Raw genomic sequence first — 121,896 nt, forward strand, 5'->3', positions numbered from 1 at the left:
AATTCGAGACAAAATTTTAAATTCAATGGCGTTCTCGTGTAAGAGATCGCATTGCTAGGTAAGCTAAAATTAAACTTTATATCAAAAGATTTACCATGTATTTTTTAAATTCTTTATAGAATCAGCAAAGGAAGCTGGTGTAGAACGCTAGTCCCAAACCAATGAGCTTTGTGCTTGAGGGTGGAAGCAACTTTTTGAAGAGCAAATACTACGGTGAGCACATTCCGATGTTGCATAACCTATTGTAAATTGCGCTTAGAATCCCGGTACTGCTGGTCAGGTTTATCAGGCTGTTGGGTAGGTTTTGAGCAAAATTGAATTTACATACTTTCTAATAGCTAACACACCCACCTTGCAGGCCAAAGCGTTACCATTTTGAGCCGAATTAAGTGACTGGTTTCATCGTGTTATGCGCAAAGATGAAAAATGGGGGGGATACCGTCATTGAGACATGTGTTGTGATCCTACCATCTTATTGAAAGCCAAGTTCACGAATGTATTACCGATGTCGTTCCCTCCAACATACCGTGGTTGAAGAAATTTTGGTGTACAATCAATGGAAGAGCAAGTACCATGAGAATTATGACCATATCGTGCTGCGCAATATTATGATGCCGAATTGGGGAGTGGGGGGAACCAGCTCCACCAAAACCGATAGAACATCGGGATGAAACTACGCAAATAATAAACAACACTCATCAAATGAAAGTTGGCAGCGTTGGTGACTTAGCAGCAATTTGAAAAAGAAACATTTGCATCTACGCGAATTACAATTCGTCTTTACATCTAGTGATTATGGTCGATTATGAATGGTTGTGGAAGTTGATATTTAAACATTAAAAAACAAATAAATGTAATTTGGCTAATAATGAGCCGCTATTAAAAGTTAAGGAATTTGAGTTGTATTTTTAATTGGGCCAAACAAGTTATTATCGATTTGAAGAACTTCAAACGGAATATATTTCGAACAATCATTATTTTTTTAAATACTATGGCGGTATCGCTACTGAGCATGGCAAAATAGTGTTGCGTGAGCTAATTTCAACTACTTTTTACTACTATATAGATATTGCAAATTCAAAAAATAATTTCTTTAAGAATCCTTTTTATTTCAAAACTTAGCTTAGAACTAAAAAAATAGTGTGGGTAAATCTGTTGGGATTAATCAAACACTCCCATTTGGGAATGGAGTAGGATTCCTGATCGCCGGCGTATAGCTAAATTCTGACATTTAAAACGTGTACGTAGTTTGTGATTACAAAAATTTTATAATTAAAATATAGAAAACATGGCTATTATAATTTATCTCTTGATTTATCTTACAATAAAAAATGTGTTTTAACTGTTCAGAACAAATTGTTATGGTACGTAATATAAAATTTTTCACAATAGTTATCTCTTATGGTCCACTTATTATCAAATATAATTTTCCATTTTGTCCATGAATAAGTTAACTAAAAACGCTTCAAAATATATAGCATATTTATCTATGTATATCATGAAGGTATAATTAATTTTTTTGATAACAGCTATAAACTTTATTCTATAACAAAAATTGAAAATAGTGAAATGAACAAATGAAGTACTATAAATTTATAATTTAATATTATAGCATTTTCGCTTTCTGCAACCCGTTTTTAACCTCTCGCCACCCTTATTCACCAGAGGTGGCCACGATGTTGTTGTTGTAAAAGTACACTTGAGGGGTAGCTTAAGTACTGTGAATGGCTCTTTTTCTATGGTGAATGGGACTTTCCCTACTCCTCTATATCATGACCAGGAGGGGCAACCAACAATAGACAACAACATAATAAGTCTAATTAAAAGTAGTTAAAATGACTATTTTTACGCGTATTATCGTCTCAAATTTGCCTAAACGCATTGGTGCACTTAAGACGTTACAGCAGGCAAGTAAAACTGTGTAAATTACTACAAAATAAAGATGCCAAAAATCCAACACTAGGTTATGTAATTTTCGTGTTTTAAATTTTTTATTTTATTTTCTTTTCAATGAAAACCTACAGTGTGGCTATTGTACACATCTAAAATATGCTGAACACAAACCGATTGAGAGAATACGTAATATTGGTATTTCGGCACACATAGACAGCGGTAAAACTACGCTTACCGAACGTATACTCTTTTATACCGGTCGCATTGCACAGATGCATGAGGTACGCGGTAAGGACAATGTCGGTGCTACTATGGATTCGATGGAGTTGGAACGTCAGCGTGGTATAACTATACAGTCGGCAGCCACTTATACGATTTGGAAGGATTACAACATTAACATTATTGACACACCTGGTCACGTGGATTTCACAGTGGAAGTGGAACGTGCGCTGCGTGTTTTGGATGGTGCTGTGCTGGTGCTATGCGCTGTAGGTGGTGTGCAGAGTCAAACACTAACTGTGAATAGGCAAATGAAACGTTACAATGTACCATGCTTGGCCTTCATCAACAAATTGGATCGCACGGGTGCTAATCCTTATCGTGTGCTTTCGCATATGCGTTCAAAAATGAATCATAATGCAGCTTTCATACAATTGCCAATCGGCGTGGAGAGCAATTGCAAGGGTATCGTCGATTTAGTAACTGAGAAAGCGATTTATTTCGAAGGCAACCACGGTATGGAGTTGCGTTATGATGAGATACCGAAAGATATGCGGGCAGAGTCAGTCGATCGTCGTCAAGAGCTTATCGAACATCTCTCGAATGTAGACGATAAATTAGGTGAACTATTTCTGGAGGAAAAAACACCAACTGAGGCCGATATAAAGGTGGGTAGTGTGGAATTATTTAATGTTTGGAAGTGTTTGAACACAATTTTTTCTTTTGTAGAGCGCTATACGACGTACGTGCATTAAACGTACTTTCACGCCTGTTATGGTGGGCACTGCATTGAAAAATAAAGGTGTACAACCTCTATTAGATGGTGTGCTCGATTATCTGCCGAACCCTGGCGAAGTAGAAAATGTTGCTTTCATTGAAAAAGAGGGCGAAGAACCCGAAAAGGTCGTACTCAATCCTGCACGTGACGGCAAAGATCCTTTCATTAGTTTGGCTTTTAAATTGGAAGCTGGCCGTTTCGGTCAGCTCACGTATTTGCGTTGCTACCAAGGCAAACTACAAAAGGGCGATAACATCTTTAATGCACGTACCAATAAGAAAGTGCGTGTAGCACGTTTGGTGCGCTTACACTCGAATAATATGGAAGATGTGAACGAAGTTTATGCTGGCGACATTTTTGCGCTGTTTGGTGTCGACTGCGCCTCTGGTGACACATTTACCACCGATCCTAAAGGTAACATTTCAATGGAGTCTATCTTTGTGCCAGAACCTGTTGTGTCTATGGCTATCAAACCGAATAATGCTAAGGACCGTGACAATTTCGCTAAAGCTGTGGCGCGTTTCACTAAAGAGGATCCTACATTCCACTTCTTCTATGACCCAGATGTAAAAGAAACACTCGTATCAGGCATGGGTATGTTAATGCAGTTTTTCTGACAAAAGCTACAATATTAATATGCATTTCGTTTGTCAGGTGAATTACATTTAGAAATTTACGCGCAGCGTATGGAACGTGAATATGGTTGTCCCGTAACGCTAGGTAAGCCAAAGGTAGCTTTCCGTGAAACACTTGTTAGCGCCTGCGAATTCGACTATTTACACAAAAAACAATCTGGCGGTTCAGGTCAGTATGCGCGTATTATCGGTATTATGGAACCATTGCCGGCTGATCAAAATACCGTACTTGAATTTGTTGATGAAACAATGGGTACAAATGTACCCAAACAATTTGTGCCTGGTGTTGAGAAGGGTTTCCGTGAAATGGCTGAACGTGGTATGCTCTCGGGACACAAGTTGTCCGGCATACGTTTCCGCCTACAGGATGGTGGCCATCATATTGTGGATTCTAGTGAATTGGCCTTCATGTTGGCAGCACATGGTGCTGTAAAAGATGTTTTCCAAAGTGGCTCATGGCAAATTTTAGAACCCATAATGATGGTGGAAGTAACGGCACCAGAGGAATTCCAAGGTGCGGTCATGGGACAATTGAGCAAACGTCACGGTATTATTACGGGCACTGACGGAGCTGAGGGTTGGTTTACCGTGTACGCCGAAGTACCACTGAACGACATGTTTGGTTATGCGGGCGAATTGCGGTAAGGCATTAATGAATTTAATTCAAGTCGTCTTTTTTTATAAATATTGTACTTTTTTATTTACTTTACAGTTCCAGCACACAAGGCAAAGGCGAGTTCACCATGGAATACTCTCGTTATTCTCCTTGTCTACCAGATGTTCAAGAACAAATTGTACGCCAATATCAAGAATCACAAGGTTTAGGTCAAGAAAAGAAGAAAAAGAAAAACTAATAGGTGCACTGATGTAGAATTAATAATATTAAGAACTATTTTTGGATAACTGAAAATGTGTCAAGAACACAGTTTGAACGTTCAATGTCCAATTAATATATTTGTTTAAATCATTATTTTAAAGTATGTAGACGAAATGTTAATTTTTATACAACTGTGATACAGATAATAAAAGGTGACACAATTAGCCACATACAAGGGGCTAAAAACCACTAAAACTCTTTTGTTATTATTATGATGTGAAGTAAACTTGGAGAAGAGATGTTGCGACACTATCGTAAGATTTTAGTCGTTCTCTTTAAAAGAATGTTACTAAATTTTTTAATTGGCATAATTATAGTTTTAAATCAGTGAAAGAAAAACCGAATACTTGAAAAACATAACAATGTCAGGTGTTTTTTATGACAGCTGCATATAGAGTTGCCAATAATAAATTATAATTTTTGTAGAATATACATTATTATACAAATAACCCCAAAAAACTTCAGACATTGACAAAATTATTGACAGCGACTCTTTTGTTATTTTAAAAGAAAAAGCAAAAACAATATTACATTAAAATAGTATAATAGTGAGTTATACCGAAACACATTTCAAAAGATTTCTTCGTGAATAGGCTCATTGTACAATTATTGCAATTTTAAACAGTATGGCAACGCCACCACTTATTTTCTGGAATTTCCTTTGCTTATCACAAATTTTATTTTTTTACGCGGTGTGAACGTTTTCGACATTTTATCGCTTGTACGCCAAGAAGTTGTTTGTCAAAACGCGTCTGCTACAGAATATAATTAAATCGTTGACCACTTCAACGATTTCACAACGCATCTCAACTTCAGCTCGTCAACTAGCAAACAGTGTAGACAAAAGCAATAAAACAATGGTTATCCAACACAACGTTAAGGGTTATGAGGCGTTTACCAAATTGGTAGAGGAATTGGAATCGAATGCCGATGGACAACCTATTCATGTGCTCTTTAGCGGTGGCAAGGACGAGACTGGGGCGAGCTGGTGTCCTTATTGTGTGAAAGGTAAATTGAGTTTTTTCGTGCTTTGAGGCATAATTTTAGAAAGAATAAACTTTAATTCTGGATTTATAGCTGAGCCGGTTGTGCATGACGCTCTCCCTAAAGCTCCGGAAAAATCGCATTTCATTCACGTTGATGTTGGTGAGCGCGCATAGTAAGTATATGATATATATGTATATGTGTATATGTAATAGCAGTTATTTAAAAAAAATGTTAAGTCATGCTTGTTTATCATGATTCATTGTTGCGATTATCTTTTCGGCTCTTAAGCATACATATATTATCGGAAATAATTAAAATAGGGTCAACTGGAGGAGGTTTGAATATATCGAATAACTAAATTGTTGTCTAAAAACCCAAGATCATTCTCAAGTGTGCTCTTTGCATTTGTGTTATTTTATGTGTTTAAAAATATCATATCTTAACTGATTAAAATTTTATGACATGATAACTGTCGACATTTTTTGACACTCATAAAATAAATAATCGCAGTGTCGTCCTATGTAAGAAACTAATGGCTTGAATTAACAAAATTGCTTCGTTGTATTGTTATTACAACAATAACAATTTTCCACATATGCATGTTGTTTAGCTTGCTATGTTTTATGCAAATTAATGCTTTCCTTTTAGCTGGAAGGATCCGAATTGTCCTTTCCGGACCGATCCCAGGCTAAAAATGGTTTGGGTGCCTACTTTGATGCGCTGGAAAACGCCATTACGCATTGATAGTGAGAATGTTACTAAGAAGAATCTTGTTGATATGATCTTCGATGAGCCAATCGAACAAAAGTAGTTAACATAAAATAATTAAATGAAAAAGAAAAGGGTTTTGACTTCGAAAAATGTTTAAAATATTGTGATTAACCGCTATATTGTATGTGGGTATATGCACATTTGTAGATAGTGTATTGTAAAGTGTAGATATTGTAAAGTGTATGCAAAATATATCAATAATAAACAGTTTTAATTGAATCTCCAGCGTTCAATGTTTTCTTTATAAACGCTAAAATAAATAAGCCGTGAAGCTTACATATTTATCGAAATATTTTGAAACAACAAAATTATTCTTCCCCCTTATTTTTATGTTCCGAAGAGGTGGTAGGTATAAATGATTATAGATTGATAAATATCAACAAATGGCAGCAGAAGTTAACCTTCTGTTTACAGTTGACGCCTTTTTTTTTTTTTTTTAACATGGCAAAAGATATGAAATTGTACGCAACTTACCTTATCAAGTAGAGGTGCTTATAATAAAATGTAATTTGCTTGAAATTATTTTTCTTATTTTTACTGCTTAGCATTGTTGCATTATCTGTTGCTTGCTGGTTAATATAACTTGCTTTTAAACACTGTTTTTTTTTTACTTTTTTCTGCGCTACTTTTTGAGATTTTCTTATATGAATTTATTGTTAAACCACCATTAAATTTTTTCCACTTCCAGTTGGAAAGACTTGAATTGCCCATTCCGCAAGGATCCCAACACACATCTGATATTTTTGCCTACGCTATTGCGTTGGAAATCACCACAACGTTTGGATGGTGAGCGTGTCAGCAATAAGGATCTAGTGGAAATGATATTCGAGGATGAGGATTAATTATTTAGCAATGCTTACGCGAATTTTCAAATAAAGCTATCTAAATTGTATACTTACGTGCTAATTTACAAACACACAGCTGTATTTCAAATTAGCTTTGCATTAATATGTATGTATACTTGTGTAAACCGCGATATTATAAATTATATTATTTTCATTAAAATTTAAATATAACTATTGGAATGTTTTATTTTGCATTTCACTAATTTCACGTGTGTAACTCGTGTGCGTTGTTTAAATTAATAATTACTTTTATATTTTTTAATTTCCACCATTACTACATGTATATTTGTCAATTGTGTACGCGCGTTCGGTGTTAGCAACTTGTGGAAACGATGGTAGTACTGCACAAGACTTGCCAATGCAAGTTGTAGCAGTTGGGAGCCGGTAAGTAGTGATGGGAATGAGAGTAATACTTCGCGATTTAACTCCTCCAGTGACTTTTTCCAATTGGCTGAGAAACTAGCCACTAACGCCAGACTACGTCGCTCCTGTTTGCGCAATTCATCTATTTGTTCCTTTTCGAAGTAGTGTTCACACTCTTTCACAAATTGTATGATGCCACCAAAGTGTGGCGCTAATATTTCTTCCACATACTCGGCGCTACGTGCATTCAATTGTTCGCGGAAAGATTCGGCTTCTTTGGAGTTGTCGCGTGTATGTTCCATCAGCACACCGAGCACCAAATCGTAATTGTTTATAAGATAGATCAATTGTTCTTTGCGTGTGAGAAAAATGGCGGCCATACGCAGTATGAAACATTCCACTTCATTTTGCAATTCGAGCAGTAAACGGCTGACAAGCTCGTTGGGGAAATGCTCCGAGATGCCTACAATAGCGGCGGAAAACTCGGCATAACGGCGCGTTATCTGTGGTTGTAAATAAAATTTTATTTTCGTTAGTTACAATGTAGGTAAAATATATTGTGTTTACACTAACATAATGTGGTCCCATTTCCTTGCTGAATTTCGTAGGATCACAATCACGTATGCTTTGTATATTTAAACGGAATACATGATCAAAACGTGGCCAAATCGCAGCTTGCAATGAGTCCCAGTATCTGTTTAATAGTTGTTTTATATTTTAGACAAGAAAAACAAATTATTTTTAAATATTTCACTTACTTATCCAAAGCGGGCACGCAGCGTTTGTGACACATTAGTTGATAACGGAATATTAATTGTATGCAAAGAAACATGGCAATCGTGTCGAAGCAGTCCTGTATATTGGTCTCCAAATTTTTCTAAATTTATAGAAATTAATTTATTTAAATACAAATATTTCTCAATTTTGTATACATACAATCATTAGCGTTAGCGTCTTGCCCATAATTTGGTTGAAGAGATCTTGTGCTTGCGTGCCGCGCACCATAAAGAATTCCGTAACAAATAAATACTCACGACAAGCATTGTCCACGAGCGCATATTGCTCGGAACGGAATAAAGCTTCGAAGGTATACTACAAGTAACGAACATTAAAAAAAAATTATAATAAAAAAGTAAGATAAATGCTTAATGCATTTTTAACGCACTCTATTTTTCAGCTGCGCATGTGGCACGATTATAGGTGCTTCCAATTGCTGGTTAAGTATTTCGCCGCGTTTACCAATTGTAAAGATTGTGCTTTTATGTTTCAAACTTGTCGTTTTAGAGAATAATCCTTTTGAGACATTATCCTCTATACCCATAAGATCATCTTTTGTGCAGGACTCCTCAAATTTCAAACTAGTCAAACGTGAGGAATAACTCTGCAATAAGGTTTCATAAAAAATTAAAAAAGAAATTAACGATAACTAAAATAAACATTGATTCCACTTACCTTGAAATAGCTGTAATAAATTTTACTCATCGTATCGATGTATTCACTGCAAATTTCTTGCGCCACTTGCCTCTCATTCGACAGTATAAATTCGAAAAAGAATTTATGCTTCAACATGGCATTTTGTGGAATTTGATAATTTGTCATTGGTTTGCGGAATTTGTATATTTGTTCTAACAAGTAGGTTCTTATCTTTGACATTGCCTTCAAACGCAATTTATGCAAAACTTCACTAACGTCTCCCGTGGCTTTGGACTCTTTGAAGCTCAACTCTTTTACTAGTGAAAGTTTATGATTCAACACATTCAGTTGTGTGCCAAAGTCCTTTTCCGTCACAGGTGTTTCCATTATAATTGCAATCATCTCCTCTGATACGGCCATATCCTCTATAAATTGTGATAGTTGCGCCTTCACCGATTGTCGATTTGTTAGCTGCACCGACATTGCCACCGACTTTTTTTGCAGCTGTGTTATTTCACTGCTTATATTGCTGAGTACGCTTTGGAAATTCATTAACATCGTTTCCATGCGCTCCAACACATCATCACATTCACCAATCTGATTATGTAGACTAGCTATGTTTTGAGATTCTGCAATGTAGTCTTCAATGGACTTGTTTTCTACATCTTTAAATTCCTTTTCAATTTGACGCGAATACTGCCGCAGGTCTGTTGTATTTTTGAGTATTTCACGTACCTCTTCATTGTCCAACTGTTCCGTTATATTGGACTCCACCGCAGACATAGTTTTTAACAAATTTTCGCTGAATATATGTACGCGATATTGCTTTTATTTGTAAAAATTTGTTTATTATTGCAATTTGTAAATTTTTTACTGCTTCTGCTGCATTCCAATTGGAATTTGTCAAATGTTAACAGCTGTTTGTCAGTGCAAGCGAACAGTTAGAAAATATTGCGCAGTAGACATGTGTTTTGTTTTTTGTTTGATTTAATTTTTTCCTAAAGAAACAAGTATGTACCGTTAACTACAAAAAGTGAAAAGAAAGCGATTACTAATTTTAATTATTATACACTAACTTTATGTGTTATTAGAGCATTAGTTATTTGCTCAAAATGTACATATGAGAATGGTGTGGCAACCATGTTCTTAGATGACAATTTATATTCCGGTAAATTGGAACTATAATATAAAACGTTATTCAAATATTTGCAGGTACTGTAAGGAACAGGTATGTATATGCATGATTTGTGAAAATTGTGTATATAATTACATATGAAAATATGCGAAAATTAACTATTGATGAGCAACCAGTGCAATAATAACAATAAAGCCAAATGTTTGTTGCCGGCAAAGCTCTTCAAATGTGGCACTCATACGCGCTGGTTGGCTATGAGCGGAAATGTTTGAAGAGTAAACCTTGCAAAATCATTTTAAAACAATTTTATAATTAAATTATATACATACATATGTACATACATGCGAGCATGTGATACGAACAAAAATATATGACAATGGTGTCAGTTAGATGTTAGCGAGAAGAAAAACGTTTATAAGCTTTACAGAAAATGTGGTAAACAAGAGTCATTAAATGCAGTAAGCTATAAAACCGATTAAATTAATTACCACTGGCAATAATAATTTAAATATTGAAATAAAAGTAAAATGGCTGAAATGTGTAACTAAAAATAGAAATTTAGAGTGAACTAAACAAATATCACGTGTGACAATCAAGCGTAACGACTTTATATACGAGGGCTGTCCGATAAATAACCGACCTCAACGTGAAGCTAGCGACACATCTGAAAAAAAAGTTTTTACTTCAAATTGTGCATATTATAATAGCTACTCGCCAAAAATTTCAGAAATTTACCTTGCGCAATTATCTGTTGACAGTCGTTTTTGTGAGTCTATTTCGGTGATTTCCCCAAAATGGAAAAAATTGAATATCGAGCTGTAATTAAATTTTTATTTTTGAAAGGAAATACGCTTTCACAAATCAAAGATGAGTTGGACTCTGTGTATGGTGACTCTGCACTATCGTTTACCACCGTAAAATTTTGGGCAGCTGAATTTTGAACGTGGTCGCAGGAGCTTGGAAGATGATGAACGTCCTGGGCGTCCAAAAACTGTAACCACTAACGATAACATCGCTAAAGTTCATCAATTGGTACTAGACGACTGCCGGATTAAAGTTAGGGAAATAGCTGAGATTATGAAGATGTCAAAAGAAAACTGTTTGTCACATATTAAACCAAGATTTGGGCTTGAGAAAGCTGTCCGCGCGTTGGGTGTCGCGTGTGCTTACGCTAGACCACAAACGTGCGCGCATGAACATTTCCAGCGCTCTGTTGGCTCAGTTTAGAGGCAATAAGACCGAGTTTTGGCGCCGATTGATAACTGTAGACGAAACTTGGATTCATCATTATACGCCCGAAACAAAAATCCAATCTAAACAGTGGATTGAAAAGGGGGAACCAGCCCCAAAAAAACCTAAAGCTGTGTATTCGGCTGGGAAAGTGATGGCGAGTGTTTTTGGGACAGCCATGGAATTATTTTTATCGACTATCTTGAAAAAGGAAAAACTATAACAGGAGCATACTACGCATCATTATTGGACAAGCTAAAGGAAGAAATTTCGAAAAATCGGCCACATTTGCAAAAAAAGAAAGTCTTGTTCCACCAAGACAACGCACCATCTCACACCTCAACCAAGTACTATTTGGAAGGGTTGCAGAGATGGGAGCATCGCTGGGAGAAGTGTGTAGAGTTACAAGGAGACTATGTAGAAAAATAAAAAAAAAAAATTTGAAAAAATTGCGTGCATCATGGTTAGGTCGGTTATTTATCGGACAGCCCTCGTATGTAAATATGTACATATGTATGTATGTATGTATGCACATGCTTAATAATTAACTACAGCACGTGGTCGAATTATAAAATTTTGTATTTGCTAAGCAAAATTATGTATGTATATTATGTATGTATGTATTAGTTGAGCACAATTCATTGAACTCAGTCAAAGCAACAGATGTCGAAATAGTGTCGTCTAGCCACTAAACTGCAGAAGTTACATCTGCATACTACATAATGCGCATGTGTGTAGCATTCTACTGTATATATACATGTACATATTTGCATCTATAACGTAACTTTGTCTTCTTTTCACGTTATCGTATGGTTTACCAATCAAAAAGTGAAATTTCTTTTTATTTACATTCGCCTTTTGTTATATTAAAAATCAACAACAACAAAATGTAAAAACTTATTGCTGACGCTGATGTGTATTTGTTTAAACAATTTGTAAGTTCATTGTATGTTAGCATGTATGGTACACACAGTGCCTTGATGTCCGTTCGGTTTGTGGAATATGGCGGGATTGCAATGAGCGGCAAATAGTGACTTGTTTAACACATTATTAAGACAATTTACTACATTAAACCAATATGCTAACAATAACAACAACACTACCGAAGTTTGGCCCAGCAAACGCCAACGATAGTGCACTAAACGAGCAGACAGGCGCGTGCTTTTGCGCAGGTGTGTGCCGGTGAAAAATGCTTACGCATACAAACCCATCTATATATATTTGTATATGTATGTGAACCACCGCTTCCGACCTACGAGCCTCCATCAACGAACTATGCGCACAGTGTTCAGAATTGTTACTTCTCGACTTCCGTCTTTACACTTTTTTCGTATTTTAGCACTTTGCTCGCATTTAAATGCGACAACAAAAACGTTTACTAAGAAAGAGTAACATGCATATGTATGTACATATGTGTAGTTGTGTTTGTAGGCAAAAGTGCGCATTCCGTAGAAATGGTAGCATTTCCAGTCTGCAGTTTACGGACAGACATTAACTTCGTGCATATTTCTCTTTTTGTATATATTTCTCATTTTTCATAATTTCACAAGTGTTAGTTTGCAGCCGTTTAAATGGGGCTTAAGAAAGTATGAATATTATATTAACAAATTTAGTCATAAACTCGAGCGCGACTTCTTGTAAAATCATTCATGCCTTGGGCGGCATACGCAACGGCCTGGCGCGCAATTTAACGGTGAAGAGGATATTTTGGTTATTAAAAGAGAATAAAACGAACGCTTACGGATTAAAAAAAAAATTAGTCGTTGTCGTGCGCGAACGTATTTTCGAAATAGATAACGACAACCGCAGTCGGTTCGTGGTTTGATAGTAAAAAATAATTTTTCTTTATTATTGGGACGTAAGTCCATTGGTGTATATACGTGTAGTGGTGTGCAAGCTAATCTAGAAAAATGCGTTTTGAAATATATGCGATGATAATATTTGGATTATTCTACTTTTCGGAAGGTACGAATTATTATCGAGCGTACGCAAAATGATAAGTGAACAGTTAAATTAAGTAAATTAAGAAAAATATGACACAGTGCACAAGTAAAATATATTCATATGAATATAAAATATTAAGGATATTACAAATGGAAATAATATATTATTTTTGAAGTTATAAAAAGTGCATAAATAAATAAAATATATAAAACCAAAGGTTTAACTTTGGCTACACCAAGTTGTAAAACCCTTCACAATTGCATAAAGGGTATAAAACGATCTTTATCTTGATTTTGATCGGCCAGTATGTATGTCAGCTAGATGCTATGGTTGTTCGATCTGAACCATTTATTTGAAAATAGTCAGTGTCAAAATTCGTGAAGCCCATACAACGACTTGAGTTTAATCCGTAAATTTTTCCAGTTCCGGCAAGTGAACAGCTTCTTGTAGAGAAAAGGACGTGTGTAAAATTAAAGATATCTCAAAAACTGAGGGATTAGTTCGTATATATACAGACGGACATGACTAAATCGACTTAGCTCGTCACGCTGTTCGTTTATGTATTTACTTTGTAGGGTCTCCGACGTTTCCTTCTTGGTTTTGTGGGAGTATTTTTTTCGAAAGTTTTGATTATATCGTATATCAGCAACATCACTCTGCGCTAATGAGAAATTCGAAAGGATTTCAAGATTTTCTGAAAGCTTTACAACAGAAATACGTTCTAAGGTTTCTTCGCTGCTTACCTAAGCGAACGCTCTTAGAAAAACTTCTTAATGTTAGTACGAGGTTTTTTATGGAACTCAGGTCCTAGTAACAGTCAAACCACAGAAGCTGTATGTGATAGCCTGCCATTCAAAGCGCCTAAATTTTACAGACTGACAATAAACTTCGCTTCTAACTTTAAATTTCACTGATCTTTTTAATGTCTAGGTTCGCCGTTAACTATTATTAGCATCTTTGTTTATATTGCTCAAATAAGCACACAGCTCGACTATTTTTCAATTTTCATTCCATAAATAACTAAATCACTATCACTTTCTCTCTCTCTTTTCGGTAGGCAAGCCATGCCCGGAGAAGACGCGTCCACACAAAACACGCTGCGAGGCGTATTACAAATGCTTTGAGCTACCTTCTAAGCGTCATGTTTGGGTACCTGAAAAATGTGAATCGGGCCTAATATATGAACATAATCTTGGACTATGTGTACTGCCAGACGATGAGTGGGAATGTACTCTAGGAGTTGGCACACGCGGTAGCAAGGTAGAAGCTAATGCGGATGTTAAGCCGACAACGAAAACTGAAACGCAAAACCACAAACAAATAACACCAACAAACAAACTGAAAAATGCAGATCTACATATAATAAACAATAAGCACGAAGAAGATGAGGAAGCGGATGTAGCAATACCTTCCATGAACAAAGGACACAGCGGTAATGATGTGGAAGTTGTGATACAAAATAATATAAACAATGAAGAAGAAAGGGAAGCGTTACGTGATGACATTGAAATTGAGTCTAGTGGAGATGGTGTTGGAGAGCTCATGGAAATGGATGACCTTCTGCAAGTGGAAAATCGTGAAAGCGAAGATCACGAAGGTGAGGAGCACATCATCGAAGATGATGAAAACGAAGTAAACCCCGAGACATCGACGAAAAAGTCAAAAATAGATCCGAAGTTAACAGCACACTTACAGCGTTTGTCACAATTAATCGATGGACTGAAAACCCAATATCAGAAGGACGGGGAGCAGCAAACGGAATTGCGGCCCGATCAGTTAAATGCCTTCCTGGCACATTTTAATATACAAAACAAATTTAATTTGATTAAACCTACCTTTGAGGGGAATTCAAAAGAAAAAACCGACACAACCACTACTGAGGCGCCAGAGTCTACCACAACATTTGCCACATATCCAACGGCTTCCAAAAATAAAACACTTTTGCAAGAACATTTAGATAGCAAACTTAAACCAGAAACAAAGGTTGTACTCACCAATGCGCTGCCGAAACGTTACGATACTACAGGATATTCGAACTCGCAAATTGTCGTAAATCGTCCCGAAGGCTCGGTACTCTTCACTTTGCCGCACTACGGTACCGATCAGTCCGATTATGGTCATAATTCACCAAAAATATCTGAGGAAACATTAAAAACTGTTTTAGAATTGTCTAAACAAATGATTGCAACACAAAACGTACCGAAAATAATACCGAACCCCGGCTATTACGCACAGCCACTAATACAACCGCTCTTCTTGCCCGCTTCAGCATTTCAAGCGCAGACACAACAGAATCCTTTCGCTGCATACTTTAATAGCAACAATAATAACAACAACAATAAGCAAGTAGATTATCAGGAAAACGATAACAAATTTAGCCAATTCACCGGCACTTATAACAATCAGCATAAACCGCTACTGCGTCCGGCTAGCAGTTATAGCCAACCCAGTAATACCATTATACACAACAATGTCATACCGGTGCATCTGTTGTCCACGAACTCGGGTGAAAAGGAGATTGTAGATAGCTACGGACAGAGTTTAGGACTTTATCCGCCACTCAACACTGAAAATCCCAGCGGTTATCAACAACACTATGGTCCAACACACACTTTCGTAGATCAGAAATTTTTAGCGAGCTTCACCACTGAGCGTCCGCAAGTCTCCACTACACCAACGCCCAACTACGCGGCACAATATGCACCATCATATGCCACAGACTTCAGCGCGACCACCGCACGCCCCAACGACTATCAACCAACATCGCCAACACTTAACGAATATTTTTCACCGAGTCCACATTTAAGCGATAACAATGTTAACAAACTGTTTCAATCGACCGATCGCTATCCGACTGTACAATACGATGATTTGCCACGCCCATTAAATTTAGGACGACCCTCACTCTTCGCGCCACACATCGACACACATAAAGTCAAGTTACGTCCAAATGGTCATAAAATCGAGAGCATGGAGATCGAATCGGACGATTATAATGACAATCAAGCGCGTCCACTGCCACAATTGTTCACCTACAATTATGACAACGATAAAACGGATATAAACAATCAATATGAAGAGCCGAACTACAGTGCTGGCAGCGGTGGCAACAAACACTCCTATATGCCGCGACCGTCTGCAAGCGCTACAGCTACACGCCCGACTTACTCAAACGCTGCCAATAAGGTGAAACCTTACAACACACACACTTCAACATCTCTCGCCGATGGCTCACAACTGGTCAATATGGGTGGCAATTTTGTTAGTTACGATGTTTTTCGAAACACAATACTACCGCTACTGGGACACACACAAACGCTCAATGAATTAAACAACGTTGAAGTCATCACTTGCGCCACCGGCGTACGCCAACCGAACACCACCGACTGCACGCGCTATTATGTCTGCAGCAAGAAGGATGGCAAAGTACTATCCTACTCGTGTCCACCATACACCGCTTTTAATGCACAATCGCGCATTTGCGATGCACAAACGTACGCTGCGTGCACGCCCGACGCGATCATCAGCAGTTATACGGTATCGGAGAATAAACGCATACAACTGGAAGCGTACAAAGCGCTACAAGATGCCAAACGCCGGCAAGAGCAAGCGCTTAAAGCACAAAATATTGCAAGTCTCTTGCAGAAATATGGTGGACAAATGCAAGCATCGATGATGGACGCTAACGACGATGCACAGGGCGATGATAGCAATGAGAAGAATATATTGGATGCTTATGTGCAGCAAGCGGCCGCGATGAATGTCTACAGCACAACGCCTAAACCAACTGCAGCGCCTGTAAAGAAGCGTAAATACTATTGCAAAGAAGGTGATAAAATTGCAGATCAAACTTCAGCCAATAATTACTTTGTCTGCTACAAGAATGCGCAAGGTATGATGAAAGGCCACAAGATGAGTTGCACGAATAATTTGATTTTCTGCTCGAAGAATTCCATGTGCACGCTGGCGATAAAATGCGCGTAAATGAAACTAAAAACCGCCAATTAATTGTGCAAATGTCATGAAAAAGGAAGTAGTGAATGGTAATAACGTAGATTTAGCTATGCGAATGCAACGGAAGCGGAATATTGCAAAAGGAACTGTGGGTGCAAGCAAATGTCAAATGTCAGTGTTGCCACTTTTATTTTTGTTTGTTTTGATTCGGATATTTATATAAGCCGTATTTCCGCACATTTGTATGTCTACAACTATGCGACTGCGAATACTTTTTTTGCGAGTTTAAATAAAGGTGTTACAAAATACTTTAAACGATAGGAGAATTGTAAAAAATTTAAATAATTAAGCAAATTTGTAAAAAAATAAATATATAATATGTTAGACCACATTTTGTATAAGTTTTGTATGCCCTTAAAGGAAAATGACGAACTTACTATTTTGCCAAATTTATTTATTATACATTAGCTTATAGACTATTTATTAAATTATTAGAAAAAATATAAGTATTTAGAAATTCTTTATTATAATAAGTGAGACAAATTTTTGTACTTCTTTATTAAACTATATTTACTTAAGTAAAATATGTATGTATACACAAAAATAAAATAATATAAAAAAATGAAAAACGAATAACTAAAAAGAAATTTGTTTTATATTTTAATGGTTTTAGTAGATTTCTTTTCGCTTTTCAAGCGTGTAGTACAAACTGACCCAATGAACCCTTAAACTAGTTTGTAACACTGGCCAAGTAAGTACTTACTTCTCATTACTATGATTTACCAAAACATATTTATATACATACTCGCCATTTTGCATGTAACATATGCATGTACATATATAAATATTATATGGTCAAAAAATAAATAAAGAATTTCGTTTCTTTACTCCGCTATTTAGCTGGTTCGCTATATGTATTGACAACTCGTTACATTTTTGACGCATCACATACCGGTTTATAGCCATGTCGACGAGGCCATAAAATAAATACGGAACAAAACAAAATAAACACACAACTTTGAAATCATTATGCTGAAAAAAAGAAATTAGAAAAAGAGTTAAAATGTCGGAAAGACAATAAGAAATGCAACAAAAACAAAAAATAGTCAACAGTAGTAATGTGCTAAAGATTTATGTTGGTATGTACATATGTATGGTATGTACAGGCGGTAAATTTCACTTTTTATTATCAAGTACACATATCTCATTTCGGGACATTATTGCGCGTACATGAATGCACGTTTTAAGTTTTAATGAAATTATACAATGAATGAAATGTTTGAACTTACAAAATTCTCACATCTAAAAAGAAAATGAAAGGTTTTTGCCCTCACGTATGTATTAAAAAAAAAATACGTACATACATATATACCTAACTGCATTTTTCGAAGGCAATAAAAATCGTAATAATTAATAGTTATATACAAATGTACATAGCAAAGTGAAATAATATGAATTTTCTATTTTTTGTTTATTGTAAAATATTATTTTACTCAAGAACGTTAATTATTGATGTTGAAAATATTTTTCTTTGATTAAATTAAGCTGTTTATGATTAAGCTGTTGACATTTTGTATAAACAACCCTTTACTCGTTTCTGTCAATTAAACCGAATACACTCGTATATTATTATATATACATACTATATACTTACATATAAAATGTTAGTTGATTTTTTTTACACAAAAAATTAAAAAAAAAAAATACTCTATAGTGGTCTAACTGCATAGTTAAATAACAATAAATATATTTTATTTTATTTTTTTACTAGTTAAATTACTTTATTTTGCACGCTGAAATGTAATTTAATTAATTAAAAACGTGTACAACTATTACACCACATAGCTTTCGCATTTATTTTTACATATGTATTTATTTGTGGTACTAACAAAGCGTATAATATATGTACATACATACATATGTAAATGCTTGAAAACTTACCTTGCAAGTACATTAACTAAAATTATTATGTAATAGATTTCAACAATTAATGAAATCCTTTCAAATTAATAACGTATGGCAGCACCCTTGCGAACACACAGAAAAGGAAATAATTCGACAGTTCCTTGTTTCCGTTATACACGCAAAATTTTCAGTTCAGCCGACATTTTGAATAACCATCGCGTCATTTGCTAACACTTCGTGGTTTTTACATTTTTATAAAAAATTAAACATAGCTAATGCTGTAAAAGTATATGAAAAGTGTTGTTGGAAGCGTAGTGCATGTTTTAAAGTTGAAATTTTAATAAAAGGTTAAAGTATAACGCGGAAAATATGTGTGTAAATCTAGCTGTCTTCGCAGAGGTAGTGGTGTGTAGTAGAGAAAAGCAAATATCGTGTAATTTGTGCAATCATTATATCGTAAATTGTTTTGTTTATAATTGAATAAGTGTTGTAAGTGTTCAATTAAGAGTTTTGGCATATTCAAAATGCTAGTTGAGCTTCTAAATCTCATCAAATAGTGCAAATCAAAAGCAAAGTGCAATCGGCAAGTTGTGCCAAAGGAGCCCCGAAATGTCGGCAGCAGCATTCGGGTCGTATATGTATATGTGAAAGTGAATGCAATGTGTTATGCATGTTTGCGTAGCAGGGTGAATCAAATTATAAAAAATGTGTAATAAAAGAAAAAAAATGTATATGTGTGGTAAAATATGTTAAATTTATTAAAGATAAAAGTAAAGTAAATGTTAAAAAATGTGTTAAAGCAAATTCAATTGAAATAATAAATATTATAAAGCAAAGGCGTAAAATAATAAAAGTGAAAAATGCGGTCATTTTATTATAAATTAAAAAAGAAAAATATATATCAAAAAGCGAAGTAAATAATAAAAAATGTGTTTATGTAAATATAGTTTGTTAATTTGTCATATATTTTTATCTATTGAAGCAAATGGTGAAATAAAAAGTAAAAAAAACCTTTTGGCTAGTTCGTTTAATTGAGAAATGTGTTATTTTATTTTTCAAAAAAGTTATAAAAAGTGAAGTAAATGGTAGGAAAGGTGTTTAAGAAAAACCAGTTTGTTCAATAATGAAATATGTTTTATTTATTAAGTGAAGAAAAAGCAAATAAAGTTTAAATTTAGTTTGGTTAATATTGAAAGTTTTCATATTTATTAAAGCAAAAAGATGAAGTAAGAAGTGGAAAAAATAAATAAATCTAAGTGAACTAAATTGTGAAATATATTATTTAATTATAATTATTCATAAAAAGTTATTATATCAAAAATGAAGTAGCTATACAGCAAAAAATGCTTATAATCTTAAATAAGCATAAATAAAAAGCAGAGCATTTATATAAAAATAAAATACGTATGCATATATGTATATTAAAGCAAAAGAAGAAGAAAAAATAAAAAAATGTAAATTCAAGTTCTTTAATAATGGAGCATGATATTTTACATGATATGAGAGTTAAAGTCACAACATCTGCTTCGTTTTCCTGACAACTAAAGGCTTGATCGTGAATTGGTGGAAGGTAAGGTGAGTACATTTCAATATTAAATCGAAAATATTTTATAAAATTTTTTAGAAATTTTACTACTGAAACTGTTTCGACTTATATTATTATATTTTTTCCCATATTTTTAAATTATTTCTCGATTTAACTTTTATTTAGATTTTTTTGTTAACAAAATCCACTTTCACAGCTTAAATAAATAAAAAAAAATTAAAAAAACATACATTCCATCTTCTCAAAAATGGCAATAAAGTATCCAATCAACGTGCTGTTTTCAGAGAAAATTAAGTTAACTACTTGCTAAATAAAAAATGTGTTTTTTGTGAACACCAACGAAGTATAATTTATAAATACATGTTTTTCGAAAGTGAAGTGTTTAAATATGTATGTATTTATAGGACACGAGTTGGTAATTAGGAAGCAAACACTTGTACACCATTGTTAGTACTGTTTTATATGTATTATATAAAATTGAATGACGTTTTATGAACATGTGAATACGTATTAACAAATATATATATACATACATACTTTCGTATCTTATACTAAATACTTTTCAATTGTAATATTTTCGTGGTCTCAACAACGTTAAGAAAACCAAACGTGATCGTTCAGTTAGCTATTCAAGTGTGACTTCAATCACTTATGCGCACGTTGACACACGACTAAACTGTTAGCCACACGACCATTTTATACACAAACATTTTTGGTAGTTTTTGCAGTTAGTAAAAAGTCCTAATTTGTTGTTTAACAATTTTACTAATTTTAACATTTTCATCAAATAAACAATGTATACATGCCGAAATGTTTATATATAGAAGTATATTTGTATTTACACATTACTATTGCTTTATGTTGGTCTAAAGTGAAGTGAAATTTCCTTTTACTGCAAGCCACAGTTTTTCTCTTTGACACAGGTCGGGTTTATTTTCTTTTTTTTATATTTTTGGTTTATTTATTTTATGGGTATTTAGTATAATTACATGTGCATAAAGTCGCTCACCTTAGATGTAATAAAAAAATGTGTTGTCGTCGAGCGTTTTCTGTTTGCACACATGTATACATATATACCATACGCATATATATGTATGTATGTAAGTATATGTATGTGTAGTTTTGTGCGTAATATGAACTAGGCGTTCCATTGATGAGAGTGAAAAGGTGTTTCAGGCTTTCAAGATTTGACGTGCGAAATATTTCCGAAATTAATATGTGTTTATAACCGGTATTAACATGGTAAGCCATGTAATTTATTTATTATAGCCTGAACAGGATATTTTAAGTTGACCACAAACTTTTTAACATCCATTAGGAAACGCTGGAGACCCTATGAAGTAAATATAAATAAATGATAAGCGGGGCGGGCTGAGTTTATTTAGCCAAATCCGTCTGTATATACGCGAACTTGTCCTGCAGTTTTTTTCTCCACTCTTCTCAAAAAACAGTTCATATGTCGGAATCGCCTACCATACAAACTGAATTATTAAAATCGAGGCTTTGTATGTAAATTTTTTTTATTTCACAAGGTATCCTAACCAAATTTGTAAACGATATAATCCTAAAAAGTGTTCAGATCGGTCTACAACATATTGCTGCCAAAATGGCTAATCAAAATAAATTTATTGTATAGTCCCTAATAAAACACCTTGTATAAACTGCAACACCAAAAACGCGTACTTTTCGGTTATTAGTGTCTACTTACAAGTGTATGTGCAATGTTTTTTTTTGGAGTTTACCCACCGTTGCTGCCACACTTGGGTCGCCTAATTTATGTGCTGGTTTTACTTTCAAGTGTTATGACCTAACACATATTAAGTTGGCTGGAAAATGGTGTGTTTGGTCTTTTTTGCTTAGATCCCCAAATCAAAATAAACATTCATACATACATACATCACACCACACATATTTGTTGTTTTATTATAAGTTTGACAATCTCATGTATTATAAGGTAGTGCGCACTTCCCTAGCCGTTTTTTACATGCTAGCTTTGTTGGAATGCGTTGGTTTTGCTTTTCTTGATAAAAATAAAAGTGACAGTGTTGATCACATGAACTTGTGATCTCTTGAGTGACTTGAATGAGCAGCATCAGCAGCCTCAGCAACATCTTAAAAATCTTTGCAAACACTTTCTTTCTCACTTCCGTTTAATAATTAACTATTTCATAATCGCTGCGAAAATAATATATTAATGTTAATTATCATAATATGACAGCACGAATAAACTTTGTCAAAGAGGGTTAATAAAGATGCCAGCTGCTCCTCAATGGCTGATCAGTCAAGCAAAAAACCAAAAGATATGCACGTTTTAGCAAATAATTGTTTTATTTGTAGATTTATAAGCTTGCGCGTGCATATTTATTTGACTTAAAATGTTTTTCTTTTAATTTGGCACTCATCCTGAATGATAATGCACATAGGTACATGCGTGGATGGGCAAGTATTTGTGTATCATGTCATAGACAACAGCATATCTATTGATTGTGCTAACTGTATTTGGCCCACTTTTTGCGTACCCTAATTTGTGATTCACGCGTAAAACTCTCACTTGCCATACATAAGTTTATGTACAAGTGCACGTTGTACGCGCGCTAGTGACGTATGCATGTACGTTTGTACATATACATATATACTTCAGATATATTAAGATCATGAAGTTCTACTAGTTTCTAACTATATGATGCTAGGTCGACAGTTTCTAAATATGCATTTGCATACATATGTAGCTATGCAAAATAATTTTAGGTACAGCGGTGTTGGAAAAAATTACAATGATTTCTTTTCTACCTTGAACAGGTTAATTAAGTTTGCCTATTCTTCTACAAACTAATACCTTCCTCGAACAAATTGCTCAGACACACTGATTTATACTGAGGAGACTGGGGACTGAAGAGAGTCACTGAGTGCCGCTTTGAACCTCTGCGTTCCGCTGCGAAAAAGCGGTAGTTTAAGCACTTCCTTTGGTTTACTTTTTTTAATTATTGTATGAACATTCAATGTAATAAATAATTTACTCGTCCAAATCCGTTCCACATTTTTTTTGAGATCACTGCTATTATTTCAACCATCACTGTAGTGATATATTTCTTCAAATATTCGTGTTTTGGATTATTGGCAGTTTGAATTATTTTCATAAGCACTGTAGTAAATAGAAAGCGAGACTGTTTAAAGCGTGCAAGTAATATATTTTTTATTTTTTCAAATGCCAAAACTGTTTATAAAAAAGACGTTCAAATTATTTTCATAAAAATGGTTGTATAAATAATTGATCACGGCAACTCGGGTCGTCACTTTTTGGAATGTATTTTTTAGAAAAAAATTATAGACCTACTAGAGGACCCGCTTACGTTTTACTGTGGCTGATACATAGATAGTACTACTAATACCATCTAATAGATTTCTATTAGTTAGATTATAATATTAGTTAAGGAATAATCGCATTTTTGATGAAGCAACAAAAATGAATAAACAAGCAATTCGTGCGTTAAGAAAGAATTGGTTTTTGGGGTAAAAATACTATTGAATTTGGGCTGTGCATCAGTGAAATCAATCGAGTCCAATCGATTGTCAGCCTGGTGGACTGCATATTAAGAAACGGTTCTCAAGCGTGGAAAGACAAAAAAATCGGCTGGCAAGGTTATGGCATCAGTCTTTTGGGATGCCCGTGGTATATTATTCATCGAATGATAAATGAGCCAGTTTTAATTCATTGTATTGTGTATCTGATTGCAGTTCTATTCTACCATTCCCAATATTTAGCAATTTTATTATTTTTCAGGAAGGATCAGTTTGAAATTGTACGCATATACATATGTATTCATCGTTCCCGTTTAAATTTTGCATTGCTCTGTGCAATACTTCGAAAAGATTTCTGTATATCTCAAATTTTTTATCAACACTTCTGTTATGCCGCTATTTTTTTATGCCAGACCTTTTGCAATTTTAAATTGCCTGTCAAGATACCCCCTCCAATAGTTAGCCGGTATGAAAAAAATGTTATAGCTACCCATAGATGTATGAATCACCGAATTTATTACTTAAGAACGAACAACTCTGTCCCAATATAAAAACTTGATCCACAGATGTCGCCTTTTACTTTGGCATCGTTTTCTTTAATGCACGTTTACGTCAATTCAAGGTTTGAATATTGGATACTGCGATGGTAGCGCCGTCTATCGGTCAAACATTCCAAAATTAACAATTGATTAAAAATGAAAAAATAATTTAAAAAACATTTTCCAGTGGACCAAATTGTAAATCTAAACCATTCTCGAATCTCCTTGAACATACACACAAAATTTCATCAAAATCGGTCCATCCGTTTAGGAGCAGTTCAAATGCAAACACACGGTCAGAAGATTTATATATAAAGATGTATAGACCGAAGTATAAAAGCGTTTCGCTTACCATTGCTATGAAAACTTAAACGTGTTACTATGAGTTTTGTCCAAATAGTATTGCAAATTTTGTATTGCTTAAGCAATTTTTTATTTATTTATGAATAACTATTTTGTCCCCTTCAAAATAATCACCCCAAGCTATACATATTGTTTGCCAGCATTTTTTCCAATCCTCTAAGTTTAAAAAGTGGTTTTTTGTCATGTTGTTGTAGCGGCATAATTCTTTGTGATCTTGTTTAACTCCTCCTCCTTCTTCTCTATCGTAGCGTCGTACTTTCATGGCCTGAAGATGGGGAATAAAAAAAGTCACAGCTGGCCAGGTATCGGAAATACGGTAGTTCTGGAGCCTTTATCGTGTTGTTTTTGGCCAAATATTTTTGCACACAGCAACGATGCATGAGCAGGGAAGTTTTCATGGTGCAAACGCCAATTTTTGTTCTTCCACAAATACGGACGTTTCAGGCAAATTGCTTTGCGCAAATTGCGCAATACACTAATGGGCAATATTCTTTATTGACCATGCGACCCTTTGGCAACAACTCATTGTGCACGACGTTCTTGCAATCGAAGTAAACTGTTAGCAAAACTCACCTAACTTGGCGCGCTTTTTTTAGTCTTGGCTCCAGCAGCAGCTTCCATTGGAATGATAGAGTAAACCTACGACTCATTTGGGTCTGGTACAAACCTGTGTCGCCGTGGACTGAGTTCAACATCTCCTGAGCAATCTCAACGCGACGCTGTGTTTGGTCGAAAGTGAAAATTTTTGGTACAAACTTCGTGACGAACCGATCATACCCAAAGCATTGGTTGAAATCGAATGGCATGAGCCAGTTGCTCTTAATTTTGTTTTTCACACAAAATTTATACAGATTCTTTGATGCATTTTTTGGAACCCGTTCCCGGTGGGTACTGCGTCGAATACTCTGAGCACTGGAGCATTTTCATCAATTCGAACGACAAGACCTAGCCAGCGTACCCGCTACCCGTTGTCTCTTAATTCGCTGAACTATGTCGTTATCGTCGTATATCTCGTACAGCTCATCGTTTAATTGACTGCGGTATTCGCCGTGGCCAATGCGCAAATGAGCATAAATCTTCCGCAGAACCTTTCTCTCGAAAACTCGTAATGTCAACTCATCATATGTTGTCATCGTCCATGCCTCTGCACCATATTGCATGTCAGGGATGATAACTTTATTGTAGAATTCAGTCTTTGTTTGTCGAGAGAGGACTTTACTTCTTGATACTCAGTCCGAAGTAGAACCTGTTGGCAAAATAAAGCAACAACACAATTGAAAATCGAATACACGTTGCCCGCAAAATATCAAAATTTGCGATGTTTTTTGTACAAACCTCCTATATTACCTTTCCGAACTCTTTCCTGGTATATAAGCTTTCCGGGCAATGAATTCTGGAATCTTTAACCTGATTTTGGAATTATTGTTAACACTTTATAATTATTTCCGCCATTAAATAAATAAGTATAAAATAGTGAAAATGCTAATTTTTCATTAGATTTCATTTATTTAAGTTCAAATTTGAGTTTTCATTTACTTTTTTCGCACTATATCATAATTTTGCAACAACTACTTATGTATGTATGTATAATAATAAATACAATCGCTCTTTATGCAAATGCATTCAATGTGGTAACCAACTACTTAAATAACTAAAAATATGAAATTATACATAAATAACGTCTTTGTTAAATTATGCAGCATTTCTAATTATTTCTCTACAACTACTGCTTGTATTAATCGCCTATCAAATGCTTTTAATATAAGTCGATAATATAACAAATAAATAAACTGCAATTTTGACAAATAAATCTAGGTTGTTTCGGCGCACATCAACATATGCTAAAGCTAAACGCATAGTGGAGCGATGTGTGGTGTTTAAAAAAAAAAAGTTACGTAGAGAAACTATATCAAAGCAATTATATATCATTGTATGAATAATATTGCTTAGAACATAATGCTAGTTTGAAATGTAATGTTTTTTTTCTGCCTTTTCTTACTACTAATTTGGTCTTCCCCCATTATGCGCTTAGCCTTTATCGCATCAGCCTTTGCTGATTGGTTTTTTAGTTTGATTGCTATTAAATTTTCTTCTCTCAGTATTTGCTTTTGCTGATAAATACGTGAAGTTTGTTTGACTTTCTTAGTTTTTGTACTTAAAAACGTACGCTTTGATAAATAAATATATATATATATTTTTTTTTTCAAAACTCTCACCCGCAATGCTCAATAGTTTCAATGTCATCAGAGATGTTAGCATGCAGTTGAAATTTTGTTAGGATTTTCTTTTCACTTGATTTTTTAAATTACAAATATCACAATACTTGATGATGATATCGGTCTTTTCTTATTACTTATTGCTTTTCTAGTGTTTTTTTTCTAACTTATTTACGCTAAATATATTGCATTTCAATATGAATTTCGAAAGGTAAATAAACTTTTGCGCTTTGATTATATCAACACACACTTGCTTTTTTAAATTCACCACACTTATTGTTATATTTATAACAATTCATTAAAGGAACACAATTACTGATTTAGACAAGTGTTTAACAACTACTTTCATACACATAAACCTGTTGGTGTGTATGTATCTGACTAGTTTTACATAGCTCTAACGGATACTGAATGACGACAGTATGGCAGAGACGCTTAGACCATGCCAAAACCTTCACTGCCCTCACTTATAGCCAGTAGAAGTGCCTTCTCAAATTGTTCGTAACTCTCGTAGTCGGGCAGGCAGAGCTGATTAAAGCTGCAGAATAGAAAAATTTGAAGAAATTGCGAAAAATATGTTAAAGTGTTAAAAATCAAAAATATGTACACAAGCAAAACATTTGCTCTTATTTTCTTAAACTCACCACGTGTGCGCTGTCGGTAGATTACCGAATGTCGGCGCTGCAGTTATTTGAAATTGTGGATTCAATTCCTGAAAACCGCCTGGTGGCAATTGTGAACAACCTGTAGTGAATTGCAGCAAACGTGCCATTTCAGTTTGACTAAAATTACTAACAGCCGCCCAGAACCAAGCCAGCACACGTCGAAACTCAGTAGAATTCCCATTTATGATATGATGAGCCTTGAAGTCGGCTATCGAATATTCGCCGGTGCCGCACATCAAAAGCTGTAGTCAACAAAACAAAAAAAGAAAAACAGTGTGAAATTCGTCCAAGTGAGATCTCTATACATATTTATCACCCTCTTAACATAACTTAACCTGGACTTCCATAAAAACTCACCTCTAATTCGTTCTCATCGAAAATGCTTAGCAAATTATCCGGTATAATACCATTTAGTCCCTTTAGAAATGCATCAACTTCTTCTTTAACGCTACTGCAGAGCCGTTGTTGCGCCAAAGCGTCCAGATATTGATTTTTAGTCGCATTCGAGACGCGCACCTTCGACCCATTCGGCGTTAGCTCAACAGTTTTGCTCAATTGCCCGCTGGTATCGTAAACTTCTTCGACGAAATACAATTCTAATGAATCGGTTGCATCTAAATCTGTATCTAAAATATATTTGATTTTGGATAGATACAAATCGGGATCGTCTTGTTCGAAGTACTAAAGTGTGAGAAAGATGTGTTTATACAATGTAAATTTAACATTAAAATTGTCTCTACGTACCTTATAGTGCACGCGCAAACCGATGAGTTGCGCCAGAAATGATCTGGTAAAACGTGCTCGCACCAGTTGCCGATAAGTGCCGCCCAATGCGCTTTCATACAAACATTTACCCACAATCTTGCCGGCAAATTCGAAATGTTTCAGCTTGAGATGTGATGGTCGATTTGGATTTGGATGCACCAGCGCTTGATGTTTGTCATGAAATGTGCAGAAGAGACCGCCGCGTGGATCGAACAATGCGCTGCAAACCAATTCGAACCATTCACGCCGTAAGCCACCCCAATCGATGCCTGTATGAAAGTAGAAAGAAATTGTTTTGAAACTCTGAGTATGGATTTTCTGAAAACATTTTGGTTTCACTTTTTTTATAACTTCTGATTCTCTTAAAAAACTAGTTCCACATTCACCGAGTGAAATACTTCACAAAAATGCGTTTGACAAGCGAAAAGTCATCTCTTACCTTGTTCTCCCTGAAATGTAACCTCAAAGTTACCACACCAGTCGGATACGGAAAAACCTTTAGTGGCTTTCATGCTGCTCTCTAATATCTTTTCACGATTCACCCTCAATGCGAGCTTCTCATGATAATAGCTCGCATGAAATTTGCGCACTTCGTGGTAGAAAAAGTCCTGTTTATCCTTAAACGTTTCCGAACCACCAATATTCTTCAACAAAAAATGTGTAAAAGTTGCTGCAATAATATTGCGATCACGTGATGCTAATTCGATTTTCGGCTGGGCGCCATCATCAATTATAAATACCGGTCCATGTGGTTGTGTGGCCATTGTGGGCAAAAAATGGAATTTAGTTGATGGACACAGACGGAATGTCGCAATGCGTTTGGGTATAAATTTGAGTATCATCTCTTTGATGGTCACCTGAAAAATAAGCGAATTCTACATTTGAAAATTGACGCTGCCATATAAAGCACATTTAACTGTAAACACTCACTTGTTTGGGCCCCACATAGCAGAGAACTTTACGTGGTTTACTCTTCGGTGTGCCGTAGATGCTTAATAATTTGGCTTCATAGCAAATATTATGTTTACGTGATGCGATATTTTTATGCACTAACGTGGTGTCACTGCCTGTAAAGCAGGGTGAGGAGAATAGGAAGTGAAAATAAATAGAAAATTTTTGTTTAATACGACTCATGTCGACCATTTGACCTTTAGCAAGTTCAACCATATATGTATATATGTAGGTCTGAGTTTATATATCAGTAAATTATATTTTTATTTCCGTGTCTGCAAGCAATTCGCACGTGTGCGAAATGTAAAAGTGAAATACGAAATATGTGAAGACTGTTAGAATGTTCAGGAACTCACCACTAAGCACAATGATGTCAAAATCACCGTTTGGCAGCTTCTGTTGAAGGTAGCTTATAACGGCACGCAGACATATTGGCTCCGGGAACAGCGCCGTCACAGCAACACGCGTATTCACGCGGTCATAGTTGAAGGCGATGGCGTGATGTAGTTTTTCAATGGGTTCGCCATTCAAATCGAAAATCTCGACACGATAGCCCTGCACGAAATAAAGTGATTTATTATAAAATGTTTTTCTGGCAACCACCGTCAGCGCTCACATGTGCAACAATATCAATATGTACATATGTATTTCTTTGTCCGAAACTTACCTTTACTGGATCATCGTTTTCATCGAAATTACAAGCATTACCGAATTCATCACGCGGTTCAATATGTAACATTGTCGGCGTACCGGCACAACATATTACCGTGCTAGCCGGACGTATGAATCGCGAGCGACGCGCATCTATTGGTCCGGGTACAAAGGTTTTGGTGAAAGGTGAACCGGAAATATGACTGGAACCGATGAGTACAGAGATTTTATATTGTCCCGCTGTGCGTACAGTGAACTTCACTTTGGCGATATTCGCATTATTGGGATCTGTTGACGAGCCCAGCTCGCTAATTGTTACAACCTTACGTGTACCTTCGGTGACTTCGACAAAAAATTGATCTGTATCACAGATGGGATAAGGCTGTCCGTTACGTTGGAAAAAACGTACTACAAAGCACATAGTGCCACCTACTGCCGCTGGATCCTTCCAGTCCCATTGCACTTTGCAATTGGCAGGTAATAAATATTTCCCAGTCACATATTGTAGCAGTGAATGACGTGCTTCCGGCGCCAGTGATGGCTGTGTCATGGCGGCCAATGTGACAAGTCCGGCCACCGATACGGACACGACTAACATGCCACCCCATGTCCAGGCATCTTGATGTTGACTGGATTTCACAACGGTCGACCAAAGTTGCGCCTTAAGTGCATCCAATTGTGCCTTGGATGTGGGCAGATTTTGTCGTGCTTGCGACCATAGCTGCCAATCTTTACCGAGTATTTTTGTAGCACGTGAATCCTCCAACCAGTAGACATCTTCGAGTGACGCTACTTCGACGGCTAGTAGACGCTGATAGTGGTGTTGTAAGCGATGGTCACGTAACCATTCGCGTAAAATGAGTTTTTGTTGTAAATGTAATGCGGCGCGTTGTAAGCGTTGTTCATCGCCAGGTGGCAATTCGGGGAGACGTTCCGGATCGCCACAACTGGACAAAGAGGAGATGCCTGCAAAACAAAGAGGAGACAGTGGTGAATTATGGTTTACTCAAAGAATAGTCTAAGAAATATGTATTTCTAACATAATAAGAGTTCTTCAAGAAAAAAGGAAAAGAACTGCAAGGTGTAGTCTTAAAAAAATTTCTTCTGGTCTAACGTATACAAGTTAACTAGTCCTAAAAACTCCCTTAATGCTCAGAAGAGTCTTATGTGAAACTCGAAATAATGTCGCGTTGAGAGTTCAAATGACCCTGTTGCTCTTCAGGATTGTAGTTTTGGCATGAAAAAAACTTCTCATAAAAATTCATCTCCTGCTTAAAGGGCTTTAATTCTTTTCAACCCTCCTTTTGCCGATTATCAACAAGAGCATATAGCTCGATAACGCAAATAAAATGGCTTAAGGGGAGTTCGGTGTACCCGAGTAGATGCAAATTTTCATAAAGGACCCAACTACCGAGTTCTTTTATAAATTCACAGTTTATTCAAAATTTTGTATAACTCCATTCGTGTTCTTTCTCCATAACTGAATTATAATCAACTTTTATTACACATATCACCTACATAATAAAACTTTCTCGCCTTTTTATTGCCGATTAATTTCAAAATTATGCACAACTTTGCTTAAATTTATCAGCAGCGCCATCCATCAATCAAAAACAATTTTCAGAGTCATGAAAATAAATTTCGTTATATACTATACTATGCTTGTAAAAGTACTCATATATCCTGCCATTCAGCCACGAATAAAATATCACTTGATACAATAACAAAAAAGTACTTGCCAAATTAGCATGACTAAATTGTGCTGAAATTGTCGTTGAATATTGGCAGTGACATTTCCAAAACCCAACAATTGCCAATCAATTACCTTTTGCTACTTACTTACCTACGTGTATGTGCGTATGTACTTATGTAAGTGTAGCTTTATATAACTACGAAATATACCGCTATTTTTGTACCAACAATGCAAATTTACCGTCAATGTTTTCGACATTTTATATACACATACATACAAAGTGGCAGTCAGAGTATCAAGTAGCCGAGAGAAAGGTAATAAAAAATAAGTGAGGTAATTGTATACTTATTTGCTTATAAGTAAGAAGCGCGGCGCGTTTATCGCAGACGCCGATCTCTTGTATTTGGTAAAAGCCGAAAGGTGAAACTTTGCAATGGTCACCGAGGACAAGGTCGAGGTGCACGTTATGCAGTGAATATATGTATATGTGTATGTATGTATGCATATGTATTTATGTGAGGCGTGCTAATGGCGAAATCGTCGAAAGTACCAAGCAAGAGAAAATATAAATAGTTAAATGCGAGTTTTGATGACCTCATAGGTCCCTTTGCGTAGATTAAGGAAAATATGTATATATGTATGTATATTTCTAGGTTTATATGTTAATGCTTCTACTTGTTTAAAAAATATATAATGACTAAAAATGTCTGAAATCTGATATTAGACCACGCTTTCTATCCTTTTTTCAGCCTTAGTAAACAAATATATCTGATAGTTGGCGGGTCCAAGTTTAAAGTTATCGTCGAACCCCCCTAGTAGGTTTTAAGGGAGACCAACGCTATTTAAGGCAGAAAGAAGTCCTTGAAAATGGTAAAATTGAAAAAAAAAACACAAACTCTGCTATTTGAATTTTTTACAAAAATTGTGAGGTTATGTGACAGAAGTATGAAAATTGAAGTTGTAGATCTTTTTATTAATTACAACCTTTCGTCTAACATAGGACTCACAGTTTTGCCATTTTTAATCCTTTTCAACAACTATCCTCTTCTTCTTCCCGCGTTAAGATTGCACGAAAAGTATATTTCCTGTTTTGTTTTTTGTTTTTCTGTTATTTTGCAATGGGTTTCATACTATTGTAGTTTGTTATATCCTTCGCAAGGTACTATATTAAAGACTTTGTAAAACAATCCGAACTATTCCCTAAGTTTTAGATATGGACCTGAAAGTTTCTCCTTTAGCTGCTCATTCGTCGGAATCGCCTATATTGGACCTTATAGTATATAGCTGCCATACAATAGATCAAACTCAAGTTATTGTATAGGAAAGTTTTTTATTTGACAGGAATAATTATATTATTTAACATCAGTCGATTTTTAGGTGAGTCATGTTCATGTTTTCCTCAAAGTTAATTTTAGTATTTTTTTTACTCGAGTAGTATTTTAAACAAAATTTCTGCCTTGTCACCGAAACATGCTTCTAACAGACATATACCCTTATATAATTATATACCGAAATGAAGATATACCTGTTTACATACATAAGAGCGTAAGTGGCAAGAATAAACGTGCTAATGACTAGTTACATTTGTACACATTCCACGTACATACAAACATAAGTTTATGTAAATGTATATGCGTTTGTGTTTGTAATTGCCTGAAGTAGCAACTACCGGTCCACCATGTTGTTGCTGTTAGTGCAATTATAATAGGCAGCTTGCGTGTCGTGAATTTTCAATGAGCAATAGCATACTTTTAGGCAAATGAGCAGCTAAAAAGAAAGAGGAAAAAACTTTTCAGAAAAACGAAGCGTTTCCGCTAATTTTTCGTTTCGTTTGTTGGAGAAGGTAGACAGAGGCAATAAGTTTCTATAAGTAGATCTGGAACTGGACTTATGTATGTAGGGGAATTACTATGAACATGCGCAAAATTAGTTTAATTAATTAATTATAACCAAATGGTACCTTATTGAATGAGTTTTTGTAGACATATATGCTCATTAAATACTTCTAGTTTATAGTCAAATTACGTTTTATAAATCTTTTATTATTATATTCATAATTTTTAGTTTTGAGCACTCATAAGCCAGATATGGCCTATTCAAAAAAAAGCGAGGTATTAAATCCTATAGGGGTCCTATCTGTCAAATTTCGTGAAGATAATTTGTCAAATACCTATTAAAGGAGAAAGGCAGTTACTACATTTTGATAGATCAGTTTTTAGATAGATGGATAGATAGATAGGAAAATTGAGACTTTGCACTGCCTTCTATGATCTATTGTGCTCTTCCCTATATCACAAATGGTCACAAAGGTTCAGCATTCTGACCAATTCTAGGAGCCTGCTAGGTGCGACCGATATGATGTGATCCCTGTGCATTTAGATGGAACTTAGGGCCTTGAGCCTGCTTCTGCCAATTGGTGTGCAATCCAGAATCAAATGTTCTGGAGTTTGCTGTTCCGTGTCGCAGAACCGGCGGTTTGGGCAAGCGACTATGCCACGTTGGACAAGTGCCTCCTGAGCCTGCAGCGCCCTGTGTATAGCGCGACAAAGAGACGGAATTTGTCTCATGGAAGATTGATCATTTCCTTAAACGTTGCAAGGTTGTACCCTCCCAGCAGTAGCTTGGCAAGGCGCATTCATGCTGCCTGCTGCCTATGCTGTGGCCAATGCTCTCTCCTTCGTTGGGAGCAGTTTTATAGTGTGGAACCCCACTAAGTTTGTATGACAGCTATATTCTATTGTGATCTGGAAAATACATTTCCAAATTTCAGATCAGCTCGTATTGCTGATCATTTCTATTCTTCTTCTGAGTGGCTACTTAATATATCCTTTTCCTTAATATTCCTTTTGCATGTATACCTATTCACTACCTCCGATTTTAAATGATAATTGGTATAATAAAATCATAAAAAGGGCAATAGAATGCAAAGAAAACCCAGAACATCCCGTCCCCGAATGCTAGCAAATTCGCCTGATTTATCTGTTCAATACTTTCCAAGCGTATGCATGATACTCGCTCACATACATATGTGTGTATGTATTTACGTTTGAACTTTGTGAGTTATATCCCTTAATACTTAAGTGATGGATTGTTTGAAAAACAAAGTGGCACACTCGCACACAAAAGTGTTTTGTGAATTCTTTCGTACATAAAAATGTATATACTCAAATATCGCTTAAACATATATATACCTTTGTATTTGTTTGTGTTTATATATAGATTATTTTTTTGCTCCAAGTCCTTTTATTGATTTCCTTTGTGTACAAACAAAGAATGTAATTTTTCATGCAATGACATACGGGCTTGAAAATTACAGTGAAACGAAAGTTAGAAGAAAGAAAGCGTGCAAACCAAATCACTTGTCTATGTTTATTTACTTATCACAACACAATGATGTGTGGGTGGCGTATAGCATGTAGCAAGATACCACACATAAGAAATGAAAAAGCAACGAACACACGCTTACGGTAAAGTTTCTATATATACATACATATATACTCAATATTTGTATTTTTTCGCTTTTATTTACCATTTTGCGTCTTTGCTTGAGTGCACAACGATAAAATTGCCACTTTGATTGCTAGGCAAATAGAAAGATTGGCGGAATGCAGATAGACACTTTCGGAAAGTATTGTACGAGTATAAGTAAAACAAGAATAAACGTTAACTACGGTTACACTGAAGCTATAATACCTTGATCAGTTTATTTGGCAGCTAAATGCTATAGTGATTCGATCAGAATAATTTCTTCGAAGATTGAACCATTGCTTAAAGCAATAACCCATGCTAAATCTCATGAAGATATCTGATCAAATTAAAAATATTTCCATGCATTTCCCAGTTTCTTGGAGGAAAAGAACGTGTCCAAAAATTCAGATCGATATCTGAAGAACTCGTTCGCGTACATACTTACATACAGACGGAGGGACAGAAAAAATATCTCAATCAACTCAACTCGTGACTTCCTTTGCTAGGTTTGTCGTTATCAAGTTGATCAACGGATGGACTTATTATACTCTTGCAACATGTCGCTACAGAATATAACAGTTTTGTTCACCTAACGGTTGTACGTTTCTACTAAAACTAAGCGAGCTAGATATGGTGTTATATATTTTTATATATATAAATCTTCTGACCGTGTGTTTGCATTTGAACTGCTCCTAAACGGATGGACCGATTTTGATGAAATTTTGTGTGTATGTTCAAGGAGATTCGAGAATGGTTTAGATTTACAATTTGGTCCACTGGAAAATGTTTTTTACATTAATTTTTCATTTGTAATTAATTGCTAATTTTAAATGTTTGACCGATGGATGGCGCTACCATCGCAGTATCCAATATTCAAACCTTAAATTGGCGTAAACGTGCATTAAACAAAACGATGCCAAAGTAAAAGGCGACATCTGTAGATCAAGTTTTCATATTGTGGACAGAGTTGTTCGTTCTTAAGTAATAAATTGGGTGATTCAATACATCTATGGGTAGCTATAACATTTTTTTCATACCTGCTAACTATTGGAGGGGGTATCTTGACAGGCAATTTACAATTGCAAAAGGTCTGGCATAAAAAAATAATGGCATAACTGAAGTGTTGATAAAAAGGTCTATTAAAATTTGAGATATACAGAAATCTTTTCGAAGCATTGCACAGAGCAATGCAATATTTAAACGGGAACGATGAATACATATATGCGTACAATTTCAAACTGATCCTTCCTGAAAAATTATAAAATTGCTAAATATTAGGAATGGTAGAATATAACTGCAATCAAATACACAATGCAATGAATTAAAACTGGCTCATTTATCATTCGATGAATAATATACCACGGACATCCCAAAAGACTGATGCCATAACCTTGCCAGCCGATTTTTTTGTCTTTCCACGCTTGAGAACCGTTTCTTAATACATATGCAGTCCACTAGGCTGACAGTCGATTGGACTCGATTGATTTCACTGATGCACAGCCCAAATTCAATAGTATTTTTACCCCAAAAACCAATTCTTTCTTAACGCACGAAATTCTTTATGATTCATTTTTTTGTAAACTAACACAAGTTGCTTCATCAAAAATGCGATTATTCCTTAAATAATATTTATAATCTAACTCATAGAAATCATATAGATGGTATTAGTAGTACTACCTATGTAACAGTTAAATTTGGGCGGGTCCTCTAGTGTATATATAAATGATTAGGATGACGAGAAAAATTGAAATCCGGGTGATTGTCTGCTTGTCCGTACATGCTGTAAATTGAGGGAAAAATTGTGGTATCTTGATAAAACTTGGTATGCGGCTTCCTTGAAAAAAGAGAGCTCGAAGATGGCTTTAATTCGACCATCGCCACGCCCACAAAATGCCATTAACCAAAAACATATAACAAGATATGGAACTGCAATTTGGCACAGGGTATCGCAGTGGGAACGGCACCTGTAGGCAAAAAATTTGGAAAGTAGTGGCCAATGTGTAAGATATATAATTGAAATTCAGAGAGAATGCTTTCCTAATAGTAGTATGGGCTACAAATGGGTTGAATCGGATGTACCTAATACATATATATTTAATACAAATATTTTCGAAATTCCAGGTGCCTTTATCAGGCCTTATGTACCTGAAGGCACTTCCTTGGCTTCAATCCCTGCAAGTTGCAAGAGTATGATGAAATAACCGGTTATACCCGAACTTAGCTCTTCCTTACTTGCTTTTAACATAGTACTATAAGCATAAAGAAGGTCGATAGTACCTAAGGCTGATATAATATGATATACGACCAGGAAGGCATAAATGTAGTCATTGAGTTTATAGCTATCTCTACTTTTATAGGGTTGCCACAATGATTTTTCTGCTTGCCTTATATTTAGTCTTGTCCGTTTACATGTAGATTTCGCTATCGTATTTATCGATGGTTTCACCTTTGGACCATTCTTCTCAGTAACGTTGCCAATATGGCTCAAGTTCTCTTACAAAATTTGGTATGATGCCATGCATGTAATAGCGCTCAACTTGATAACGATTGAAAATTACTTGGCTGGATGTCAAGAACGATACTTGCATTTTCATTGTGACTAAATAGTTTGAATTTTTTATAGATTTTCAACACTTAAATAATATAAACTATTTATAGTTTGCTGCAATGATTTTTTTTTTTTCATCGCAAAAGGCAATGAAATGCTGCACTAATTATTTAGCAACACCTCATGAGAAAATAAATTCATATGCATGTTTTAAATATTTACATTTGCATATAGTACATGTGTATGTGTATATATACATAAAAGACAATCCATGGAGGCCAAAAAATGCTAAGGCAGTGCTTGTGTTGAGGAGAGGTATGGAGAACAGTGTTGCCGACTTGCAAGTGGCGCATTTTGCATATTTAATAGGCATATATCATAACATCATCGTCCGACAAGTGCATTTACATACAACACTTTGGCATAATAAATATTTATAAGTATAGTATATGCAAAAATATGTGTGAACTGTTCAACAAGAAATAATATTTCCCAGAAGAACAATTTGCCGTAGACATAAAAAAATCGTAGAATTTAATGTTTGAAGAGCTGAAAGTGTTTTAGAAGTACGATATGTAGGGATTGGACAAATAAAATTGTGCATTTCAAAAGTGATAAAATCTTTAAAACAAGATTTTTTATAAGTTTAATGTTTGATTAACCTAGGTTTGTTTGAAATACCAATGACTTAATAAAAATTCTCGCAATTTTAATAAAGTTTACGTGAGATGACTTACTCGTCCTAGGCTGTTGAATTGCTGAAGCAGTTAAAGTCAAAAACTACAAGCTTTCGTTTTTTGTGGTTCTAAAACTCAGCGCATAAACCTGTGGAGTCTATTTCAATAACATATACTTAGGTAGTCGAAAAGTCAAATTTCAACTTATTTTTTTTTTTATTTATTATGAACTTTAACGAACCAAATATGTACCATTTTGGTCCACTACTTTTTGCCATTTTTGTGTTAGAGACATTATTCCATCAGTGTAAAACTTTTCGGGTTACTTGGCGAAAAATTTTCACAGGCTTCTCTTGAACCCGACTTTACTCCATTAAGTAAGTTCTGCATTGACCGAAATAAATGATAGTCCGGTGGTGCAAGATCAAGGCTGTTTGGTGGATGCATCAAAACTTCCCAGTCAAGCTCTCCCAGTTTTTGCCGAGTCATCAAAGATGTGTGTGGTCTAGCGTTGTCCTGATGGAAGACGAAGCCCTTTCTGTTGATCAGTTCTGGCCGTTTTTTCGATTGCTCTCTTCAATCTTATCAATTGTTGACAATAAAATGTAAAATCAATGGCAGATATTAATTCGGTCCATTAAATTTTTCGCCAACAATTTTTCAACGATGGGTCGACCAGAGCGTCGTCTTTCACATCGAAACTTCTAGATCAGAAGCGAGTGAACCATTGTTGAAGTACACGAACTGATACAGCATCGTCGATATACGACTGCAACGACAATTATTGACAAAATATGAAAATACTTGTTCGACTACCTAATATTTGTATTACAATTAGGTCATATATATCCGTCAGTCTCGTCAGAAACTGAATTAATATTCTCTAAAGACAAAATAAGAAACAAAGGTCCATTTCTGCCTTCTAGATCTACATTACAAAAACTCGTGTGAAAATTTTGTGCTAAAGCTTGTTAACAAGAAATTCGTGCTTACCCAAAAAATTTCAAATTATCGTTTTTATTATTATCATATAACGGTTAAGATTGTTTATTATTGCAATTATGCAATATTACAAAACATTGTAATGCTTGCAAATATTTTGCCGCTTGTATATATGTAAATATATGTGAATAGTTTGCTTTCCAATTTTGGCATTGAATTTTAAATGACTGCATCATTGTCATCAGATGTCCTCTGAGCAACAATATAAATTTCTTGGCAATTGACAACGGAGGACATATGTATAATGATTTCGTTGCAAACAAGTATTCTCGTAATGAGTTCATATTTATTTTTTGATTTTTCCTTTCTTCTTTTCGGATTGCATTCTTATGCTACTTTTTGCAACTGTAACTGTATATTACAACTGCAGTGAAATGTGAGTCTTTAGTGGTCTGTGAAAATTTTCAATTCTTTCATTATTACCAACATGGATCTCTGCTTCCGACTTTATACCGGATGCAAAATATGAGACAACGTTTTTTCTTATGTTGGTTTTGATTAGAACGCACATATTTTTTTCATAAAATGTCCTCAAATGATTATATAAAGATTCTGAGCGAGTAAAAGTACCTCATTGATACAAGAAACGGTTGATTTTGCTAAAGAATTTCATTATTTTGTCGATATTTGTGGATTATTAGCTCTTAAGGCCGCTTCTCCGCTGCTTTCGATACTATTTTGATGATACTCCTGTATTGGTTTTTTGAGCTCTAACCTATACCTCTACTTATTGCCGTAAATAGTTTACTCGTATAAATACTTAATGTTGCTTAGATAAACCTTTCGAAATCTATCAGGCGATTTCTTACTTAAAAATCTTCCATTCCCACGACAATTGAATGTAAATAACCGGAACTGACATATATTTTAAATCGAGAGAGGAATGAAGACTAGGCAGAAATATCAATTGTATCACTAAATACAAAAGCTTCCTTAATAAAAGTTTTTGACATGAAGTGGATTCGGTCAATTTTATTTCAGAAATCCTTTACAATATCTTTGAAATTTTATATTTCATTCTGCAGTAGTATAAGCTAGTAAAGATGATGCTGAGTCATCGGACAGAATTTTAGTACACAAGTATCGTAGGCGTAATAAAATTACTTCCTATTTCAACTACTAAACTTTCCAAAAATTTTCTTTGCCGTAAAAATAATGTTTCTGTACAAAGAAACGATCAAGCATTTCATTAGAAAACCAAATTAACATTATGTGGCATCAGAAAGTCGCATTCCATGCTGCAATGCCTACCGTGCGGTAAACGAGTACCGTCAAGTCAACCAAAAACAATGACTCAAACGGATAGACAGACTAACTGTATATACACACAAGCCTATTCGTATTTGAAGTGAAAGTGTGCAGAAATTTTACGACCCTGTCGAGTATTGTACATACATATGTACGAATTTGCATGGCCTGAGCGCCTTAATTGCTGCAAAGCATTTTCTTTTCAAAACGCAACCCTTCACTTGAAACGAAATAACGTAAACTACAGACTTACATATATTTGTACGTTGTACTTATATGTATGTAGATTCACACATACAGAAATATTTTACGTACAGCACGCGGTGCGCTTGTGAATGGAAATCAGCAAATCTTTCATTCATACGCAGCAGTACTGTATGTATGCATGGCTATGTGTACGCTAACCATTTTGGAGGCCCTAAAGTATGCAATGAATTGCATAATGCTTACGGCTTTGACCCAAATTGCAGTTACACACACATACACACATGCGCTACCCACATACAAATATTTATGTTCCTAAGCCTACAAACAAACATACATAAATATGTATCTCTGTATTCATCTGCCTACGTTGCACTACATGCGCGTATGTGTATGTATGTGAGTGTGTGGGCTTTTGCCACGTGTGCGCTTTCTGCGCTCATCAGCCGCATTGTGGGCGATTGTAAAAACTGACAGCAGCAGCAGTCAGCATATAAGCTGCTTTGGGCGCAATTTCATGCCAAAATTTGCAAAAAAAAAATGAGTTGGTTGAGATTTTTCGCAAGCATTTTATTCACGTAACAATTTGCTGGAAAAAAGTTACATTTCATTCAGCAATGAATTCAGGCAGACAAGGTTAGCGTCTTGAACAGTCTTCTCTGAGTGCCAAAAAAAACGGTAATAACAGAGAATATGTTTTCACTGATTTTCTTTGCTTTCTGCTGCGCGTATTTTACTTCAGCTTAGCCCTGACAATGAGTAATAGTAAAACTTGGCTTTTTAAACTTTTATATTTCTGCAAAAAAACATTTGAAATTGCAATAGCTATTTGATAGATCTTTCTACACAAACAAGTGTGAACTTTTCAATAACTATTGATTGCAAAAAATTTTATATTCTTACTTAAAAAAAATGTATGTATATAAATTCAGTTTGGAAGCGAACATAGATTATTGCACTAAAATCAAATCAATATGTCATTAAATGAATAGTCTGTGTAGTTTGCCTAAGGGGTATGCTAGTCTCGAAATATAAAAGAAATACATTTTTTTTTTTAATTTTCGAAGTTTGGCTATTAACTATTCAAGAATGTATCTACGAGACGATTTTTCAAAATTCAAATTATTTTCGGAGATATGCATACGAAAGGAGCTCACAGAGCAACGACAGGCCAGGCACTTAAATTAATTTTATACTTACTGCCAACGGACTTGTTTTGCAAACAAATGACAGCAAAGTCAGCACTTAGACGGAGGAAATACTTCCATTTAGTCGCCAATAATAAGAGGTATTCTGTAATACATAAGAAGTTCTCGCTTCTTTCATTACAACGTATTTGCGAAATCCTACAGAGTTGAACTTAAATTCGGTAGCCAATATTGCCTTCCTTTTCAGAACAAAATGGAAAAGGAGCGAGGTAGACAAGGGCGCAGGGATAAGCATCTATACGGATGGTTCGGTAATCGAGTGAGAGGTGGTGTCTTCTCCGCAGAACTAGAAACCAAAATTGTCTTCGGTATACCAAACCACTGTAGCGTCTTCGAAGCAGAGATCCCAGCAATTAAAGAAAGTTTTTTGTTCTGAAGAGGTGTGTGCTCACCACAAGCGGCTTGATGTCACTAAATTCTCTTAGAGTTTCGTCTAAACTAGGCTTTTTAAGAACTCTAGTGGGAGTATTTACTGGTCATTATCTAATAGGCAGACATGCCAGTAGACTAGGACCGCCCTATAACGATTATTGTAAAGCTGTCAAGAGTTGGAAGAGGGAGAGACTATTTAACATCTTCTATGCTATTATTTAGGGAAGAGACGAAACTATCGGTGGAGAATTTCTTGACGAAAATGGGGTTGGAGTGAAAGACTTTAGTCCCAGACTATCACCATGGGTCTCCTAAACGCTTAGGTGCATCTTTTGCATTTCCTACTTTACCGTAGAACCAAAAATTGCCACATTATTTTAGATGAAATTTTTTTGGATTCTACGATGTTTGAAATAGTGGGTATGGACATGGTATAATTTTTTGTGACTCCTCACTTCATCAGCTGCTAATTTTTGACATTTTTAACTTTTTCTATTTTTGGATGGATAGTAATAATAGTAATGGTTTTTTTTTCAAATAATTTCAAAATTGCCCTGAAATTCATGCTTTAGACTAGAATAGGGAAAAAAGCCAATATATACATATACATACAGTGACTCACAAAATTGATCACGGTATCAATACGTACCTAAGCGATGATAAAAAACTCGTAAATGATTTGATATTTTCGAAATTTTTTATGTTTATTTTAAAGATATAATATGAAAGAATAAAACACAAGTAATATTTCATTAAGCAACAACAAATAAAAGCAATAAAGAAACTAAATATAGAATATTTCAGTGTGATCAATTTTGTGACTTAATATTAACAGGGTTAAAAATTAATATTAATACTTCGTATTACCACCTTTGGCATCTATAATGGCTTTGATTCTCCTTGGCATACTTAAACACAAATTTGCGCATGTTTCTGACGAAATAGAATCCCACGCCTGCTGCACCTTAGGCCATAATTCGCTCAATGAGCCGACTTCGCCGGCGACCGATTTTTTTAATATACCCACAGGTGCTCGATGGGGTTAAGGTCCGGAGATTACGGATGCCAATCTAGTGTACTAATACTATTGTCCTGGAGCCATTTGCGAGTCGCTCTTGCTGTGTGCTTCAAATTATTGTCCTGTTGGAAGGCAATGTCCGACCCTTTTTCACCTTAGTCTCCTATAGTGCCAAGCAAATGACTGCGCAGAATTTCAATATGAGACTCTGCCGTCATTCGTCCTTCGATTTTGGCCAACCTACCAACACCATTGATCGTCATGCATCCCCATACCATAATGGAGCCTCATCCAAACTTCAGCGTAGGCTTAACGTGGTGTGCCTGTAATTTCGCACCCTTGCTTCTCCAGGTCCATTCGCGCCCATCCGATCCTAAACGATTTATTTTGGTCTTATCCGACCACAAGACCTTCTCCCAGTCACTTGCATTCTAGGTCTTGTATTTTTTCGCAAAATTTAGCCGCAACTTCCTGTGTTTCTCCAAGACTGGAAAAGGTTTTTTGACTTTTGCACGGCCTTTTAGGGCAGCATTTCGTAATGTTCTGCGTATTGTCTCTGCTGAAATCTTTAAATTATTATTCTTTTCCAGGCTAAGGCATATTTCAACGGCATTTTCGCATTTGCCACTTCTTATATTCCTAACAACGTCCCGTTCCTGAACTGAGCTAGAATTCTTTTACGGCCTGCTTTATTTTTAATGAATAAATCTGCAAATTTGCTGAGAATTTTACTCACAATGCCAACGGAGATTTTCAGCCTTCGAGAAATTTCGCGATGAGTCACACCATCAATCAACAATTTTTTCACCTCGCCTTTAACTCCATTGAAGATAACCATGTTCTTTTTTCCCATGTCTGCCAAAGATATAAGCAACTATAGCGGCGGAAAAACGTATGCATATTTTCTCTTACCTTTTATATCTACATTTTTCAAATAATTCAAAATATTCTAGTTTATGAATTCACTTTTTTGCGCACGTCCGAACACTTCGAGCGAAAGTCTCAAAATTGATCACGCTTGCCTTCTGCGCATTGTTCAAATTTTACTTTACCGCTAATTTTGGTGGTGACGTAAAACATATAGAAAACGGTACATCAAACGCCAAGCAACATAAGTATTCAGTCGGATTTGTGTTTGACTGCATATGCAAGACGGAATGAAAAAAGAAATTAATATTCAACTGAAGCGTGATCAATTTTGTGAGTCACTGTATATACCGTGGCTCCATCGCATAATCGGACAAGAGTTTTTCTAACATAAATGTCCTCCAAACATTAAAATAAAAAAGCAGAATGTGTTGTTTTTTGCTTTTATTTACACTTCATATTATCGTATGCTTAAGCGATAAAGAAAAGGTAACTTTTTTAAATATAAGCTGTCAATTTAAATAAAAAAAATTAAAACAATTCAATTTTTTATGCTCAACGTATAATCGGACAAAACAAAATAAAGCCACTTAATATATAAAACAAAAGGGATCAAAACTTAGTTGCATAACGTGTTAAATTTTTTCTGATACACTCTTCTAGCTAATTCCTTCCACAAATGCTCGATGGTGTTTGTATTAGTTTAGGGCAGTTGTGTATCAACCAAAGCTTTGCAACGTCCGATATGTGCTTGGGGTCGTTGTCTTGATAAAAAGCAAAATTGTTCGCGATACCCAACTTTTCCGCACTTTGCTTCACATTTTCTTTCAAAATATTGAGATAGCCAAATTTGTCCATTTTACCATCAATAAAATGGAAATTGCCTACTCCAGCACTTGACATGGATCCCCAAACCATGACAGAGCCCCATCATTTTGCAAATTAAATTTGGTTTCATCAGTGAATAAAACTTGAAAACTATCAAAATAAATGTATTTTGAGATGAAATAATGTGAAACTACCTGATTCCAAAAGTCTTCTGATTTTAATAAATACTCCTTAGCATATTTCAGCTTTTGTTTTTATTTTGATGGCTAATGGAAGGTTTTTTTCTTGCAACTGTAACATGGTAATCGTATTTGTGTAACGTATTACGAATAGTATTTAGGGAGACATCTTTTCCACATCAATTTTTTAAAGAAATTTTAAGTTCTTTTGCTGTTTTGAAAGGATCTTTTGCGACTTCCTTTACTATAGAACGCTCTTCTCGCACAGATAATATCTTGCCTTGACCTTCTCTACCTCTAATAGCTAATCTGAACTCATGATGGAACCTCTTGATCACATCATGGACCGTGCATTTGCTTCTTCCTACCAATTCAGCGATTTCTCGGACGGTTTTACTTTCACCATTCAATTTCACTATTAGTTTCCTTAGTTCGAGCGAAGTTTGCTTTCCGTTTGGAGCCATTTTAAAAATAATTCACAAAATTCTAAACTCTTCTGAGACTAAAAAAAATGTATGACTAAATAAGACCAAAAAATGTAATTGTAAAGTGCGCATTTACAAAATAACAGCACATTAAGCATTGCTATTTTGATTTGTCCGATTATTCGTTGAGTGCAAAAAATTGAGATATTTATGTTTTGCTACTCAAATTTACAGTTATTATAAAGGATAGCTGTTGTTTTTTTTATTGATGAGAGAGACATGATTATGAAGGGTGAATCAAAGCAAAAAACAATATATTTTACTTTTTTATCTTTATGTTTGGAGCACATTAATACGTATAAGATAAACTCCTGTCCGATTATGCGATGAAGCCACTGTATATAGCTAATACTATTTACCAATCTACAAATCTTCCATATCTGGTTCAATGAGATCTATTTAATTGAAAATAAACTAGAATTTTATTTGACGAACGACTGCCTACCGAGCAATATCCTCAATGATTCTTTTCAGCCGTTAAAAATTATTGCCAACGGTTCAGCTCAGCTGTACACTTCTCTTTCACATATAGTACTTATAAATTTTTACAAGCATAGGACTCTTTAGATATGCGATTCACAGTGTGTTCACTCCAATTTTATATAATTTTCAATGTCGGCATTCTTCAAAGGCAATCAGTTATTTATCATCCTCAAAAAAAGATGGTCTACTAGAATTAAATCCATATGATTTTTAATTAGCCCTAACTTTCAAAAAGGTGCGCTGCATTAATTTGTCAGCACTCGGATCATTAGTTTGTGAATAATATCATTTCGCGTGTTGATAAAATATTGCTTTTTGAGCGGGAAAAGAAGCAAAAACTTGGCTTAATAACAAGTTTCCGCACACTGTCCCAGGAAAGCCAACCATCAAGGATCGGTATGTTAAGTTAAGATGCGGTGAAATGAGCACAGAGGATGTACGCAATGAACGCCAAAAAGAGGTTTTTAACGACAAAAACTGAGAAGTATTTTGAAGCAAAGGATAAATCGTACTACAAAGATGGTATCGAAAAGCTGGAAGGTAGCTATAATTAGTATATCACCCCGGCGGAGAATAATGTTGAATAAAAAAAATCGAATTTTGACAAAAAAAAATGTGTTTTACTATAGTAGTCCTGGTACTTTATAATGGACATGTTATATGTGATAGCAGATATCGTTAATAAATTATAAGTAAACATTTCAACAATTTTTATGATGACTATCTACCATATACGTATTCATAACATTTAAGTTTCCACAGTTTAAGTAATTAAATAAGTGGTCTCCTATTTTAATAATTTTACAATCTCTTTAATTTGACACCAATTTATGTCATTCGTATAGTTCTACATATATGATTTTCAACCGTTTATCACCTTACTTTGTCGCTTCCAAAAACAATTTACGAACTCACCTGATGACGATGACTGCGAATGACGCATGGTTGTGGCCATTGCAATGGAATTAATTTCCGATTCCGGCGACCACATTTTGTTGTCACTTATATTTTACGTTTGATTTTTATTACTCTTGCACTTTTAGTATTTTTGAACACGTGGTTTTATCGATTATTTTATTTTGCGTGTAAAGTTTTGATTGAACTTCTTGTATATGCTAGGTACATATGTATGTGTGAGTTAAATATTTAATCATTTGTACCATATTTTCAGTGTTTTTGTGTTATAATGTTTGAATTTGAATTATTGCTTGAAAATGCGTTCATGTTTTTAAGTTTGGAACTAGTTTTCAGTTGCTCTGTTTTATTAAATAATCACATATCGCTGAATCACTTTTTGACAATTGTTCACTTTTGAGAAAGGACGGACTAAATGGTTAATTAAAATGTGTTAGCAAGTTTTCCGTAAATTATTTAAAATATTGAATATATAAAATATCGATTAAGGGCGTAAGCAACCATGTCTATACCTAAAATACAGTAAATGGTGCAGCCACTAAGTCTAATACAATGTTTTTAACCTATTTTGCTCCGCTCATGATTTAGCTGTACTTATTTCTCTTAAATGTAAAGTATTCCGGTGTTATAATATAAGCGGCCAGTTTATATGATTTATACCAGTTGTTGTTCGATTCGTCACTGTTGTTGCTTTGGAGGCACTTATAACAGACAGTAATAACTAATATCTGAATCAATATCTCAGACCGCAATTTTATTAGACAATTCCAAAGAAAATCAACAGTTACAACATCCGATCAAATTTGACTTGGACTGATCCATTTAAAATGCCCGTAAAAACCGTATCGATAAAATAAATTTATTATATTAATAAAAGTTTTATTTTTGCTTAAGTAAAGTTTGATCTCCAAATGTTAATTAGTGCATGGTTGGCAGCTGTTTGGTTTTGGCGCAAAAAGTTTGGCTGACGATTTTACCATGCCAAAATTGAACAAGGCGTTTGCTTGATATTTTGTTTTCCTAATGAAATCACGACAACGAAATCTTTGTAAATGTTAGCAGAAGTGTTTTGGGGAGTTCACTTTAGGTTAGGTTAATCTGGTAAGCCAATAAGCTACGCATAGACCAGTTTGGTCCTTTGCGATACCAGATGGAGTTCACTTGCTAAGTTCAAGAAGAGTTTTACACGAGCACAAATATTTAAGTGTCAGAAAGCATGTAGTGAAAGTCGGGAAATCATCCAGAACTTGCCTAATGCGAGGAATTCATTAATTTCTGTTAATGAAGATAGCATCGAAGAAGTTCTAGAAATTGTGATTGAAAATCGTTTTGCTGGAATCAGAGAGATAACAAAGGATCTCATCATCTCTTATGGATCACCTGAACACATTTTCGTTAAGGTTTTTAGTATGAAGTGAGGCAAGGATTCGTACCAACAGACCTGAATGCATCAAATTTTAGTACGATTGTGAACGAGTGTCATCACTCGGCCACTGTATTCGCCAGATTAGTTTTCCTGTGATTCGAAACTGAAAAATGCGCTTCGGGGAAAGCGCCATGAGTTTTTTGATCCAATGTATCAAAAATCAGGGCTCATTCAACTTTTCGGTATAGCATACCGATTATTCTCCTATTCACTCTATCTTTGTTATGAGTCTTAATATCCAGTATAAAGATTTATTTATGTTTTTATGATAATTATCGGTCTTATTTCGACAAAAGTTCCTTCCAGCTCGAAATTTTTAAAGGGAATGTTCGCTAAAAATTCAAAAGTTAATAAATCTTCAAATAGTAATTAATATTTCGATCAGGTGAATGAGTGGTGTTAACATTGGTTAAGTTTTCCTTAAAAAAATTGGCTATTGGGGAAAGAGGGCTGAATGAGTTTGACTGGTCGTGGCATAAAATCCATAAAGACCAAATTTCAGTTAGAGGCAAGGGCTTTGCTTTGTTCTACAATAAACCAATAACGTATCGAGAAAAGACTTTTCTGTTAATTTTGTTTGAAAGCTTTAAAGGAAGCCAAGAGAAGGCCCACCATGAAAGTCAACCGCTATGATGTGCCACTTTGGAAAGCTGAAAACCCAAAAAGCGGTTACACATCCCCCTGGCAAATATATGTATGTATATATATCGTAGAGCTGGTGTCAATGTCACCACCACGAGCAATTAAATTAACGGGTAGTACGACACTGAAGCACGAAGAGAAAATGTTGTAATAACAATAACAAAAGCAATATAAAAGCAGTGTAAATGACACTGCTACGATGCTGCCGCTGCTGACAAAGGCAATAATGAAATTGTTTTAGTGGCCACAGCAAAAATTCTATGCGGGAGACTGGAGAAAAGTTTTACACACAAACGCGATGATGCGGGCAGCGCGAATGCAAAAACTAAGCAGTTGTAGGAATGCGATAAATCTGTACGAGCGAAAGGATATGCAAGCGCGCGCTAGCATATACAAATATGTGTATATATATATGTATGTAAACAGTTTGTTATTAAACCAACAATCCAAGAATATAATTCTACGCACATAAATACTCGAGTAAATGTGCCAAAATGTAGTTAACATCAGTGACTGTCACACGCAGCACAGTAAACAGCAATGTCTCACAAGCGCATTTAAGACCAAAAGATATGTGTGTAATATAGTAGTACGAGTATAAGTATGAGACAGTCGGTGATTTTCAATGCGAGACCTCGAAGTTGCACAGCAGACTTGCTGACGCGACTATGCGTAGTTAATAAGAAGGCACATGCGAAAGCGGTAAAATTCGTGTAAATATTTTATCTTGAAAAATTATATATTTTATGGGGTTTTCAAATGTCGCTGGTAAACGCCTTTTTTTCGATTACAATTTTAAAGAAAATATCTCGAAACTTTCACTGAAATTTAAATTTTTCTGGGGGGTCACAGGAAACGGCGTCGCAATGACCGTTTTAAAATACTTTTTTCCAAAAATTTCAGAATTTCTTTGCTAATAGTGTATGTTTGTAACAACAAAAGATTATTATAAAATATTTCATTTTTTATATGAGAAAAAAATTGTTGAAAAAAATCTGATTTTTTACTCGAGGAAACTCATGTAAACTCTTGACAAACCTCTTAGGAGCTAACACTCCATCAGTTTTCTAACCTGGGAAGTTCAGACAAACTATATTTACTATATGCAATTAAACATGACCTAACCTAAAAATGTAAAGAAGATTAAAACCAACGTTAAATTCGGTCGGACTATTTAACTGAATGAACACAATGAGTCCTAAGAAACTATATGAGCTAAAATAGAGGCTTACTTGGTGATATAGGGTAGTTTTTTTGGGTAGCTGGCTTAAGGATATTATTGGCTTTTACTAGATATTCTCTCCAAGGTTTTATTTTCGATTTGCGGCGATCTTCCGAATACTCAAAAAAATCAATGATCTAGTACTAGCGGTTCCCTCAAACGACTGATGGATTGTATGGAAATATTTCTCTTATAACAGATACAAAATTCGCAGCTTTATAGCCTGTCCAACTGCAAATTTTACCAGGGAATACTTTCAAAGTGAAAATATTCAGCGAAAAACGGTCCATTTCTCTTAAGTGGACACGACGTTCATAGGAACGGAAAACTAAGGGTTTATAATATTGGACTACTTATAAATCTTATTTCCAGATGATTACAGTAAACAACTAGAAACTCCCATAAAATCATTGCAATATGCAATACAGTCGACAACAAGCTAAAAATAGCGTAATTTGTTCCAGATTTATGGAAAAAATTCATATATTTTATGCCTACGACAAAGTTATGGATCGAGATATTCCACAACACCATCTAATTAATATAAAAATATCCAAATTCTGTCAGTAGCTCATATCGGCTGGCGGTTGAGGTCACACTTTGACTACTTCAGAAAGCCGAGAGCGCATAAATGAAATAAAATAAAAAGCAAATTAAAACGCACAACAAACTCGCAACTGTGGCAACTGTCATGTCTTCCACGAGTACATGGCACCGTCTACTGTCACGTCCAGTGCGCCGCGCAGTAGATACACTTATAACCTAATCATGAAATTATTTATTTATGTTGCTCTCATTGTAATGACGCTACCTCGGCTCAACACAACATTCCGTACAACATTGGTTCGAGTCGGGAGTCGTCCTTCGCTCATACAACACTCTCTTCGTGACATAGCGTTATTTCTGCTTATGCGCCTATAAATATGCTATGGCTACATCCTTACGTATAGAGAACGCCGTGTAGCCGTGCAGTCTTGTCTGACAGCCTGGTCGCGTTGTTCGTTAGTGAACTTGTCGTACATTTGCCCAGCTGCTGGTCACGAGCATTTACTTTACATTGTTGTCATGTTGCTGCCTGTTCATCTACACCATACTACATGACATGTTCACCAGCCAGCTTCGCTTGCAACACACCATTTTGTGTCTATACTTGTAAATATTTAAGTATTGTTAAACAATATATGTACATATGTATGTGAATGTGCCACAACTGCAGCTGATACTTTATAAAGTGGCTATAATAGAATAGCTCATTATGAGCCGAGTGCAGCACAGTGGCTGTTGTCCTTTGTTGCTGCTGTCCTTTGTGAATGTTGTTGCTCTGTGCAGAGATGCTGGCCATGTTGTCGGCTTTTTGATTCTTAGGTTATTGTGTGGGCTTGTAGCTTTTAGCCGCCAAAAAATATTGAGTGACTTTTTTACGGCTATAAAGTTGGTGGGATGCAATATTTATTTGTGTTAAAAAATTTCTTTGGAAGAAAATGTAATTGTTTAACATAAACACATATATTCTACCGATGTTTAGATATATAAGAGAGGTACAGCTTCATTATCTTATGAATCCAATTTGAAGTAATCAGTCCTTATACATATATCTGCCACACTGGGTCTTAACGTAGTTTCGGTAAAGTCTTAATCTCGAAATTTTCTTCTCAGAAAAATTCTCTGATTAAAGGCAACTCTTTATCTCTTTTAAAGACTCAATTTTGTCACTCAGTGTTTATATCCAAAAATCAAAAATTTTTGAAATAAAAACTAAACATTTTTTTTATACAAAATTTAAAAACTTTTTTAGTACAGTTTAGTAAGAATAAAAAAATATTTTTCAAAAAAATATAAAAATTTATATTAAAATTAAAAAAAAATGAAATTTAAAAAAATTAAAAAATTAAAAAAATTAATTTTTTTTTTCAAAATAAAAAATTTTAAATTTTTTTTAGTACAGTGGAACTAGGTAAAGGAAATGAAAATATGATTTTTTTTTTACAAAAACATGTCAACTTTTAGTACACTGAAATTAGATAAAGAACTGCGGCGCCTCCTACTCTGAAACAAAATCGCCTTTATGTAACAATTTCCTTTTTCAAACCTCTCTTTTATGACCTTTATTCGACGTAGTTTTTCCAAAAGATACAGCATTTTTGGTAAGAGTCTAGCGGTGACATGCTTCATACCCAAAACATTAATCAAAATTAGTCGACCTATGAGAGAAGCTGAGATCCGATGATGCTTCTCTGATTCCAACATAACGATTTTCAGTCACCGTTTCTCTAACTTTTTCGATGTTCTTGTCATTAACAGTAGTGGATGGGCGACTTGCGTGAGGCAAGTTTTCGTTGACTTCACGAGCTTCACTAAATACTCTGCGTCACTAAAATACTTGTGTACATGATAAAGTAGACACCCTAAACACTTCGGCAAAGCTTGTAACGACTCCCCAAACTAATTTGAAAACACTACGCGCGAGTCCGAAACAAATAGATCAGATGGCAGACATTAGATTTCATCTTGATCTCTTCCTACTTTACTTTTTGGGTGTGAAAAGAAGAAAATGTCGCTGAAGGCTAGCTCATAGTGTAATTCGCTTAATTTATCAGTCCTTGACTAAGTGAAATATTTTTCTGGAAAGAGTTTGGGATCTCCCGCTTTTTACGGAACCATCATTATTACTTCGGTTATTCGTGTATATGGCACATTCCCGTTGCCTCCCATTTGGGTTGAGTTCATAAACTTAGCTGTTACATCATTTACCGTTTTTACTGCTGAGTACGTACATACATACTTATATTTCGATGCTCACCTTATAATAATTCGAAGTCCGTAAGTTATTATTACTAAGTTTGCGGAATTTTAACAAGCTATTCTTACTAATTTTCAAACACCTTGTGTGCATTGAACGTAACAATTCATAATGACCTTTTGACTTTGTCTGTCCTTTATGGTCTACCGCCAAGTAGTAGAAAATAGAACTTTCGTATTTATAACGGGAAAATCAATTTCAAAGCAAAGTGGGTACTTCATTCGTGTTATAAATAACAAGGCTATGTTCACACACACATCAACATAAGCACATTTGCTCGCAATTTCTACGCCTTATGGTCAAACAACGGACTAACTCGCTGGTAACCAAATATGATATTCATACATCTTTGCTATTACTTAGTCCACCGTACAAGCAGTTTGGATACTTGGCAATGTGTGTCCAAAATATACAAGTATGTGCCGTTATTTATGTACAGATGTAGATATGTACAAACGGTTACATAGTTCGCAAGGTACAATTATTGTCGCCTAAGTACTACAAATTTCCGGAAGCCACTACTAAGAAGGGCAATTCTCACTTAACCGCCTAAAATATGGTTTAATATAGCAGATAGTACATAAGTACAGACATATATATTTGCATACATACATACCACTTAGTCGGCCTATTTGCTGAATATTTATATTTCTAAGAAATTGGCGCTATTTCTCGGTAATTTTAGGCTACCAGTGTAGTATGTATGGGCTTACCTGTATATAAATGGTATTCGATTACAAGCTATTTGGACCGTAATTACACAAATTGAAAGGCTGTTTCTAGAACTAATTTCGTTTAGGAGAGGTTAGGTTAACTTAATAAATTGTAGTTAAGGTCAGTTTAGTAGAAAATAAACTGGGTAAGCACTTTGTTATAAATAGAAAGGTTAACATAAGTATCGAATAGTTTTAGGTGATATATTCAACTGTTAGGTGAACAGAGCTATTATATCTGTTGCAAGAGTATACAAATTATAGACTCCATTCATAGGTTAATTTTTTATCCCAACAAATATGTCTCTCGTTTCCAACTTTGCAAGGTTTTTAAAAGCTGAAAGCCCTATCTTATTCGAATAGCATGCTAGAAATCATGATTCGTCGTCATTACTCGATCGCCTGTCATATCCGTCGGAGCAAATGATTTTACCAATTCGCCGGGTTGGTAAACAGTATCGCAACCGAGTTGCTTCAACTTTAGTCAGTCGAAAGCTGGATAGTATAGGAAAAAGTGTCTAGAAAGTGTGTGGATGTTCCCACCTCATCTTCCTAATTGCAACTTTGACAAGTTAAGTACTCCAAAAACTTTAGTTTCAGCGCGGGAGTGCCAATGGGACAGTGCCCGACTAGGACACCTATCATTACGGCGTTATGAGCCTTGCTAAAAGCTAGCAGTTAAATGGATCTTTAATGTTCCACTCTGGACTAGAATGCCTTCGCAACTTTATAACTTCCAACGATTCCGGATTGGCTGGTACACAGACAAAATTAATATAGAAGTAGTTTGATGCTACTACTAGTGAGCTTCTTGACTAGCTTTGAACGGGCTGTCAGCGAGCGCAAGGCTTCAATTCGAAGTAATCAGTTCTTATATATCTGTTACAACGGATCTAACGAAATGTAAAGATTTTTTAGTTTTAAATATCGATTTTCTTTTTCAAAGCTCTCTTTTGTGATCTCTACTTGACGTAGTTTTTCGAAAAAATTTTGTTTTATACCCAAAACCTTAACCAAGATGTTGAGGTCGAGATGTTTTAAAGAAGATCAGCTATCGGTGTAGCTGCATACTTCCCTAAAAGAATCCGCACTTCTGATTAGTGCATCTACTGCTACCTCAATGGCTACCACTTCTGCTTGAATGAGTTGATTTAGAGCTCCTGACGGAAGATTTCCCCCCCAACCTTCCCCTTTAGCTTTAATCCATCTGAGAAAAAGATCACTGCGCCTCTTCTATTGAAACTCCACCCTACCCACATGTCTCTCGGAGGTATGTCCGCGAAGAAGATGTCGCTAGGAGTAAGTTCCTTAGCGCAGTGGTTCAAGTTATCACGGATGTAGTTTAAGTGAGAGAGAATATCGGTCCGTATCTGAAATCCTTAATGTTTCCAGTTTCGCAAAGCCTGATAGCAACCTTCGCAGCAATGCATCTGCCGGCTATATCAGAGGCTATATGTAGAATTACATTAAGTTTCATCGTTGATGTTGTACATAGCGCATCACTGATGTCAATTAGAGCCGTTCGTTGATCTCCATAGGCTATCCGCCGACAGCCCTGTCTCGTTCGATAGGTCATTTACAACTCAAACACTGAGTAAGGGAGACGAAACCCAACCTTCTGGGGTGTCTCAACAGAATACCTTAGTTAGTATGGACGGAACCCCACCTTGTGGAGTGTCCCAACAGAATATCTTAGTTAGTATGGAAAAAATATTTTAGACAAAAATTTAAGGTCATAAAATAATCTACGAGTATAAATGATAAAATAGACTCAGTCGGTCGTTGGTTTTAGTCGAGAGATTTGTTGTAATATAATAACAAACACAATCCCACAAATCCTCCGCACACCTTATGACTTCATGGCATTGCCAGCTGAGGGGCAAGCGCTAACTCAAACCGTTTTCGAGTTTGCATTAGGCTATAATTGCACCATGCGTAATTGTAAACTGCAATTTCCTGTTATAAAACAATAAAAGAAGTTCAAAAGCTTCAATTTCCAAAGCACTAATTGTAAATATGTAGAAGCATATACATACATATGTATATACAGGTATTCCATTCGATTAATAACGCACTTTAATTGCATGCCTGCTAATATCTAGTTATATATGTACATATATATGCATGTATGTAGATACTGAGGTGCAAATATATACGTATGCATGTATGTATTGCATTTGCACCTGAAAATAGGTCAAGGTTCAAAAGTGGCTATGCGTGTATGCGTCAGTTTATGTACATACATATCGACACAATTATTTTTTCATGCAGCAACAGTTCCGGAAATTGCAGCAAAAAGCAAAACTTTCTTCAGCAACTGCACAGCAAGCGATAAAAATCACAGTGTTTGCAAGAATAGTCAGAACTAAGTGGCAATATGCTGTCTACGTGCAACTAACATGCCACTAACGTTAATGCATTGGTTATTAGCAATTGGAATTTTTTTCTCATAGTAAGCACGTCTTAAAATGTTGCAGTGCAAATGTGTTCAAGGATTTAAAAATTATGATTTTGCAATTTAGTATGCGTTTATTTCAATTATTTTTGTGCTGGGTTATCAAGTGTGCAGTTTAGCAAATGAAGAAATGTTGTATGTTTTAGCAATTCTATTATTTAGCAAGGTTGCCGAAAATAATGAAAAGAAGGAAAAACCCTTAACTTCGGCATACCCAAGCTATAATATCCTTCGCAGGTGAATTTTTCGGTCGGATGGCAGCTATAAGTGTAGTGGTTCGATCTGAATAATATCTTAGCAAATGGAATGACTTGGCGTATTTTACGTCGAGAGTCGCTCGACCATTCCAAGCGACATCGCTCTATGGGCTCTTGAAACGTTCCAAGAAGACTCTATGTTTTCGAGCCAAATTTTGTTCAATGAAATTACCGCATTTGAGACGAAGACAACCTGAAGAGATTCAAGAGCTGTCATTTCATCCAGAAAAAACAATGGTTTTGTGTAAGTTGTGGATCGTTGAAATCATCGGACCATATTTCTACAATGCCTGAAATTGAATCTCGTGATCTCAACGGCACCACTTTCCACACATCGCATCAATCAATGTATTTATTGAGAGAGTTGATAATTTCACGTTTTGGGCCGATCGATTGGCCACCAAGTTCATTTATGTGGACAATCTCGCTTCGATTCAGGCCTTGGAGCAAAACATTACGCGTGTCGTTCGCCTGTTACCAGTCGAAATGCTGGAACGAGTCATCAAAAATTGGACTCAACGGTTGTACCATCTGAGACATAGCCGCGGTTAACATTTGTAAACTATAATTTTCAAAGCATAAATGCCAAAGAATATTTATTCGGATGATAATAAACATGCCTCTTAAATTTGAAGTTTTTGCGGTTTTTCGTCAACAAAATTAGGGAATCTCGAAATGGAATTTGTAAATAATTTTTATAGTAGGGCTCTTAAAATTATTCGATTAACCTGAAAACCGATTATTCGAATATCCGGTTTGTAACTCTTCATATGAATATTAACCGATTAATATCCGGTTTGTAACCGTTCGTATTAATATTTACCGATTAGACTAGGCGTAACATCATGAAAATATTTCCGCATTTCTATATATACGTACGTATATTTGTATATATATGTATATACCAGATATGTATATAAACTCTTATGTATTATCTACATACATTTGTATCTACTATATGTATGGACATGTTATGTCAATAGCACGTCCCGAAAATCTGGGTTGAACTACTGCAAGAGCTGTGTCCTAGTATCCAACGAAATGAGGTCAACTTTATAAGGACACTTGATGCTACAGCAAAAATTAATAGAAATGAGGGAAAGCGCAAATAAAAATTGGAATGCCACTAAAAATTAATTGGTACTTTTACAGTTTAGTGCTTTTAATCGCTAAAATGCCATTTGAGCTCTCACAAAAATTATTATAATACATACACATACTCGTATAACCTAACCAAAGCATATTAGCTACAGTTATCTTGTGGTCGGCGCCTGAAAGCATGCATGCACACACAACGCAAGTAACTGTAATTTTCCAACACATGTCGTGTGATATTCTTTGTTAATTTTCAATTCATAACAAAAACAGCGCCGCCACTGATGCGTAAATGCTGTTACATATTTTGTATGTATTTGTGTGCGCGTGCCTACAAGTATGCTACGGTTATGATGTTTTATTTTTTTCTCGTTTTGGCAAATCCACACATTCTAAGCGCTCCCATATGCACCAGCGCTGTGCGCCAAGTTGTCACACTCGCACACGTCGGCAGGGGCGAATGGATTAATGCGTGAGCAGCGATATGGAAAATTAATTTTTAAAAGGATCAATTGTGAAAAGTGATTGAAGTGAACTACTCATATCAGCATTTCAAGCGTCGATTGGTAGCACGCATCATTTGCCAGGCGCACAAGCGCACGCACACGCACTTGTGTGTACCAACAATGGCGCACACATGTATGCTACATACATGCATTTTATTTATGTATGTTTGAGTGTGTGCGTGACAGCGAAAAGGTTACTTATACGCATGGTAGCCTGCACACGTGTTCATAATTCATGGCTTGTCACAAAGGCGGGTGTTTTTATGTATTTTAATTGAATTGGTTGAAAATTAGAAAAATTTGTTTTTTTATTAATTGAAGTAAATTAATTACAAATTATTGGATTATGGAAAGTTTATACTTAAAAAAAATGTATATAAAATATTTATTAAAAAAATTTAAATTTATAAAAAAAGCTGATATGTAATAAAATAAAAATGAAAAACTAAACATTACATTAATGCAAATAAAAAAATAAAATAAAAATATTATAAAAGTAATGAATATTGAAGAAGAAGAGTGAATAATGAAAAATAATAAATTAAACAAAATATTAAAAAAAAAAAATTAAAAATTTAAATCATTAATAAGAAAATTAATTTGAAAAAAATAAAATAAAAAATTAATAATATTCTGAAATTAAAAAGACATATTAAATTAAATAAAATATAAAATATAATTGTAACCAATATCAATATAAAAAAATTAATTTAAAATAAATAAATAAGCTAATTAAAAATAAAAAAAATAATTGGAAAAGATATGAAAAAATAAAGAAATTTTAAAATCATTAGTAAGAGAATTAAATACTTAAAACATTGCGAATAAAAAATTAATATTTAAAGATGTAAAAAAAATGAAAAATTCTAAAAAATCAATTATTTTAATTAAAAAAATACCAAAAAAAATTTAAATTAACTTAGTAAATTAAATTCAGAAAAAATACTATTTTCTGCTAATTACATGTACATACATATGTATATAATTAAATGCACAAAAAAATTCAAGAATATAAAAGGAAATAAAAAAAAATAAAAGCTAACAAAAAATAAAATATTGAATAAATATGTAATTTGATATTCAATCCTAAACTAAAAAGAGATTCAAATATATTTATATAAACATCTTTACGATTGAGCATGTAATAAAGTAGATACGAAATACATTATATTAAATATAAAACTAAAATTTGAAAGTGATTTCAATAAATTTAATAACCGCATAAAAATTTCTTGTTTAAAAATAATAATAAATATCAATAAATCTGCGAAATGTATGACATTACCGGCCATAAAAGTCACAAACTGGAGTAATTTCAAATCATTTACAAATTTTGAGGTTAGAAGAAAATATACATATATATTAAATATTGCATATACTCGATATGTATCTCATGTTTTATAAACTTTGGCACACACGGCTGCGAATTTTCACTGACCATAATAAATTCATTATAGGCCCACCAGACAAATGTCAAGTCTCAAGGAAAGCAATAAATATAACAAAAACCCTTTGGCAGCATGTATTTATATATGTATATACATGTACATAGTACTATTTACATATATGTATATATGATACATACATTCATACATATATATGCCCATAAATAGGTTAAATTAAGCACACACATGGTTTCGCAGCACTGTTTTGTGAAAATAAACACAGTTTCGTGACATTTATTTTAGAACAACAACCACTGCAGCACTAACGAACAACTCCACAATGTTATTTTGTAACAAATTCTATTAAATATTTTCGTAAAAAATATATTCACGCAAATTTATGTGTTTAAAACAATTAAGCAATATATAGCTATGTATTTATAAGTGTATATGTACAACAAAGTAACACAAGTCAACGTACAAACACACAAGGTATCGAAGGAACGGCGGAACGAACAACGCGCCACGAAAGAAAAATTACAACTGAGCTCCAAAGGACTTTGGCCATTGATTTTATATGCGCTCAGCAAAAGTTACCCTCAGGATAACAACGTGTATGAAGAGAGCGAGAGAGAGCACTTGCAAGCCAATTCGAGAGTACCAAATGTCAAAAGTGAGCTTTTTTGGAGTTAAGTTTTCTGTTTATAAAAATAGTAATGAATTTAAAAATACTTATGCTATTTGGCGCTCGCTGACTTCAATTATGGAATAGTCTGCTGTATATGAAAGCAATAACGATGAGTTGATAACCATGCAGTGCTTTTTCTGAAAACTCATGTATAAGGATATTTGAGGTATTAGGTCTAGTAAAAATAAATCCTTTATTTCGGCATTGAATTGAAGGTTTTATTTAGCATAGTTAGGATTTTCCTAATAAGGTGACGCTTAGTTCGATTTGTTGACTTTTTGAGACCAGCTCATTGCGATTGATTTCCTTCCAACCCACCAACTACACTGTAAAACCTTTGTGACCATTAATACTGGCTTAGACACCGTTTGCAAGGGCATACCGCGATTCGACCACGACCGTAGTCGGAAGTGATCTACTTTTTCAGTCACCAGAAACCGCTTCAGAAGTGGGTTGATTTTGCTGCGATACAGCAGCTACTAACAGATGAAAATTCGGTCCAACAGGTTTTTTGTATTAACTCGTGTATATACACTCTTACTTACATAGTACCGAACGAGTTTTGTGCCAAATTTAGCTTCTAGGCAATAGAAGCAGTGCTTAAATGGCGGTTACATTCGACGATTTTCAATATTTCATCGATATTTGACATCAAAAGTCGCCAAACTGAACTCTGGCGGCTCCTTCTCTGCCCATACGAGTATACCGACGAGGGAGTTGTGAGTGGGAAGAAGCCGTTGGAGAAAAGAAGCAGTGAGGTTCTTTACGGATAGATCAAAACTCCAGCTTCAGACTTCCAGACTATTGTAGGGTCTACCGAGGTTGTAGCCAATAAGGTAGCAGTAGATCTAATGCTCCGGAGTGCGGTCTCCTTCAGAGAAGTAACCATTAACTTAAATAGTAGAGCGTCGAAACTAGCCTTGAACTCATTAACAGTGCGTTCAGGGTTAGTCGAGGAGTGCCTAACCTCGCTATCAATAGCATCGAGTGTCTTTGTGATTAGACAGACCATAGCGGAATCGCAGGAACTTGCAAAATTGATGAGCTAGCATAAGGAATTGTCTTTTATATGGTACATACGCTTTTGGTAACATAGCCTTCTGCCACCGTACAATAAGATTTCCTTCCTCCCGGTTGCCTTTATAACGTGGTTAGGTCACCATACGAAGATAAAACCGCGAAACAAATTCCTCTCTGAATGATCCATACATTCCACCTGTACACTGAGACAGACGGACAAATCGACTCAGCTCGTCGCGCTGATCATTTACACACATATACATACATATATTGTTTAGGGTGTCCGACGTTTCCTAAAATTTAACAGCAGGTCTGCTATCTTTCTACAACTCGCATTTCTCACTGGGTCATCATCGAAATTTTACGAACACAAAAAGCTTTTTATTGCATTGCCTTAAGCCAGCCACTCGAATAACGCGGGCTGATGTTAAAGCTCATTAAATTTGCATTTTCATCAGCCGTTAGTTGATTAATTGTGGAAGTTTGAGATTTTCGCCACTCTTCGGTGTGTCTGACGTACGCGTAATTAGCGAAGAAGCGCTTCGCGTGCAAATGGATACCTAAGACGCTGCTAATAATGCTGGGCGACTGTTACTTATTTAATTTATGCAATATGGGAGTTTGTTTGTGCATCTTAAGAAACACAAATGAAAATAAAGTTCATTAAGGAAGAAAGATAAGAAACCAAAAAAACTACACGCCGATACTGAGAATAATATAAATGATACAAGAATAATAACGAAGTGCTGTTGTATTGAGAGGTGGGGTACTCAAGCAGCCAGTCGCTAAGATATGCAAAACAATTTGAGCGAAATCTCAGAATAATTATTCTTATCTTAAGAACTTAAGACTTATATTATTTTAAATCAAATGTATTTATTAATAAATTTTTTTTTTAAAAATCAACTGCAAATATTAGTTTACCAAAATTTCCTGCATATCGTTTTCTATTTTATTTTTACTGAAAAGCAATTTTTGAATATATTTTTAATAGAAAAAATTTTTCCAAAAATAAATTTTAAATAAAAAAAAAAATGATTTAAAAAATTTAAAAACTAAAAATTATATTTTTTTTAATAATATATTTGTACAAAAAATGCTATTGGAAAAAGTTCAATAAAAGTCAAATTAAAAAAAAAATATTATGCATTTATTAAAAAATTTTTCATTTAAATTTTTTTAGAAATCAGTTGTAAATATTAAAACAAATATTTGTTTACCACAATTTTATTTATACTTTTTTTCCTTTATTTTTATTGAAAAGTAAGTATACTTCAATACATTTTTAATAGAAAAAATTTCGAATTAAAAAAAAAATTTTCATTTAAAAAATTAAAATTAAAAATTAAAAATTTAATTTTTTTAAATATTATATTTGTGGAAAAACATGTTTCTAGAGAAACTTGAATAAAATTCAAATACAAAAAAATAAAAAAATAAAAAAATTAATAAATTGAAATTTAAAAAATTAAATTTTTTTACTATTATATTTGTAAAAAAAATGTTTTTAGAAAAATTTCATTAAAATTCAATGACACATCAATTAATTATTCCAAGTAATTTGCGATTTTTTTTTAATTTTTATTTTTTATTATCATATATTATATTTTCAAATACTATCAAAATTTTTATTTCTTTATAACAACACTTGTAAGCGATGTGGCAACGTGCTTCACTTGTCTCTCATTCACAAATATTCATTCATTCGCTTGTTGGCAAATGACAACTTATGCTAACGGTAAATATGTGGTTCCATGGTGTAATGGTTAGCACTCAGGACTCTGAATCCTGCGATCCGAGTTCAAATCTCGGTGGAACCTAAGAAAAGTTTTTTTTTTTTTAATTTTTTTGTGAAATATTTAAATGCTATTTTTACTTTTTTATTAAAAACTTGCTTTTGTGTAAAAAACCTGCATATTTTTAAATTTCAATAATAATATAAACATTCAATGGCTATGCATAGGTACGCATTTTAGAACTTTTTTATATACTACCTTATATCATCTGCATGACTTCATAGTTTCGGATGTAAGAGGCAATTTTTGGGAGTGCCTAATTTAAATTCTATTAATCATGCGTGCGCTAATGCCGTTAATAAAAGCAGAATTAGTAGAGAATGAATATTAAAAATTGAGTATGGGTATGTATAATTACTACATATACAAATTTGAAGAATAATCAATAAGGGTTTCATTTAAAATTTTATATTACGCAAAGCATAGTAATTAGTAGAACAAAATTATTCTATTATTCGTGTATTCTCACGACCACCTGCTAAAATCAGTTGAATACTGTTTGTATAAGCAAAATAATATTCTCAGTTTTTTCATCGTTTTCAAACACATCAGTTATTTCATTTTAAGCTTTATTTTGGTGGTTTCAGAAAGGTTTTCAAAGTAACATAGTACCAAATAACATGTCAAATAAAATAGTAAACTTAATAAATTAAAAAAAATATCCCCCAAAATATAGTATTCCACCCTTGACCGTGTATTTTATACTTCGAATAAAATTTTAGAAAATATTAAGACTTTTAGGTTAGGCTAGGTTAATCTGGTAGGCCAATCGGCCACGCATAGACCATTTTTGGTCCTTTGCGACACCAGATGGAGTTCAGTTGATAGGCCAAAGGAGTAGTCATACTTTAGGATGCCTGCGATTGACGCGAATTTTTACAGAATCTGCGGCCTCACTATCGATACCTCGTCTAGTGTATCATACCGTGGAGACCCCAAGTGCTTACTACGAAGTATTGCTAATGCGGGAAAAGTGCACAACAGTTGCTCCATTGTTCCCTTCGTGCCTTGCTCTAGACATTTCCTGCAGTCTTCTCGTTCTGTCAGCCCCATTCTGCGGGCGTGTGTCGCCACCAGATAGTGACCAGTTAGTATTCCCATCATGTTCCTAAAGTCTCTTCTATCGAGTGCCTATAGGAATTTTGTGTACTTCCGATCTACCGTTTTGCATATTACTTTTGCAGTTTTGCACCCAGGTAGCTCGTTCCTCAGGGTTTTGAAGTTCTTTACCATACTTCTGTCGAGATCGTCGTATAGACAATGCATGGGTTTCCCAATTTTGATCACTTTCAGATGTTAAGAATTTTCAGACTTTTACTTCAAAAAAAAAATAAATAAATTATTTTTGCATATTCCTTTCGTAAAAAAATTCAGTAGCCATAGAATGCCTCTGACAAGCGCTTTTGGATGACAAGACTCAAATCTATTTTATTTCAAAACAAATTATTTCGTCGCGCTACTTAAAATCAGAGATTCATTTAATTTAATTTCTAAAAAAAACAGATGAAATTGTTATAAATTAATAAGATATACATATTTATAATATAATATTTCACTTTCAATAAATAATATTCATGTTTTTCTTCCACCAAATACTCAAAACAACAATTTGTATTTAGTGTATAAAACATATAAAATTTTCACTAGAAAATTTACTACCAAACAATATGGCAACACCGCCAACTGAGTTTGATTGAGAGCGTGTCGGAAATCGTCGCTCTGCGCTCATTTGAAATCGCGTACACGAAATAAAGTAAACGCGAAAATTGTCGAAAGTAAATGAAAACAAATTTGCAAAGCAAAATAGAACCGAAAATATGGTGAGGGGAAAAGCGCGGTATAAGACGAACAATAAACAAAACAATATGCAGTTCCGTTTCCACACACACTTATACACATCCTCCTACACATACCACTAGCAACTTACCTTTGTCCCGGAAGAGTTGTTTGTACTGCGACAACTGCTGTTGCTCCAGCCATTCATCCACCGTGTTGGGCTCGTTGGGCGATGCGATGTCCGCATATAACCATGTTGGATAGGTGCTCCACAACAATAGCACTAATTTCAGCAGCGAAACGGTGAACATCAATGTAAGGACAAGGGCCACAAGTAACTTCATCAAACGTTTTGACATAACTGTAAATAAGACTGCAGGAAAGTCCGACTGCCGACCACACAACAACACCACGTTATAATAAATAATGCACAATTATTTGCAAATCACATATGGGTTGGCACTTTGCACCTGATAGTGCACAGCAATTAAATTTTAATGCAACAGAAATAAGTGAGCGACGGACTCTCGTATACTCGACACAGTCGCGGTCACATACCCACGCATGCAATTCTCCCCGTTATTGCTCCAGCTGTGCAGCGTATATTTTTAGATATAATTATAGGTTTATCTATGAAAACGTCAAAAGTAATATATATAATTTGCATATGTAGAATTTTTTCTTCTTTCTTTTATCAATTTCATTTGCGAATTCACTGGCAAAGCCAGCGAAATACTTCACTCACGCACAACTCACAGAGGCTACTGAAAACGGGGAAGTGAATGCTTAATTTACTTTTTGCCTGTCACATACACCTCTCGTCTGTGTTTGCTGACTTTTCGCTCTACACATTAGTACTGAGTGGGTGGGTGAGCGCTTACTTTCGGTCAACATTGCATTAGCACATGAGGAGAATGGGTGTTGATGAACGGGAAGCGTTTACAGCTCGAATCAAAACAAAAGCAAAAAATCCATTAGCATGTGCGGTTTGTGGAGAGAAGGAAAAAGAGCGCAGCTGAGAAATCACAAGTCAAACGTCAACGTGAGCTGCCTGTCAACTTATTAACTTTTGGCTGCTCGAATTTTTGTTGTTGCTTTTAAATAAGTCAATCAAAAAGTAATTTATTTTGACAAATTAATTATGTTATCAGCATAAACTTTGAACGGGAATATTTTGCTGTAAATAAATAGTATTATTATCGTAAAGTAAATGACTGGCGTTTAAGACGTGTGGAAATTACTGAAATAAAAGTAAATCTTTATGGAACTACTGATAAAAACTTTCATGGTTTATTTTTAGCTCACATAGTGCTGCTGTAGAATTTAAATTACCCGCGGCCTGAATACTGTAATTATATTGAAAATTAATATGAAAAATTAAAAAAAAAAAAATACATTAAAAACAAACACAATAAATGAAAATATTGCGAATTAGCAAAAATATGAAATTTAAGTTTACGAAATTAAGTTTCCGAAAATATTTTTAGAAAACTGCAATTTCTAACAATGATATTTAAAAAAAAATTATATAAAATTTAAATTTATAGAATAAAGTACTAACATTTTTGGTTTAATAGGAAAAATTTAAAGAAGATAAATTAAACAAAAAATATTAAATGCATTTTCTAGAAATATAAGCCATTATTTATAGAAAAACAATTTAACAGAAAAGAAAAATATTTATTTATTGATAGCAAATTAAAATAAATAGAATAACGAGCTCAAAATTTTGTTTAAATTAGTAAATTATATACAGTTTTAGTTCTTAACACACATAATTTCAAAAAGCGGCTGATTTTCCGCTCTGCTCTCACCAACAAGCTGTGTTAACAACACTGTCAACACTTAGCAAAGACGCAAACCTCATTTCACGTAGTAATTCTACTTTTTACGTTCTTGCTCATAAATGAAATTAAACTATCTGGCAACATATTTACTTATTTATCATGCAACTGCAAATTTATTTCTGAGTACATACAAATTATTTATTTTCGATTCGCATCTCAGAAGTACTTTAAGAATAAAAAAATATTAATTTTTATATTATTGTCTGAGTCATAAAAAAAAACTGTCCATATTGAATGCTAAGGTTCCACCGAGATTTGAACTCGGGTCGCAGGATTCAGAGTCCTGAGTGCTAACCACTACACCATGGAACCTTGATGAAGGTCAAGTGCCAAAATACCAAGCGGAATTTTTGCTCAAAAGATGGCAAATGCGTTTGCTTATTAGTTGAAATATGTAAATGCAAATTATTAAAAAATTAAAAAAAAAAAAAATTATCGATAAATCTCAAGTGGTAAGAAAATGTTTAATTCTGCGTATGTATGTACTATGTATGACTACTGCATAACCTTTGAGAATGGTTTAAAAATTGAAAATATTCATAGTATGTTGAAACAAATTGGAAACGTCCACATATTCGATACCTAGAGGCTTGAACAGTTTTGATTGGATTTCGAAAATGTTTGGCCATAAGGAATTAAAGTACAGTACGAATGCACAAACACCTGATGAGAATGTGTAAACAATTTTATAGTGATTGCTCAATTTTTGCGCTCTATAGGACCTCCACCAACTCGGCGGAACAGCCCGCTTCACACCGCTCCACCAAACGGCCGATAAATTTCGTAATTTAACAGAACTCAACTCAAAAGCCTCTTAACTAAATTTTTATCAATTTAATGTAGAAGATTTTGTTGAATTTTTTTAATAAAATAGTAACTTCCGATTTTCAAGGTTCCACCGAGATTTGAACTCGGGTCGCAGGATTCAGAGTCCTGAGTGCTAACCACTACACCATGGAACCTCACAAATACCTATTTTTGCTAGAATCTTCCAAATTTAGTTAGAGAATAATTTCTTGATGATATCCATTCTCAGTTTAAACCAAAACAAAGAAATATTTTAGTCGCGGTAACAGTTCTGTTCTTTCAAGATTTGTAATCATCTAATTGTAGTTCAAGCGAGTTCAAGTTTCAAGTGATTTAAATTCGAAATTTGTGTGAAATAAAGTATATTCTTTAGTGGCGTAGACACCGCTTTCGCGGTTATATCCGAGACTTCAACAGCGCTCTAGTCGTTCTTCCTTTGCGGTGTATGTATATAGGAAATTAAAATTTAAGGAGGAAAAAATTCGTATAACATTTCTCGATCCAATGTTTGTTCGCGTGTGGAAGTTTTAAATATTGGCAAATAAGAACTCTTCACTATTAGTTCGAATGCATCTCAATACAAGTGTAAATGTCTTCAGCAGATAGGGAAATATCATTGAATAGAATCAGATGGATTAATATTACCAACTTTCAGGAACTTCGTAATTTGAAGAGCCTTCAAGAAGGCAGGTCGTCATATTTAGTCATTCTTGAGTTGCAGTAGTAGTGTGATCTATTAACGTTTAAATTTAAATTCCAAAGAACATTTCAGTTCTACTTTTAAAAGCAGCTCCCTTACCTATCAGTTTTGAAGTCTAATATGTAGAGCCAGAAGTGGCAACAAATTAGGTAGTGTGCGAAGGTCTAATATCCTAGCCAACTCAGCTATATTCGACTGGGTTTTACTGGAATGGCCATACAAGATAACCGACTGATTAATTTCAGATTTTGTTTTATATAGTATTAATTCAATATGATTATTGGAAATAGTTCTCTAAAATTATACGAAATTTTATAACTGAAAAACAAAATACAAGAAATCCATCTAGAAACCAAAATTTTAGAATCATAAACTAATAATTTAATGTTTTAGAAAGTGTCTTTTAACAAATCAAGTAATTCGAGAATAAACATTCATTGAATATTTTGAGATAATTTTAAAAATCTTTCATAATGAAATCTGGCTTCTCTCTCATTTCCACATTTATCATTAAATCAAAACAATAATTGCAATATTTGGATAAAGTATACGAGTTGAAGGGACAATCGGATCAGCTTAAATAATTTGCACTGTAAATTAAAATAAACAACATTGCATTTGCAGGTTCCACCGAGATTTGAACTCGGGTCGCAGGATTCAGAGTCCTGAGTGCTAACCACTACACCATGGAACCGTTAGATACCGTTGTGTTTTGACGTTTTTCATTTAGCTTTGTGGCAAGGTTATTACCTGAAATTGTTCACTTTTTGTTTAATGCTTAAAGATTTAGAATCAAAAACTATCTCAGTACATACGAGTATAATAAACGAGTTTTAAGTTAGGTCAGGGGTTTCCTTAAACGGCTGCATTTTAACGTCTAAAATTTCTACTTTGCCATTTTAAAAGCCTCTGAAACGGAGTGTGATTACTAACTGTTTGCACAATTAAGTTAATGTAAAAACCTAAAATATCCTGAACGAATAAAATATTCTTCGTGAAATGATATGGTCTTTGTTTGAGGCTAATAGGCGTCAGTCCAATCAATTTATTCGCGATTGTACAGGTTGCCTTAGACAATAATCCATGCCAAATTTCGTGAAGACATCTTGTCAAATAAAAAAAATTTCCGTGTAAGGACTTTATTTTGATCAATTAGTTTGATCAACTTTACTAAATCCTCTAGTGGTCTGATATCGAATAAATGAGCAGCTGCTTTGCTAGAAAAAATTTCTGATCTGTATTTCAAAAACTGAGGGACTAGTTGGCATATATACAGGCAGACGCATAGATGAAAAGATCGACAGGAAATCAGACAGAGATGAATAAATCGACTGAACTCCTGACGACATCGACTGATGTTTCCAAGCTTCAGGGTATAAATGTAGTTTCGAGCGGGACACCGTCTTCTTTAATCTGAATTTTAATATCATACAGACCATCTATTTGAACCAAATTTTCGTCCATTATACCTGTTTTCCGTCTCATAATACTTGAAAAGTGGGTGCACTTGGGCTTTACCTACGACTACTAGAGCACCATTTCTCACAATTTTGGCGTATTTTCCTTTATAATAGTCTGCGAAAAGGTATTGGAATCAATTTTATTACAATTAATGGTTCTTAGATACATATGCCAACTTTTGAAAAACAATTCCGAATTTGATTCATATGTTCCGTGATGATCTCCATTTCCCGTTGAGGATTCATATGGTCAAGTCGTTTGGTTCTTTAGTGAGATATCTCAATTAAAATATGTGGGTGCATGTATTTTCTTTTTTCTTAATATAACTCATATCAAGAGCTAATGATTTCGGTCCATATGTTCCACTAGACACATATTGAACTTATGGTGAATATTTTGAATATTAAAAACTTGTAACGGGTGATTTTTTTGAGGTTAGGATTTTCATGCATTAGTATTTGACAGATCACGTGGGATTTCAGACATGGTGTCAAAGAGAAAGATGCTCAGTATGCTTTGACATTTCATCATGAATAGACTTACTAACGAGCAACGCTTGCAAATCATTGAATTTTATTACCAAAATCAGTGTTCGGTTCGAAATGTGTTTCGCGCGCGTGTTTTGTTCAGCGATGAGGCTCATTTCTGGTTGAATGGCTACGTAAATAAGCAAAATTGCCGCATTTGGGGTGAAGAGCAACCAGAAGCCGTTCAAGAACTGCCCATGCATCCCGAAAAATGCACTGTTTGGTGTGGTTTGTACGCTGGTGGAATCATTGGACCGTATTTTTTCAAAGATGCTGTTGGACGCAACGTTACGGTGAATGGCGATCGCTATCGTTCGATGCTAACAAACTTTTTGTTGCCAAAAATGGAAGAACTGAACTTGGTTGACATGTGGTTTCAACAAGATGGCGCTACATGCCACACAGCTCGCGATTCTATGGCCATTTTGAGGGAAAACTTCGGACAACAATTCATCTCAAGAAATGGACCCGTAAGTTGGCCACCAAGATCATGCGATTTAATGCCTTTAGACTATTTTTTGTGGGGCTACGTCAAGTCTAAAGTCTACAGAAATAAGCCAGCAACTATTCCAGCTTTGGAAGACAACATTTCCGAAGAAATTCGGGCTATTCCTGCCGAAATGCTCGAAAAAGTTGCCCAAAATTGGACTTTCCGAATGGACCACCTAAGACGCAGCCGCGGTCAACATTTAAATGAAATTATCTTCAAAAAGTAAATGTCATGAACCAATCTAACGTTTCAAATAAAGAACCGATGAGATTTTGCAAATTTTATGCGTTTTTTTTTTAAAAAAAGTTATCAAGCTCTTAAAAAATCACCCTTTATATATGGTTAACTATTAAATTCTCACTAGAGTATATTCGTTTTGGAGTAACTAATGTTCGATAGCGCTTGAACTTAGTTAAACCGTGCTTGCTTTATTTATTTTCATAACAATAAAATCGATTTTATATATATTTGCAATATTTTTTATTTATTTATTTTTATTTATTTTTTTATTATTTTAACAATTTCATATCAGGACATATTTGCTGTCAAATGAATATTCAAATGACAAACAAACAACAGCATACTTAAATCAAGACTAAAACTAATTAATATTTGCCAAAGTGCATTATCCGAAATCCATTATCCCTGGTCCATTAACAATCGAGCAATTAGTCCTCTAGTCCATCCGCCAACGTGTGTAGCTTTACTCTAAGTGAATTAATAATAGCATATATTGTGACCAGTGGGAAAATGCAACCGAGCCGAGTCGCCTCAGTACTCGTATAATCCTTTCTATAATTTCCGTATGAATTTCGCTAATCCCACAGCTCACTTACGCTCACTTACATAGGTACGTACCATAGTTGTAATTGTACGCATACACTCCACACACAATGACCGGAGAACTATGCACTACGATGCTGTTTAACCGTAGTATGGGTAGCCAGAGTAAGCGTAGGAGTAGGGTGAGGCATAGCCACCGTAGTAGAATTGTGGTACTGGTGCTGGTGCTGGCGCTGGATGAGGGCTGGCCACTGGCAGTGGTGCTGGACGTGCGACTGGTGATGGACCGGCGGCGGCGAAGGCGAAGAGGGCAGCGAAAAGGACAACGAACTGTAAGTGTCGGAGAAGAGGGTTATTAGTAATACTACTCGGTTGTACTAAGATAATTGTTCCACTCGCGGATTATTGAATTGTTAAGTGGCGCAGGATTAAATGCTTACGTAACACTGTTGTAATTTAAAGCAAAAGAAAAAAATAATAATACTATTAGCCAACTATTTACTTACAAGCTTGAACATTTTGTTAGTTAGTTGATTGCGTTTGGATTGCTCTTAGCAGAATGCTGGTTGTGTTGTGAATGTCTTTTGGCTTCAAATCACTGCTCTATTTATATGAACGATTTTACGAGCGCAATTGTGGGAGAACGCCGCATGAATATATACATATATTCGCACTTATATTGTATATGTAAATATAAGTTAGATTTGTAGAATAAGTAGTTATTTGAAATTACTGGCGTTTCATTAGCATTCAATTGGTGTATTTTTTGTTTGTTAATTTTTCTATAGATTTTCGGTTAAGAACTATTTTGAATTCTTTATGCGATTAGCAGAGTTCTTTTTGATGAGTGTGTGTTGGTTTTGTACTGATTTAATTTTTTTTTAATTTTATTTGTTGCGTAATTATTTTATTTTTATTTAATGGATATTTATAAATAAATTTTAGTTATTATTATTTAATAATAATGTTAACATATATTTTGTCCATAACTATATTTTGCATTGTCAAAAACTCCTCTCAATACAGCGTTGTATGATGCTTGCCAGTTTGCCTGCATTTAGCACCGTCTCAACGGATGCTATGCGGGTTTTGTTTGGTGCACCCCCTCTTGACGCTATTGTCATACAGCGTGTTGTTGCATTCAGTTTAGAAGGGGCTTGAGTGTATTATTGCTGCGGTATGACTGATGACGATGACGATGCGGAGATGTATCTAGGGAGTAGGAGGCTTCTAGATGATAGGGTCAGCTGTAAGTAGCAAGACCGTTGGGACAATGGTCCTAACGATCGAGTGACTTATGAGTACATTCGGGACGTTGGGTTTGTTGAGAGTTTACTGCTTACCTGGCATGGACCACTGAATGCATTTTTGTATCAGAGGCTCCTATCTTATAGTTGGGGTTGTTTTTGTGAGTCAGGGGTAGAGGACTGAGTGCATGTAGTTGCAGAATGCCCGATGTACTCGGATATTGCGGTACGGGGATTAGCTGGACTGATGGACATCGGAATGCCGAACAGTTAGGGTCGTTTAACTGAGAATTAAGGTTCTGGCACCACGGGAGTTCGTTCCAATCTGACCATGTGGATTGGCAACTGGAGGAGTATCGTAGTGATTGTAGTTAAAACTCGAATGTAGAAAGAACAGACTTTTTCTCAGTTGAATGTAGAGTTGCATTGCAACTGGGTACCGGACCCAAAGTACGGCAGAGGTTTTCGATGGGCCTCGAATCCAACCAAGGTGGTTAGTGTGTCCGTTCCACACTGTCAATTGGTACTGAAACTGCCTGTCATTTTCATGGCGCTGATCCATGGATTGATTTGATCCGCTGTGCTTTTGAGTGCCGCGGGGTAAGCCCATTGTCAGGAGGTACACACGTTAAACACACTGGACATTGTCTGGGTAAACAGTAGCTTGAGCAAAAATTTACATATAGTAATGAAACTTTGTTCCCATGTTCCTTAACAAAAAAGGTAGCCGGAGTTCGTAGATGGGTGCGCCCCATCATCCAGATTTGCACAGGACAAATCCTTTTAACACCTTTTACGACAGTGTGAAAATAGCCGAAATCGTATGATAACCCTGTCCACTGCCATATAGCACAATTTTAAATTCCATATGATTATTTCTACACAATTTCTAGTACAACAAATCAAGCACCAATGAATATACTATATTCGGATAAAACTTTGCACATACATACATTATCTTTGAGGTTGGCCTTCTCGAGTCAAAAAGTTGTCGAAATTGGACCATAATTGCCTAAGCCCCCACCTACCAAATATGTGAATTCCATATGGCCCCCAACAATTTCTGATATATATATTTGCCTGGATGTTATATATAGAATATATTGTATGTATGTTTGAATATTTATATATATGAAATGAAATATGAAATACGAATATGAGGTTTAGAAATGGATGCAATCGAAGGTAACGTTTTTTTCATTTTTTATATTTATTTAATTTTTATTCATAAACTTTCGTTTATTTACTTCCTTTGTACGGCTTCCATTAGGCCGCCAAAAATATTTTTTACGAAATTCTTTAAAAAACTAGGAAAAATATTCTCTGCTGATAAATCACTAAATATAATACATATAGTAAAAAGAAAACAGCACTGTATAAAATCTTCGCTGTTGACCTTCATTCACATTCGCCATGGCTCTGCCGGCTGTTTGAGCAATCAGCGTTCATTATTGCGTATTATCCCGCACCTTCTTCTATACACTCTTCTACACTTAAGAACAATATTTACAAAAATAAAAATATAAATAAACTTTTAACTTTATTTACCTTTCTATACACGTAATCAACCACCCACACTCTATACATAAGCCACAGCCAAACAAAAATCGGAGAAATAAAATTTTAGAACCAAAACAAAAAGGAAAGAAAAGCAAAAGTGGAAAAAGTACGCCGCATGCATTACAATTGCAAAGGGGCTTAGAAATTGGTAAAGTTCAGTGGATAAAAATTTCAGTATATGTATATGTACATATCGTAGGTACATATATATACAAATGTTTGTATATGTTGTATTGTATATGGCTTAATAAGCTGCAAAAAGTATTCGAATATTTATAATTCCATACAGCTGCCTGCTTTCTGAATGAAATTCTAATTGTCATTTAATGAGTTAGCCGCTAAATAAATAAACTGTCAGTTTTTGTATGAAATGCTAAGAAGTTGACAAAAAATATAATGAAAATAACTCAGAAACCTAATGAAGACTATTTATTTTAAAAATAAACCAAAAGCAAATGCTCTAAATTTAAATTTTTAAGTATACATATATTTATATTTTTTTGTAATACATACATATTTCTAAATAAAAATTACGTTATCTGTATCACCCAAACTCATTGGCGTGCTAGTCATGACTTCTAAATGCTTGCGTAGCTAATTTTTTATGTCACTAAAAATTCTAAAATATCTCATTTTGCATTCGAATTACTTTTGGAACATCAAACGTTATTTATATGAACTGCTGGAAATACCAGCTGGTCTCAAGCCTAGACATATCCGGCATTAAATGATATATTGCTCGAAAATCAAACGATTATTTGATTTTTAAAAAAGTTTTTGAGTCATCAACTATTCTGATAACGAGTTTTTTTAGTCATTTTGGAATAGTTAACATATAATCTTGGTAAAAGCAACAAAATTGTTCATGTCAATTTTTATTGTACTTTTTTTGCTTGTACTATATACATTAATTAAAATTATTAAAATTTGGTAAAGTGTTACACATGAGCTATCCGATTCCCTTTCTTTTTAATTTGATGATAGTTGTCAGAAAGTTTTCCAGTGAAATCTGTTAACTCAGGATGCGGAAACTTGAACTGCTGCCGACTTCACAGTATGAACCGGTTTTTAGTATGAACTATAGGCTTTCTCCAATTTGCTACCCAACAATAAACACTAAATTTGCAACCTTCCAGTTAAACCGTTTGAAATTATAAAAAACGATACAAATAATTATTTTCTTCCAGCATTTCTCACTTCTTAAAGGAAATTGAGAACATTTCTGGAAGATTTAGATATTTTTCCTACGCCTACATATGCCCAAAAAATAAGGTGACATTGTATTTATTTTGAAAATTCTTTATTTATTCTTCCAATCAATTTCATCCCCTTCAAAGTAATCCCCTCCCGATGCAATGCACTTACGCCAACGGATTTTCCAATCTTCGAAACACTGGTTGTAGTCACTGGGATGGGTTCCGGGATGGCCTTCAGTTCCGTCTTCGCCGCGACTTGAATCTCCTCTATCGTATAAAAACGGTGTCCCCGGAGCGGTATTTTGAGCTTGGTGAACAGCCAGAAGTCGCACGGCGCCAGATGAGGTGAATACGGTGGTTGCGGAACGATATGGGTTGAGTCTTTGACGAAATGATCACGAATTTTTTCTAAAAAATTCAATGTTTTCGGTACCAGTCGAGATTTGACGCGCTTGAGGCCCAAAACATCCTTCAAAATAATATTGGCTGAGCCTTTCGATATGCCAACTTCATCAACAAGGTCTCTAATTGTTAATCGACGGGTTTTCAACACCAAATCTTTGATTTGTTGAACGTGAGCTTCGTCGGTTGAGGTTGATGGTCGCCCTGGACGCTCTTCGTCTTCGACACGTTCACGGCCGGCTTGGAACTCACCGTACCACTTGTAAACATTTTTTTAGACATAGCCTCATCACCAAAGGCTTTCTGCACCACCCTCAACGTATCCGCAGCAGAAAATTGATTCCGTGAACGAAATTGAATGCAAATTGCTCAACAAATTTCAACATCGCAAAACGAAAAACTCACTTTTAGCAGCTCACAAAACGACACGTATCTCAAACACTAATGAATATTTTGACATGAAGTTGCCATAAGTGAAAGAATCGTTTCTGGCCATTCCCAAGTGAATGGAGCTCAGAGAACTTTCCTCACTTTCTCGGTTTGAGGAATATTTTGCCAACATACCGTTACGGGAAACCTGTACCTCAGGCTCTATTTCAAATAATGATCACATTGAATATTCTCAGTTGCACTTTTTGGTTTATTATTCAACTACTCTAAGGCGTCTTCCAAAGTTAAGTTTTGGCGCTACAAAATCATTGACAGCTTTATGAAACCTATCTGGAAACACAAAAAGGAAAGTTCTCAGTGGAATTTACCACTTTTCAGTCTTCCTGTTACTTTTTGCATTTAGCCTTTGAAATCACTGAGATTTGAGTATTCTACCTCTGTAGAATGAGGTCCAATGAGCATAAGGCTCGTGGATTTTTATTAGACAATAGATGGCTGTAGCTCATACAATTGTATAACGACATGATAATGAGGAACCAAAATAACTGAATCGGTCGACTCAAACCTTCCCAATCTTGAATATGCATTTTTTAATCTTCCATGACTGGGATATTTATTCTATTACTTTTTTGTTAACAAAGTTTTAGAAATGCGCTCGTTAGGGTTCTGATTTCTGATGAAAGCTGACTATTTGGAGACAAAATTTCAATTTTCTGCATACATATTTTGCCATTTGCATAATATAAATGCATACATATGTATATCAGCCCTTTTCAAGAGTAGACCTATAAGTGATCAGTGGACAACTCTTACACTTCTTTTTCTAAAAATCTGCGTCTCAACAACACCATGTTGAGTTTGGCCTTCCGCTAATATTATTTTCTAGTAACCAAAACGCTCAGTCTAAACTTTCGTCTGCTTTTCAGTATCTTCATGTATGACCCTAACATAAAATGCAGCACTGTAAAAATTTAAAAAATATGATAACAATATAAAATATTCTTAGTTTGAAAAAAAAAGAACGAAGTCACACTTATTGCGCCGTTAAAATTTAAAAAGTAAGAACCAGTTTCTTCACAATTAGCGCTTATAAATAGGTAATCATATCTCAACACTTATTTATAACTGATACACTTTTTCAATCGCAGTCCCAAAAAAAATGTGTCAAATATATAACAATGATATGACAGATTTTGTTTAGGAATTATTGTCACGACAAGCAGTTATGATGGACAATGCGCTTGCGCATTGTTGAGCACAGCTGTCACCCAGCACTGACGGCAGAACGAAAGGGAAGCCTTAAGGGGATTATGAAGAGCACTAAATACCTGCTTTATTCCCGGAGATACGCTGATAATTGCACAAAAATGGGATGAAGTAATAAAAAGCATAAGCTTTGATGTGAATATATAAATATTGAGTCCCAAACAAAAATAAAATATTACGTCTTCTAGCCCTGGGTAATAACTACGGCAGGCGACGCGTTTAGAATTTCAAATTTAATAACAATAAATTTTTCAATAGAAATTTCAAAAAGTAAAAAAAAGAAGCAAACACTGCGAAAGTTTGGAGCACTATGTGAAATGCTCAGCAGGCCTCAGCAGACGGCGGGTGTGGAAGCCAAGCTTAAATTGTTGTCGCGCTACGCTCATTTCCCTGCTAACGTTCTGTCATTGCTCATAATGAAGTAGCCAAGTTCTAAATGCTTATTATCATTATATTTTTTTGCATATTAAAATATTGTTATTGCTTTCGTGTTGGTGTGTTGGTAAAGAAATGCCGAATCGGGTGTTCGATGACGAAATGTCAGACAGAATTATTTTTCAATTGAAATCTCTACTCAGAGTACGCGACTATAGCGCTCAAGTCACTTAAGTTTAACATTCCACTTGCAGTTCTCACACTTGTAATAACTCAAAACAAAAGCACTACCAAAATGATGAAATTGGTAAGTTTGGTACTGGAGGAGCACAGCCTTTCTAATATTTAAATAAATTATCCTTGGCTTCATCTTACAGTTGCTTCTCGTTATTGCCGCTCTCTTCGCTGTGGCTATGGCTGTACCCGCGCCAGTGGCTGGTCCCAACCCTGAGCCCAACCCACAGTTCGTGTATGGTGCTTACCCATATGCGTCATACGCATCATACCCATATGTCTACTATGGTTAGATGTAAACGGAACTATCGATTTGCTTCTCCTTCTATGTATTTTTGACTCGGTGATGGCATTGGTTCAATGATTTTTCTATGAAACGCGATTGTGTTTTAAATGTTTGTCTTCGGTGTGTGGCTTGACATATACATATATCTTGTTTTCTGTTTACAATTTTAAATAAATTTTATTACATTTTTTTATAAAATAAATGTTGTTTTTTTGTATTTTCAAATTTTCGAATGTGATTTTTTGAAACTAAAAACTTTTATTTGTTGCATAAAATTGTTATATATAAGTGTCTTTTGATGCTAATCAGATCGAATAAACCGATGAATTGTTTATGGCCTGAGGCTAATTGCATTTTCCACATTCCATTCTAATCTGTAATCCATTTCGAGGTTCCCTGATTTTTTAAAGAAAAAAAATATATATATCAGATTTGATGGGAAATGTTTATTATTATTTGAAAGATCATTTATTTTCGAAGATTATTATCTTTTTCAAATGTAGGTCGCGGCTACGATTCAGACGGTCTATCCCTTGAGTTCAATTTGCGATAACGCGTTCGAGCATTTTTGCTAGTAACTGGCGAACGACACGCTTGATGTTTTGGGTCAAAGCCTGAATCGAAGCGGAATTGTCGGCATAGACTTTAGACTTTACATATCCCTACAGGAAAAGCTCTAACTGTGTGATATCACACAATCTTGATGGTCAATCGACCGGCTAAAAACGTGAAATTATTTGTTCACCGAAGTGTTTTCTCAATAAATCCATTGATTGATTAGATGTGTGGAAAGTGGCGCCGTCTTATTGAAACCAACTGTCGTTGATATCACGAGCTTCAATTTCAGGTATCCAATAGTCGGTTATCATGACGGGATAACGGACGCCATGAACAGTTACGTTCGCACCGACATCAATTCTGAAGAAGTCCCCGTCCCATAAACCACACCAAATTGTTATCTTTTAAGGATGAAATGGCAGATCCTGCATCTCTTCAGGTTGCTCTTCGTCCCAAATGCGGCAATATTGAATGTTTATATACCCATTGAGACAGAAATGGGGCTCAGCGCTGAACAAAATATGGCTCGAAAAGTCATATTCTCTTAGCACTTTTTAAGAGTCCATAGAACGAAGCGATGTCGCTTAGAAACTACTGTATTTTTTACGCTTTCAATCGAAGATCTCGACCTAAAATGCAGTCGTTGCATACGTCAGTCCGAGTTGCCGCGAACGGCCCCGAATCGACACTCCACGGTCTTCGTGTACACTCACAGCTACGGCTGCTATAGTTTCTTCACTGCATGCTGGACGTGATCTATTCGCTCCAATATTATCCAATAATGAATATTGGGTCTGAAGATGGGTGATGGTTTTGCGAATAATACGCACAGTAAGCCGATTATGTTGCCCATAAATTGAGCGAAGCATTCTTAAACTTATAACCCCTCTTTGAGATTTCCAAGTAAGACTAGGTTCTGCGGCTAACATATCTGTTCAGATAGTTCTTTCTACGGTTTTTGAATTCATTTATAGCTTAAGGAGCGAATATCGCAACTCGCCTTGAAATTTTCAGAAAATGTCAAAATTGTGTCACTTCACAATGAAAATTGATATAGAGTAATCTTAAAAAGTGCCGTGACAAATAAATATATTTTTTTTGGTATTTTTATGATTTTAGTTTATTTTATGAAACAAAATTTTGTCATTTTTGTGTACTTGTTTTCGTAACACGTTTAAGAATAAGTCCCTAAATAAATTAGGTAAACTTCCACGTATTCATTGAATATATGAAAACAGTTAAATTCCATCCAACGCAATGCATATGAACACCAACTCCATACCGCCGATGAGCGACACCATTCGGGAGCTTTGTGCGAAATTACTGAAAGAGCGTCAACGTCGCGATACGTCGGCGGGACAGAAAAAGAAACGCACCGTACGCAGCGCAATCATAACGGACGACGCACCACCGCTCATTATCAAAAGTCTCGTGGACGTACAACCGCCAACGCGAAACGATACTGAGCATACGAACAGTAGTCGACGTGTTGAGACCTCATTGGATCACATCATACAGCAGCTGCAACGCGGCAAATGGCCATCGGATGTGGTGGTGCTCATCACGCCCGCCAGTAAACACAATAATCTCTACAAATTGCATGTTATCGATCGCAACAATGAGGGACACCTCGGTATGACAAGTATCACCAAGCAGGAGTTGGCTGAATTGCGGGCAAGTAATGTTTTCGAGAAATACGCAACAATTGTGGGTAACAAATATATCGACTTGAAGACGGTCACACTGAATTCGGCCATCATAGCGAATATTATGAAGAATCTGAATGGTGATTGTTGCCAGCAACCGATTTGTGAGCTGCCATTGGCGGTGCCTTTGCCGCAGCATGAAACTAAAGAGCTGGTTGCGCGTAAAAGTAGCTCGGACGTTGAGCTAGACTTAGATGAACCAAAGGCACCACGCGGACGTCGTCGCGGCACGCAATCACGTGACGTCAGCCAATATCATGCAGAGAGTGGCGTACATCTAATGACACTAATCGAACGCATAAATGATGCCATAGAACCTTCTCATACAGATCTACACAATTTCTTCGATCTCGCTGAAACATACAAATTCAAAATCTATATACGTCCAGAGCTATGCTGGAAGCCACCACCACAAGCACCGGCGTTACAGAAAGAAAACGATACCGATTTCGTGCGTTTTAATGTCGAGTGTTTCATGCTCTTCGATAATTATGTTTGCACCATTGCGCTTAACTCATTACAGTTACATCGACAGTTGAAATTGCATCCAGCGATCTTGCCGCGTGTGCACGTGATCGAAGATGTCTGTGAAATTACGCCACTGCCCAAGTGGTTGGTTGCGCTTTTGCGCACACTGGCGGAATGGTTTGGACTTGAGATGTTTTATGATGCTTTTGGAGAATTTGTTTTCGACTTATGTAAGCAGATCACTTGACGCGAGCCGATTAGGAAGGAATGTTTAGAGACGGGTGTAAAATTAACTATTAAATGATCTAATAAATCTATAACAAAAACAAAATATATTTATTATTATATAAATTTGTAGAAATTCGTCTACATAATAGCCTTATGAGTTATAATGGTTAAGATATAGCCCATCTTAAAAGATGATCTCTCTCATAAATCTATGAGACCCCTATTTCCAGTATGATAAAACAACAACTTTTAATTTTTTTAGCTGAAGGAAGTGCTAATATAAAGTAACCGATCTAAACATTTTCATCATACAGGCTTCAATTGTTTTTCGGAAAAGCAGTTTTTGTGACTTTTGTGGTACCTAAAAGAAAAGATCCTACAACATTTCTTAGATTCTCCAGCGAATCTAGAGCTATTTTTTGTTCATTGACAATCTCTTACGTCTACGTTTTCAAAATATCGACAGTTCGGTGGATATACATAGCTTTAACTTTAATGAAAGATTTCGGCAGTCTTACCTTCGGGGAACCTGGATACATAGCCGACACTGACATTGACCGTCTGAACTAATTTGCCTTTGGCTCGAGACGCTTTGTCGCTTTAATATATTTTATAGGAGCTTCGGAATGGACCGCTGTTCTAAGCTGTTCAAGTGAGATTCCTGATGGAATCGGCTTAACTCTTCCAAATATTTTACTCTGTCCGTGAATTGTCGATACTTTTATCAAATTCTTAGACAATTTTCCAACACTTTTTCTTTATTATCCAAGATCTCGGCAGTCATCGGGGAACCTGGAGACATAGCCGACAATGACGTTGACTATCCGAACAAATTTGTGATAAGCTCGAAATGCTTTGTCTATTTGTAATGGTCATGAGGTAACACCACGGACCGCCGTTCTAAGCTGTCCAATTGAGATCCCTGTTAGGATCGATTAACTCTTCCAAATACTATCTTTTGTCTGTGAGTCCTCGATCCTTTGGTTAAATCCTTAGACATCTTCCAACAGTCTTCCTGTTTTACTTTTCGTTCTTCGAACCAGTCGAACATCTTTCCAGAATATAAACAAAGGAAAAGTACTATAGTGGCCTCTTTATCCAATTTTACCGAACGCAATTGATGATGTCAAAAGTTCTTTCTTGTATCAGTAAAACGACTTTTGGTAAGATTGGTATCTTACTGGAAGTAGCCATTTCAAACAACTATAACTCATTGATTTCCATTTGATGTATGTCTCCAAACTATAAACATCTATAGCAATAAAAATTTAATTTTGTTTTTTGCAAATTCAATCTTTTTTATTAACAAAATACTAAAACGAAACAAAAAGTTAAAAATCAAAACAAGCGACACCCTTAATTTATAACACTGTTGTTGTCCAAATATGAAATTGTTATTGTGGGAAATCATTACACCATAGTCACAGCCGAGTTCAGAAAACGTAATAGAATATCTCATCAATATCTCAAAGGACTACCAGTTTTATTAACCATAGTACACATAAGGATATGAGGCCACAGCTGGGTACGAGCCATATACGTATTGTGGGTTGGGCTCAGGGTTGGGACCAGCCACTGGTGAGGGTACAGCCATTGCAACAGCGAAGAGAGCGGCAATAACGAGGATCAACTGTGGGATTAATAGATACATATATATTTTAATTAAATATTAGAAAGGTTGTCCTCCTCCAATTTCAAACTTACCAATTTCATCATTTTGATAGTGGTTTTTGTTTTGAGTTATTATAAGTGCGAGAACTGCAAGTGGAATGTTGACTGCGCATGCCCAAAAGGCTATTTATACCAAATTAGCAATATCCATTCTTATATGTACATGTATATAAGTACATACACATAAACTGTCTGACATTTCGTCATCGTCTCTAAATTTGGCACTTTTATTTCAAAGCACAGGCAGTCACAACAACAAAAGTGGTCAAAAATAATAATAATAACAATATCAATTAAATCGACCGCAATTGCTTCGCGAATTCGAAATTTCATTATCAGCAATGACATAACAATACACGAATAAGACGCAGTAGCGCCAAACAGTTAAGCTTCTTCGTTACCCCACGGCTGATTTTGTGAGTAGCTCTCCAGCGTGTGGCGAGAATACTTTCGTTCTTTTTACTTGACTTTTTCTAATTTCATATGCTACGTGCGGTGCGTCTCGTAAGGAGTTCTAAATTTATACAAATACAAATTTACATATGTATATATGTACCTATGAGTATTCGGTTAAAAATAAAAGAGTACTTATATATGTACATATATAATAAAAACTATAGAATATGCTAATAACTAGTGACCATTTTAAAATCATTACTTTATGGAGTTTATTTTGATTCACTATTCAATGTAATCATAGAATGAGTTTTAGCGGTTTTTCTAGGGGAGAATTTGTTACTTAGTTCATAGTTTCCAAGGTCGTTGTTTTGGATACATACCATGACTATAAAGAATTTCAGTTAAGTTCACAGTACGTCTTTCGACACATGAACCAATGAACTCAAATACTCATGATATTGGTCTTTTCGTATTTCTAATCAAATTTCAACTTATTATTATGTTTTTTTTTATTTATAATAAACTTTAATGAACCAAATACCTAAATACCATTTTGGTCGACCACCTTTTACCATTTTTCCGCTAGAGATATTACTCCATCAGTGTAAAACTTTTCTGGTTTCTCGGCGAGAAACTGCGAAAAGTAATTTTCACAGGCTTCATTTGAAGCCGACTTTACACCACTAAGGGAGTTCTGTATTGACCGAAACAAATAGTAGTCCGATGGTGCAAGGTCAGGGCTATATGGCGGATGCATCAAAACTTCTCATCCAAGCCCTCCCAGTTTTTGCCAAGTCATCAAAGGTGTGTGTGGTCTAGCGTTGTCCTGATGGAAGACGATGCCCTTTCTTTTGATCAGTTCTGGTCGTTTTTTTGGATTGCTTGCTTCAATCTCATCAGTTGTTGACAGTAAAATGTAGAATCAATCGTTCGACCAGGCTGGAGTAGCTCATAGTGGAGGATTCCTTTCCAATCCCACCAAACACTCAGCATAACCTTTCGAGGCGTCAATCCTGGCTTTGCGATCATTTGTCGAGCTTCACCATGCTTGGACTATGATCTTTTTCGCACGTGTGTATGAATAATTTAGAAATATCCAAAGTGTTCAAGTATGAATTTTTTATAAATTCTTCCTTATATTTTTCTCAGTGCTTACACTTGTTTTGAATACCAATCAAATCGACTATTCTCAAAAATTCCAGTTTAGCTTGATGGTTGATATGAAAGACTGATAAAATACTTTGAAATAATCAGCAGCATTGAAATTGCACATACAAAAGTAACAGACTCAAAAACAAAAACTCGGAGTTTCCAGTAATTGTTATTATGTTTTTTCATATGGAAGCGCAAGATTCTTCAAAACAGCCTTCTCCAACAACTTAACTTAGAACTTGGACGAAAGAAAGAAAAAAACTGAATTTCTGACAGAAAATTTTACAAAAAAAGTTAAAATTTCGCGACCTTTTTATCCAATAATTGTAATCCACAAAAAATCCTTCGTCCAAGTCTTTAAGAATTGTATGTCAAAGACCTGTCTAAAATTTCATGAAGACCAGTTGAGCAGAGAAATCTTGCCAACCGACTTCAAAAACACATTTTCGAGAAAAGTGCGTTTAAGAACGGTGCACTTAGCCTAGTTAGCCTCCAGCGCATAAGTTCTCAAGGCTGTATCTCCGAAACTATTACCCGCATCAACTTAACAATTTATGACAATATTCTAGAGATGTTGTGGAATTTAACAAGATAATAAGAAAAGTGGATTTTGTGAAACCCGTAAACCCATGTAACCCCTTAAGTTATTTAATAATATTAATAGATCCCATCATAAGTAGGCTAATAATGCTTTACTTGATTAATAGTGACCTTTGAAGCGTTTCAGGTAGTAGCAAAAGTGTCTAGATCGCTTTGTGTTAGAAGAATACTGATATTTTATATTGATAGATTCGCGTATTCGGACCATTGTTTTGCGATGTTAACCCTATTATTCAATAGGTTTTAGTCAAAAATTCTTATGCGCTCTTAGAGTTCGGAAACGGTGTAATTTAACAACATGTTTCATATTGACAACAGCATGTCCATACAGCCTTCCAAAGGATGTTGAAAGCCGCTTTAACATTCATATTGATATTTTGCATATGTGTGTATATGTACTTAGTACAAAATATCCAAAATTTATGTTCCACTTGAATCAATAAAATATGATAAAAGGTCGAAATGTCAAGTGGCTGCAAATGAGCTTATATTTACAGCAAAGCACGAAAGCTTATTAGTAATAGCACACATAGCTGTATAAATGCACAATATACATATACCATATATAGACATACATATGTGTACATATGTATATGTACCTTTATACATATATGGATATGCATACGATGTATTAATTTAAATTACTAATTAGAAATTACCCCGAATATTTAGATGCGATTTCATATATCAAAATCTCACAGATGAATCCATACAGTTACGTAGATACTATGTATGTGTGAGTGGAAAATGTTGAAATTTGCATTTTTGGCATTTGCCTAACCATACTTTTAATCCACACATGAAATGAAATGATTATAAATGTGCTAAATGGCGTTGCTCGTTTTGCGTCAGGATTTTTGGGTGCAAGAATGAATATATTAAATGCGATGGTATTTTGAGTATTTTTAAATCGCTATAAATAAATGGTAGCGATTTTAGGAGGAGCTATTAATTTGTATTATTATTTTAAGATTGGTTTCTTAAAGGCTTTTTGCACCATTTGGTCCTTTAGTTATATATGGTTTTAAGCTTTACAAAATAACTATTTCTATATACTTAAAGGAATATTTTGATATACATATTTTCTAGTGAGTTTCCGAATTGTTTACATTTTGTCCTCCTTTGCTGTTGTGATTCCGGTCTTTTCCATGGATGAAACTAGAAGATATTCTCCGCACAATAACTTTCAATCGAAATACTTAAATTAATTTTTAAAAAAAGTTCAAAACAAGATTTTTTATCAGATCAAAACCTTGATAGATTGAATTATATACAGAACAGGCATAACAAATTACAGAACGATCGGATTATTTGTCTTCGAGTTAGCACTGCAGCAAATTTGAAAAATACTGTCGGGCGGATTGAACTGAGCGGCAAGTCTTCAAATGGCTGCAGCTCAGAAAATATTTAAGTTATCAATTTTAGAATTTAGTATGTTATTTTTTAAGGTATAAACTACCAAAATATGAAAAAAACACAAAAAACGATTTTTTTGAAAACTTGACACTAGATGTGCCCCTTAATATAGGAGTCGATTTTCGAAAAACGTTTAGCTACTAAAGGAGGTATAATGATCCTCAGAACTGCACCTTGCATCTTTTCATACAAAGTCTATAAAAACTGGTCTGCTTCAAACTTGCTTTTATGTTCATAATTAAACCAAATGAAACCTTGCATAATTTATTATTTATTTAAAATTGCAATATTTCATTTAACAGATATCGAGATATGTATATCGAAGATCTGTGACACATTGAACTTAGCGTTTCTGTTTCTAAACACGTAAATGGATTCTTATTTAATGCCTATACGGCATTACACTATAAACGGACTCTTTGTTTAAGCCATCTAGAATTTTCAAAGAATCATTTGAGAGAGACCCAAGCTCATTGTGCATTCTGCAACTCACTGAATTTGATAAATTATACGATTATTCCACTCCAATCTACAGGGTTTGTCCGGACAGTAATAGGACTGACTGTACGCTATTAAATTCTGTGTGGAATTCGGTAAATCTGCGACAGAGACGTTTGATATGACCAAGCGGGCTTACCCAGATATTGCTTTAACAAGAAGTGGTGTGGTCTTTGGAGGGCCGGAAAGAGGTCGCTGATGAAGACCAGAAGAATGAGCAAATCCAAAGTGAAAACCATGCTCATTGTCTTTTTTGACATCAAAGGCATCGTCCACCATAAATTTGTTACTCCTGGATAAACCGTCAACACAAGTTTTCGTGGAAGTCTTCAAGAGACTTAAACTAAGGGCCCATTGGGTCCGACCAATTGGAAGTTGCACCACGACGACTCCACGGCACACATCACCTTTCTTGTGAACAGCAATTTTCAAAGGTTACTGGACCTAACCAAGGCTGGCATTCCAAGCCCTACAGCCTAGATGTAGCCCCCCAGACTTTTTTGTTTCCCCAGACTTTTTCGTTTCCTTGCCTGAAAAGGCCGATGGCTCTCAAGGCTATTCCGGAGAATGCCTTCTCTGCCGCCTTCAATGCTTGAAAATCTTAATCGACGCAGAAGGAGCCTATTTTGTAAGTTCTTAAATAATTTTAACGATTGGTTCAATAATTCTTATAAATCATATTACTTTCCGAATAAACTCTGTATACCGTCTATTCCGCCTCAACTGGTTCAAGGCTATGTATTCGCTAAGGAAATGTTCTAACATCTCATCATTCTACACACACGCTCTGCATTATGTCCATTCCAATTTAATATAATATAATGCCATCTTACTTATAAGTAGGAAAAAGCTTTCTGGTCTTTCCTATACTACTTTTCTAGAATGCTCAATATTATAAGTATTCCAAGGCCTGAGGCGTCTTGCTAGAGTCCAATGCTTCAAGTAACCTTTGAAGGAGCTGAATGGTCTACGGCAGCATAAGATAATTGTTTTCCCTATTACCTCCGACCAACTGTCTGCCATTTCATTTCCACCTATTCTTACATGACTGGGTACTATGATGGTTTTTGACCAGTTTTCCATTGAAAATCTAATAACCTTAATAACCATACACAGTAAGAGGTCCACAGATACTCGAGAATTATGGTATACTACTGCTATGAAATTGAATTGAATTTTTAAATTTAAAAATTTAATGTTTTTCGAATCGGTAAATTTTCTGTAAGTTGGTAGTACTGTTAGTGACATCTGTCCCGAAATAGATATTAATTTTTCTTTATTTCTTTGAATAGCTTGCGAAATAACAACTTTTTGAAGGCTCTAGACTGACATAACTTCTTATGGAGACCATCTTCAGAACCTATTTATGAAATTGGCGATTAAAGATTTGGGTATTTCTGTGATTATTTCTATGAGAGCTTAAGATATGCATATATCGCTCATTTGCTGCAAGACCGGCATAAATCAAAAAACGTGATTTTGGAGTTAATGCTGCAGAATTGTTCGTTATATCATGCTTCATGTTGAGTGAAAAATTCATATGAATACCTCTTATATGCTCCGCTTGAGAAGAGGTGTAAGGTTGGAGTCATCGTGTAAGGTTGTAGTAAGTTGAAAACTTTAAACGCGTTTTCTGGCGAATCGATTTTTTTGACTTACGCCGGTCTTGAAGCAAATGAGCGATATATGTAATAGAAAAATATTATTGGTAGTTGTACTCGTGGTTGTAACTCATTTTAAAGCTTTCCAAAACAAAAGGTGAGGAAAAGAGTACAACTTTAAAAAGCTAAAAAAGGACTATATTGTAGAGTTCAAGCTCAGCCAAGGTGTTTTATAATAAAGCTTCGCAGGATTTGTGGTAACAAAATAGGATATTCCATTATAAAACTTTCAAAAAGAAGCTTTTGCGAAATACAATCCAACGGTTTATAGCCAAACCTTGAAATTATGGCTATAAAACGTTATCTAATTGCACATACATTCCATTTTAGTTTATCTTTATAGAAATACTAACTGTTATACGCCTTCTATAACATTATCCTTGCCATAAACCAGGAAGCTTTTGAATTTCAACAATGCTAGAAATCTCACGCTCAGAGCATTTTAAGCGCACACACTACAACTCTCCCTTACATTGTGCTCAGCGCCCACACGCTCGTACGCATATTCTGTATGCCTTAGGCAACATGTTGCCAGCAACATGCTACGACACCAGACGTTCTCACACCGGCAGGTTCGTGAACTGGCGCCACATGACATCACTTCGAGACTCGTTGACGCGGAGCACACTGGCGTCGTGCAACATGCTCGACACGATGCTGATGATGCCACCACACAAACACTTACACACATACGCGACCACGCATACGCCCATACCCGAATGGATGGCGGTGGCATAAAGTGTGTCAACATGTTTAACGAGCTGCATGAACTACATTTCATTTGTTCAAAATAAAGGATACGACAGGATGCGAAGTAACTTCAGTGCAATTTCTGATACAGCCGAGATTTGAACGCGCTCTACTGACAGCGAATGCCACAACGGTAAAACGGATAACGGCAATTGTATCATATACGCATACGATATGTGTGTGTGTGTGCTTTAGTTGGGCTGTCAGTGCGTTGACAGCGTGTTGGTAGCGGTGCATTGACGCTCTTATTTAATTTTCGTTTCGGTTATTCAACTGCACCGCATTTGTTATTGTCGGCGCACTTTGGAGCATCGTGCTGCCGAATCGCTTTGCCGCTCGTGCGAATCCTTCGCCGCTTGTTGTGTCATATGAAGTAAAAATCTCAATTCGTGCGTGTTGGTCGTTGATGGCCATCAACAACATTCGCATCCTTGGTTTGGTGGCTTTGCCGTTTGCTTGGCAGCAGGAACAATTCAGTCATCATTGTGCAGTGGCGGCGTTTTGACGCGTTCTCCTCTTCTTCTGCTGCTTCGCACTAACCAATACTTGTCGTCCAATACAACAAAAGCTCTCGAAGGCTAATACGAGTTAACGAGTGTGCAGTGGCAAAGCCGTAAAAGGATAATCGGTTGAAAATTCAAAGATTCGCAGGCAAAAAAAAAACACAAAATTGTGAAGCAGCGAAATTTGAAATACTTGCGCCAGTGTACGTCGCCTGCTGGTCGTTCGTACTGAAACGGGTATTCGTGCGTGTGCGTGCCCGCGAGTGTATGCTTTGTTTTGTGGCTGCTGACTACTAACGAACTCGTTTATAACAGGAAATTCATGTTTCAAGGATAGGTTGGCGGCAATTTTGAAAATGTTGTCATCGGTGGCGGCATGCCGCTGTGGGCGTTGTTGCTGCCAGTCTGACCTGCAGCACGCATTTTTTTTGCTGTTGGCGTTGGTGAACCTTGTGTGGTTGTAGTGTGTGTGCAGCTTGGCCACTTGGTGATGAACGGTGTCTTCTTTGCGTTTTTTTTCTTGGCTAGCACTATCTTCTTGGCAATTATATGTCGGCTTGGCAAAAGCTTCCGAATGATGTCATGCGTGTGATAGTGCGTAGCTGCGCAAAATATTTATTGTATTGTAAAATTGTATGTTTAAAGCATAGCAAATTACCTATGTGTATGCGAATGACAACAGCAGTGCTTATAAATTAATATATGCAAATGTGTGTGAATAATGATAAAAACTATTAAAAGTGAGTTGAATATACATACAAACCAGGTATGCGAGTAAAAAATTACAAAAATAAAAATAAGCAATTTGAAGTCAAAGAAAAAAGTGCAAACATAAAAATTGGTTAGAACGAAATAAAAATTAACAAAAAAAAAAACAAAATAGTGAAATCTAATTATTTTTAATAATATGTTATGGGTAAAATGATATGGAAAATAAAAGCAATTGAGATATAAACTATATAACAAATTAAAATATAATAATATAAAACAAGAAAAAATTTTTAAATAAAATAGGTATTGAAAAAAAAAATTAAAAAAAACGAAATAAAATAAAGTAAAAAAAAAATAAAATAAATTAACGTAAATTAAATAAAAATAATGTATAATGAAATATAGTAAAGTAAAATTAAAAAAAAATTGAAAAAAAAATAAAAAAAAAATAATATTAAATAAAGTAAAATATAATAAAAATTAAATGAAATAAAAAAATAAAATAAAAAATAAAATAAAAAAATTTAAATTATAAATAAAATAATATAAAACTAAAAGATTTGAGTAAGTTAATTTACTAAAATTAAGTAAACTAAAATATAACAAAAATAATATAAACTAAAATAATATGAAAAAAATAAAATAAATTAAAGTAAAATATAATACACATTAAAATTAAAAATAAAACGAAATAAAATTAAATTAAATTAATAAAGTAAAGAAAAATATAATGAAAATTAAAATAAAAAAAAAAAATACAATAAAATTAAATTAAAAATAACTAATTAAAATAAAATAAAAAATTAATAATAAAATAAAATAATTAAATAAAATAAAAAAAAATAAATATAAAAAAAGAAAGTAAAGTAAAATATAATACACATTAAAATTAAAAATAAAACGAAATAAAATTAAATTAAATTAATAAAGTAAAGAAAAATATAATTGAAAATAAGTTGAAATAAAATAAACCGAAATAAAATAAAAATCAAAATCAAATAAAACAATTAAGCTAAAAAAAAATAAAAAAACAATAAAATAAGATAAAAAAAATAAAAAGAAATAAAATAAAGACAATTAAAAAAATTAAAAAAATATAGTATAAAAAAATTAAATGAACAAAATTAAAATAAATAAATAGTTCTAGTTCTTTTCCTAACTTTGTTTGATATAAAAAGATTTTGTGAAGTTTAAAATAAAACAAAACAAAGAAAAATATATACTTTATAAAAAACTAAATAACATAAAAATAATAAAATAAGATAACAACAAAAATAAAGACAATTAAGAAAAAAAAAAAATTAAAAAAAAAAATTAAATGAACAAAAATAAAATAAATAAATAGTTCTAGTTCTTTCACTGCCACTTTGTTTGATATCTGTGAAGATATCTTATCGCATAAAAAGTTTTCTATACGAAAACTTGATTTTGATCGTTTGGTTTGTATAACAGCTATATTCTATAGTGGTCCGATCTAAACAATATGTTCGAAGATTGTAGCGTTGCCATAGGCAATGATTCAAGCAAAATTTCGTGAAGATATCTTGTCAACTAAAAGAGTTTTTCACTTTTCAGATATCAAGCATTGATTAGGCAATGGTCGAAAGTATGTCGATTTCGTGAAGATATCTTGTTAAAATTTTTTTTCATGCCAGAACTATACTACAGTCCTATCTGAATAATATATTTAAAGATAGTAGCTTTGTCCTGAGCAATAATCCATGCCGATTTCGTGAAGATATCATTTCAAATGAAAATGTTTTCCATACAAGCAATTGATTCGGATCGTTTATTTTCCATGGCAGCGATATGCTGTAGTGGTCCGATATCGACGGGTCTGACAAATAAGCAGCTTCTTGGGCAGAAAAAGATCGATATTTCATATGATAGTCTGTACAGACGGGCAGACGGACGTGGCGAAATCGACTTTATATCATATCATACGAACTGATCGTTCAAAATCAAGTTCATAAATGGAAAAATTTTTAATTGTGAAGGGTGTTATACATACATAGCTTCGGTGCAACCGAAGTCAATGTTTTTTTTTTGATATTGAAATACAGCGAATGTGAAAAAATCATTTAAAATTGATTTTGATTCAAATTGAATTAAATATAAAGAGGCTTAAGTGCATTTAATTCAATTTATTAGAAAAAAATTAATTTAATTAAAACAAAAGTTTGATTTACACAAAAAATATATTACAGAATTTATAAATAAATTTATTTACTTTAATACTAAAAAATGGAGATATAAAAAAAAGTATGAGATTAAAAAAGATTAGTTGCAGAAATAAACTGAAAGCATAAAAAAGAAAAAATAATGAAATAAAATAATACTAAACAGCGTTAACACTCAACACATGCAAAAGTGAATGATTTAACATACAAACAAACTAAATAAACTTCCTTAAAGTACTACAACAACACATTAACGTTAATAGCAGCTAATTCTATACAAAACAGTCCTTACAACTGCACATTTATGCCACCATTGAGGGCTATGCAACACATACAAAATGGATTTAATTACCCATAAAGGATTACGTTAACATTAAAAAGGATAATTTAGCAGCACATCAGCGGCCAGCAGACTCTGTGACAACAGCAGACGCCTAAATACAGTTACGCATGATTTTAGTGGATTTCGAGCAGTATATTCAATGTGACAGCAACAACAACCATCAGCTAACAACGCACATAAAATAAGTGGCTTAAATAACATTATAAAGGGCTCTCGTGCATGCGGGCGTGCGTGTGTATGTGTGTGTGACGTGCTAACAAAACAGCAACCACAATAACACGAATTCGCAATGGATTTATTATTTCTATTACATTTACTCATTCTACTCGTCAGTCAAAATGGTAATATACTAACTACTATATACCATATACAATGATTACACACACACACATACAGCGATACATTTGCACACATACTAATCCAACTCGGACATTCATGCTAATTATATAATATATTTTCTGGCATTTAGCGTTTTATCTTAATTTGTATATTTTATTTCTGGTCCACTTCTGGTATATTTGCAATGCAAGCATTTGTTTTTGGTTTTGTACTTTTTCCCCTTTACGCTTTATCCTTCCGGCCTTGCGGCTGTCAAGGCTTAACGCTTGCATAATGGGGAAATGTCAAGAGTTGTCATGTGATGAAATTGTTTCAAGCTCTTCAAATGGTTGGGCTTGTGAATCATGCCAGCGTTTAATGGTAGTTAGTGTGGTGGAAAATGAAAAATGTACATGTGTGTGAAGTGAAGTGTCATTAGCCATTTGTGGTTAAAATGTCCGTAGAAAGAAAGAAAGGAAGAGAAAGGAGTTCTAAATCGCAAAAATGCTTTTAAGAGAGTTTATCGCGAAGAAACATTGAATTTTTTACCTGGGCGTATCGACTTCGACGAAGCCGAGAAAGCCTAATTATATTCGTCTAGAAATGGATATATTAGGTATGGGCTTAGATTTATAAATATATACATACTAATGGGTCGAAAAAGTATTTTCGTATTTCTAATCAAATGTTGACTTAAATTTTTTTTTATATATGATAATGAACTTTAATGAATCAAATATGTACCATTTTGGTCGACCACTTTTTGCCATTTTTCCGCTAGAGACATTATTCCATCAGTGTAAAACTTTTCTGGTTTCTCGGCGAAAAACTGCGACAAGTAATTTTCACAGGCTTCTCTTGAAGCCAACTTTACTCCATTAAGGGAGTTCTGCATTGACCGAAAGAAATGGTAGTCCGATGGTGCAAGGTCAGGGCTATATGGTGGATGCATCAAAACTTCCCAGCCAAGCTCTCCCAGTTTTTGCCGAGTCATCAAAGATGTGTGTGGTCTAGCGTTGTCCTGATGGAAGACGAAGCCTTTTCTGTTGATCAGTTCTGGCCGTTTTTTCGATTGCTTACTTCAATCTCATCAGTTGTTGACAGTAAAATGTAGAATCAATCGTTCGACCAGGCTGGAGCAGCTCATAGTGGATGATTCCTTTCCAATCCCACCAAACACTCAGCATAACCTTTCGAAGCGTCAATCCGACCCATTAAATTTTACACAGACAATTCATGTGGTGCCCAAATATCGAGCTTCTTTTTGTAGCCAGCCTTTTTTAAATGGTTCAAAACCGTTTGATGATGAATGTTAAGTCCCTTAGTAATGTCATGGCGGCTACCCAATATATTATGAACTTTTCGAAACATCAAGCGATGAGATTCAGTAAATTTAATCGGACGAGACCAATTGGAATGTAAATATGTTTAAAATAATGTTGACATCACAAAGTAAGCGGTGTGGTACTGACTGCCTTGTGTCATACAGCACCAGTGGACATAGCCGCGAAGTATTTGGCCGCGAAATTGTCCGTAGACTCAGAGAATCAGAGTACTTAAATGACTGTGAGTGTGGGATTTCATTTCAAAATCGTGGATTACCAGGTCGCCGAACCAGCCCTAGCTGACTCTTCTCTGATCGCTTACCTTCGAGGGAGACGTGGGAGAGAAAGATTCGTTAGAGGAGAAGGGCGGTGATTTTTTTTATGGGTGGATCAATACTTGCGGGGAGTGTTGATAGAAGAGTACACTTTCGCGAACTACGGTTTAGTTTTTTTCCTGAACAATGAGCTTATTCCAAGGGGAGATAGCTGCTATAAAGGTAGAATAGATCTACTGCTCCGGTGCGCAGCTTCCTTTAGAGCGATGACTATCCACTCCGATAGTAGGGCTGCGACATTAGCCTCGAGTTCTCTGACTGTGTGCTCTAGACTAGTGAAACGATGTCTAGAATTCTCATCTTTATTATTATAATTATACAATTAGACTGGTTTGGGTGCCCGGCCATAGCAGGAAGCTATAAGGCTGATGGGCTCGCTGGGCAGGTACTTCAGTCACGATAACTCCGGAATGGGGATGGGTGAGAGATCTGTTGGCATCTTCTGGTTCACTGCTGAACTGTTGGGCCTCAGACCCTGGTCGACCACCAGCAGCTATGCAGTCACAATGTACTTTTGGCCCAAGGTAATGCGTAAGAGATCTATGGAACTCTTCGCACTCAAAAAAGTTCGTATCCCAATAGTTGTATGAATTGTAACTGTGAGATATTATTTGAAGTTCTGCTGTTGATATACAAGTATATATTGCCTGAGGTTTGACTATCGTATGCTCTGAAACTTAGTAGACCACAAACAAAATATAGAACTATTGATTGTGATTTCATAGAGTATATCGTACAGAAATGAAGACTAGTTGAGAAAGAAGTTTTGTTGAGAAAGTTTGATTTTTGGTAATAGCCAGAATAGGGTCTGATTGTTAAGGGGGTATTCTACTCTAGAATTTTGAAAAATTCGATTTTTTTTTCATATATTTAAAGTTTAGACCCTTAAGAACATATCCTCCAAAGGATTTTTAAAAATTTAAATTATTTTAAGAGCTACAGTTACTTTAGTGACGCAGTACCTAGCCCGGTAGGTAGGTAGACTCACTTTTTTAAACGCGTTTTTCTCGAAACTACTTTTTTCCACACGGTACCGGCATTATCTCAAGTTCTATACAACCGATTTACTTGAAATTTTGTGTGAACCTTCTTTATATAATCCTTTATCGTTCCTATCAGCATTGTGTAAAAATTTTTGTTTTTAATATTTAAAAAAAAATAAGGAATTTCAAAAAAAAAGCGTAAAAAATGATTTTTATTTTCAGGCAGTCGCCATTTTTCAAAAAAAAAAATTTTCGTGTTCCCTGAGGTAGGGACTATAACAGCATCCTTACTGATTAAGAATTTCTTTTGATTTTTTTTTTTTTCAGACCACCAGGAGAGTCAGGATCAATGTCACCAGGATGCGCCATTTTTTTACACCTGTCTCTCCCCTCCTCTAATTATTTTAATTATACTCTCGCAACAAAGTTGCTAAAGAGAGTATTATAGTTTTGTTCACATAACGGTTGTTTGTAAGTCCTAAAACTAAAAGAGTCAGATATAGGTTTATATATACCAAAGTGATCAGGGTGACGAGTAGAGTTGAAATCCGGATGTCTGTCTGTCCGTCCGTCCGTGCAAGCTGTAACTTGAGTAAAAATTGAAATATCATGATGAAACTTGGTACATGCATTTCTTGGCTCCATAAGAAGGTTAAGTTCGAAGATGGGCAAAATCGGCCCACTGCTACGCCCACAAAATGGCGAAAACCGAAAACCTATAAAGTGTCATAACTAACCCATAAATAAAGATATTAAAGTGAAATTTAGCACAAAGGATCGCATTAGGGAGGACATATTTGGACGTATTTTTTTTGGAAAAGTGGGCATGGCACGGCCCCCTACTAAGTTTTTTGTACATATCTCGGAAACTACTATAGCTATGTCAACCAAACTCTACATAATTTCCATATACAGTTCAAAAATGGAAGAAATCGGATAATAACCACGCCCACCTCCCATACAAAGGTTATGTTGAAAATCACTAAAAGTGCGTCAACCGACTAACAAAAAACGTCAGGAACACAAAATTTTACGGAAGAAATGACAGAAGGAAGCTGCACCCAGACTTTTTGTAAAAATTGAAAATGGGCGTGGCGTCGCCCACTTATGGACCAAAAAGCATATCTCAGGAACTACTCCACCGATTTCAATGACATGTACGAAATATGGGTGAAATCGGTTCACAACCACGCCTTCTTCCAATATAATAAAACTTTACACAAATACGGTATTTGAGCTGAGGTATCCCTTGTGGAAAAATTGTCGTGATCGGACTATAACTTTTCAAGGTCCCTGATATCGAACACGAAGAACTCAGTGCCTAACCTAACCTAACCTAATTTTTCACCGAAAATATCGGTAAATCTCCCAGAATTTATTTGTAATTAATTTTACAGCAAAATAAAAAAATATGTAAATGACGGATAATGAAATCTCGATTATCACTTTATCATGCGAGAGTATAAAATGTTCGGTGACACCCGAACTTTGCCCTTCCGTACTTGTTTTTAATATTTTTTTTGTAAATTTTTTTTCTGTATTCTTAAGATATTAATAAAAAACACCATAAAAAAAATGGATACTAAAAATATTTTTGGTTTTTTTTTAATAAAAATCAAAAAACTGCCCAAAATTTGATTTCTAGAGTAGAATACCTCCTTAATGTCAGGCAAATTAAATCCACAAAGATAGGATTGAACTTCCGATAAGTGTGAATGTATAAAACGGAGGGAAATTCACAGACATTGAATCAGATATAAGTTTTCCAGTTTTCACTTGTGGAAAATGTGATGTTGGAATATTCTTTTTCCGGTATAGCTTTCAAGGCCTTCTTCTATTCGGGTTTATCTCCTCAAGATCACATCAAAACGGCTTCCACGCATTGTCCATTTGAGTATCAGAATGTCATGACGCCATGATAGTCATCTCACTTTACTTTTTGATGACAGTAGTATATATTCATATAATATGGCAAAGTACCCAAAGCTCGATTATGTCTGCACTGAATCCCCCCACACATATTAATTTGGAGTTCTGATCTACTAATTGAAACATTGCATTATTGTCCACAACATTTGTTGATTGAACTGTTTACGAGGCTATAAAGTATCTGCAGAATAACACATTAGTTAATTGTACTCTTCAATAAGCAACTAAGTATGCCTTGAACATTACGAAAACTTTGAACAAATCTAAAAGATTCTCGCGCGTAAAAAGTCACGCCATCAATATTGTACAACATCCGTTATATATTCAGAGTGAATTTGTTTTCAATACTCGTAAATGACGCAATGCGCTAAAATGTTGCACTTCTTCCGCGCATTAACTGCTGCAGAAACAGACGCCAAATTGCTGCAACAAACTGCAGCCAGTAACCTGCAGAAACACACGCAAACTTACAAATAGACTTGTTTGAAATTGATGTGCCATAAATACAAGTGAAAAGAAATCGTAAAACAATATTATGCCCAAGCGTATTGAGCATTCGTTATTAAAAAGTGAAGTAAAAACAATTTTCGGCATAAAAAGTTGCTAACACAAGAGATGAAAATCGAAGGTAGTAAATTTACAATGTCTATTATGACATGCATATTAAACTAAAAAGAAAGAACAACTTTCAGAAAAGAGTATTTTTGCGGGTACTATTATGCCAGGGTTGCCTTTCATATTTCGGGATTAGAGAACAAAAAAAATATAACTTAAACCGCGAAAATCGTTTTACTATTTTTCAAAATATACTTCATTAAGATCTATACACAGTCGTTTGAATCAATTGTCGCGGCACTTTGGCCAATCTGATTGAGGTATCTCCAAGACTTGTATTTTGAAGGCATCAAACGCCTTTCCAGATGATGAAATATAGTACCTCTTAGTTTATTTTTTACGTGCGAGAATAGAAAGCAGTCATTCGGTGCCAAGTCAGGACTACAAGTATATGGTGGATGACTCATCAAAGCGACTTTTTGAATACTCAAAGAGGGAGTTGTTTTAGTTCAGATGTGAGAGCTCGCATTGTAGTTGTGAAGAGTGATCCATATGCTTCGTGCTCGAACAACGATTTTTGGATTCGACTCATCTGGAAACACCTGTACAGACGACTACTGTTTACTTTCGACCTCTTAAACGTAAATCCACGATTCGTTACTTGTCACGATGTCATAGACAGTTTGGCAGCACTTCTATCGTATTTTTTAACAATTCTCTCGACCAATCGTCTTCAGCGTTTTTAAGCGATTGACAAATTATGATACTTGAAAATGATCTGCATTTCCATCCAAAAATCATCTTCAGCGATGAGGTTCATTTCTGGCTGAATGTGTTTCCAATAGGATGGCGCCACAAGCCATACAGCGAATTTCACAATCGATTTATTGCAAACCAAGTTTGGTGAACGTGTTATCTCACGAAGTGGCAAACACTATTTTTGTTATAAAATATAGAATAAGGACCAGAGACCATCTGCAGAAAATGTTCATTAAAAAATAAAAATATTTAGGCCGAGTCTAACCATTATTTTAAATTTTCTAATAAAAAACTTCTTATAAAAATTCATTGAACATTTCTTTTTTGATTTCCATATTTTGTTTTGAAATTTTATTTCTATAACTTATTTATTTATTTTTTTATTTTTTTTACTTCAAAATATATTGTAATATTTTTATGGAAACATTTCCGCTACATAAATTTTCAAACAACTTTCTTTTTACTCTCTTTGCAGTTGCTGTTCTCGGCCAATTGGAGGGCAGTTGGCTAACCCTGGCACCCTCGACACCATCTATCACACATTTTGTAAATGATTCCTTCATTATATTCTGTAAAACAGTACAAAAGGATGCGAATGCGAAATGGAAAGACCCTAAAGGGGTGCCCAAGGAAAATACAAAAGGGCGTGTGCATATCGAAAAGAAAACTGGTTGGTGTCGTAACGCATTTATTTTCGATTTAACCACCATTTACTTACCGCAAACAAAATTTATTTAAAAAACAATCATAATTACTCCTAAAATTTTTTTACCGTACGTATTTATATGTATTTTTTTCCTCAACAACACGACTATGCACTCACTTCAAACCGTGCAATTAAATAAGTACGTACAACTGACCAACAAATTATGTGTCATGTTAACCATAGAAATATACGAGTTATACGCTAATGCGGTGTCCTCCCATCGTTAGCGGTACTTTTTGCTTCTGTCATTTCCCCGCATAACTTTGGCGTATGTCACTTTCTGTTCTTTGCCACTGACATTTGCGGCATTATGCAAAAGCATCAACGCCTCTTTCACTACAACAAAGTCACACAGCTCCTATGCCAATTACTGTTGCTCAGCTATGCTTCCGTATATCCATATGTACATATGTGACAGTGGTGTAGTAAACATTTTCGAAGGGTTTATGATTGGATCTTTTGTTAAAAAATATTTTTGTAGATATTGAAAGAAAGATCGTGAAAGGTTAATGGTGTGGAGAGAAAGGGAACTTAAGTCTTCATTTCCTGTATAAGCACTAAATGAAGTCGCATCTGACTGTATTCGAAACTTATAAGAAAAGTCCCTGTTTTTGAATTTGATTAAAACTTATTCGTAAGATCTTAACAATATCACAGAATCTGTCATTTGTCAATATTTTATCGAAAATATCAGCTTCGTGTGATTGTTGAAAAATAATTAGCAGTATCGACTTGTTCTGATTGTTCCTGCGCTATCATTCTGGATATCGACAATCAACAGTCTTAACTAAATTGACACCCACGTGCTTCCTAGGCCATTCCGTTCTTGAGTGTTTGCTTATACTTCTGAATTTTCTATACGATGTATTCTCTTTGAGGAGAAGTAGATTGGAATATCTGAATCTTTATTATTCTAGTTCTTACTCGGGTTAGTCAGGATCCATCCCGTATTTATGACGTATTTGATGAGAGTAGATACGTGTTAGACGCATTTACATACAAATGCAAATACGGCCAATACGGCGATATATAAATACAGCAACTCAGAAACTGGTAAAAAAACTGATTCTTTTCTACCCCAGTTGTCCAATGTCTCTTAAGTAGGAGCATTGGGAGTCTTATACGACTGAAGGCCGTTTCATCGTCTTCCTCTGACTTTTTTCATTTCCTGAACTTTAGATCTTAAGGGCAGGTACTGTGAGATGACCCCTACAATGTTGCTAAGCTCTCTCTTTTGTCTACAAATAGGAGATGTTTGGTCTGTCCAACATCAACACTACCCCAAAGTAACTTTATGATATGGTGTTGCTTGTGTCCCAAAACCTGAGATGTTCCTCTAAGGACCATTGATTTAAAAAGTCCTTGAAGGAGCTGAATGGCCTAGGGCAGCCTAGGGGAATTGTGTCTCCAGATACCCCAAAGCGCACCAGTTCGTCTGCCTTATCATTTTCTTCTATTCCTATAGCAGTGGTTACCCAAATCGAGTTACTTACCCATAGTCCTTCATGCATAACCTAATCCATTGACACTTATTATTGGCTCTACGGATAGCCATAATTGCCGGCACTAAAAGGTTTGTAGACTTACTGGTTAGAGCAGAATCTTACTTTGGTTGTTATGTCTGAATTGTAGTCATTTAGTTTGAAGCTGTGGATTATTACAGAAGAAGATCGCTGCTGTTCCTATTTCACCCTTTGATCCTTCGGTTATAATGTAGACTTCGTCGTTGGAACAGTCGATCACAAACCCACTGATTCATTATATTCTATTGGTGGATAAAAACGTTGTGTTTACTTCTTCATGAGTCTCGCTTTCTCGGTCACATTGCTAAATTAAAAGGTTCGAGTATGATACCATCCCGTGATGACGCCGAATTTAATACCTAAAAGCTAAAATCATAAGCCGGCTAGACGTAAGGTTTGTCCATACTTCACTTCTATATGTATTGGCCGGATGTCAAGTATAATCTCAAAAGTCTTAGTTAGCCTAGTTTTCATTGACAGAGCTCGAGAATAAATACAATAGTTCTACTTCCTGGACAAAGGGGATTGATTTTGGAATTACTAAGGATATTTCTTGTCAGATTCCCTGGACTCAATTTGTTTTGAACTATGGTAATTCGAAGACCAAAAGAAAAAGATTGGTCGGAGTCACATAATATTTTAAAGACAAGTCTTGTAGAATATTGTGCCAATATTCAATTTAGGTTCGCGAAATACCTTGTAAAACATGTATTTTCATATAGGCACAGGTAGACCGGCTACCTTGGTATTTGCTCCTTAGTAGCTACGCCACTGTCTTGTGCCACTGACATGCTGACATTACGAGTGAAGAGCCAGAACAGTGAGATCGCACGTCCAGCCAAGCGAAAGACGTCCAACGAACCACAACACAGCTGTAATACGAAAAATGCAAATTCTCCAAGAGAAAATAAACCAAAAGACTTATCCTTTCATAAATCCCGCTTACATGTGTCCATAGGCACACAGCATTTATGCACATGCATACATATACATATACTATTGCATGTGTTTGTGTAATTAACTTTTGTGTGCGCGCGTGTCTGTGCGTCTTCATGCTTAATGCTTGTTGCTGTTGGCAACTTTTCGGCTTACAGGAATATAAAGTAAAAATTTTCGCTTTCAATTCATTTATTCATACATTACATACATACATATATCCCTTCCAACACCACCACACCGGCCGGGTAGTTTATGCGACACTACTGATTTGTATGTAATATTTCTTGTTCTACATCTTCTCCACGTCTTCTTCTTCTTCTACCGTTTTTCTTCTTTTCGTCATCTTTGTTTCGTTTCTGTTTAATGGCATGCATGCAGGATTTTTGGCGTTGGTCTTCGAGCACATTGCGCTGACGGACAAGGGCAACTGGACGTGTGAGGCAACGCTGACTAACAACAACAATAACAACGAAGCCACATCAGCAGCATCAACGCCGGATGCTGGCAGCACCGCAACACTGGCCAGCGGTGAGGCGAGGAAGTCCTTTGAGCTGCTCGTAAATCGTACGTTCACTTCCGTGCAGGTTTATCTTGTGTAATTTATACAAGCTCACACATATTTGCATACATACACATACTTTTACACATATTTTTTCTATAAATATACATATATACATGTTTATATGTTTGTTTTGGTACGTCCCTAAAATGCTCACACTTATTATTACCGAATTTCAAGTGTCCAAGTGTAGGCAATAATCTAGTCAACAATTTTGCTATCAACACTACACAGTCACACGTACATATATATGTATATATATATAAACATACATACATACCTTTATTGTAACCTTAACAAACATTAATGACATACAAACGCTTAGAATTCGTATATATGTATATATAAATATATATATAAAGGTATCTTTGCCCTATAAATTGCCTCTTTTTATCCTCCTTTTGTTTGATTTTCTATTTTTCTAAACATTTGCTTACAAATCGCTTCGTAATTCCTTCGCACGGTCGACTAACTTCGTTACCATTTCGTACTATATCCTTAATGTTGGTTACTCATACGCCCCTACTTACCGGCTCGTAAACGCTTTGTTGTGGTATTGTGGATATCCGCCTGACTCATTGTGGCTAATGTGAATGGATTCCAACAACAAAAATAACACAACAATAAAAATAACACAACAACAAAAATAACAATGACAAAAAAAACATAAAAAATGCCAAAAACAAAATAAAATCATATAAAATTCGACTACTCATCTGCGTGCCACCTCATCGTGCCCCACAACAACAACAACAACAAACAATTAACGGCGCCCAACAATGCAACCGAAAAACGTAGAGAAAATCTCCTTTGACAAAACGGAGCTGGTGCAGTCGGCGGGTGAGGGTCGTGACGCCACGGTCAAGTGTTTTGTTAAAGGTGATCCCCGTCCGGACGTGTCCTGGCTATACAATGGCGAATATATAAACAGTAAGTAGGCATGCAATGACACGTGTTGCAATAAAATTAAATTAGCTATTGCATTGAAAGCAAATGGTGAATAAAATGCTCTCACAATCCAATACAGTAAGTGTGTAGATGTCACGTGTTGTTAAGTATATGTTTAAAGCAAGTTAACGGTGTAATAAAATTTGTTCGGAAATAGTTTTATGATTACTCTAGATTAGCTGTTTGCTGGTGTGAATAATTATTTGTATATAATTTAAGTGGTACTTTTTGGGAAAAGTTGGGTCGGTACTTGAATAAGCTTCCCCAAATTTGTAATATTGCCGGTGGAGATCTTGATCTTAAAATATGTTAATAGCAATTTGTGTAATACAGTTTAGTAACTGCGTAGCTATATATTTTTTTTTGTATTTTGGATATTTGGTGATTTTCTGGCTATATCGAAAAGCCCTAGTACGAATTTCGTCGAAGCGTTAGGACATACATATATCCAACGAAAATTTTTTTCCTGCCTGCTGGGTAGCTTTTTCCATTGAAAATTTCGTTATAATGGGTCGTTCACTAAGTAATAATTGCTTTATTGTTATATAACTAATTCAACAGTTAATAGAACAAGGCTTGTTTGGAATATCGAAAACAGCATTTTCGGCATATTTTACTGTTTTATTATCAAAAATGCAGCTTAAGACGAAAATTGTGTACGGAGAAGTTGTGTTGAGCAAACGCCGACGCCAAATTGGCTTGCAAAATTTCGTTCCGAAAATTTCGATCTTGAGGAGAAAAACTTTTGAAGGCGATGTGGGTTAAACAAAGAAAGTATAAATTTGTCTAACGCAACCGTTTACAAGCACAAGAAATGTCTAGGAATAATTTTGAAGCTTTACATACGGGTTCCTCATGTTCTTGAAGAACGAAATTTGCTCGTAATGTTGTTACTGGTGAAGAAGATTGGGCCGTTTACAAGAATGTAAAGTGAAAGAGATCATGATATAAGAAGGATGTTCCACCACAAACCACGTCGAAAGCCGATAGTCACCAAAAAATGTTATGTTGTCTCTTTGTTGGGATTTCAAAAGAATCGTTTATTTTGAGCTTTTTCCTGACAATACAACGATTAACTGTGAAGTGTGATCAGCTGGACAATATGTATATTAGTAAAAAAGTCTTTGGCATCTAGATATAACCAAACTAATACATTTTCGAAATTGTAGAACTGTTTGTGAAAAGAAATAACGGAGATATATTTAAAGAATGATTTTGAATTAATTAAAAGGCATTTAGATTTTTAGTATTTCCAATGAGGTGGACATTATAGATATATTACTTTTTGTGGTCTTCGAAGTTTCTCTTAAACTTAGTTGAGGTTCCTCTGCTGATATTGGCGATTCCAGAGCGCACTATAAGCTTAGCTATATTTTCTGTCGGAAGACTCCTGCCAACTTCAATTGACTTATCGACGCTACGCTTTGTATAGGACTACACCGTCGCTGTATGTAATGAACACACACTAAGCACATTGTTCGATTCGTTTCTTCCGTTTTCCTCGTCCATTTTCTAAATTTTCATCATTCATGCCTTTTCGAATGCCTCCATTCAGAGACGCTATCCATATACCGGCATTACATACAGGATTTCTCCTAAATTTTCTTTGAGAATCATAAGTCATTAATAATTATACTGAAAATGAAATTTTTTGAACAATATGAAAATTTTCAAACTGAACACTTTTTTTTTTGAAATTCAGTTATGATTAAAAATATATTTATATTCATTATAAGTGAGGTTTTTTAAGTAAAGTTGAATAAAAAAGTATTTTTTTTTGGAAATATATTAAAACTTTTAATGTATTTTTAAGTGATAAAGTAAAGTAAAATATGCATATTAGGGTGGGTCGAAAAAATTTTTTTTCGCACACCAACCAGAATATTTTTGGTTACATAATAAGCAAATAATTTTTATTTTTAGAAAATTTTCGAACTAAAAAATTTTTAGAATGGTTTATTATAAGTGAGGTATTTTTAAGTAAGTTTGATTAAAAAAATAGTTTTGTATTAAGACTTGTAATGTATTTTCTAAGCGTTAATACAATATAAATATATTAGGGTGAGTGAAAAAATATATTTTTTTCACGCACGTCAACCGTTAATATCTACAAAATGTATGAAATGATGTATTTTTGCAAGTAGTTAGTTGGAAGTAATATATAAATTTTTCTCTCTGATAAAAGAAAAATATATAAAATTATAAGACGGACAACTAACCGCTCACTACTAAGAGCTCACAACTTTAGAGATTTTCGAAGAGGAGTGAGAACTTATTTTTCAAAGTACCAAGTGAAAAAGAAAATATTTATATTTTTTCGAACCGTCCTAATATGAACATATTTTTCGAAAATCAAAACTTAATATTGTAAACTAAATTTTTTTAAATTAAATATTGTTTTTTGAATCACCCTAATACATTAAACATTATATTTTTTGAAAATCAAAACTTAATATTATGAACTTGATATATAAAATATTTTTTTAAATAATAATTTTATTTTTTTTTTGAACCACCCTAATTTATATACATGTGTTTCGAAAATCAACACTTGATATAGTAAACTTTTTTAAATATTTTTTAGTAATTAAAAAATATGTAATTATTATATACATACATATGTATATCTTTTCACAAATATTTTCAGCGTTTATGAGCTACTATTTGTAACGGGTGATTTTTTTGAGGTTAGGATTTTCATGCATTAGTATTTGACAGATCACGTGGGATTTCAGACATGGTGTCAAAGAGAAAGATGCTCAGTATGCTTTGACATTTCATCATGAATAGACTTACTAACGAGCAACGCTTGCAAATCATTGAATTTTATTACCAAAATCAGTGTTCGGTTCGAAATGTGTTTATCGACAAATTTTGTTCAGCGATGAGGCTCATTTCTGGTTGAATGGCTACGTAAATAAGCAAAATTGCCGCATTTGGGGTGAAGGGCAACCAGAAGCCGTTCAAGAACTGCCCATGCATCCCGAAAAATGCACTGTTTGGTGTGGTTTGTACGCTGGTGGAATCATTGGACCGTATTTTTTCAAAGATGCTGTTGGACGCAACGTTACGGTGAATGGCGATCGCTATCGTTCGATGCTAACAAACTTTTTGTTGCCAAAAATGGAAGAACTGAACTTGGTTGACATGTGGTTTCAACAAGATGGCGCTACATGCCACACAGCTCGCGATTCTATGGCCATTTTGAGGGAAAACTTCGGACAACAATTCATCTCAAGAAATGGACCCGTAAGTTGGCCACCAAGATCATGCGATTTAACGCCTTTAGACTATTTTTTGTGGGGCTACGTCAAGTCTAAAGTCTACAGAAATAAGCCAGCAACTATTCCAGCTTTGGAAGACAACATTTCCGAAGAAATTCGGGCTATTCCGGCCGAAATGCTCGAAAAAGTTGCCCAAAATTGGACTTTCCGAATGGACCACCTAAGACGCAGCCGCGGTCAACATTTAAATGAAATTATCTTCAAAAAGTAAATGTCATGAACCAATCTAACGTTTCAAATAAAGAACCGATGAGATTTTGCAAATTTTATGCGTTTTTTTTTTTTTTAAAGTTATCAAGCTCTTAAAAAATCACCCTATATAAATGTTTATTATGCATTTACATATATGTAATCATCTCTTTTTCAAATATATCTTGCATTTAAAAGAAGTTGTTTTCATAATTTCCATGTCAATTTGTTGCTATTTCTACTACACCACAGCCGTCAACTCAACCAAATACAAAAAACTCTCCGATGGACTCTTCATCAAGAATGTACAGCAATCGGATGCTGGTGAATACACGTGTCGTGCGATGCGAATCACACCAACTTTTGCGGATTCCGAACAAATTACGATTCTACTGAGGATACAGCGTAAGTGTATTCAATGGACTCCCAAAGCAAAACATGCATACACCCATACATATATATGTAGCTGCAATTGGATTTTTAAAGTTGCTGGCATGCATTACGATCACGTACACATACAATTTAATATAGATTCACACACACTTACACGCACCACTATCAATACATATATTTTTACATACATTCATACTTACATAAGTGTCAAATCCGTGCGGTAAGCGGTTCTTAACCGAATGGTGCTGCATGCAACACTGTATGAGCGCTATACTGTTTGTGAGGGGGTATCGGTAGGTAGACAAGCGAGGTTGTATAATAGCGGCTTTAGCCGAGTTAGCAGCGCATGCATTTAATTTACAGTTATTCGGTGCACTCACTCCAAAGTGTTGTTGGAGTGTCGACGGTGTTTGCCTACCCAGTACACATATGGGAGCGCAAACTTGCATTTAACTGCGCACACATACGCATGAATGCATAAGTGTGCATACATATCACATACTTACTTACATGCACATATATCTGTAGTTATATATGGTATTGCAGGTATGAGCACCAGTTGGGTTCACGCGAAAGTGTTGTCTCTATTCGAAAGTATTCCAGCAGCGTAAATTTCCTTTCCCACATGCACACATACACGTACATAACTGCTTGCACAAATGCTTGCATATGTATGTATGTTTGTTTGTGTATGTTCGAATATTGACGCTCAGGCGGCACTAAAGTGCACTTCATTACGAAAACCGAAAGCGATGAATTCACGCACACCGCTATACACCCATAATAGCACATTGTATGCACATATACATACATATTGCAACTCCTTGTGCCTTTACACATGCGTGCTTACATACCTATATGTATGTATGTTCATATACCGTATATATTTATGCTTATTTCGTTAGTTTGTCTACTTGCACGTCCTTTCACCAATTTGTCTGCTCTAAACATTTCTATAAAGATATATATGTATGTATTCGTACTTATATGCGCTTAAAACTATCACACAGGGTGTTTCGAATCTAATTTTTCTACCCTACCCTTCTCGTTTCAAGTTTGCCACGAAGTTTATAATGTTCAGAAGGACACGTTAGAGAGCGTGACGACTTGTCTGTCTGTCTATGTATTTATATAAGAACTAGATTCTCGCCCTTTTCTTCCCTAGGAACTGCTCATTGGTCGAAGTCGCTTATATCGGAACCCTATGGACTGTTCCTTGCATGGAACACTTTTACGCTTAGCTGACAGCTGTCTGTTTACCATGAGTGCCGCCCAATTTCCCACCTAAAAACTATCGCCAAGTGAAGTTTTTAACTTTTCCCTTACATTTGAAAAGCGATGGCCTTAAAAAAAACGTGCTCAGAGTCTCGTATGTACTCTGTACACGCCGTACAGGACGGACTAAGGTCGTGATGAAATCGGTACAGATAGCTACTAAAGCATCCATGTCCACTCAGTAATTGTGTTAGGTGGAAGTCTAGGTCCTCAATTTGTCTATCTACGCACGAATGGATGTCCGGGATTAGTCTGTGGGTCCACCGTCCTTTGGTTGAGGTTTACCACAGTTGCTGCCAAATTGTAATGCTTTTGGTTCTTTCCTCTTTTTTCGCCCGATAGCTGTTTCAAAGGCGCGAATTCCTCTCCTTGGATGTCAATGGACGGCATACTAGCTAAAACTTCAGCAGCGATGCTTGATATCGTTCGAAAAGACCTTATTACTCGGATAGCAGTGCGCCTATGCACAGCGTTTGTGCATTTGTTTTGCATATGATTTTATATTTACTTTTGGTATTAAAGCTCGCCGGCTGGAACGCACGCAGCCTCTATTGGCCATCATTCTCGATTGAGCATTATAAATTTTGTTTGCTTTACCGGAAGTATATGGCAGGTGTTCCTAAAATTTTAATTTGAAATCCAATATTACTCCCAGGTATTTCATAATGCCGCATTCCCCAATGAAGCTTATGTGCAAGACTTTCGTTTTCTGCTCAATCAAGTCTAAGCTCATGGTGGCAAACCATTGATTTGAATTTTAAGTGACTTTATACTGCACATATCGGCCAATATGTGAGTTATCGTAATAAAACTGACCATTCTCTCTCTTTTTCTTATAATGGTGCATCTTTGAGTGGTTAGACTGAAATAAAATTGGGTGAGAACTCGCACTAAATCCGATATAACTAACAAGCCTTATGTACTTTCCTCGCTTTAATCCTTGCAAGTTGTAAGAGTGTGAAATGTTCGGTTTTACCCGAACTTAAATCTTCGTTTTAAGTTTATAGCAAATAAAAAAATATTATAATCGTCTCGTTATCTTTATAGAGATTTGAAATAAATTTTCAAGATTATCGTGAAAATTTATTCCTTTCACCTAACTCATGCTGGATAACCCGTTATATGAAGTTATTTTGGCCAGTCATGAAAACAATAAGTGCTCAAAAGTTGCTTTAATCCATAGAGCGATTCGTAACTGTACATTTTGAATCATTTACTTGTACTATTGCCTGACCCAGATGAGTCCTGTAAGCACTGGTCCATTAGCTGGGATCAAAACCAATTGCTTTAGCAGACTTTTGTCGTTGCATAAGACTTTCAATCCATCTATAGAAGGTTTCTGTTACCGCAAATGACTTTTCTGCAACTATTAAATTGGGTCTCGTCTCGAGGATAAGCTTCACAACGAAGCCTAACCCAAGCTTCTGCTCCACAGCTATAATATTGACTCTTACCGGTCGCGACCTCTTAAGATTCATAATCATAATTGAATTTACGATCAAAAAACATAACCAATTAGTAGTTTCCAGAGGTTTTCTGACCAAAAAATAAATTTAATACTGTTGCAAAACAGTTCCATGGCGACAGAGCTACTAAAGTATGAGTCTAGGGTTTCACCAAACAAAATCCGTTAATATTATAAGCGTTGTTGTTGTAGTTGTTGTAGCGGCAGATTTTTGCCGAGTTGACAGTCGTTGGCCCAATAAAAGTCCGGGTCCGACCGGTTATGTAGACCCGTCTGTCTTAGGAACGGTATTTTAAAACCATCGAAAGCAGTGGGGTCAAATCTTATGTGATTAGAAAGATCAGTGAAATCACTTTAGTAGTTGCTTAAGTGATTTATTCATTTCATTCATCGGGAAATATATTCAAATATCCTAATAAATATATTTCACTAAACAATCAATATTTCAAGCTATTCCTATAGAGGTTTATATTAAAGAAGAAATTAACTTCAGTAAAGCAAACAAATTTTAAATCACCCTGTATACGATATAAAATTCACAAAGCAGTGCAACTTTACTCACTGCAGATTTCTATATAAGTACTTATATGTATGTTTCAATATGGGTCTGTGGTAACTGTTATGATTTAAATGCAACTTGCGTCACATTCAACTTTTGTACGAATTGCGGTAGAGAAAGTTATTGCTTAAATAAAAATTTAAGCGAAATAAAAACTTTCTATGAGCACAAAACTTTTCTCCTCAAAATAGTATGCATACATACATACTACAAATGTATGGTATGTTATATATAATATTTGCATGAATATGTTTAAAGCAGGCACACAATTTCGAAATAAAGGATTCAATTTGAAATGGTTCGAATAACTGTTTCGATTTAGTGTTGTACTCCAGGGATGCCGAAGTCACGGGGGGCTAACGTGCGAAATTTGCATCAAATCCCTTTTAATCAAACCGAGTTGATAGATCCGCGTTTAGGTAATACAATCTCGAACATGTTTTCTCTTTTCGATCCATGAAAATTATTTAGATTTGGATTATTTTCCAACTAATCCCATTTGTTTGCTGGTGCTCATGGTAATTAAGGAAAGTGTTAGTTAGTTAAGATCCCAATTACTGATTCATTAATTTTTCTATCATTGGTCGACTCCGAAAATATCTCTTACTCAAACTTTCTAAGAGTTGATTGACCAAAGCACTTGCGGACTAATGAAATACTGCTTCCTTAAAGAGTCATTTTAGTTTTAGTTACCAGTCTAGTTCTTTACCTCCTACCTTTAATATACATTTGGGATTTGAGATAATAAACCACCTTACCTCTAATAGTTTAAATTTAATATGGAGGAAATAAAGCGCAAACTCTTCTTTTTGTTAAGATACATATGTATATTTTTTTCTTAAGATGATCACACCAGGTCTCTTTGGAGGGCCGGGAAAAGGTCGCAGATGAAAACCATGCTGGGAGACCTACCAATTCGACTCATTGTCTTTTTTGGTGGCAAAGGCTCGTCCAACATGAATTGTTCGCCCTGAACATACCGTCAACGCCAAGTTTTACGTGGAAGTCCTCAACAGACTCAAATGAAAGGTCAATCGGAAAAGGATTATAACGATTAATTCAATAAATTTTTATACCCTGAACAGGCTGAACATGGTATATTAAGTTTGTCACGAAGTTTGTAACATCCCGAAGGAATTGTCGGAGACCCTATAAAGTATATATACTCGTATAAATGATCAGTACGTCGAGATGAGTCGATTTAGCCATGTCCGTCTGTCTGTCTGTATATATACGAACTAGTTTTCTCTTCAAGAAGCTGCTCATTTGTCGGAACCGTCGATATCGGCTCACTATAAGATATAGCTGCCATACAAACTGACCAATCGGAATAAAAGGCTTGTATGGAAAACTTTTGCATTTGACAAGATATATTCACGAAATTTGGTATAGATTATTTTCTATAATAACAATGTAATCTTCCAGGAAATTAGTCAGGTCGGCCCACTATAGCATATAGCTGCCATACAAATTGAACAATCGAAAAACAGTTCTTGTATGGAAAACTTTTGCATTTGACAAGATATATTCTCAAAATTCGGTACAGATTATTTTCTAAGGTAACAATGTAATCTCCGAAAAAATTGTACAGATCGGATTACTATAGCATATAGCTTCCATATAAACTGAGCACATAGTTACTAAAAGATGTGCACCTGTGAAGGGTATATTAGCTTCGGTGCACCCGAAGTTAACGTTTTTTCTTGTTTTAAAACGACTCAGTCCTATTTCTTTCCGGACAAACCCTGTATGTTCAATTTTCGAGTCTGGCAACGTTGAACGATTTTGTATAAGCTTTTTTGCATTCTGAATGATCTTTAGATTCTTAATGTGAAATATTCAGCAGATCTCGGTATATGGTACTTAAGTAACAGTTATGAGTTCAATTATAAACTGCTAATCTCTTAGATAAAATGGAATTAGGAAAGTCTTTTAGGATTATTTTTATTGAAATAATGCCGTTCATGATTCTTCAGAGCTGACGAAATGTTTGTTTTTTGTTTTTTCCGATTCAAGTGTAGAAATACAGAGCCTCTGGAAAGCAAAACCTGTCTTTTTTTAACAATAAAAGCTACAAGAAAATAAGAACAATAAATAAAAGGTGGATACCCAGAATTAATAGCTATGGAAGTCAATAGCCGCTGTTTCTTTCCTCTAGTTATTCATATGGAACTTCCAAAAATCAAGCAGAGCAATTCATATTTCACATCCCGTGTTGTTAATGAGTAGAGATGGTCCAACACAATGGAAAGTTTACTGAAAATCGATCTTTTTTTGGCAATCCACCTATCCACAATTTTTGATTGGAAAAACCATCAACTTTTTAACTCTTTTTCCTCTCTTCCTCACAACACTTCAACACTCGTTTCACCCAATAAAACAATAATGGATTAAAATCAAATACCAGTGTAGTAAACATTATCAACTTTCAGAGCAAAAACAGTCCTACCAAATATGTATATTTGCCCAATTCATTTATCCTCAAATACACTTTTAATTGCTGGCAAATTTGTAGCTTCCTTAGTAAACTTCGAAAAGTGTGGATAAAAAATCGAAACGGATTTAGAAATATTGCTGTTTGTTGCTGAAGTATGGGAGCTTAAACATTGAACGAACGGATGAAAGGATCGACGGCTCAAATAAAGCACGGACGGATAGACGCTTAGCCAACATGCAAACAGCGCAGAGACAGGGTGGCGAGCGGCATCAATGCCGCAAACGCATTTGCCTAATGAAATGAAACTGAAACTTTAAAGGCAAACGGCTCCGCACTTGCTTTGACATTATAAAGCGGGTGAGCTGGCGAGCGGGCGCCTAAACCTGAAGGAGAATGCGTAAGCAAAGACGCAAGTGAATATTTACTAAGGGCAGGCGGTGGCGATGTCGGTGGCGGTGATGGCAGAGAATGGTACACCACTTCACTTTGGCAGCAAAACGTATTTTGCATTCGCAGTGCGCACTAACTAACAAGCACTCTGTAGCCCCCATTCGCTCCGAACTTCACCGACTGCAGCAGCTGCTGCTGCCGTACCAAGAAGACACTCCAGTGTAACTGAAGCTGAGTTGTTGGCGATGTAGTACGGCACTAACCACTATTCAAATTGATTGGATTGGGCGAAACGATATGTTACTTTGCCACTGCGTAGTACACTTCTAGGTAGGCAAGTGGGTAGACATGCATGTATACTTTATCTAAGTACGTATACGAACAAGTGGAACATACGAATATATGAACAAGTGGAACAGTTTCAGTTGAGGCGCAGTGAAAGTTCCGCAAAATGGGTGGAATTGCATTTTGGTGCTTGGAGCGAAAGTTTTTAGCAAACTATTTGCTGCAGAAGTTTTACATTAAATCCCCACTAGAAGGCGGCTGAAAGTTCAGGTTACTGGCATACGTACGTACGTACATATGCTATATATGATTCTAAGCTGAGTGTGTGTGCGCCTCTCGGGGCTGGTTAGTTGCATAAGCTGGAGAGAAATTTAAATAACCGGGATTTTGTTAAGCTAAGCGACTGACTGACTGTCTGGCAATGTGGTGCTTCTGATGCGCCTAAAAGCCTCGTACAGAAACGTATTGCAACATTAGGGTGTGTTTGTTTTTTAAATAGTATTTATTGATAGTTTAACTGTGCCTATAGTATATTATAGTAAGCTTATCATTATTAGAAAACAGTTTAATAGAGTTACTTTCGAAAATACACAAATATATAATTTATAATCGATTGTCCCTGAAGACCGGAAATCTGTTCTAAATACTGTATACCTCTTTCCTAATACCCAAAAGCCTTCACTGAGGTGTTCAAGGGCGGTAAAGGGCCCAGGTATCCAAAATAGCTGTTTTAAGCTCAGAAGTCGTATTAAATTGACGATAATCCTAGTACGCCTGTCTTACCAGCCATTCCCAGTTGTTCACAAGAGGACTTACATTAGGAGAACAAGCCGGCCCTTCCAAAAGATCGGTATTTTTAAGGTAAAGCCACCATATCATAAGTGAACTTCAGCCGAAATTGCGCTCCAAAACCATCGATACGAGGGACTTTATGGCGTGGTTTCAAGAGAGGCGCTTTCTGCAATTGCTCACGTAAAAAGTGAGGATTGAAAATTTTAGGATGAAGAAATTTGCTTCTCTCTTTTCAGTTCTTCAATTTGGGAGTACTTTTATAGTGATCATTACATAACAATTATTTGGGAATCAAAAAATCAAGTATCAAGTAAAAAGTATTTTAAAAGCTCACTAAAAAGCTAACCCTAACTAAAGCTCAAGAGCACATAAGCATGTGTGAGGGCGTTTACAGCCGTGCATTTAATAAAATTCAAAAATCAGCTAGCAAACTAACAAAATATGCACAAACTACACTTTTGCAACTACAACGCCAACACATTCGCCGCACACATGCATACATACCTAAACACATATAACACCATAATGTAGTGTATGCACATATCCTGCGAAACTCACCTAATCATATTTACAGTTCTCTTGAAACTAGCATTCAATTCATTTAATACCGACAACGTTCTTTCTTTTTTTAACCACAATATCGCATCGCATTGCAACGCTCCCCCTCCACTCTTTTGCTTTTCGCTTTGCCGTTATTAGATAAGCCCCATTGGTTCGATAATGACACTTCATTGGTGCAATATGCGTATATCGGCGGTATGGTGAATATATCATGCGATGCGATGGGTGAGCCGCCACCTTCGTTCACCTGGGTGCATGAGGGTCGTGCCATTACCGGACGTAATTATCGCATTTTCTATGCCGATTACGGTTCAACGCTACAGATACATGTCCGAAATGAATCACAACTCGGCGATTATAAGTGTAAAGTTGCCAATCCGTTGGGCATGCTGGAGCGCATAGTTAAGCTGCGTAAGGGCCAGAAGCCGAGCGGACCGACACGTTTTCAATTGCTGCGTGCATTCACCGATGGCTTCGACCTCGACATCCGATCGGTGAAGTATTCGAATGTTGAGGATAATATGCATACGTACGGCTATCGTGTGCAATATATGAGTGAGGGGGATTTTAAGCATAGCGCGGGCAATTGGAGTTATGCAAAGCATAAGGATTTTCACTTGCAACGAGGTAAGTGCTGCGTGTGCCCTAAGTGCTAAGTGAATGCAAATGAGATAAAATTTTGAAAAAGAAAATTGGTGGATCTTTCGTTTTGCAAGGTTTGCTTGGAAATGTTTCCTTTTATCATTTAATGTAATAAATATTTTCTTATTTTTTAAAATTTAATTAAAGCATTTATTATTTAAAGTGTTCGGTTGTCTGAGTTTCATTTTCTTTGCATGCGAGTATTTCCTTTTGTTTTGATTGGTTTTATACAAAAACTCAACGATTTTAAGTTGATTTGGTGTTTTATCTGTAATCTCTGTTTTATTATATGGACTTATGGAATGGCTCATTCAACATGAAATCAACGAATTCAACGCACTTTTAAGTTCCCTAAACTCATCTATTTATTTGGCAAACAGTGTATCCTTAGAGTCGTTGTTCTCCAAAAGGAACGTTTTCAAGTTTGAAGTAAGATACAAATCAGCGAGGGCTCTACTGAGAAAGTGTATACTTTTCTAGTAATAAAAGATAAGAATAATAGTCGATCCGATTTTAAAAGAGTTTTTCACATAGAAAAAGCGTTTAAAGCCAGTATTTTCATAGGGGGATTGAGAGAACATAGAAACACAAATATAATACGTACTAGATCTCTATGGCAGGGTAAATTCCGAGTGCTTACAGATTCTATCCCGACAATATCAAAAAAAAACTAGTGATCTAAATAGAGGTACTTTTTTCAAAAGCCTTTTTTTGGCAGATCACGCTTGAGTCGTGTCAAGCTGTCATGTTAATTTTGTTCAGATTGTTTGGCATTTGATCATGGAAGGGATTATGTACGTCTGAACAACTTTTACAAATTGTTTAACTTTATTACGGACATTCACGTTCTGTAAAGAATGTGTTTTATGCGCTTCGCTCAACTTATGGTCAACATAATCGGCCTACTGAGACCCAGCATTCATTATTACCTTCACAAGCGATATCGCTTCGCTCTATGGACTCTTAAAAAATACAAAAAGATCCGACATTTTCAAGTCAAATTTTGTTCAGCGATGAGATCCATTTTTGGCTCAATGAGTATGTAAACAACCGAAATTGCCGCATTCACTAAAGAGATTCCAGAACTGTCATTTCATTCAGAAAGAATTTTTGCTGTGTCCGTCTGTTTAAATAATCAGTGTCTGAGGTGTCGGTCTGAAACCTTGTAAAATAACTTTTCTCCACAGTAAACTGCCCTTTGTCGGCATCGCTGATGTTGGACCATTGTAGCATACAGCTGACATACAAGCTGACCCATCAAAATAATGTTTTGGTGGACATTTTTTTATTTTACAAGAAATCTTCGCGAGACTTCAAGGCTTCAATCTCTGAACATATTGTTTAGATCGGACTATTATACTATACCATGTGGCTGCCCGATCAATGGTCCGAGGATGGAGTCACGCAAGAGAGGAAAGTTCTCTGAGCGCCGTTCACTTGGGAGTGGCCAAAAACGATTCTTTTAAATGTGGCTCAAGCGGCTCACGACTTCCGGTCATAAACCAAGTATCTTCTGTGTAGCCAAAAAACATCCGTTTGAAGGTGAGCTAAAATGAGGCGAAACATCCCCTCCCCAGGGTTGTGTAAAAAACCACTCCCAATGAGTAGAAGAAACAGTTCGGGTGAGAGACCCAATTTTGATGACGACCCCTGCAAACGTGTTTTAAGGAGTACGATTTAAGGGCATGCACCTGGAATGTCCGGTCCCTTAATTGGGAAGGTGCGGCTGTCCAGCTGGTTGATGGTTGGTTGAAATCAAATCAAAGATATTAAAAAAAATACATTGAGTGAAATAAAGAAGAAATGGGGACGATATGACAGCGTGGGAGAGAGAAAAACAGTAGAAGAGAGAGAGAAAGAGAGTTTGCGTAGAGAGCAGTAACAATGCATAGAGAACCAGGAAGAGAAACATAGAGTAACGGTCAATCAAGATCTTTTCGAAACTAATATTTTATTAATTCGATTTCATATTTATTTTTATTGTGCCGTTTTATTAGTTGCATTAAATTATAATTCCATTAAATCCATTTTAAAATTTGTCAATACAAATTAATATCAGCTATAAAATACCACATTATCTAAACTTTATATTCATGTCTTGTCTTTTATCACAACTTCTCTTCACACGCTAACGCCACCAACCCACCCACATACACACGCACACAGGTGGACGCTTTGTGCTCGACGGCTTGGACCGCAACACCACGTATTTGGTACGTGCTGCAACGCGCAATCTAGCTGGTCTTAGCGATTGGAGTACGGTGAAAATTTTCGCAACACTAACAAATTTCGCTCGACGAACCGTTACGAATATTATCTGGCAAACATGTTTAGTAGTTGGCTTAGGATACTCACTTAGTGAATATGTCAAATTTTGTGCGTACGTTTAAGTTCGATGCAACAACACCGCTAACACATACATATGCATGAACACATACATACATATGTAGGTAATAATGTGTATTTGTATGTACGGTTTAACATATACATACATACATACATCCATATATGTATAGTAAGTCACTCTAACAATTCAAGCCTTCCTCTCTCCTATTTCCCTCTCCCAAAATGCTTTACTTGTTCTTTAGCAAATGATTGGTAAAATACATATGCATACATATACATATGTGCTAATAGGGCCTTTAGTGAGGTGAAATCTCTGTTAAAAAGATATTTGATACACACTACTACATGCATAGTTGTTGAATGTTTACGATTATTGAAATTGGTATGAGTATGTATGCAGGTATGTATGTAGTTAATTCTGTTATATTTTTATGTACCTGATTTGTTTTGAATACGCTGCATACATATGTACTTACATATAATGCGTTGTAGTGGACACTGATTATATTTACTATACATTTTATGGAAGTGTTTACAAACAGACATTTTAAAAAGTTACACTGCTTTCAGATTCTGTGATAGATTTAGCAAATTTATTTTTTCTTACCAATTTTCGATTTGTTGTTTTTTGTCAATCCCGAAATTTCGGGTTTATGAAATATTAATTTCGGGATTCCGATTTTTTATTTTTGCGAGATTTAAAGGGTTTTTAAATTTTAAAAATTAAATATAATTTTAACCCCGGAATTTCGGGACTGTTATCACTTGTCGTCAAACTGACTTTTTTGAAAGTTTTGAGATTCAAATATTTTATACTTGTACATTTACGTGATTTTTATTAATAACAATAAATAGTATTCTATTCAGATTTCGGGATTTTGAAATATTTCTTTCGGGATCCCGATTTTTTCTTTGCGAAGTTTGCGGATTTTTTAAATTTAATTAATTTATTATTTATATAGTAAAGGTAATTTTAATACCAAAATTTCGGGACTATTAACATTTTTTCAACAAACTCTTTATTTCTTTTGCGAATGTTTTGAGTTTAAAATATTTCATAATTGTACATTTCAATGATTTTTACTCATAATAATAAGGTGTATTCTAATCTCAATATTTCGGGATTATGAAATACTACTTTCGGGATCCCGATCTTTTTCTTTCACAAAGGTTTACGGACTGGACAAATATTTCAAACCCGAAATTCCGGGATTTTTAAATTTTAGTTTCGGTATATCAATTATTTTCTTTTATGTATTTAAGGACTAGAATTTTTAACTTTTAAATTTTATTGATTTTTTATAATGATGTTAAAAATATTTTAATCCCGAAATTTCGGGATTGAACATAAAATTATTATCAAAACAAAAAGTTTTTATACTATAGTTAGATTCCTGTAGTAACTAGGCTATGCTTATGATGTTGCAAAATGGGCGCAACATTAATTTCATATGCAACCCTGCAAGCCGGCATTAAAACTCTTGGTATCTTCACGAAAATTTATTTCACCTTTTTTCCTTCCAAAATTTAATTATTATTATATTATATATCTTTTTTTATTCATTATCAACACTTTTTCCAATAAAAATCATTGACGAGTATTCCACATCGTTTTTGTACTTTTTTAAAAGAAATTCTTCAAGAATTTCACATCTGTGTCGTAAAATGGAAACAAAGAAATATAATAGAGAACTTGAAAGATTTTACTAAATAAGTGCATAAGTCCAAATTGAATGTACACACACAAAACTGAACTAAATGAAGTATGATTATCGTGAATTTAAACAGAAACGATTATTGTAGCTTAAATATTTAATATTATAAAACAAAAACAAATAAAAACTAGTTAATAAAAAATAAACAAATGCGCAAAACAAAAACAACTAAATAAAACGAAATATAATTCCAATGAATGTGTGAAAATTGTTGTTTTACTCAAGTTTTTGGATTAGAAATATTTATTATGAGCTTGCGGGCTGATTTTGGTCTTTCAAAATAGGACTTTAGGTGTACAAAACATATACATTCTTATAGAGAAACTTTTATATGGAAAAAACTATAATCCTTAGAAAAACTAGTATTTTTAGAAAATGTAGCATTTTAAGCACTTTTCTAACATTTCCGCTGATATCTGTACCCAAATGTATGACAATTTTTGTTATGTAATAAAGTCGATAATATTGCTCAGAAAAACAGAAATTTTGAGTAGCAATACTGAAGGACAAAGCTACACTCGCCGCTTGGAAGCTTTATAGATTAAGCTTTTTAAATAATCTAGATAATTTTAAAATGTCTCTGTTTTTTTTCGAATATTTTCTGTGATTTTATTCGAATATTTAAAAAAATGTCCAATAAATATTCAGAATTCTTAAAAGCAAAAACTCACCTTGAAAATGTCTGCTTCGAACCAGTTTTCGACCCATAGCCTCTTCGGCAAAGTTCTTTAAAATGATCTGCGGAGCACTTCCCGTTTACGTGATTTTTCTCTTTTTTTGGTACCCCAAAAATCGCTGCATATGTGATAGAAATTCCAAATTATGTAACATATTTTGGAAACAGACAGACATTGGTATACTATACGAGTATAAGGCGACCATTACAGGGGGTAGATAGCAGTTCTGAGTAGAGACTCTAAAAACATGGTTATTTTAAGTAAGGACGAGGAAGGAGGAACGTCGGAACCGACCTTAGCGAAACTGAACAGAGACTCGACTTAGGGAGACGAAATCCTCTTCCGAAAAGGGTGATGGCAATACCGGCTTACATGGCTTACCGTCGTTGGCAAAAACCTGTCGACACTAAGCAAAAATAAGGCTGAATCTCCAGCACTAGTAGAGAAAGCTC

At 35.1% G+C, this 121,896-nt stretch overlaps 7 protein-coding genes, 3 long non-coding RNA genes and 4 other non-coding genes across 18 annotated transcripts; 7 read left to right on the top strand and 7 right to left on the bottom strand.

Annotated features, from left to right (window-relative positions):
- Positions 1–1,752: 1,752 nt before the first annotated feature.
- On the top strand, positions 1,753–4,597 carry LOC105234128 (elongation factor G, mitochondrial). Its single transcript, XM_011216401.3, has 5 exons — positions 1,753–1,907; positions 2,025–2,780; positions 2,842–3,484; positions 3,545–4,166; positions 4,238–4,597. Exons 1-5 carry the CDS (start codon positions 1,836–1,838, stop codon positions 4,377–4,379), a joined length of 2,235 nt encoding a protein of 744 aa, XP_011214703.1. The 5' UTR covers positions 1,753–1,835; the 3' UTR covers positions 4,380–4,597.
- A 438-nt stretch (positions 4,598–5,035) lies between these two features.
- Positions 5,036–7,192, top strand: LOC105234130 (thioredoxin domain-containing protein 17). 2 transcript variants are annotated; one of them, XM_011216402.2, is made up of 3 exons: positions 5,036–5,410; positions 5,480–5,561; positions 6,038–6,386. In XM_011216402.2, exons 1-3 carry the CDS (start codon positions 5,260–5,262, stop codon positions 6,198–6,200), a joined length of 396 nt encoding a protein of 131 aa, XP_011214704.2. In that variant the 5' UTR covers positions 5,036–5,259; the 3' UTR covers positions 6,201–6,386. The 2 variants fall into 2 exon arrangements, with proteins under 2 accessions (XP_011214704.2, XP_011214705.1); XM_011216403.4 differs by lacking the exon at positions 6,038–6,386 and adding an exon at positions 6,849–7,192 and having other exon boundaries at positions 5,051–5,410.
- On the bottom strand, positions 7,166–9,688 carry LOC105234131 (vacuolar protein sorting-associated protein 52 homolog). Its single transcript, XM_011216404.4, has 6 exons — positions 8,821–9,688; positions 8,534–8,749; positions 8,305–8,460; positions 8,127–8,245; positions 7,942–8,062; positions 7,166–7,871 (listed from the first exon to the last, which is right to left on the bottom strand). Exons 1-6 carry the CDS (start codon positions 9,562–9,564, stop codon positions 7,242–7,244), a joined length of 1,986 nt encoding a protein of 661 aa, XP_011214706.2. The 5' UTR covers positions 9,565–9,688; the 3' UTR covers positions 7,166–7,241.
- A 3,191-nt stretch (positions 9,689–12,879) lies between these two features.
- On the top strand, positions 12,880–17,578 carry LOC105234132 (uncharacterized). The gene is made up of 2 exons (XM_011216405.4): positions 12,880–13,111; positions 14,148–17,578. Exons 1-2 carry the CDS (start codon positions 13,057–13,059, stop codon positions 17,072–17,074), a joined length of 2,982 nt encoding a protein of 993 aa, XP_011214707.2. The 5' UTR covers positions 12,880–13,056; the 3' UTR covers positions 17,075–17,578.
- Positions 17,579–26,402: 8,824 nt separating this feature from the next.
- Positions 26,403–65,995, bottom strand: LOC105234134 (apoptosis-resistant E3 ubiquitin protein ligase 1). Of its 4 annotated transcripts, none has more exons than XM_049446613.1 (10): positions 60,342–60,412; positions 47,360–47,770; positions 30,181–31,130; positions 29,870–30,068; positions 29,493–29,629; positions 29,002–29,437; positions 28,542–28,831; positions 28,155–28,478; positions 27,777–28,039; positions 26,403–27,670 (listed from the first exon to the last, which is right to left on the bottom strand). In XM_049446613.1, exons 2-10 carry the CDS (start codon positions 47,433–47,435, stop codon positions 27,568–27,570), a joined length of 2,778 nt encoding a protein of 925 aa, XP_049302570.1. In that variant the 5' UTR covers positions 47,436–47,770; positions 60,342–60,412; the 3' UTR covers positions 26,403–27,567. The 4 variants fall into 4 exon arrangements, with proteins under 4 accessions (XP_049302570.1, XP_049302571.1, XP_011214708.2 ...); XM_049446614.1 differs by having other exon boundaries at positions 47,360–47,752; positions 60,342–60,408; XM_011216406.4 differs by lacking the exons at positions 47,360–47,770; positions 60,342–60,412 and adding an exon at positions 65,292–65,995.
- Trnaq-cug (transfer RNA glutamine (anticodon CUG)) lies at positions 63,317–63,388 on the top strand. The gene has a single exon. It is a non-coding gene; the product is annotated as a tRNA-Gln (tRNA).
- A 1,232-nt stretch (positions 65,996–67,227) lies between the features above and the next one.
- On the bottom strand, positions 67,228–67,299 carry Trnaq-cug (transfer RNA glutamine (anticodon CUG)). The gene has a single exon. It is a non-coding gene; the product is annotated as a tRNA-Gln (tRNA).
- Positions 67,300–67,877: 578 nt separating this feature from the next.
- Trnaq-cug (transfer RNA glutamine (anticodon CUG)) lies at positions 67,878–67,949 on the bottom strand. The gene has a single exon. It is a non-coding gene; the product is annotated as a tRNA-Gln (tRNA).
- A 1,167-nt stretch (positions 67,950–69,116) lies between these two features.
- Trnaq-cug (transfer RNA glutamine (anticodon CUG)) lies at positions 69,117–69,188 on the bottom strand. Its single transcript has one exon. It is a non-coding gene; the product is annotated as a tRNA-Gln (tRNA).
- Positions 69,189–71,428: 2,240 nt separating this feature from the next.
- LOC125775811 (uncharacterized) lies at positions 71,429–72,485 on the bottom strand. Its single transcript, XR_007421387.1, has 2 exons — positions 72,262–72,485; positions 71,429–72,085 (listed from the first exon to the last, which is right to left on the bottom strand). It is a non-coding gene; the product is annotated as an uncharacterized LOC125775811 (long non-coding RNA).
- A 5,926-nt stretch (positions 72,486–78,411) lies between these two features.
- Positions 78,412–78,705, top strand: LOC125775813 (uncharacterized). Its single transcript, XR_007421389.1, has 2 exons — positions 78,412–78,507; positions 78,569–78,705. It is a non-coding gene; the product is annotated as an uncharacterized LOC125775813 (long non-coding RNA).
- A 1,648-nt stretch (positions 78,706–80,353) lies between these two features.
- LOC115065774 (uncharacterized) lies at positions 80,354–81,921 on the top strand. The gene has a single exon (XM_029548478.2). It carries the CDS (start codon positions 80,527–80,529, stop codon positions 81,688–81,690), a length of 1,164 nt encoding a protein of 387 aa, XP_029404338.2. The 5' UTR covers positions 80,354–80,526; the 3' UTR covers positions 81,691–81,921.
- Positions 81,922–82,938: 1,017 nt separating this feature from the next.
- On the bottom strand, positions 82,939–83,809 carry LOC125775812 (uncharacterized). Its single transcript, XR_007421388.1, has 2 exons — positions 83,376–83,809; positions 82,939–83,301 (listed from the first exon to the last, which is right to left on the bottom strand). It is a non-coding gene; the product is annotated as an uncharacterized LOC125775812 (long non-coding RNA).
- Positions 83,810–89,889: 6,080 nt separating this feature from the next.
- LOC105234142 (neural cell adhesion molecule 1-A) lies at positions 89,890–120,965 on the top strand. The gene is made up of 8 exons (XM_049446644.1): positions 89,890–89,951; positions 93,240–93,896; positions 100,235–100,429; positions 103,306–103,491; positions 104,285–104,416; positions 108,160–108,312; positions 116,203–116,691; positions 118,873–120,965. The coding sequence occupies exons 2-8, from the start codon at positions 93,845–93,847 to the stop codon at positions 119,094–119,096; spliced, it is 1,431 nt and encodes a 476-aa protein (XP_049302601.1). The 5' UTR covers positions 89,890–89,951; positions 93,240–93,844; the 3' UTR covers positions 119,097–120,965.
- The last annotated feature ends 931 nt before the right edge of the window (positions 120,966–121,896 follow it).

This window comes from Bactrocera dorsalis, chromosome 1, assembly GCF_023373825.1.
Source record: "Bactrocera dorsalis isolate Fly_Bdor chromosome 1, ASM2337382v1, whole genome shotgun sequence".
NCBI lineage: Eukaryota > Metazoa > Arthropoda > Insecta > Diptera > Tephritidae > Bactrocera > Bactrocera dorsalis.

What these genes read in the sequence shown, in the direction of transcription:
- LOC105234128 (XM_011216401.3), top strand. Translation starts at nt 1,836, where the DNA reads ATGACTATTTTTACGCGTATTATCGTCTCAAATTTGCCTAAACGCATT. An exon ending in CAACTGAGGCCGATATAAAG is followed by an intron (nt 2,781 to 2,841) that starts GTGGGTAGTGTG and finishes TTTCTTTTGTAG; the next exon opens with AGCGCTATACGACGTACGTG. An exon ending in GGTTATGCGGGCGAATTGCG is followed by an intron (nt 4,167 to 4,237) that starts GTAAGGCATTAA and finishes TTTACTTTACAG; the next exon opens with TTCCAGCACACAAGGCAAAG.
- LOC105234130 (XM_011216402.2), top strand. Translation starts at nt 5,260, where the DNA reads ATGGTTATCCAACACAACGTTAAGGGTTATGAGGCGTTTACCAAATTG. An exon ending in GTGTCCTTATTGTGTGAAAG is followed by an intron (nt 5,411 to 5,479) that starts GTAAATTGAGTT and finishes CTGGATTTATAG; the next exon opens with CTGAGCCGGTTGTGCATGAC. An exon ending in GATGTTGGTGAGCGCGCATA is followed by an intron (nt 5,562 to 6,037) that starts GTAAGTATATGA and finishes CTTTCCTTTTAG; the next exon opens with CTGGAAGGATCCGAATTGTC.
- LOC105234131 (XM_011216404.4), bottom strand. Translation starts at nt 9,564, where the DNA reads ATGTCTGCGGTGGAGTCCAATATAACGGAACAGTTGGACAATGAAGAG. An exon ending in AGACGCTAACGCTAATGATT is followed by an intron (nt 8,246 to 8,304) that starts GTATGTATACAA and finishes CTATAAATTTAG; the next exon opens with AAAAATTTGGAGACCAATAT. An exon ending in AGGAAATGGGACCACATTAT is followed by an intron (nt 7,872 to 7,941) that starts GTTAGTGTAAAC and finishes TTACAACCACAG; the next exon opens with ATAACGCGCCGTTATGCCGA.
- LOC105234132 (XM_011216405.4), top strand. Translation starts at nt 13,057, where the DNA reads ATGCGTTTTGAAATATATGCGATGATAATATTTGGATTATTCTACTTT. An exon ending in ATTATTCTACTTTTCGGAAG is followed by an intron (nt 13,112 to 14,147) that starts GTACGAATTATT and finishes TCTTTTCGGTAG; the next exon opens with GCAAGCCATGCCCGGAGAAG.
- LOC105234134 (XM_011216406.4), bottom strand. Translation starts at nt 65,499, where the DNA reads ATGTCAAAACGTTTGATGAAGTTACTTGTGGCCCTTGTCCTTACATTG. An exon ending in GCTATGTGGGGCCCAAACAA is followed by an intron (nt 29,438 to 29,492) that starts GTGAGTGTTTAC and finishes TTTCAAATGTAG; the next exon opens with AATTCGCTTATTTTTCAGGT. An exon ending in TACATTTCAGGGAGAACAAG is followed by an intron (nt 28,832 to 29,001) that starts GTAAGAGATGAC and finishes ACTTTCATACAG; the next exon opens with GCATCGATTGGGGTGGCTTA.
- LOC115065774 (XM_029548478.2), top strand. Translation starts at nt 80,527, where the DNA reads ATGCATATGAACACCAACTCCATACCGCCGATGAGCGACACCATTCGG.
- LOC105234142 (XM_049446644.1), top strand. Translation starts at nt 93,845, where the DNA reads ATGGATTTATTATTTCTATTACATTTACTCATTCTACTCGTCAGTCAA. An exon ending in CAATGGCGAATATATAAACA is followed by an intron (nt 104,417 to 108,159) that starts GTAAGTAGGCAT and finishes ACTACACCACAG; the next exon opens with CCGTCAACTCAACCAAATAC. An exon ending in GATTCTACTGAGGATACAGC is followed by an intron (nt 108,313 to 116,202) that starts GTAAGTGTATTC and finishes TGCCGTTATTAG; the next exon opens with ATAAGCCCCATTGGTTCGAT.